The 135,427-nt window shown below is 41.5% G+C and overlaps 2 protein-coding genes across 5 annotated transcripts; one reads left to right on the top strand and one right to left on the bottom strand.

Moving 5' to 3' along the window:
- Positions 1 to 28,577: 28,577 nt before the first annotated feature.
- On the bottom strand, positions 28,578 to 52,782 carry LOC141794909 (uncharacterized). Of its 3 annotated transcripts, none has more exons than XM_074675536.1 (6): positions 52,059 to 52,782; positions 50,804 to 50,975; positions 43,865 to 44,023; positions 43,675 to 43,792; positions 30,072 to 30,228; positions 28,578 to 29,428 (listed from the first exon to the last, which is right to left on the bottom strand). In XM_074675536.1, the coding sequence occupies exons 1-6, from the start codon at positions 52,202 to 52,204 to the stop codon at positions 29,248 to 29,250; spliced, it is 933 nt and encodes a 310-aa protein (XP_074531637.1). In that variant the 5' UTR covers positions 52,205 to 52,782; the 3' UTR covers positions 28,578 to 29,247. The 3 variants fall into 3 exon arrangements, with proteins under 3 accessions (XP_074531637.1, XP_074531638.1, XP_074531639.1); XM_074675537.1 differs by having other exon boundaries at positions 43,865 to 44,008; XM_074675538.1 differs by lacking the exon at positions 43,865 to 44,023 and having other exon boundaries at positions 28,580 to 29,428.
- On the top strand, positions 52,016 to 122,324 carry LOC141794908 (uncharacterized). Of its 2 annotated transcripts, none has more exons than XR_012598568.1 (4): positions 52,016 to 52,758; positions 56,504 to 57,586; positions 117,238 to 117,295; positions 119,921 to 122,324. XR_012598568.1 is itself a non-coding variant. In XM_074675534.1 (4 exons), the coding sequence occupies exons 1-4, from the start codon at positions 52,528 to 52,530 to the stop codon at positions 119,934 to 119,936; spliced, it is 1,377 nt and encodes a 458-aa protein (XP_074531635.1). In that variant the 5' UTR covers positions 52,017 to 52,527; the 3' UTR covers positions 119,937 to 122,324. The 2 variants fall into 2 exon arrangements, 1 of the variants encoding a protein (XP_074531635.1); XM_074675534.1 differs by having other exon boundaries at positions 52,017 to 52,758; positions 56,504 to 57,575.
- The last annotated feature ends 13,103 nt before the right edge of the window (positions 122,325 to 135,427 follow it).

Below are 135,427 nucleotides of genomic sequence, written 5' to 3'. Positions count from 1 at the left end.
TTGAGAAAAAAATAAAAAAATAAAACTTGTTTAGTGGCCTTCAAACGTTCAAACCTCAAATTAATAATTTCATCAAGTGGATTTCAATTTGTAATGTTTTTTTTTTTGTTGTTGTTGTTGTTGTTGTTGTTGTTGTTTTAAAAGGAAATGTAACAAATTTTTATCTGTTAGTAATAGTGTATTATCATTATAATAATAATAATAATTATTATTATTATTATTGTTATTATTATTATTATTATTTTCAATAATTGCAATAACAATGATGATGATGATTATGATAATAATAATAATAATAATAATAATAATAATAAAAATTATAATAACAATAATAATAATAATAATAATAATAATAATAATAATAATTGTCATGTTTTCATTATTGTAAATGCTATTTTCAGCTTAGGTTGAAAGCTGTATATTGTATTTGCCAATCATTCTAGGGGACGACATTCAAGGAAACATACAACAGGAGCTTACGGATTTGCAGTTAACTTGCGCTTTTATTTTGAAGGGTTATTTCCGTTGATGGAGCCATGTGAGTATCCGCGTCTTTACTTTCTGCCTAGAGTGTGAGAGGGCGGACCCTCTGGCTTATTGACCCCGGACAGGAGTGAGGTTTCTCAGTGTAGATGGATGCTGGAGGAGCGCCTCATCGCACATCCTGGATGTTCAGAGATGGTGAGATGGATGTGTGATGCCAGTTGTGTGTGTCATAAAGGGATACATTTACTTATTTATTTATTTATTTATTTATTTACACGTAATTGATTCTGTTTTGTTGATAACTAATTGATCGATTGCTTTGGATGCAACTTGTAATTCATCCTGGAAAGCGGCTCAAAGGTTAAAGACACTAAAACTGTGAGCTACGAGAGACATTTATAGAACTGCAGCCAGGTTAACAAGCTGATGGGACAAGCTGCTGTATCAGGACTGCCCCAGTTCACTTTGTTGTATCTGATCAGTTACTGTATGTTCATTAAGTTTACTGTAAGGTTTTTTTTTACATCTCTAGAAAAAATCTTATCATGGGGAGGGGTGGGGGGATTGAAGAATTCATGTTTCTCCTATGTTTTTTTCTGAGCAGGTTTTAAAAGTAGAGCTTTAAAATGAGACACAAGTAAGAGACAAAAAATAGATACGAGGTAATGTACCAAAAACTGCATTTACTGTTGTTGTTATTCAGCCATTCACACTTTACCTCCTGATGAAAAAGACAAAAAGGTTTTCTGTTTCTGAACAAGGCGGGACTAAAGCTGAACAAACAAGGTCTCTCACAATGCAGCATGACTGCTGATGTCCTAAAAGACAGTTATGGGACAAAAAAGGCAATTGGTGGGGAAAAAAATATAAAAAATAATCAGTATGAGCTTTGAGAAGGAGCACCAAACACGAGTCATTGGAAATTAGAAGAAAGTGTGATTTTCTAGAAAAGCGTAATCTGGGCTGTCCTGGTGGATTCAAACACTACTGGCATGATGAGAAGATCCCTCTGAAGATGATTTCTACTGCACAGTGGAAGGGGCGCCATCATCTGGTGCTTTTTCCTTCAATGGACCAATGGAGCTTCAGGTTGATCAGGGGCATCAAACGGCAGCTGTGTGTGTGGAGATGTTGCAGGGGGCCTCCTTCATGACTGAGGGCCCTGGTCTGTGTGGGAATGACTGGGTTTTTCAACAGGACAGAGCTGCAGGTCACAATGGGCGCCTGGCAAAGGACTTCTTCCAGTGGAATTCACTCACTCTCTAGGACCATCCTGATGTTCCCCTGTTCTAAATCACTCTGAGAACATTTGGGGATGGATGAAGAGGGGAGTTTACAGAAATGGACATCAGGTCCAGACAGTGGATGATCCTCCATGAAGACATCTTTACCACCTGGAGCAATGTTCCCACAGCCTCCTGGAAACACTCAAGTATTTCTAAACAATTTTTGAAGCTGGAGCTTTACCCCTTCAAATCCAACAGTGCCAAATCACAATGTCTATAATTTCTGTGTGGGTCAGGACACACAGAGCATAGCGTCTCCTTGCTGCGCGCATTCGTCTTCGCTGTTCCAAAATTTGAAACGGTGTTGTTAAGCCTGCTTTGAAGGAGCTGCTCTTGAAACTGGAAATGATTTTGCAGCTCTAATAAGAGCACAAACTCACGTTTACCTCCATTTCCAGGTCTGTAGTCTGTGTGCCGCCCTTTGTCAGTGCTGTCCAATGAGAGCACTGATCGTCACACACGTGGATGTGTTTACAGAATATAGTCCACTTGCAAAAAGTACAATCTGAATACGAACCGCACCAAACGAAAACAATAAAGTCTGCTTTTGGTCCGAATCAAACAAGTGGACCAAAGGACTTTTCTGGTCTGAATACAGCCTAAGTGACTGACTGGCCCCTGATTGGCAGAACCTTCAATGGTCAGTAGGCCTCTGCTCACAGAATCAGCATGTCATGTTTGACTGATCTGGACAGCGTCTGTGAAAAAGGGCAGCTTGAAGCTTGTGTTCCGCAAAACCAAGCTGTGGTATTATTTGAAGTGAGCCCTTGGATCATCTCCAAAGCAAAGACAAAGCTCCATGTAGCAGGAGTTGAAGGAGACTGGCCGCAAAGTGGGTATCCCCGGGCGACAACTCCAAAGAAGATTGTTTCCTCACCCTGTCAGCCCTCAGCCAGTGAAAGACTCCTCTAAACAAGTATTACTGCTAAGAACTGAAAACAATAAGATAACATCTGATAGAGTCCCAGCTAATCTAATTGGGCTCACACAAAACTACTGTGATCAAATAAAAGAACCCGGTAGACTTCTTGCAAGGCGCATCAAACAGCGTATGTATGTACATGTATGTATGTATGTATGTATGTATGTATGTATGTATGTATCTATCTATCTATCTATCTATCTATCTATCTATCTATCTATCTATCTATCTATCTATAATTTTTTTGCCAACAATATAAAAAAACTATGCAAATCACGCCCTCCTAGCACTTCCCCCAAACTCTCCATTCCACGCCAAAAGAGTGACAGAAAGTTGAAACTAAAAATAAACAGTAAGCAAAAAACAAAACAAAACAAAACAAAACAAATAAAAAAAAACAGTGAGATCAAAACAAAAAAACACTGAAATTATAACCTGTCATTGATGAAACAGTGACATCAAATTAAATATGTTTTGAATACTAAAACATCGGAATGCAAAAATTTACAAAAATGAAACAATGTAACATTTTATTCCCATGTTTCAACTTCAGCAAGACGTAATTAATGCCATTCCGTGTTCTGATGCCAGTATACATTTTTTATCGTAGACATTCCTCAATAACAATGTTACTTTTTTCAGTCTCAGGACATGTTTTTCAATGCCAAACCGCAGAGAGGTGTAACCCTGCTTGTGTGTGGTCATGGTGTAAGGAGTGCAGACATCAGTTGTTCCTGATACAATAACTAGCAACATGTAATTCATACAGCCTCCATTTAAAAACAGAAATATCCCTTTAAAGCCTCTGACATAACAACCTAAGTCACTCCATACATCCTCCGCAGGGTAAGACTGCTTCTTCCTAAGCCTCTTTAATCCAGCATTTTATTGTATGTATTGTTTTCCTGGAGCTTAACAAATGTGTTTAATGTGTTGAGTTGACAGCGGTGGACAGCAGTCCATTTTGTTTCAGTTCCACGTGAAGTGTTGTTCTCCAAAACAAGTGCAGCTCAGAGCAAAAAGGTCTTTTGTCACTTTGGCTTGACAAAAAGCTCTTCTGAAGGGGACTGGCATTATAAACATCACCATTAAAAACAATGAGATTGATCTTTCACCCTTGAAAAACACTCATACACTGAAAGGCACTCCAGCTGATTGGGGTCAAAGGTCAAACCCTTGTGACCTTTCTTTGCTAAAACATCTGATGGATGCTTTTATTCTGGAGGCAGAGCAGGGAGAGGAACACAGAGGTGAAAGGGAAGGAGCAGGAGGTCAGCAGTCAGGATGTGGAGATGGTCTCTTGATATGAAGCGGTCACTGTGACATCCATCACGGTCCCTCCCTGATCCTTCTGCTGTTATAAAACGCGTGCAGAAATCTCTCCATCTCATTGTTGATTTTTCCCACGAGGTGTGTGGCAGTGACATCGCAGGAAGGACGGGGGCCGGAGGGATAGAAAGCAGTGTGGCATTAGCGAATGAGCTCTCAGATTATACCCACAGCCCCTTGGCCCGTGCTTTTACACACACGCACACACACACATTCCTTCATGACGGATTGGGCATAATCCTCATCCTGAGCAATAGCGTCTGACAGCCGTGATTGGAGACAATGACAATGACATATCGAGTGTGCAGGATTAGGAGTCAGCGAGGGATTTTTAGCCTCCATCCTTTGGGTGAAATCTCTGAACGGAGCTGCATGTTATGTTTTACATGCTATGTTTTATTTCTGTGCAGACATGAACTGTCTCTTTAATGGTTCTACGTTATGACATGTAGCTACTGATATCAATAATATCAATAATAACAAACTGCTAGAAATTCATACATTGTCAAAGATTTCTATGACTGACTCCCACAAATGTGTTGTAAAAGATAATTTTGTGAATCATAGTTACTCATCCATGCCAGCAGAGGGAGTATCTGGTACAGTAAGTGAGACTGAGCACAGCCAGCGTTTTATGTTTCTGCCTCAAGGGTATGCAGGTTATCTTTTTGGTAAATTAACACTAAACATTGACTGACAATGGCTGCAAAATAAGTCAGTCATTTATTTTTTTTATGTTAAACAACAAGAAAGGCACAAGTACAGAGGAAGAAGTGGCTGTTTTCAGTATGGCTGTTGTTTTCAACATGGCGTCACTTCACATAGCAAAGGGGACACACCTACTCAGACTCAGTTTTGATCAGTGGCGGTTGCTGGTCAGTCAAGGAGGGGAAGCTCGTTTTTTTACGCCTACATCATAAATTTGTTTGTTTATTTAAACGTAAATTCTACCCTCCGTGTCAGCTTGTTAGCAGCTGGAGCTGCTACGTGAGACTACGACAGGCAGTAAGTGTGAGTGACAGGGGGAGAAGCTCTGCAGCTGTAGCTGTAGCTGCTTATTGGTGAAAAGAGAGAGAACCTTCAAACACGACGCTTGTCACTGACTGGCTCATTTCACTGTCAATCAAAAAGGGATTCGGCCTCAGACAGATCATCCAATCATCATGCAGAAGCCCAGCGTCCAGGCCAGCCCACTGCCTCATAGACCCCCAGAGACGCTGAGCATCCAAGGGCGGGACAAAGCCCAGCGTTTATCCAATGACCATCCAGTTTCCACAGTGGAACAACCCACTCTTTGCTTCCCCGCTGAAGTCAGAAGACGCTCAGTGTCCGGCTATGTTTTAACGCTGAGACGCTGCGGGGATGAATGAGAGGGAGATGGAGCCAGTTACCTGTGATAGGAGCTGATTCTGAACAAAAGATGAAGAAATTCTAGCGCAGATTTGACAAGGAAATGTACACACAGCAGAACATATCACCACTTTTTGGGGACATTTTAGGGGAAGCTGAGCTTTGCAGTCTCAGAGCAACCACCACTGGTTTTTATCCTTATTGTGTTTCCTCCAGAGTGAAGTTGGAAAGCCTTTCTAAAACCCCTAAGTGGGATAGACGGGGATGTTTATTAGCTGTAAATCATGTCAAGATTGTACGGGGGCACCAGGGGACAGAATTAGGACTACAGAATAGCACAGCACATGACCTTAGCATTGGTGCTTGTATCCATTGTAGCAGCTGCACCTGATCATCATTACTTCTTCGAAGCAAAGGGTAAGTAGAGTAAAGAGGTGTGTGTGTGTGTGTGTGTGTGTGTGTGTGTGTGTGTGTGTGTGTGTGTGTGTGTGTGTGTGTGTGTGAAGTGTGATCACTGATTCACTGGATGAAAGAAAACAATGGCCTTTGCCTTTAGTGATGAAAACATGAAGAGAATCAGATCTGATTTCACACTCCTCCCTACATTAGCAGCTGTACACACACACACAGACACACACAGACACACACACACACACACACACACACACACACACACACACACACACACACACACACAGTGTTTGTAGTGTGATGTTACACCTACCTTTGATGTGTTGTTGGTCCAGGCATTGTCCTGTAAATCATTCCAGGAGTCTCTGTTTGTTCCTTTTAGCACGAGCCATTGAAGCTGCTCCTCGCCTCCTTTGATCATCGGGGATTTGGCTGGAATAGTCAAAAGGGTTTTTTTTCATAGAAGATTGATCAGATGTGTTTGAAATGTATTATGTGAGACACTGAAGACTATCCCGCCCTCACTGACTGTGATTCTGTGGTTCATTGTTCCTAATTACAGAAACTTAACAGCAGACTATGAAACAGGAAACGCTACACCTCAGCTACACCAGACATCTGCAGCATCTAGTGAAGACACTGCAGATGGACAAATGCAACACAATCGAAGATTTTCACTCCACAGCTGCATTTATCTGAGGAGCTTCCCTCCTACACCTCCACCTCGGGATGAGCTGAAGCAGTGATATGCTTAGACTTTATGAAGGGCAGGGGCCAGCGAAAAAAAGGCACAAATAGCGCAGAGGGCACTAAATTTCATGGGCTCTAATTTCGTGGCGCAGCACAGGGGGTGCAAGCCTGGCGCACCCTGCGCATCCTGCACAGTGCTAATTTCATGCAGCGCACCACTGTGCGCTGCCAATTTGGTAGACTGTCTGCGCAGAGATGTGACTGCGCGCCAGGGGGAGGTGTTAGCAGATTGGCGCAGTGACAATTTCGTACCAAAAACAGTGCAGAAAATACACTGAATGGTCGCCAGCTCCAACCTGGCCTATCCTCGGCGCAAAGCGGAGCGCACCCTCTGCAGCTGTAATTTGGTGATGGGCGCACATGTGCGCACATGTCAACAAAGTCTCAGAGGCAGGTTTCCAGAGTGTCAGGCACATTTTAATGCAATAAACAATCACAGCAATCACTATTTAATGTAACCGTCTGAACCAGCATATACATTTGTATCTATATTAACGGTCCCATCACATCTGATGTCAGATTAAAGCCGTTTGTCAGAATGGAAAGTTAACCTGACGGCAGCTGGAAGTTTGATGCACATCTTACAATTAAACAATAATATATTAAACAATATTTTCCATATTTCTTTGTTTTAGTCTTTATTTTTAACTTGATCTAAAAAGATGGAGTACATTATTGTAAGGAGGATGAGGCGGAGACACTGGGAGAGTATACAGTATATCACCAAAGGTTCTGCTAGTTGGCGATGACAAACCAGGAGTGCAGGTGGATCAAAAGTATTCTGAATGGATAAGCCAGCTGTGTAACTGTCTCTTCATTTTTTACTCCTATTAATGACAAAGGAACAGATTACATCTGTCCCGGGAGCTGGCCCACACGGTGACGCGCGTCGTGTCCTCTAATGTGCCCCGCTGTCCATTCTCCTGCTGCAGGGACAGCAGCTCTGACCGTGTCTGCTACCGGGTCTTTCCCACACACTTTCCGCAGTGCTGTGGATCAGTCAGACCAATCAGACGCTGCACCTCGGCCGCAGTACATTTAAAGGCGTGGAGAGGCGCTCATTTGATTGGTGAAAACAGCACTCAGCTGTGTTAAACCCACTCAAAGCTTTTCTCCTCCCTCTCTGCCATTTGCGCGGAGGGAGGCGTGGACACGCACCTCTGGGCTCCTCTGCGCCCTGACTGCACCTCTCTTGGCACTGCAGGAAACTTGCAAAGTGCACCGGTCACGCCCTGTCTGCCCGGCGAAGGCCGGCGCAGGGCAAATGCGCCTGCACTTGTGCCTGGTCTACGAAATTAAAGCCCTGTGTGTTTTCCAGTGCAATTCTGCAAAAATATTGGCCCTTCAGAGCACATGTTTGGGGTTCCCAAGAAGACACTTTAGCATCTGTTTCCCAAGAGGGAACCTTAATGCATGTTTGGCTCCAAAGAGGGCACTGTTGCACGTGTTTGGTTTCCTAGCATACTATAGCCTTGTTTTGGCTCAAAAGAGAGCAGTTTGGTGCCTTTTATGGCTCCCAAAGAGGACACTTCAGCGTGGATTTGTCTCCTATGCGGGCACTTTAGCCCATGTTTGGCTCTTAGGAGTGCACTGTCACATGGGTTTGGCTTTCTTGAGGGCACCATAGCCATGTTATGGCTTAAAATGGGAACTTTGGCATTTGGCTTCCAATAAGACACTTAAGCACATGTTTGTCTCCCAAGAGGCCACTTAAGAGCATATTTGGCTCCCAAGAGGCCACTTAAGCATGCATATTGGCTCCCAAGATGGCACTTTGCTGCATGTTTGGCTCACAAGAAGGCACTGTCATATCCGTTTGGCTTCCAAGAGGGCACCATACCCTTACAGATGAAAGATTTATTGCAGCATATTGGAAAATATCATGTCATGTATTAGCTAATATATTCCCATATATGAGATTTAGTATTTATATTTTCCAATATATTGCAATATATGGAAAGCGGCAATCATTTTTATATTTTGCAATATATTGCAAAAATTTAATGTATATATAATATATTGTATATGTGCCCTCAATATCATATTCCATGTAAATCAAATATATAATATATTGGAAAATGTATTGGGAAAATAATACATTACAATATATATCAATACATTTAAAAAAATATATTGGTACATATATTTTTCTTTTGTAAGGGTAGTGTGCGTTTTGGCTCCAGAAAGGGTAGTTTGGCACATGTGTGGCTCCTAAGAGGGCACTTAAGCACGTGTATAAGCTCCCAAGACAGCACTTTAGCACGTCTGACCCCAGAGAGGGCACTTAAACACATGTTTTGCCCACAAGGGCACTATAGCAGGTGATTCAGCTCCCAAAACAGTACCTAAGTATTTGTTCTGTCTCTCATGAGGGCACCATAGCACACATTTGGTCTCCTGAGAGAGCACTTTGGCACACACTTTTACCCAAGATTGCACTTGAGCACATGTCTGGCTCCCAAAAGGGAACTTTGCAACATGCTCTTCTTTAAAGGGCACTTTTACACTCATGTGGCTTTCAAAAGGGCACTTTGGCATGTGTTTGTCTCCTAAGAGGGCTCTTTGAAGAAGATCAGGTGGAAGATCAGATACAGGTGAAAGCTTTGTCAAAAACAAATAACAAGTGGTTTGTTAAATTCAATACAATTTCCCATTTCCTGTATGTACAGAACAATTGATAATGGAGTAATGAAGTCCGTCACAGTGGAAGTGTACGAACAAACAAGAATGAGACTTTTTGCGTTGTTTGATGATACAGGTAAGAAACTTCTGCCTGTCTCTGGAGAAGATGAAACTTTAAATCCTGTCTGAAGCTGTGTTTGAGTTGTGCTGACCTCAGATGATCTAAATGATTTCATTTAATCTTGTAAGAGAGTTTGAAACACTGTGTTCAGAAGTTACAGCTTGTTCAGGGGGAAAAGAAGTCCTCTCTGCCCTCTGGATGAATAATCCTGTCCTCTTTAAGCTGATTATTCATGTTTTTCTTTTTTTCTTTCAGCCAGGTTTTATGTTTATATTCATGCAGATGTGTGCACACATGTCAACACACACTCACATACACACACAGACACACAGCACAACTCTCCTCAGAGAGCTTACAGATACATGGATAAAGGTACACCTGAGCTCACAGGAGGGATGTACTCTGGAGATTTAAAGTGCAGGTTTAGTGGCACACACCTAGCACACACTCATACAACACCAATTGTATATATAAAATATATTTGACTCACTTTCTTTTAATTTCAACTTTGTTTTGAAACTTTATTTTTATTGAGTTATAGAAGTTTTTGGAAACAGAAAGGGCACAGGCAGAGAAATATAAATCTGTACAATAAAATCAGGGTCAAAGATTACAGTTACAGTGTTAAAGCGCTGAGACGCTGCGGGGATGAATGAGAAGGAGGTGGAGCTAGTTACCTGTGACAGGTAGCTGATTCTGAACAAAAGATGAAGGAATTCTAGCTCATATTCTGTCAATGTAATGTCAAAAATTGTTACTAGTCGCTTTTTCGAAAAAAAAAAAAAAAAAGTGCTGGGGGGATCTGAGAAGACCCTATTACCAATACGATGAAGATGTATCATGACGTTGTTTGCATGCAACTGTTGCAGCGCTTTTGACCCTTGTTTTTTTTACAGTAAAGAATATATTTGCAAGAATAACTTTTAAAATTTGATGAGCTGTGGCATCATACATTTCTGTCTAAAACAACACAGAGGGATACCAAAAGAGCAGACAGCTTCACTAAAACTGCTGCTGTTCAATTTTTTATGAAATCCATCAGGAATTACTTCACTGCATTTCTTTTTCTTCATTTTAGTGCAGGCCGGCTGCTCTTCTGGTTTTCCTCTTCAAAATAAAACACAGGCCAAAAAAAAAAAAAAAAAAACTTTTTTCTTTGTAAAAGTGGCTCTCATGCTCCATCATGGTGAGCCTCTTGAGTAGGGTTTGGAGTAAACAATTATTTTTAAAACAATTAATCGGGCGATTATTTTATCGATTAGTCGACTAATCTAACGATTAATTGGACGATTAGTCTAGTAATTATTTTTCTGTTGTTCAATTATTTCAAAACCATAATGTATCCCAAATAAATGCTGAAACAATCTATCTCATAACAGAGTTTATTAAACAACACTGTTTGCACAACAAAAAGCATAATTGAACAAAATTATAAAAAAATAAAAAGGCCAGCCTGTTTACTCTTGAAACATGTTGCTGTTGCAGACTGCTGCTAATGTAGTTCTGTAAAGCCAATGTTTAAAAATGATCACAGTATTTTAGTCTTGGTTTAAAGTTTTTTGAGTCTCAATAACAAACTTTTCCTGTGTGTCACTGCTCTTTGAGTGTATCTCCAAGATGCAATAATCATTCAGAGTGAAACAACACGTGATCTGCAGAACATGGACAAGGAGAGGACGTGCGTCTCTCTGTGACTCTGGGATGTCTTCAGTTGTCCTGTCAGATCAATAGTGATGGTGGCTGCGCTGCTTTTCTCCAGCTCTGTGGCGTTTCCTGTGGGGATTCTCCACAGCACTCATGGCACTGCTCTCCGGGCTATTCCAGGAGTGATGGGTCCACTCTTTTCTCTATATTTAGATCCGTTTGCAAAGTCACTCCAGGGACAGAGAGCCACAGTGGAGGGAGAGGAGCGAGTGATGAAGAAGAAGAGAAGAGGGGAAAGGTGAACCCTTGAGGAAAGGGGAAGTGAAGGGTAAAGAATGGGTGCGAATGATCCGTCCTTTATACACACTGCTCTCTCCTTGCAGGGTCACCTGGGGCTGGAGCCAGGTCTCCAGCCTATCACAGGGCTCACATGTAGACACACAACCATTCATTCACTCTCACACACTCTCTCACACTTACAAGCAGTTTACTGTGACCAATCAACGTGATAAGCACACTTTTATGGGGCCTGATTGTAAAGTTACACAAATTACATATAACAACATTTCTCCACAACTTTCTACTGTATCTATCTGTCCTTAGTGGTCACATAGAGCTCATACAACCCCACTTCAAAAAAACTGAACTGTCCCTTTAAGTCTTATAAAAAATGGAATTCCCCATTTTCTTTTCTTTTTTTTAAGTTTATGGATGAAATTCCTCTAAAAAATCAAATAGTTGGATTCAGTTTCTGAAATACAGGGACCCTGTGCTGCAGGTGATGGATCAATACAGGCATCAGGCCTTCTTAAGCCTCAGCCATAACACACACCCACACACACACATATGTATACCCATGTACATGTAATCTCCACCCACGGAGCAGTAATGCATAGCTTCATGCTTCAGTTGCACAGAGGAGGGCCTGAGGATTCCTGAGGACGTGTGTTTGATATAATTCAGAAATGCAAAACCTGTGTGAATGCTGAAGAAACGTACAGAATGTACATGCTGTCAGTGTATGAATATCCGAGTGCGCAGACCTCCAACGCTCCCTGGAACATATAATCACATGTCCTCATGCCATGTAACACACCCACATCCTCTCCCTGCCCCTCTATCCCTCTGTGTTTGATCATGTTCAGATTGTAGATCATCATCTTACCGTTCTCACTGTGTTACTCTGAAACTAACCTGCACAGTAATGCTAATTACTGATGCTTCACTTTATTTTGCAGTATGCAGAGGTCCAGTGCCTGATGCAAAGGTTGCTCAGCTTTAATTCAAAAGTCCCATAGACTAGTCTGGCACCATTCAGACTTTGGTGCCAGACTCTAGGTCAATGCAAATGCGTTCAGGTCCAACTGCATGGTACAAAAAGTACAGTGGTGCCTTGACTTTGGAGTTTGATCCGTTCTGTGACAGAGCTCGAATCAAACATTACTCGCATGTTTAATCAACTTTCCCCATCGAATTGAATTGAAATACCACCAATTTGTTCCAGACCCCTGAAAAACACTGCAGTAGATGTTGTGACATGTTTTTAAATGAAAAAAAGTACTTACTAATAAGGAATATTGTATGAAAACATTATTTTGTAGAATGTACTTCTACAAACTTGTTTTCACCATTTACCTTGGAAGTCAGATGACTTGAAGATGCTGATGGCTGTGGAGGAGAAAGAACTGAATAACTGAATCTTTTGGGCTGATTTTTGCCCTTTTCTCCATGAAAACTTGTCCAATGACCTCTGTTTCATCCTCCCTTTCACAATTTTTCAGAAATGAGTTTGGCAAGAGTCATGAAACAGGACTGCTGTATGCCCAGTTGCAACTTTTCTGGGTGTTTCTTTTGAATGAAGCCTGAAAGATTTTCAAAATATATGAAAGCATAAATACAAGAAAAACCTTGATACTTCCACCATGAGCTAACTGCCTGAAGTGAACAAGTGGGACAGGGATGCTGGGTGGATGATGGGATGTTAACCGTGGTGTTTGCTGCCCCAGCAGTTGGGTATCTGAAGCTGAATTTAAGCTCTCAGCTCAAAGCAAAAAATGTCTGACAAATCTTAACCAAGGGGCAATACACGGTTTAGAAAGATGAAGCCTATGTGGAAGTTCCAAAAGTTGCTCTTCATTGAGGATCCACTTGAGGCTGGCTGCAGAAAGACCAGAAGTCCTGTATACTCTAAGCCAAAAAAACAGACTTTTACAGCATTAAAAACATATCACAGCCTAGTTCAAAAAACAGCTTGGGTCTGAAACGCTTTTTTCTGTCAGCACACACTGTATGGGAGGAAAATTTCATTCTAACTCGGCGGTTTTTATGTTCTTAGGATCGTTTGTCAACATTATCCAATCAGAGACACAGCTCAACTTGAGTGACTGACGGTGCCCTGTAGCTGTTATAAAGGAAACTCAAAGCCTGAGTCATATCCAATGAGGCTGCGTCTTTTTTTCAGGGTATCAGGACCAGACCAGTGATGTCGTAACCTCAAAAAAACTTGCTGGTTGGGACACTTATAAGTAAAGGTACCACCATACCAAGGGTCTTCAACATATGGCTCTGGAGCCTCATGCGGCTCTTTGACTCCTTTGCTGTGGCTCCTTGTAGCTTTAAAACAAAAGAATATTAAGACAAAAAATATTTTCTTATAGAGGGAATTGATGATTAAAGACACTGACACTAAATAAAATCATGCATTATTATTATTATTATTATTATTTCTTTTTTGAACTGAATATGCATCACACTGTGTGATAAAGTTTTTAATTAAAAAAAATCAATTTTTTAACCTTTTTTAATTTCGAAAAAAAATCTGAAGATTTTTGTAATTTTTTTTTAAAGAATTTGCAAATTGTTTTTATTCCATTTCTTTGGAAAAAAAAAAAAAAGAATTTCTTTTACAATTTTTGTAAAATGTAGCAAATTTTTGAAAGTACTGTTTTTATCTGCAACTTAATGGAATTTTGCCAAATTTTGGGAAGTTTTGCAAACTTTTTGTTATTTAAAAAAATAATGCAAATTCTTGAAATTTCCCAATTCTTGAAATTTTTTGCACTTTATTGAAATGTCATAAATCTTGCAATTTTTGCAAGAAACATATGACATTACAACTTTTTCAATTTTTTTTTTTTAAATATCTGCAAATGTGTTCAATATAAAAAAAAAATCAGACATCACATGTACACATTATACACACAACACAACTTCTTGTTTACATAATTCTTCACCAGATTTTAACTATGTTTAGAATTTTGTCCACTTTACAGTCTTAATTATGAAGTTTAAGTATATTTTGTGGCTCCTGAATGACTTCAATCCAGGTGAGCTGAGGAAAAATGGCTCCCATGACAGTAAAGGTTGCAGACCCCTGCACTATACTATAAACTCAAGTTCTGGAGTTCCTATTAGGCCCAGGTTTGCTACAAGCCTGAGGCTCCTACATGTAATTCCTCTTCTCATTTCATTCCCTGGTGTCCCGCTCTGTCCACTGTCCTGTCCTCATCAAAAACAGGTGTAATATTCTAAAAAAATATATAGCTACAAAAACTAAACTTAAATTCTGGGATGCTGGTATGGCTTTGTTGTTAAGTTGTCCTGTGATATTATGCACTGTGTGTACTCAGTTCCTCTCAGAGTTCCCCTCCATGTTGCAAACATCAGACAATCAGACCTTTGCTGGTTTTGAACATAAGAGAGATCAGGACAAAAATCAGCCTCATGATCCTGTAGTGTGTGTGCCTGTCTTAAAGTGACTTTACCTTGTTACAAAGTTACCTCTGGTTCACTGAATAAACACAGGTTTTAGTTACACTGTAACACCTCTTATGAACACATCAGGCCCTGAGTGTGTAAGTGTGTCTGCACATGACAGCATCACTAAGATGTCTAGAGGCAGGAGGACAGAATGAAGAGAGATGGAGAATCTGCCCTACTGTCAAAGAGGGTGGACTAATCCTTCAGCAGTGTGGGCAAACTAATGCCTCATAATCCATGCAAGTCTACATCAACGCTGTTCACCATCAATGGAGCAGCACTGAGAGAAACTGCTTCAGGATAACACACAGTTCACAGGCTTCCTGACAGCACTGAGCAGCCAGGTCCAAACAAAGAGCTTCACAACAGAAAGATTTACAGGAGTTATGATCTGACTCAAGGGACATGATGAACAGACAATTGACACTAAAGGTAACAAAAAAAGAGAAAATTCATTCATTCATTCATTCATTCATTTTCAACCCCATAGCCTGTCCAGGAACACATGTGGCTGGAGCTTATTCCAGCTGTCTGAGGGTGAGAGGCAGGGTGCACCCTGAACTGGTCGCCAGTCAGTTACTGGGCTGACACACACAGAGACAGACAACCTTTCACGCACACACTCACACCTATAAATGAAAATACAAGAGTTTATAGACCAAAGTAAAACAACAACCAGTGTTCAGTTGATAATCCAATCCAATGCCATTTATTTATATAGCACATTTTAAAAACAACAAAGTTTATCAAAGTGTTGCACAGAAGAAAATCAAATAACAACATCCATAGGAAAAAAATAAATAACTAAAATGAATTAAAATAACACATAGAAACCAATAAGAGCTAGGCTTGTAGTTCTCGAGACCGGTCTTGGACTCAAGACCACTTTTTCGTGGTCTCGGTCTTGTCACGGCTTCGGCAGTCTTTGGTCTCGGGGTCTCCCGTTCTCGATGTGTCTCGGACAGACATGTCGGTCTCGGAGGGATTAGAAGCGAACGATATGTCCAGGGACACTGCTGGCTTTGTAGAGCACAACTTTCTACAATGGCTTTTATTATTTTTACGCGCCTCTTGAGTATTTTGTGACAAACGTCTGCGCTCATCCCGTTTGTGACTGCAGAAAGGCAGACGGGACGCAGATGGGTGATCCACATCAATTTAACTGGAGAGAGAGAGAGAGAGAGAGAGAGAGAGAGAGAGAGAGAGAGAGAGAGACGTGTTGCATGCTTGGGAGTTGTATGACTCTTACCTGGGGAAAGTAAAGTCCCATTTTGCGTTGTAACTTCCTATAATCCACGAGTTGAACTCTCTGTTCATCATAAATCTATCTTTTGAAGAGTGAAACAACATAACGTACCTGCAGAGAGTTGCGCTGACATGCAGGGGTGTGTCCCGATATTTCAGAATTGGGTGCCCCACCCAGGGCACTCGCTATGTATATATTAAAAAAACAGGATTGAAAGGATACAGCTTTAACTAATTACATAAATGAATTTTAAAAAATTAATAACAACAACAACAACAACAACAACAACAACAACAACAATAATAATAATAATAATAATAACTATCATTAAAACAAAAGAAAAAAAAGGGACTGTGAGGACTTTACAAGTAATCTTGAAATAGTTTGTATTCTATGCCTGATTGTTATACACAACTTAAAATGAGACTATCAGCATCAACATAGCTTATTTCCAAATGCTATTTCTCAGCTTCCCTCTTTGGTCAGACAGGACCGATTGATTTACAGAATGTCGAAGTCTTTATGACAACACCATGCCAGCTGATGGAGTTCAGTAGAGAGAAGAAAGGTCTGTGTTTTTCTCTGCTGAAAATGATTTCTGTGATTAATTTTGTAGTGATGGTGGACACGGGAGCCTAACTGTCCAACAGGACAGACACAGAGTGTCGGCTCAAACACTGGCTAAACTTTGTGCTAATGTTTCCTCCAACCCACAGTCAGCAGTTATTCTGCAGTGGTCTGTTCAAACTTGAGAGTCTATCAATAAAATGAAGAGTGAGGTTACGTTAGCTCTGCTTGGTGAGGTTGGAGTTGGTAGATGAGCTCTGGTAGGACAGAACTAGGATTCACTAACGTTACACGTTACTGACACGTCTCAGAGCAACGGGCTGTGAGTAGAGATAAATGCAGACAGCTGCTAAACTACGCAATAAACTGACAAAGTTAGCTTGTTGTCAGGTTTTAAAGCATAGCTCTACCTAACTGTTGATAAATATCTTTAGCTTGTTTAATATGTTGAATATGATTATTTTAAAAAGACACTGGGCATTTTTGGGTGGTGTCAGTGCTCAACTTCCTGTCTCACTCCATCTGCTTTTTGTTAAATTAACACATCACTGCTCCAGCATCTGGCAAATATAGAATTGTTGAGTATATGCCTCCTGCCTGAACTGGGATGCAGCCATACCACGATGGACACATTAATTCACAGTTTACACACAAGACATGCACTGTCTTTGTACTGATATAATACAGTTTCATATTTATACCATGCAGCTGAACCACAGGGTGGTGCTTTTGCTCTTCAACTCATGCAGATTATGGTGTAATATTAACTCCAACTCTAGACTATTTTTTTCTTTTTTGGTCTTGGTCTCGGTCTTGGTCTCGTTTGACTAGGTCTTGGTCTTGGCTTGTTCTGTCTCTGCCTCGGTCTTAGTCTTGGTCTTGGTCTCGTTACCTTCTGGTCTTGGTAGTGTCTTGGTCTCGGCTGAGGCAGTCTTGACTACAAGTCTAATAAGAGCCATAAAAACAAAGAGGTTAACACCATAAAAGACATAAAAGGACATGGATCACACAACTCTCATGCTGAATTAAAGGCCAAAGAACAAAAATACGTTTTAAGACGTGATTTGAAACTTGGTAAGGTGGGGGATTTTTGGATTTCTTGCAGCACATCGTTCCATAATTTGGGAGCCACCACTGAAAAGGCTTGATCACCTCGGGTCTTTAAACAGGTTTTTGGGACCACAAGGTGAAAGTGATCAGCAGACCTCAGGGACAGTCACAGGGAAGCCTGATTAACACCAACGTACAGATGATGACAGTGGTCCAACTGTGTAGAAATAAAAGCTCGAATTACCCGCTGAAAATCGTTAAAAGATAAAACCGAATTAATATTGGATAAAAGCCTGAGGCGATAAAAACTGGATTTTTTAACTAAGTATATTTGTTGATACAATTCAAAATCAACCTTTACACAAAGATTTAAAACTGTGGGTTTAAATTAAGGTGAAAGAAGGTCCAGGTCCCTGAGAGGGGCCTCCTGGGCTTGACTAGGGCCAAAAATGATAAGTTCTGCTTTATTTTCGTTGACATTAAAAAAGCTCAGGGCCATCCAGTCTTTAATGTCTTTCAAACAGTCCAGTAGACATTTAAGAGAGCTGCCATCGTTTTTCTTTATTGGCAGGTAAAGCTGAGTGTCATCTGCGTACAGATGGTAAGATATGCTGTGCTTTTTAAAATCAGGCCAAGAGTGAGGAGGTAGAGGGAGAAAAGAAAGGGACCAAGAACAGAACCTTGAGGAACCCCACAGGTTAGGGGGGCACAAGAAGAGAAGCAGTCACCAACTGTTACTCTAAAACGCTCTCTCATTAACAACAAACTTTGCCCCAGAGTCAACAGAAAGTTTGATATTTAGCAAAGATTGAGGATTGTTGCACAGCAGAGGGTGTATGTGTTCTGGAACAATTGTTAGTAATAAAACAAACACTAACACAGCAGAGAGGGTCAGACTGCGTGCCACACACACTGGCACAATCTTGACCCACTACAAAAGGTGTGAGCTGCTGCTGGGGTGAGTCCTGGTGGGATGAGGGAGGCCAAGTGCATGGTTTGAGGTTTTTAGCCCTAAAATGCCAAGCCCAGAGGCCTATAGCACGAAGCGCAGTCAACTTATCCGCGGTAACTCAAATCTATCCAGGATTGAGTAACAGTAACAATGGATAATTGATAGCACAACCTAAGTTATCAACACGGTAACTCAACCCCGAATTGTCTCATCAAGAGCCGTGAACGCGCACGTGAAAGAGGAGGGCTCAAAGGCAGCCGACCAATCACAATCATGAGCAACTAAGAAAGCTCCGTACTTCACCGCTGAAGAGCAGCGGCTGATAATGCAGCAATACAAGGAGGAGAGAAGCAATAACTCGGTAAGGGGGAACACGGCAGCAGCGGCCAACCGCAGGCAAAATGCATGGCAACACATAGCGGACTGTGTAAATCTCTAAGTTTCTCATCAGTGGCTCAGCATGAAAGTGAAATAATAAATGCTACTGTGCAAATGACTTGCGTGTATTCCAATTATCATGTCATTCTCCCAGATGTAATCCTCCTGGAGTCAGAAGAACGTGGGAGCAGATAAAAAACAAATACAAGAACATCATCACGTCTGATAAGTCTGTTTCAAGCAGTGGTGATTGCTCCAAGACTACAAAGGAAGCTCAGCTTCCCCTAAAATGTTCCCAAAAAAGTGGTGATATGTTCTGCTGTGTGAACATTTCATTGACTAAACCTGCGCTAGAATTCCTTCATCTTTTGTTCAGAATCAGCTCCTATCACAGGTAACTGGCTCCATCTCCTTCTCATTCATCCTGGGAACGCTATGAATTCGTCCCTAAGTTGCGTGAGGGCAGCAGCCACTTGATGCACAACGCGGGACGCCGTAAACTTGCTCAGCCGCTCCTCATCCCCGACAGAGTACATGTAGCTGAGGCAAAGAATCGCAGGGCGATGCACAATGACTGTGGGGCAGTCAGTGCACCGCTCCTGCAGGTTGCACGGGCAATATACAGCTCTAATATTCCACAGAGGTAGAGTAGTCCGGGCCGTCAGAACCTAAACCTCTCATACAGCGAATCGTCGCTTTGATCGAGTGGATCTGATTGATCTTTAAACACCCTTTCTCTTCGTAAAGCTCGTCTTACAACTTGTGCGGCTCTGTCCACCGGGTTTGGGAGAAAAGGGCAGGTCATTGTTTCTGAGAAGCAGATTGGCCAGTGGGAGGGGCTTTTTATAGGATCAAATTTAACCTCCAACTTATCCTGCTCCAGAGCAGGATAGCCGTTCAGAGTAGGTCACCATGGTGATCTACTCTGATAAAAAAGGAACCGGCTCCGTGCCATCGGTAATCAAGACTTAACCCCTGAAGTTATCTGGCCAAGTTGAAGAGCAACAGGCAGAGGCCGTCGTGCAAGATGTGTCTTCAGGTTCATTGTTCATTGTTTAGATAGTCCACCATATAGTCCATTCACTCAGCAAAATAAAAACGACATTTGTCTCGTGGACGGCTGGGGATTTACAGTTATAGTTTTTCTTGAACATTGTAAAATGGCAGAGATTCAGTTAGAAATATACCTCGCTGCTACCAGGTTTCCTGACATCGAGGTTCCCTGTCCCCTGTCTTCTTTCGTGGATGGACTTGACAGAGCTTCATTTGCAACCTAAAGTGGCTTCAACACCATTCTGCACCTTTTCTTATCGCTTCAGGGAGCATGTGACTTGCTGGGCAGCATGATACTCCCACACACAGGAAAACCAATGGACAGACACTCAGAGGAAACAGAGCCACAGTCGATGACGTTTGTTTGGGAAATCTTGATATCAAACTAGTTAACAACCAGTGTTATCACAGTTACTATTAAAAAGAAATCCAATTACTGATTACCCCTTTAAAGAGTAACTTGTTTGTTTTACTACTTACTTGGTTTAAAAGTAACTAAGTTATATTACTAGTTACTTTGTTTCATTCAGCAGCTGCCAACAACACCTACAGCCGAATGATTAAAATGAATAATAAGAATGAGTCCACATGTTTTGTTTTCAAGGAAAATACAGAGATTATTGCAGGTTGTGAAATGTGGATTCCACAATTAAAAACAAAAGCATTCATTTTATACATTTAAAGTTTTAAAATTGTTATGGTTTGTATAACCAGCAGGTTTTAAGGACCCAAGAGGAGGCAGAGGCAAAACAGACTTGAGGGTTTTTATTGCAAAGGTTTGTTTTAGTGAGAGTGAGAGAGTGTGGCTGCCAGTGAGCGACTGCAGGAGTGATCCAAGAGGCACTGTGGAAAAAGAGAGACGTACACAAATGTTAGACTCAAAAAGACTCACAAAAACACACAAGCACAAGACAGTAGCCACGTTTACATGGAGCCAAATATTCTGAATAGAATCGGGTTAGAAGCCCAAACGGAATGAAAATGCTCCATATAAACACCTCATTCGGAATAAACAGGCCGAATCTGAATGGAATTTCATTTTGATGCACAGGGGTAGAATTTTCCTTTTCCCGTTCCGATTAAAAGCAAAATCCTGTCAGGTGAATCAGTAAGTTGTCAGGCTGGGTTTTGTCTGCCCATGCTCTGTCCTGACGTAAACAAGCAGTGACGTATGCCGTTTACTCGCATGGAAACATGGCAGCTTCCAAACAGAGCACACAGCACTGGTCTGCGTCGGAAAGTTTGTTTTTGATACAAACTCTCAAAGAACTAGACATTGTCGCGCGCTTATACTGTAGGAAAATAAGAAATACTAAACTATTTAAAAAAAGTCCACGAAAAATATGGCACATGTAAACACCAGATCGCTTAACATGTAAACAGTTCGCCTGAGAGCTTCAATTGGAATGATTATAATCCAAATGAGAAAAAAGTCTGCATGTAAACGTGGTTACTGAGATAATCTGGTATGGCCTGATTACCACGGTGAGAGCAGGAATCAAGCTGGCGCTCCTAATCACCAATTTGAAGCAGGTGTGCGAGGTGCAGCCGCAGGGACCTGGAACAGCTCCTCAGGAAGGGGAGGGGGAAGAAGAGAGAGCAGCAGCTGCTGCAGCCCAGGATCCCCACAAAAATACAACTAAAGAAAGTTTTTCAGTACTATTTTTGGTGCACTACAGCACTGTTCAGCTAAGTTTTGGATTTAAATTATTATTATTTTTTAAACAATTTGTTTTAGTATAGTTTGATTTTCATCAGTTTCATTTTTTGTTAAAGCTGTAGTCTGTAGTCTGTCTGTGGGCTCGCATAACCCTCAGTACCCTGCTCAGGGTACCCCGATCTCAAAAGTGTGGGCACGCCCCTGCTTGCCACCGAGTGCCTCGTTGCATGTGGCCTACGTTATGTTGTGCTAAACGGAAGAATCATCACTTTGAATAAAGGGAATTACAATGAAGATAGGACTCAAATCCCCCAGAGGAAAAAGTCAAACAACTTCTCAAGTGTTTATGTCCTCAGCATGCTGATCTCTCTCTGATTGATTCCTAAATGTTTCAGTATCATGTTTAGCTGACACAAACTCAAACAATGACTGTATTTTTATCCGTGAAACATGCATCTATCTTCTACTCCCTCTGTTGTTTACCTTGTGTGCTGGCTGCTATTACACCTGAGTTGTCCTCGTGCTGAAAACGTGATGAACCTGCGACTCCTGGCCCTCCTGAGACACATGAAAAACGCAGGTATAATTTTTTTTACAAGAAAATGGGGGGAACAGTAACACACAGTGATTTGAATAAGTAACTTCAATCTGATTACTGGTTTGGAAATAGCAATGCGTTAGATTAGTGGTGTACAGTCTGTGTTTTTTTCCAGGATTTCCCATGAGCACTAGCACCCACTGTTGTAAATATGTAATTCTTTAGGACAGTTTGCATTTGTTTTGGAGCTTGCTGGTGACACCCCTCTCATGGCTCATTGCCAGTGGCAGACTGGTTATCTGGTGACCTACTGGGTAAAGAAAGACTAACATGGAACACAGGACAGACGGGATGGCAATGGGAACCATAAATAACTCACCCCCAGCAGCCCCCTGTTGACTCCTCAGACCTCCTTCTTCAAGAAGAAACTCAACATGAGCCTGCTCGCCAGGGAAGTACAGCACAGGATGTACTCAAAATCCAACCTTTTCAGTGCATGATGGTGCTCTCCAACACCTCCACCACGGAGTCCATCCTCACCTCCTCCATCTCCATCTGGTGCTCCTCACCCACTGCCAAAGACAGGGCCATACTGAAGCATGCGATTCACTTTACAGAAAGAAGAACTGGCAGTGTTTTGCTATCCCTCTGTGGCTCTGCAGGATCCCCAAACAGACAGGAAGCGTTTTGGTCGACCCCCTACAAGCAGAAACATCTGAGATGTTTCAGCTCATCAAAGACAGACTTTATGTCACAATCAGCTCCCTCCTGACAGCAAGACCACTCTATTCAGACACAATGAAGTCAATAAAAATCAAAGGTTCTGCAGGAGTTTTGGCTACTTGTTAGTCAACACAACATTCAAACTGGACTCCTCCTCCTTGGCTCAGTGCCAGCAGCAGCACACACCCACAGCCTCCAACCATGACTACATGAAACACACTCACTCGCCCAGCAACCACCTGTAGCATGGTGTTTCTATGTGAGAGAGGCTCGAGAGCTGTGCAACTAACCTGGAATGTTAGCACATGCTCATCCCCAGTATTTGACACAAACCTGGTTAGCAGAAAGCTAATTTGCGTCCCTCTTCATCCTGTGCTGCTCTCCAAGTTCCACAAAGTCAAGCCAAGCTTCATACTTGTTTAGTAAAAACCTTTATTCGTTTGGTGTTTCGTTTCCCTTTGGTTGTGTTTTTCCACCTTCATAGCTGCTCGGTATAGCTTTTTCCACTTGCTAATCAACATGCAAAGCCGCTTGCACACTGGGCGCTTTGGGATTTGTCAAAGTAACCTAACCACACATAATCTCTGCCCAGAAACGTCCCAAAGCAACCAAAATATCAACATGCAGGCAGTGGAGGGGGTTTGAGGCAGACGCAGACACTGACACACATGTACAGAGGCCTAGAAGTGACGATTGACCAGGATTATTCCTTTTTAGAAAAATCCCGCAGACTCTACCTTTAACCTGCTTCCCTCATCAAAAATGTTCCTTCACTTTACTCCAGCTTCCTGTAAAAGTGTCATACCATACCTGACTTCCTGTTGGGGGCACAGTTACCATGGAGACAGAGTGTGTCCTCTAAGTTGTTAAAGGTCTTGTAATGAGGTTTTCTGTTACGTTACTCTGGTTCAGGGTTACTTCCTGTTCCCTTATAGAAAGCAGCGTCAGAGCTGAACAGAGAACAGACTCCTGCAGACTCTGAAGGACTACAGCCATGACTCATACTCCACAAGACAGGAGGAGAGAACTCCAATCCTCAGCCTGCACTCACACACTCTGCACCAGAACATCATATTTACAATAAGCATCTGGCACTGACAGTTTGTTGACTTTGTTTTATCAGATTTGAAAAGGAGTTTAGTTTTCAGGTCTTCAATGGTTCAAGCATAATTCCATTTTTATTTAACAAACCATCCAAAGGTAACTTTTTTTTTTTTTAAATGAGAAAGCTCAAAATGTTCACAAAAGGTCATAAAGAATTGAAAACAGTCACTAGTTGAATTCACACCATTATGAAGTCATATTTTCTGAAATCACAGCTATTTCAATCAAAAACACATTACATTACACCAAGTTACATGTCAACATAGGACCCTTTTTTTGACATCATCTTTACAATTCTTGCGTCTATTGAATTTGTTGGATTTTGGATTTCCTGCTTGAATTTCTTTAAAGATATCAGAATAGAACAGTGGGTTATTACATTCACTTGAAAATGAAAAACAAATATACAATCTGTAGAATATACCTTTACTTATAGCATTTATCTATATTGATATTCATATTTATATTTGTAGCATTCAAATAACCCCTCCATTCATAGCCAATAGTTTGCATAATTGTGTCCATACAATATGTAAATCACTGCAATTACTCTGTATTTAACATAGATACTTGCACTATTGCTTGTTGACCTCCTGGTGAGATGCCAAACCTCTTTTCATTACTTTACATGTATGTGTAATGATAAACTTGAATAAACTGAACTCAAAAATAGAAGTTCTACCTCCCTACATGTTCTCTAAAATATTTGATGAAGCTACAGCTCCATCTAGTGTTTAACATAGGACATGACACTCCAGTGAGCCTGTTTGTTCACCCCACTTTAAGTTCACTAAATACTGGTAGCGCATGACATTACTTTATTTGCTTGAAATTTCACAGTTCCCTTCTTGTTAAAATATCTAATCATCATCATGTTTTTATCATTCTGAAAACGAAATTGAAGCTCCTCGGCCAATCCCCTTTTTTTCTTTCACTGTTCAACAGCTTCAATAAACAAATAGAGTATGGACAGTTTAGAAAAGTCAAATAAAATCCAATAAACAGGTTTAATATAATCCACATTATATCATTTTATTTTGGTAATCACATAAAACTTGTTATTTCAATACTAATGATTCATATCCTGGATATATATGCTGTACGTTTAAATCATACTGTCCATGTTAAAGCTCAGCTCACAGCCTCTGTATTCAAAGATCAGTTCAATGCTTGAGGTTAGAAATATTTTTATTGTTTAAATGCCAGTGAGCTTGTTTTATCATTTGTATAGTATCTTTGTTTTCCATCTTCCTGCCCAGAGACCACAGATGAAAATTAGCTCTGTAGTTAACTCTGGCTTGACAGCTTTCTTGTTTGGCATGATCCCTGTCAAATAAACTAAATGAATAAATAAAATGTTATGTATCATTCTGGTTAACCCTTTTAGACATTAATACAGTACTGTGAAAAAGTGTGTGCCTCCTAAGAAAATTCTTGTATTTGAACATTTTTCACATTGAGATATTTCATATCCTCAAACAGATTTTAATTTCAAATAAAAACGACCTGAGTAGCAGGTTTCATTTTCATTTCATTTATTAAGGGAAAAAAAAGCTATCCAAAGCATTCTGGCCCTGTGTGAAAAAGTAATTACCCTCTAAACTTGATAAGTGGTTGTGTCTCCCTTGGCAGAAACAACTGCAGTCAATTATTTCCAGTAACTTGCAATAAGTCTTTCACATCACTTCTGTGCAGACCTGTTTTAATTCAGCCACTTTATAGGGTTTTTGAGCGTGAACCTTTTAAGACCATGCCACAGCATCTCAGTGAGATCTAAGTCCAGACTGGCTAGGCCACTCCAAAACCTTCATTTTGTTTTGTTTGTGAACCACTCAGAAGTGGACTTCTTGGTGTGTTTCAGAACATTGTCCTGCAGCATAACCCAAGCACGCTTCAGCTTAAGGGCAGGAACTGACGGCTGGACATTCTCCTTCAGGACTTTCTGGTAGAGAGCTGAGTTCATGGTTCCATCGATCACAGCCAGTCGTCCAGGTCCTGAAGCAGCAGAGTAGCCCCCAGACCATCACACGCCTGCCACCCTGTTCAGATCGCAATGATGTTTTTTTTCTGAAATGAAGTGTTAGTTTTCCAACTGATGTAATGAGGAGACGCACACCTTTTAAAAAGTTCCCCTTTAGTCGCATTAGCCGACAAAATATTTTCAGCGGAACTCTCCTGTGGATCCTATTTTCATCTCTATCTTACAGTAAAATCATGAACACTGACTAAGACTGAGGGAAGTCAGACCTGCAGTTCTTTAGATGTTGTTCTGGGCTCGTTTGTGACTTCCTGAATAAGTTGCTGCTAAACTCTTGGAGTAATTTCGGTTTGCCAGCAGCTCCTGTGAAGGTTCACCACTGTCTCGCGTCTTCTCCATCTGTGTATCATGGATCTTTGTGGTTCTCTACAGTTCTCAACTTTGTTTCACATCCCTTCATCTGATCAGGACATGATGTGTTGCTATTTTAGATCCTTTAACCAACCTTATGTTGATAAACAAGCTTTACTTCAGTGGTTTCTTGATTCTACAAGTCTGGTAAAAATCAGGCTGTGGTTGATCAAAGTCATTAAAGGAGCTGTGAGGAGTTTCTGGGTGATCTTGAAAAAAGTATCTCTTCTAGATGTATGCCTGATTGTAATCCACACTTTAAAATGAGATTATCAACACCAGTATAGGTCAATCCTAAATGCTACTTCATAGTTTCCCAATCAGGTCAGACAGGACCTGATTGATTTATGGCACATCTAAGTCTCTATGACAACACCACGCCTGCTGACGTAGTTTAGGAGTGAGAAGAGAGGTCTGTGTTTTTCTCTGCTTTTTCTTTTCTGTGGTTAATTTTGTAGTGATGGTGGACTCTGGAGCCTAAAAGTCAGACAGAAAAAGGACAGAAGAGCAGAAGAAAGATTAACAGGAGAATGATAGAGCACAAGCTAAAACAGGGGCTAATCTGTTTGTGCTAATGTCATTCCAACCCACAGTCAGCAGTTATTCTGCAGTGGTCTGTTCAAACTTGAAAGTCTATCGATAAAATGAAGAGTGAGGTTACGTTAGCTCTGATTGGTAGATGACTGGCAGGACATAACCAGGATTCACTGACGTTACACATTACAGACATGTCCCATAGCATCAGGCTGTCAGTAGCACTATGTATGGACAGCTACAAAACTACTGTATGAACTGACAATTTGCTTGTTGACACGTTAGCCTACCGAAAAGTCATAGCACTGGGCTGCTAGTAGCCCACATTTAGCTGGCCACTGATGTACTGAACAAACTTACATTTGCTTGTCATGCTTCAAACAACGGCGCTACACAACTGTTATGATGAATACCTTACCTTGTCATGTTGTATCCAGAAAAAGTTGACTTGAACAAAGAAAATTTGTTCCAAAATAAACACACGCTGGGTTAAAAGTCACATTTTTACAACAGTGGACGTGAGACTCTGGGCCAGAAGGTTGAGAGGCAGTCACATTAAAACGGATCCTCCTCACAGCATCAATTCTTTTAGGGGCCAGGCTGGTTTGAAAAGCTCTTTTCCCATAATATATTAAATTGTCATTTTAAATCATTATATTATCATCATCATGATTTATTATCATATTATCATCAATAACCTTTTTTTTTTTTTTGCTAGGCGCTGTCCAAGTAGCTGCCTGTTGCGGCAGCTCTCTCTTCTTTGTCTGTTTCTTGTAATTTTTTTCGTCTCTTTTTCGTCATCTTTGTATTTGGAGTGGATCATTACTTTGTATGGTTCATTGTTGGTCATGGACACCAAACTTTTTGTGGCTTCAGCGATATTTTTTACTACTTTTTCTCCCATGTTTGTCTGGAGATCCTACATGTAACCATGGCTGCATTATTTACATGTGAAATTAGCTGTTAGCAGCCTGTAGCATGTCATTGCTAACTAGTCTAGGGCTTGATGATTTCTCTCAAGGTGAGGAGGAGGAGGTGAGGACGACGTGCTGGTTCTCGGGTGTGAGCTGGGAGGTGACGAGTTATTAGACTATTAACGGTCTAAAGTACAGAACCAGTGATTGACAGGTGGGTGCCCCATAGTTGTTAGTGAGGAGGCTCAAGGCCCGCCCCATTTCCAATATAGCCTCTGTCGACAATTTCCCTTAAAACTCTGTTTCAGAATTAGACAGACAGCCACACTGAAACCACGCCTGTTTATTGTACAGTCTGTGTTTCTGACGGTCTGACGTAGTCCAGCCTGCAGGTTCTTGTCAGACTAGTCTGACAGAACAGAGGATAGATGTCCATCACATTGTCTCCTAAACAAGTACACACCCTCTTATAAAAATCACACATTAAAGGGTGATTCGACTGTCAAAGGTTTATTGTTTGCATCAATGACATGTTGTTTTAGACAAGGGGCAGATGTGTTTTTATCAAAAGTTCAAAACTAACAAAGGTACTTTCATGTTCTCAGCGTGAAACAGAAACAAAGTATGTGGGGAATTAAAAACAGGTCTGTCAACCCTTTAACTACCTCTGCTCTCCTCTACCTCTCTGTTTAACCCTTTTACTTACTAAATGCAAGGTAATTTAAAAAAACGATCTTTTTTGAATTTTTTTACGTTGTTGGAGCACTGAGATCAGAAACCACAAAATAAAAAAACAAAAAACAAAAAACAAAACAAAATAATAATAATAATAATAATAATAATAATAATAATAATAATAATAATAATAATAATAATAAAACATTTTAAGCTATAGAGACGACCCAATCAGGTTTTACTCAGTTTAACATTTTTTTCAATGAGATATAGCAAATAAAAAGAAAACATCCCAGCAAATGATTGAGCAGTGAGTTGAAGGTAAATCACCACTGGCCTGGTTTCTTCATTTTTACAAAACACTTTTTTTTGGTTGAGAGTTTCATACATTTTAAACGGATATACTGATAGAACGACTGCCTCCATACATTTTGTTGAATGAAAGTCTTGTCTGAGTTTCTTCCCAACCCCATGCCACTGTCTACAGCTAGTAAGATCATCACGTTTATTCAAAGAGGTGTTATTCTGCTTTTCCATATTTCAAACATGGGTTAAAGCAACAATACTGGGTGTTCAGACTGAGTGTGTGAAGGTTATCAAACCTCTACATTTTCATATGTTGTTCATTTAGATCTTGCCAAAATGAGGTCATCAGATTGGGATCTCATATCTGGTTCACACCAATGAAGAATAATAGAAAAAAAACCCAGTACCTCTCAATAGATATTAAAAAATAAATTTAAACAGAGGATAAATATGATTCTTTGTGTGCTGTTGATTTGGTTTAGTCGTGCTTGGCAGCCTGAATCAAGACCTCGTTGTGGTGAGTAGAATATAAATAAGGCTCAAAGGAAGCTCCGCTGTAAGAGTTGTGATCGAAGTCTTTCATTGCCTTTTTCAAGGCCATCTGAAGCAGCTCTATGTTCTGCTCAGCTGTTTCCAGGCTTGGTGTGCCACCAAAGATCCTGAAATGTGACAAAGAAGGAGAGGAGGATACAGTTTCAGATTACACCCCTCAGGCAAAGACTGTTTGGAGCAGGATCGCCTGTGGTCAGAACATGTGGTCAGTTTGCCAAGCAGCTACCTACAGACAGAGCAACTGGCTCCATCACAGTAAAATGGTGTTCCTCAGAGATCCATCCTGGAATCACTCCTTTTTGTTTCTATGCTCATTTTACATCATACTTAACAGATCTAGATTTGCCTCCACACTGACAACACTGTAGTAAATGAACACCACTCTGGATCAGACTGTCTCAGATACATTTTTTGATGATTAAAATATTTTCTTTTAATGCAGATGAAACAGGAGTCATGATCTTTCCAATGCAAAGTCCGAGCCACCAAACCTGCCTTCTATCTCCACATCTCACAGTCCACAGATTGAGTCTGTGTTACAGTAAAGGTATCTCAGTGATCAGTTAGACACTGGCTAATAAAATAAATGAATTAAAAAACAAAACAAAACAAAACAATTTTCTAATCATTTAGAGCTTCATCAGTAGCATAGAGCTCATACAAGATGGATGTAATATTTAGCTTTTCTCCTATTCTACACATAAGTGAAATCAAACCAGCATCAGTCTATATCACATTACAGCTTCTTACCTGACATAGATGATTCCTGCAGGTCTGCTCTCCAGTTTGACATACGGATCGTTGTTTTCAGGCTTGATGGTGCCGGGAGGAAGAAACCAGGACATGTAGCGGCCATCGGGACGCTCTGTGATCAGCACCGGCCAGGCATCAACAGCAAGCTTGAAACCTGGACAGGACAATGGCAGAGATAGGCACACAAAAAAATACTTCCTTTTTGGTACATTGAAACTTTTTGTGTGTGTGTGTCAAAAACTCACGCCTGGTTTTCTTAACAGTGAAAAGTCTTGCTCTTCATGTGGTTTAAATAAAAAGAGGTCTTGCATTTTGTGTCAGTCTGTTTGATAAGCTGTTAACCCTAACGTCTTCTGTGATGTCTGTTTTAATGTAATACATATAATAATTTCACTGTTCCACGATAAATCCAGAAATTCACACTAAGCAGGTTTACATGCAGGTTGAGAAATCAGACTATGACCTTAGTCAGCACAAGATGGGACTATCAAGAATAATGTGAACAGCTTAGTCAGACGGAGATCAGACTAAGCATAGCTTGACTGACACTTGTAGATAATGTGATTGCTATCAGACCATGGTTGGAGTTGTCAGGACTCAGCAGATTTTGGTGTATTTTGGTGTTCAGTTGGAAGAGGAAGTACATGGTCATGATAAATAGGATCACTTCCCTCATACAGTCTTTGGCTCCAACACTACAAACAAACACCATAGGACATACTGACATAAAAACATAAAGAAGCTGTCGCATCCATCTCTGCCATTGGTTGTGGCTGCCTATTGCAGCAGCTCTGTCTTCTTTGTTTTTTTTTGTAATTTTTTCGTCTCTTTTACGTAATCTTTCTATCTGGAGTGGGTCATTACTTTGTATGGTTCATTTGTTGGTCATGGGCACCAAACTGGTTTTGTCTTCAGTGATATTTTTTACTATTTTTGCTCCTGCGTTTGTCTGGAGATCATACATATAACCATGGTCACATTGTATCCATGTGAAATCAGCTGTTAGCAGCCTTTAGTGTATCAATGCTAACTAGTGCAAGGCCTGATGTTTCCCACAAGGTGAGGAGAAGGATATGAGGACAACGTGCTGGTTCTCAGGTGTGAGCTAAGAAGTGACGACATGGACCTGTCCTTCCATCCATCGTTATTGGTAATGTAAGATCTATTTCCAATAAGATGAACCAGCTAACCATACTAACCCAGCAACAGAGGGAATACCAGAGGGCAGAGTAGCAACATGCTATTCACAGACATGGCTAACGGAGCTAACACCAGACACCAACGCCACATTGGAGGAACTTCACCTGCTGTGAGCAGACAGGATCCAGGAGACAGAGACTGAACAGACTGCTGAAGAAGCTCAGTCCTGGACCCTGTGGAGGTGGAGACTGGACTGACTGGACAATGATGGACAAGCTGTCAGCATCTATTTTCTTATGGACCTTTTCGCACTTTCTAAACACTTTCTTACTTTTGTTTTCTTGATTGCTGCTGTGACTCCTCCTGAATTCTCCCTCAGGGATAAATAAAGTATTTTCTATTCTATTCTATTCTGAAATGGACACGACACCGCCTATCAAAGTGGAATGAAACTCTGCTGCTGAAGTTCTCCTGGGTGGGGCTCCGCGACAAGCCTGCGTGGCTCGGATGGGAGCTGGCGCTGTATGAGTTGGCCACATTGCAGGCTCAACTGTGGTAGCTGGAGAAAAAGGAGGAAGAGTTGCTGAGGCGCACTGAGGCCAGGTCTGCATGTATAAGCTAAGAAGACTAGACCTCCTGCTGTGACCTTACAATCGAGCAATGACCCTTGCCAGACTGCTGTGTGCATGTAAACTTACTCACTGTTATGGCCAGTTGTGTGCGCACTGGGGGGGTGTTTGACCACCACCCTATGGCCCAAATGCTGAAAAACTTACAGTACAGTGACCTTTTGGGTGAAAAATGATGATGATAATAAAGGCTATTCTATTCTATTCTATTTTATTCTATTCTATTCTATTCTAAAACATGCTAAACACCCTTCCTGGTTGACAAAACACCAAACTGTCCCCTTGTTTAAGGCTATATAATGTGTCATATGTATAACTTACAAAAATGTAACCTCAAAAACTTCAGTGAAGTGGACCGTGCAACTGTAAAGGGTTAAAAAAGTGAAATATATTGTTCAAGGTGAAAAGCTAAAGATGTTAAAAACAGACCCTGCTATATATTTTGAATTTCTATGTGTTTTAAAAAGCTGTATTTGAGTGTGTTCTCTGTTAAAATGTTAGAGCCAAACCTAAACAGGTCAAGTGACTGAGGACACATGATCCTTGTGTGAGCATTTTACCTGTCAGAGCTAAACAAGTCTAACCTTTGTTTCTTCACACAGGTGAGATTATACTCCTCAGAGACAAGCCCAGTGCTGTTACTCTGTCTGTAAAGTGTAATGGTAGATACAAGTGAAGAAGTTTTGCAGTTATGACACTACTATATAGAGATGCTAGACTAGCTCATGAATGTTAATACTCACAGTAACATTACAGAACACAGACAGAAATGCTAATTTCTGTCTGTGTTCTGTAATGCTACCTGTTTGTAAGCAAAAGAGATGCTTTTGCTTACAAACAGGTTTAAGATATGGAGAGCTACTCCACTCTTATCTTCTGTTTTCAAAACAGACAGTGATTCCGTTTTACCCCCGTTCTGATGTGAGACTGAATAATCTGAGAGAGGACAGATTAAAGTCTCTCATGATGGTGATGTTTCTGTTTCATGAATAGGATAAAAAAATAAGAATGCTGAAGTCATGCTGCCTTAAAGTTAAAAAGATTCAATTGTTTTCTTGGCTAATTTGCAATCCAGGGTCAGCTGAAGAAAAGGGATTTATAAACATTCAGGGTTCATAATAGGTTTGAGCATGTTTACTTATGTTTAGGTCACAGATTTGTTTTGTGTAGAAGATGTAAAGTACCAGAAGCTGCTCTGTGCACGTTTCCATTTTCCCTAAAATAACGAGAAAGAAGGCATAAATCCTGCAGCCACACTGAACACGAGCTGAACTTTGCTGCCTCTTCATTTTTAAATATCAAGATTTAAAGACTCACTCCTCCCTGGCACCATGCCAGCTCAGGGGAGTACCATGACGTGACAAATACAGGGCCAGGTGACACGTACACACAGAACTAATAAAACGGACAAAGACGTAGAGAGTTACATGTTGAGGAGTAGGATGAAGTAGACCTTTCAAAAGAGATAATAATGCCCAAACCCTGGATTTTAAATCATTAAATCATGTAAATTTTCCACGTGATTTTATTACATAAGTTCAAAGTAAAAAGATGCATTAAATGCAAAGTACTCATATCAGCCTGAGACAGCTTAAATACGTTGAGTAACATCTAAATTATTAACTAGATTAAAGTAAAGCAAAATTGCAAATAAAGTTTAAATGTAATTTCTCTTAAAAATGTAAATTTAAGGTGATCTTCAACATAACCCTTAAGTGTTTAATACATGTATCCTTTGGTTAATCTTTCACATAAAGCCCATTGATGACACAGATTAATGCTTTTATCAATTGTGCAGTTCCTTGCAGTAATCAGTGTTTCTCAGGATATTAGTGTTCAAACTACAACATTAAACTCCTGTCTGTCCCACAATTACAAGTTGTTGAAGTCATTACATTATCTATGCTATGAGGTGATTCATCATTGAACACATACAGCAATGTAGTGGGCTCCTGTATCAGCTGCATACCCTCCTTACTCACAGTTACAACAGTTGTGAGGTACAAGCGTGAATACAGACCGATATCAGATTATTTCGGTGGGAGTCCGTTTATTTGTGTTTTTGGTCAAGTAAAATATGGCCCCGTCTGAGTGCAGAGGAGCAGGGAGGGTGTGTTTGGTAAGTATTTGCGAATCCCCGGAAGATGACAGGAAATGATCCCGCCCACAAATTAACAAAATATGATTGGCTAAGACAGCTGTCATTGTCAAATTGTGTCCACATTCGCTTGAGTTACACAGGCATTCGTTGCAGTTACTGAAGACCCTGCCTGCCAGAATGTGTTGCTGATTTACCCAGATACCATCAAAAGGAAAATTGTGATTGGTCCTTTTTTTCATTTAGTTATATTAACCCCAGGACAAGTTTATAAAAATAATATAAAAGTCATTGCTATGATTTCATTGAGTAAAATAAATAAACAAAAACAAAATAAAACAAAATAAAGAAATAAAATAATAATTTAGCAGTAAAAAAAATCTTTGAATTTATATTTTTTATTAGGCCTTTACTGAATATCTTGAAGGCCCAGAGGGCTCTGATTGGTAATATAGTATATGTGTAGAGGTCTGTAGGAGACGGTTGAGCAGGATTATGCCTGCAAAAGTTGACTTTTTTCTTTTTTTAGGAAAATCCTGCCGACTCTAACTTTAAGTAGCTTTTTGACAGCCTGAACTTCACCCAATGCTGAATTTTTGAGGAACTGTGTGCTTTTCAATCCCAGGAGCGAGGGTCTAAATTTAGGTCTGGGGTAATAATCTCTAGTACTAAACAATGCTCTTCTTTGAGTCTGATAGTGTGAATGTGTCTCTGTCAGCTCCTGGTGTTCCAGTTTCAAATGACCCTATAAACTGGAGACCTTCAGCTGGACTTGTCAGTGGATGTCCAGATTACAACAGCTGAGTTTATGACAGCCAAAATACGGGTTGATCTCTACCGTCTTCATCCTTTAACAAGAGGCAGAGATTAATTAGTGAAAGCTGTTTCAAAAATGCAAAAACAAGCTTTTCAAAACGGCTCTGCCATCAGTGTTTGTTTCCTCTCAAGTGTTGGTTCAACAAGTCCACCTACAGTGTTTCCGTTGCTAGGCGCTGCTCAAGTAGCTGCCTGTTACAGCAGCTGTCTCTTCTTTGTCTGTTTCTTGTAATTTTTTTCGTCTCTTTTCGTCGTCTTTGTATTTGGAGTGGATCATTACTTTGTATGGCTCATTGTCGGTCACGGACACCAAACTGTTTTGTGTCTTCAGTGATATTTTTACTACTTTTCTCCTGTGTTTGTCTGGAGATCCTACATGTAACCATGGCTGCATTGTTTACATGCGAAATTAGCTGTTAGCAGCCTGTAGCATGTCAATGCTAACTAGTGTAGGGCTTGATGATTTCCCTCGAGCTGAGGAGGAGGAGGTGAGGATGACGTGCTAGTTCTCAGATGTGAGCTGGGAGATGATGACGTGGACCTGTCCTTCCATCCATCGTTGTTGGGAACGTGGGATCTATCTCTGGTGGGATGGACGAGCTAGCTGTGCTAGCCCAGTGGCATCGTGCTGTTCACGGACGTGGCTGACGCATCTGACATCGGACGCCGGCGCCACATTGGAGGAGCTTCGCCTGCTGTGGGCAGACAGGATCCAGGAGACAGAGACTGAACAGACTGCTGGGGAGGCTCAGTCCTGAACCCTGTGGAGGTGGAGACTGGCTGGGCTGGAGAGTGGTGGACGGGATGTCGTCATTTAATTTCTTATGGACCTTTTTGCACTTTCTATACTCTTTCTTACTTTAGTTTTCTTAAATGCTGCGGTGACTCCTGAATTTCCCCTCGGGGATAAATAAAGTATTTTCTATTCTATTCTATTCTATTCTACAGTACAGTGCAATAAATCACGATCAAAACCAGCACAGGCTGAATATCCTCCATGCTAACAGGCTAACAGATCGGATGAATTCTGAGCAGCAGTTGATCATATTGCAATTACTACATCCAGGAAGAAAAGTACAGAGGAGATGGAAATTATGGCCCCTGAATCAGTGCAGGCAGAAGAGGAAGGACGACAGCAGCAGGAAATACGACGCTGCCGAGCAGACCAATCACAGGGTGTATGTGTAAATCAAGGGGGTGTTAAAACACCGCCTGGGTTATCTGGTCCGGAGGGTTGAGCTCTGAGTGCAAGCGTTCACATTCTGCATTGTTGTGCGTCAAAAAAGCATCTGTCAAGAAAAGTCCAGAGGGAAAAAAACCAAAAAGGTGGAGGACCCAAATGCAGATTGAAATGAAACTTTATTTTAACTGAACTCAAAAACTCAAACCAAACATGAAAACTCCAACAAAAGAAACAAAACCAAAAACACTAAGAAACTCACTAAAGGCACTGGGGACACAGGAGGCACGAAGACACCGAGACAGGAACAGCAACAGCAAACAAGGACAGCATACAATGAACCCACAAGAAACATACTGAACACAGAGACTATATAGACAGGGAGTGATAGAATAGAATAGAATAGAATAGAATAGAATAGAAAATACTTTATTTATCCCCGAGGGGAAATTCAGGAGTCACCGCAGCATTTAAGAAAACAAAAGTAAGAAAGAGTATAGAAAGTGCAAAAATGTCCATAAGAAATTAGATGACGACATCCCGTCCACTGCTCGTCCACCGCTCGTCCACCACTCTCCTGCCCAGCCAGTCTCCACCTCCACAGGGTCCAGGACTGAGCCTCCCCAGCAGTCAGTTCAGTCTCTGTCTCCTGGATCCTGTCTGCTCACAGCAGGCGAAGCTCCTCCAATGTGTTGCGGCGTCCGATGTCAGCCACGTCTGTGAACAGCATGATGCCGCTGGGTTAGCACAGCTAGCTCATCCATCCCCCGGGGCTAGATCCCACGTTCCCAACAACGATGGATGGAAGGACAGGTCCACGTCGTCACCTCCCAGCTCACATCCAAGAACCAGCACGTTGTCCTCACCTCCTCCTCCTCAGCTCGAGGGAAATCATCAAGCCCTACACTAGTTAGCATTGACATGCTACAGACAGCTAACAGCTAATTTCGCATGTAAACAATGCAGCCATGGTTACATGTAGGATCTCCAGACAAACACAGGAGAAAAGTAGTAAAAAATACCACCGAAGCCACAAAAAGTTTGGTGTCCGTGACCGACAATGAACCATACAAAGTGATGATCCACTCCAAATACAAAGATGACGAAAAAGAGACGAAAAAATTACAAGAAACGGACAAAGACAAGAGAGCTGCAGCAACAGGCAGCTACTTGGGTAGCGCCTAGCAACGAAAAAAAAAATTGATTGGCACAGGTGTGAAACAAGACACAGGTGAAACACATGAGGAGCAATCAACAAGGAGGGAAACACTAGGAGAGCCAAACCAAACACAGGGAAACTCAAGACAGCTACTAAATACATAAGACACCAAAACACTAGAAATGATGATCACAAGAAGACAAACACATGACAAGAAGCAAATCAAAACCACAAGAAGCACAAACTAAAGACAAGCGACACAGACATTCCACAAGACTAACACAGGTGACACAGAACCAGAACAGAATACAAAGAAACACAAGGGCAAAAACACAAGAAAACTCAGAAACACAGAAACCAAAAACCCAAACCATGACAGCATCTTCACTTTCCCACTCTGAATGCAAATAAAGACGCAGCTCCTTTCACCTTCAGTACATCATCAATACATCAAATCTGGAGCCATGGGATGACATAACACCGAGCTCACATGGGACCTTCTTTCTGCCCACTTTCCTCACCAAACGAATCTCTGTCCTCTCTCATAAACAGAGGCAAAAATCACTGAACATGTTTAAATCAGGGACAGAGCCAGCAATTCAGTTTTGAATAAATATTCTGCTGAATTAAGCTGAACTGTAAAGAAGCTCTGTTGCTGGCCTCATTATTTTCTTCTGTTTATGCAGATATTATTATCTGCTTATGGGCTGTCACTGTGACACCTGTAACAACACCTTGGTGGGCGTGGCTTAGCAGTCAGAAGACAAATCTGTCCTTTGTTTACAATCAAATTCACAACCTGTGATCAAAAATTACGGACATAACTGTTGAGTTTGAATGTAAACAATCAGCAGAGAGTTCCTGAGATGAAAGGAGCTTTCCCTCTATGACATCACAGTACCTTTCCCTTGATGACATCACAGTGCCTTCATCTCTATGACATCACATTGCCTTCGCCTCTATAAATGAGACTCTGTCCAAGCAGTCAGATCATTTTCAAACATTCATCGACGGACACAGTCACATTCAGATTTCACTCTGCAACTTTCAGAAAGACAGAGAAAAATGCAGCGATCAGCTTACCAAGCAAGAATCAACAGGAACGCCTATCGACAAGGCGTAGAAATGGAAAAACTCCGCAGGGAAGTAGGACAGCTCACGGAAATGTTGGAGTTAGAAAGGTCTCGCCATCTTCAGACCAGAGACCGAGAGCTGCTGCTCAACCAGGAGCTGGAGGACACCAAGGCTGAACTGAAGAGACAGAAAAACCTCAAAGAAATGTTTATTAACCGAGGGAAAGAGACCAAGAGAGAGCTGGAGACGCTCCAGAAATACAGCTCTCAGGAGACGCTCTCCAAGCACAGGATCGCCCTGAAGGTGAGGGACACAACCCGGCAGAAGAAGAAGAGACATCTTCACGCCGATTATGAGGAGCTGCAGGTGGCTCATATTGTCAACAATGAGAAGTTCACTGCAGAAATCAAAGAGGCGGCCGACAAAGTCAAGACCCAACAAGAAGAGCTGCACAGGATGTCGGAGTCATACCAGGGACTCCAGCTCCAGTACAACAACGACATCCAAAACGCCAAGCTGCAGGTCCAAACACTTCAGCAAGAGCTTCAGCAGCAACACCAGGCTCACGCTGAGAAAGCCTCTCAGGACCAGCAGGTCATCCTGGCCCTGAGACAGGAACTGGACCTCGTACGTGAAAAGATGAACAAGGAGGTCGCTGACTTACACATGAGCAACTTTGAAAAGGAGATGCTCTACTGCGCCGAGCTGGAGGAGCTGAAAACTACACTAAGAGCACACGAAGCCGGCGTGGACCCACACAGCGCCAAAGAGGACCTGACAGCTGAGCTTCAAGGCGAGAAGACAAAGAACGGGCTTCTCCAAGAAGAGCTGCAGAAGCTAAGAGTGAGGAACCAGGAGCTCACACTGAAGTTCGAAGCTGATCTTCAGTCAGTCATAAACCAAGCTGAGAGCCAGCAGCAGGAGCTCCAGGGACAGATCCAGCATCTGAAAAAAGAAAACGCAGACGACCAGCTGAAAATGATCACCATGAAAGCTGAAATCAGCAGAGTGCAAGAGAAGATGGCAGAGGACATCAATGCCCAAAAAACCACCTATAAGGAAGGGGAGAGCGCCCACTGCAGGGAGCTGGAGGAGCTGAGGAGGCAGTGTGCTCTGCTGCACTCCCAAAACACGCAGCTCTCCAACCAACTTCACAAAGTGAGGAGAGAGGAGCCCGAAGAGGAGCAGGCCATGGAGGTTTACACCACTGACATGGAGGAGACTGCAGGACCTTCTGGGACCCAGGGACCTGAGGTGACTCCTGGACCTGAGGAACCAGCTGGGGCTGCAAGAGCTGAGGGCCCGCCTGAGACGCCAACATCAACGGCATCAGTGTGGAAAAGAACTCGGCACCTTCTGGGCTTAAAGAAACCTAAGCAATGGAAAAAGAAGTGAAACCCCCCCCCCCCCCCCCCCCCCCCCCCCAAAAAAAAAAAACCTAAAAAATATATATTTTTTAAAATAAATAAAAATAAAAGAAAAAAATAAATAAAATGAAAATATTTCTTTCAATGGTTTTGTAAATTTTGTTTTAAAAAAATGTTAAATGGAAAATAACTTGTTGTCAAATCTGTCTGAGAAAGTTCAGAGGTCATTGAAAAAATGGGAAAACAACCAAATCTACTCGAAAGTTAGAACAAGGTTTTTGTTAACAAGTATTACAAACAAAGGTTTTAGAGATGTGATTGTTGATTAATAGAGTAGATATTTTGTGACCCTGAAATGGTTCAGCTGTTTATATTTTCCTGAGTCACTGTTTACAAATAGACATTTTCTCTATAGGACTTAATGAAAGTGAGTTGTTTTGAATGGAGTGTGGTGATTCATGCAAAAATGATCAAAACCAACATTTAAAGCTTCTAACAAACTGCTGTGTTATGTCTTTTTTGATGTTGTCCCTTTTTTATTCTCTCTCTGCTAAAACACCGTCCTCTTAAAATACATGACTGGTTGTGTAGTTACAGCACAGGCAGCCAGGAGTCACAAAGCAGGAAGGCTGACAGAAAACCAGCAGAAGAAGAAGTAGCAGCCACACAGGGGGTGTCTCAAAGCGATAAACTGCAGTCTCCTCTCTCCTCTTTCTGAGTCACCATATCGAAGGATGTCCCAAAGCGACAGCTGTGCTCAGAGGAGAGAGGCGGGAGGAGGAAAGAGACAGTGGGTGACCCTCAAAACTCTTAAGTTCCATCTTTCCGTCCTCCACTTGCGTCGTTCACTTGCGTCTTAGTTCCTCCCACCAGAGATGATAGAGAGACACGAGGAAATGAAGAGAGGAGAGAGGATGGAGGAGATTCGTTTTTAGAGCAATGGGACATCCTCTCCCTCCGGAGCGTCACATGAAGCAATGTGTTTCAGTGATGACGGCATCAGCTGATCACCTCTGGATCATCTGTCAGTCAGCTCTAACAGCTGTTTGTGTGTCTGCACATGTGCGCTGTAATAACTCTGATAAAACAGAAACAGTAACAGAGCTTCGTCTGTTCCTTTAACCTGTTTAACAAACACGTTACCATGAAGAAAACCTGCTCTCTGTTTATTCTGTGTTCTGTTTAGAAGCTCACGGATCATTTTACCGGTAAAATGTGTAATTGTTAAATTATTTATGAATTATTTAGCCTTTATCTGGACCACATCTGATTGTGAACCCTGAAACTTATTAATATAACCCAGTTTATTGTGTCTCAGGAAGATATTATTTATTAGATTTCAGTTTTCAGTATTACACACCCGCTCAACCAGTACCTCACTCCACTGCCTTCAGGGCGCAGGTACAGGACGATAAGGTGCAATAAGACTCCCCTTGGGAAGAGCCTCATCCCTGCAGCCATAGCCTCTCTGAATGATAGGCCACGCTGACTGTGTACATGTTTGTGGTGTAACTTGTTGCTGTCTCTGTTGTTGAAATTGTGACTTCAGACTTGACTTGGACTCATGAGCAATCATTATGATCTCTCTTTTCCTGGCATATTTCATTAGGAAAACTACGAAATGTCTGATCAGCTATGGCGCATCATAGATATGACGCGCGTCTGGAGGTCCCGTACATTAGTACATCTGATGCTGCCACGATCCACTCTGTGGACTATAGGCTTGATATCTTTTATTCAAAGTGTGGCTGTTACTGCTGTTGTCTGACAGTAATGTCCCTTTACAGTGCAGCCGATGAACGTGTGAATATCTGACCTAAAAATGCTCGGTGTCTTTGGGGGCAGCGCCCTGTGTGCTGGTGAGAGTAAAGACGCAGACAGAAAACTCTCATCTCCAAGCTGTTGTTTTTAGTCACTCACTGAAATGATAAATACAGCCTGAGGCAGTGGCGAACCGTGAGTAGTACAGCTGGGCCTTCACCTCAGCCCTCACAGCCCAGAAAAGAAATCGTCGCGGAAAAAAGTAGTTAACAAAATACATTTTCATTGAATAAATAAAATAAAAATAAAAAAGAGGCTTTACATAAAACAATGACTAACATTATTAAGTGAGTTTACAAAACTTACTTAAATAACCTAAAATGATGAAGAAAATGTCTTTAGTTTTTATCTTTGTCAATCTGTGTCATACATAAACTCGTTACTTTTACCCATTGAGAGTACTGGCAGGCTGCCAACACTCCTGAACATGGAGGGAGTCTCCCATTTTTTAAACCCCTTGTCTGGCTGTTCTCCTGGCTTGTGATTTCTCCTTATTGTCCCCCCCACTTAAAGCATGCTCCTGTGATCGCTAATATTTTTTGAAAGTGAATCAAGTCCCGTACTTGGGCGTTATATCGAAAACTCAAAAACCATCCACCCCTCTCTCTTAGTTGGTTTGATCCAAAGACGCTGCAGGAGACCTCAGAGACGGAGACAGATAACTGTGCTGCACTTGTTGATGAAGAGTTGACCAGAGCATTAGCTGTTTTCTATCTTTCTTTTTTGGTGTTGACATGTCGTGAGTTAAACTAACGTAGCTCTGCTCTTACGTAGCATCCTCTTCAATTAGGAGAGTTTAGAGCAGCGTGAATCATATAGTGAGAAGGCTGACTCTGGAATAGTGAAACGTGTGTCGTTATGAACATAGACTGTAAAAAAAAAAGTTCTGTCTGTCTCTGGTGTGTGATGCGCATACGCGCTGCGTGTGTACGCGACAGCTCTCTCTCTTTAAAACAGGAGAGAGTTCAGGTGGAGGAGACTGACTGAGCCAGTGGAAGAGAGGAAAAATTCAAACCACAATGTCTTACACAGTGCCCGTGATAGATGAAGTATTAAGACATATACACTCGCACGAGCACGACCAGATGAAATTTTTACTCGCACACGCTGAAAAAATGCTAACAAGCTAGCCACAACTCCGCTCTCGTCTTCTGCTATACCCTTCACCGCTCTCACCACTCTCCCCACTGATCGGACTTCACGAAGGCCTATGCTCTTCTGTTTTTGTCCCGCCCCCCCAAAAAATCAAATCGTGATTGGTCAATTTTCCTGTCTCTCTCCAAACCAAAACACAGCCTGGCCTTCGTGAAGTCCTAACCACTAAACGAGCCAGCAAACTGGGCTCTGATAGAGATAACATGTTTTAAGACAGTAACCCTTTCATTGCTGAAGTGAGCTTTGCAGTACACTTAATTTTAAAACTTAGATGATGTATTAAATGTATTTTATTCAACTAAATGAGAAATTATATATAGAGCGATATATGATACGAATATTTTTTGGTCCAGATTTTTTAAGGCCTTCTCTGAAGGCCTAGAAGTCCCTGAAGGTTCCCCACTGCTCAAAACGATCATTAAAGATTAAGCCTTTTGATGTATTTTGAAGCATGTGAAGTAAGATTTAGAAAAAAGAAAAGCTTTCAATTAAAGAGAACTTCATAAATCAGTTTTTAGGAGATGCTTTGGGGGCCCCTGGGAATCTTGGGGGCAACTGCCTGTGTTTGCCTAATTGTAGCTACCTGTAGCCCCTGTTTGTAACATTGAATACAATAAGATATTTCATGGCTGAAATGCATTCTGGGAGTAGCAGCAACAAACTGGTTTTAGCTTCATAAAGGAATGATTTCCCTGGCTGTGAGGACACGTCTGTCTTTCTCTGTGGAGGTGCATCAATTCTAACTTACCTCAGACGTTCGCTGACGTTCAGTGACAGTGCAGGATTCATGATGTAATCTGCACATGCTCATAGCACGTTTTCAGTGAAAGCTACAGTTAATCCAATATGATCACAGAGTTTACTCAATCTGTTTTAAAAGAGTTTACATGCAGCACATCTACTTTCTGTGTACTTAATATAATGAATTAACTTTTTATTTCCAATCTGAGCACATTAAAGGTTACTCAGACTGTTTGGATTGAGTTTACACACAGCACATTTACTTTGTGTTTACTGATCATTATGATTATACTTTACATTTAACTAACTTAAGATAAAGTTCACTCTAAATGAATACGCAGTAATTACTAGGACGAGGAATGAGTTTTTTGAAGACCTCATGACCAAACATTTGTTTGACTGAAGTTGTTCTTGTCCTACCTCTTTCCTCCTGCCTCTTGGTGTAGTCCTTCAGCCTTGAATGTGCAGCCCATGGATCATTATTCTCTATTCTGGTGGAGATCCAGTCAGTGGCTTCGTAGTACCGCTCCTCGTAATCCTGTAGACAACAGAGAAAGATGAGCAGTGTTTCAACATTTACCCTAAGAAAAGAGCCGTGTTTGAATCTGACCTCAGTTTTGTCCATCAGTGTAAAGTGAGGACAGTTGTTCTCCTTGCAGAGGATTTGCCCTTTACAGAAAGATGCTAAGAGAAGAGATCCAAGCAGGACCAGCAGCCGCTCCATCTCCACAGCTCTGTGAAGTGACTCTACCAGCTGCAGACACACACTCTGAGATAAAGGGCAGCACGACACCAGTTTATCAAGTCAGACTGATACGCCCACATCACTGCTCTGCCAAAGGAGGGAACAATGTATCACTTATTTTGGGCTGTAGAGCATTTTGAGGAGTGGCTCTGGTCTCTTTGATTTGTTTGATGGATGTTCTGCCAATTTGAACGCTAACTATAATAGTTTTAACATCTAATTATGGTCTAACAACAACATCTCACTGACCTTTAAATGACTAATAACAAAAGCTAGGTTATTGTGTTGCCTTTGTGTGTTTTTTTCTCTGTCACTGTCTCTGCACCACACAGCACCACAGGCATACACCAGGTTTGTCTAAAGTCAGGTCCAGGGGCCCACAGCAGCCCATTAACCCTCCTATCTTCCTCAAATATTAGTCACACATTTTACCCTTGGGGTCAATCTGACCCCAGGAATATTTGCCGCCAGAAAATGATTTACAGAAAATAGTTGACCAAGTTTTTGTGTCAGGAACTTTGTTTATTTGTTGAATACATAAATAACCCCTTGATAATGACACCTTGACCTGTCCTCTAGTGCCACCATCAGGCCAAACTTTTCAATCAGAAATTATTTATCTTGAAAAGTTTTCATCCAAATCTTCTCAAGTTTAATGACAACATTAATGACCACAAGAGTATGAACCCTATAGGTTTTGGTGATGATGTGACCTTTCCTGCAGCGCCACCATCAGGCCAAACTTTCAGTTTTAGAGTGTGTGTATCTTTAAAATCTTTCATCCAAATCTTTTCTGATTGAGGTGCACATTCATGACTCTCACAGAATGAACCATATTGATTGATGTTGGTAACCCCCCCTTTACTCTCATAAACATTTTCATTTACTTATTTTATCTACTTTTTTTTGTAACATATTTGTGGTCACTATAAAGTCTCTCTAACCCCTCCTCTTTTGTTATCAGGGCTTGGGACCGGCTATGGCAGAGTTTGAGCTCATGTCGCACCCACACCGAAAAAAATTATAAAAATTCAATTATGATTATTGATCTTCAATAGGAGTAGTATAGCCAAGCCAAGTTTTGAGTTGATATGTGAAAAAACCTAGGACTAGTTTGTTCAAATACGTTTGCCAAAATTGCTAAAATTGTGATGTTTCGGCCCAAATAGCAAAGTTCGTGTTCGTAAAGCACAAAAGTTGTAAGAACTTTTTAGTTGGGCTGGGCATGCTTATCATACACCCCAAATTTTAGCGCTGTAGCTCAAAGTCGCCCAAGGGACTGCAGTTTTAAACCCCCAGGGGGCGCTATGGAGCGTTCATTTTTGTGCAAGTTGCAGATCATACATTTTTTCAGGCATGCGAATGTTGGGGTTAGGCGTGCTCGCATTTTATTCCAAGCGAAAGGCATGCAATTCGGGGATGTTTTGGCAGAAACAAATAATAAAGAAGAAAAAAGGCGTAGAATAATAATCACAAGGGTTTCAATAGGGCTCTCACCCAACCTGCGGTTGGTGGGCTCGGGCCCTAATGATTTGGACAGAGAGCTGAAATGCAAGCTTTTATGTTTGCTCCTCCCTTATTTTACATGAACTACCAATGTCCTTGCGGGAATATCCCACCTTCCACAGCGCAGGAAATATCAGTTCTATTTGGCAGGTACGAGAAGTACCCCCCCCCCCCATGACATGTTTCAACTCAAAAGAATCAACTCTGCACCTGCAGGTGTGGGAATATAAGGTCACACATGGGTCACACACAGACAGACAAGTTTTACACAGCTAAAACAGCTTGGGGTCCAATTGACCCCAGAGGAACACCGATGCGTGCAATATGTGTACAGCAAAATAAAAAAATATTTTCATAATAATTTTATGCTAAATCAATAGTTCCCATCAAATTAGGAAAATTCATGAAATATGAAGCCAAAAAAAAAGTCAACTATTGTTTTTTGAAGGATAAACATTTAATGGAGTCAAATTGACCCCAAAGATAACAGGAGGGTTAACACAATCTGATTGTTAAATTCAAATCTAGATTTAGATTTAGTATTTAGATCTATTATCTTGATTTAAATTTAGATTATGTATTTAGATTTTCTTTATCTGTAGGCTACAAATTTTTGATAAATAAATATAACATTCTGTTTTGCATGAACTTCGGAAAAACAAGCTAAATGTGAGAAAAGTTAATTAAATCTTCACAAAATTTCAAGTCTTACAACAAACAGTGACTGAAATTTTACATTCTGTGCACCATACAAATCAGTAATTTCGTGTGAGTTTTACCTGAGGTAATACTGATTTTGGGGATTTTTACATTTCAAAATTTTAATAACTTAAATTTTTGAGATTTAAGATCAGTTTCACAATATGAATATAATTCTTACAGGAAACCAAGACCCCAAAAAGTGCTGCAGAAAAGCAGCTGGAAAAACAGTGACAAACTTTCAAACATGCTTTTTAGACGTCAAATGAGTTTCGGTAGCTGGACTGAGCTACAATCTTCAGCTCAGGAACCTGGAAAAATTTCAAATTAAGTTGCCTGAAATGGGCCAGTACACATTTTGAGTAGTTCAATATGTTTATTATCAGATTTAGAGTAAAAAAGACAAAATTTAGCTTGTTTTTTAGAGTTACAACAAGTAAATGGCACCAATATCCACCCCTAAGGGAGATCATTGCCCTTGGTCAGAAGCAGAGTTTGCTGATGTGTACACAGCATGTAACACTGCAGAAAACTGACCACTGATCATTTAGGATCAGGAGACACCCGAGGAACAGGTGAGCTTAGATTTCATCAGTCTGTGGTGATGGAAAAAGGAGGTTTAAACACTGAGACTGATTTTTACAGTAACCACCAAGAGAAAAAGTTTACAAATAGAGCATTGATAAGTTACTTTCACAGTTCAATGAATATGTCAGTTAAAGCCGCTGGCCCGGAAAAAAGTTGGGACACCCCTGGCATTTACCTTCTGGTTTTGTAAATGTGGTGGAAAGTGAACACTTCCTGAACTATACAGGCTCAGGATTTTTCTTACAATGCCCATCTATCAAACACAACCAGAGTGCTCACACTCGTCATACAAATTCAAGGTGAAGCCTTGACAGCTGTCGGTAAAGTTTCCTTCAAACTCATGCTCACAGGTGTTATAGTCAGAGAATGCGACTTTAGTCAGGATCATAGAGAGGAAATGTCACACTTCTGACTCTGGTCTGGAGCAGATTATTTCCTTGGTGAGTGTATTTTTGTGAGTGGAAGGAGCTGGACCAAATCTTACCCCTACAGAAACTCAAGCCCAAATATGTCAGCCCTCATCATGGAGAGTATCTTAGCTTTTTTTTAAGAAGAGGAGGAGGTGGAGCTGCATCATCCATATTTATCTAGTGTCAGTGGTGTCACAGTGAGCCATCATGCCCCCATGCTAACTGTGACACGTGTACACACTGTCAGTATGACACAGAGGACCTGATGTGTGCAGGATAAAACATGATATTCTGTCTGTCTTTGAGTCAACTCACAGTATGTCTTTAAGATTTAACATGAACAAGCTGCAGATTCACTGATTCACTCACATTACCTCAAACCACATCAGGAGAGTGGATACTTTGTGTAAGTGCTCCTTTACCAAAACAGATAATTAAAAAGGCTGTATGTCAATAAAGGAGTTTGAGCTACAGGAATGAGGCCTCTACAGTTTATCACTCTGTATTCAATCAATCAATCAATCTTTATCTATAAAGCACCAAATCATAACAAATGTTATTTTAGGAAACTTTCCAAAAACATTAATAGACCTGTTGACGTTTCTAAAAATGTATTTTCTCAACAGAGTCTGATTTCATCTGACCCCCCATGAGTTCAGAGCTTTGCAGCATTTAGTAAGTTACACTTGAAGAGGAACAACTTCCCTTTAACAGGCAGAAACCTCAGACAGAACCAGACTAATGATAGACAGACATCTGTTGAGACTATGATGGAGAGAGTTTTGAGTTTTAAAACACCCTTCACCCAGTCTGGTGGATGCGTTGTTGGTCCTCTCCTGCAGTAGGTCAACAGAGGCTGAAGTCATGCTCATTGTGTAAAATAAAGTTTTCATTTTACTCTTATGGAAGGATTACGATGTTAAATATTTAGAATTAAAAGGGAGTGCTTGTTCAACATCCTCTGTTCTAAAAGAAACTGCAGATCCACAGCAGACCTTCACCAGATGTACACCACATCCTCCAGATCTCACAACATCAACATCAGATCCTCAAAGTCTTCACCACATCTACACCAGATCTTCACACACATCTACACCAGATCATCAGATCTTCTCCAGATCTACACCACATCTACATCAGATCTTCACCACATCTGCACCAGATCATCAGATCTTCTCCAGATCTACACCACATCTACATCAGATCTTCACCACATCTACACCAGATCATCAGATCTTCTCCAGATCTACACCACATCTACAACAGATCTTCACCACATCTACACCAGATCATCAGATCTTCAACAGATCTTCACCACATCTAAACCGGATCTAAACCAGATAGTCCAGATCTTCACCAGATCTACACCACATTCTCCAAATCTTCACAACATCTACACCAGATCATCAGATCTTCAACAGATCTATACCACATCTACACAGAATCCTCCAGATCATCACAAGATCTACACCAGAACTACACCAGATCTTAACCAGATCTACACCAGATCTTTACCACATCTACACCAGATCTTCACCACATCTACACTAGATCTGCACCAGATCCTCCAGATCTCCACCACATCTACACTAGATCTACACTGGATCCTCCAGATCTTCACAAGATCTACACCAGAACCACACCAGATCATCCAGATCTTCACCACATCTACACTAGATCTACACCAGATCTTCACAAGATCTACACCAGAACTACAACAGATCTTCCCCACATCTACTCTAGATCTACACCAGATCCTCCAGATCTTCACAAGATCTACACCAGAACTACACCAGATTTTCCCTACATCTTCTCTAGATTGACACCAGATCCTTCAGATCTTCACCACGTCTCAACCAGATCTACACCAGATCCTGCAGTTCTTCACCAAACTGACTTGCTGAAACTATGTTATCCCTTAAGGATCTCCTGTTGGGTTTATGACACATCAGAAGGGTGGATCTCAAACTCCAAGGTCTGCTCTCTGACAGGCCTTGAGGTGGGTTTGTGGAATGGGGAGGCTTAGAGAAACAGTTGATTAAAGAAAGAGTGCCAGACAGAGGCTGGAATTAGGATTCACTAAAACACCAGAGAGAGAAAAAACAGAGGCACCTGCGGGACAGATTAAAGACTACAAAAACACAATACTCGCTCTTTAAAAAGACACAAATGGAGCAAGGTCTACAAAATGAAACAGGAAAAACACTGAGACTCTAATGACACATGGTTGAACTTCACATCCATGAAAGACTAGAGCACAGGACATGAGACTGAAAGCAAAAGATAAAACAACTCAGGTACCAGACAGCTGAATTTTCAAGGATACAGACTACATTTCCCATGAGCATGTGCTTAAAAAGATGTGTCTCATTTGTTGTTTGAGCAAATAAATGAATACTGATCTTCTCTAAGAAACAAAAACAAAAAACAAGCAAAAGATTCAGACTGATGACTGAACTTTGTAAACTCTGATTGGTTTCTGGTTTGACCTGTCACAGCTCTGGCCTCTCAACAAATGATTTAATAATTTAAGTGTGCTCACAGTTAACTCTTTGTAGTCCTCAAAGAGCAGAGACATTAACATTAAACCCTGTATATTTCATCCTGCTTCAGTATCAGCCACGAGGACAAAACCTGGTCAGAGGAAAAAGCTTCAGAGACTCAGACTTTACTTTGGAAACTCAACCCAAACAGACTTTAAATCTGACAGAGCCTGTCCCTGATCGCTTTGTTTTCCTCTGATGGTGATGAGGATACATCAGTAGGAGAGACTGAACCAAAAACTCTTAACTGTGCATGACAAAGTAAAACCAGGGACTTTTACTCTTATCCAAGTGTTTCTAGCTTGTTCCCTAAAAACCCTATCAGACTCAAGGTCAAGGCTTCACTCTGGCTATCAGACCTGATTCAGAACACAAAGCACGTCACAGCCTCAGAACGGCGCTGATACTCAGAACAGCGCCTCTCCCTCTCAGCTGACTGTCTGATAAAGTGATCCTGACTGTGTTAATCATTCCTGCAGAGTGAGGCCGACTCTGAGTGCTGGATGTAAAGAAGCTGAAATCAGGTCAAATCAGAGTCCAGCCTGTTAATACTTAAACACCAAAGTGCTCACTCTTCTCACCCCACTCATCAAACATGGCAGCTTGGTCAGGTGCCCAAAGCTTCAACGTCTCATGCTGCTGTGAGCCCTCTGAGCTCAGCGCTGCTCAGCTGGAGAGCTGATGGATTCAGAGGAGAAGTGGATTTGGACGTCATCAGCATAACAGTGAAGATAAAGAGCGTGCTTGTGTGTAGTTTAAAAGTTTAAACCAAGGAACCTGTCCTCATTCTCCACCTCTCAGGGTCCACGGATTGTATCTCAGACATGTGCGTCAGTGACATCAGGGATGGGGGGATATGACCCCTTCAGATTCACAGTCCGATCTAGTCCGAACTTTCTAACGGCTTTCAGATGTAGAACCAATGCATTTTTTAATGCCACATCTTCGTCTATTCCTTAAGTAATTCATTGAACAATAGGCTTATATAAAATAAAATAAAAGGATAAAGTCGAAGATAAAACAAGGGTATCATACCCTGTGTGTGGCTAATACCTTACCTTTATTGACCCAGTACGGACCGGTAGAAAGTTAAGGATAAGGCATATATGTGCTGAACAGGATCTCTGATCCGTGCGGGACACAGGAGCCACCACACATCCACGGGAGTCGTCTGCAGGTTGAAGGTTCTCACGGGATTTCGAAGTGGCTTGATACTTCAGGAAAAAATTACTCCAAAAACAGGAAAAAAGTAATTCGAAAACAGAAAAAAATTACTCATAAAAACAGAAATAATTATAACAAAAAACAAACCAATAAAAAAAATATTAATCAGAAAAACAAAATTAATTACCACATAAAAACAAACCGAAAAATAAATTACTCTAAAAAACCTGAGTTTTTTTTTTCTTCAAGTGAATGCAATACGCTTCAGTAATAGAGTATAAAATTCCATACATAGTTGAAATCAAGTAAATAAGTAAATCAAAACAAAAAGTTGTTTTAGGATTTATGAAATTGTATATGTGAAGTCCTGTTTTTTCAATTTTTGATAAATTTGCAAAATTGCAAAAGTTTAAAAATTGCAAAGATAAAACAACTGAATTTCAAAAATTTGCAAAAAATGTTAAATTTCAAAACTTTGGAAAAATTGCACAAAATTTTAAAAAATTGGGATTTTTTATTAACTTTAAAGTTTGTTAAATGTCAAACATTTTGCAAAAAAAAAAGGGTTTTAAATTTGCCCCCTGTATTTGATAAATGTATTGTTAATATCTTATATACTTATAATTTTTTTGCCATCTGCTAATTTATTGCCATACATCAAGCATTTTATACAGCCAGCACATTGGCAGTTAAACAATTTCTAACTACACAGAATACAAATCTGTACTTTCATCCAGATCAGTCTTTTTGTAGATTTCATTATCTTTCTTATTTGAGATTAGGTACAGCTGCATGGAAAGTTGATGTTTTAGGAGGTGAAGTAGAGCAGTGGCAGGCTTTATTGACAGATGTGATGCACATTTAGTTCAACAAAATGTTAAAGATTTTAAGTGTCAATGTCTTTAACCATCAATATCCTCTGTGAAAAAAAAATCTATATTTTTTTAAAGCTACAAGGGGCCACTGCAAAGGAGTCAAAGAGCCGCATGGGGCTCAAGAGCCACAGGTTGCAGAACCCCTGATTCTGAACATTGTGATTTCTCACAGCTTCAACAGCAGATGGCGCTACGAGACAAGGAGGCGTGAGGAGGGGAGACGGGTGGAGGGGCGAGAGAGGAGAGAGAGAGTCTGTTCTCCTTACTAACGCACCTTAGCATCCTGGCTCTCCTGGCGATGCACCTGCAACCTCGCCTTGCAGTCCTCCTCCTCCTCTCACTGCTGCCTCTGTCCTCCTCCCCGGCGGTCGGACAGCGGTAGTGCGCACTGGGCTGCAGGAGTGCGCAAGGCGGCAGCATGCACCTGGAGAGAAACCGCCCCGCCAAGCCAACCAAAGGCTCAGCCGGAGTCACAGCGGCATGCAGGGCGATGCTCTAACAGCGGGGACACAGCAGCAAAGCACCGGGCAGGCACGGAGCTGCGGCATGGGCGTGGGAGAGAGGCGCAGCCTGAATGAGAGCGATGTGATTCCACTGGCGTAAGGAGGGCGGGTGGGGGGAACCCGAGTCGTGTTGGATCAGAGTGTCCCGGGTGTATTGGGAGGGCTTGGTTTGGTATCTTCTTCTCTGAAATTCGGCAAACACTGTACTTTTCTCCTGCCATCTCCACGAGAGTTTAAAGGATGGAGAAAGGCGCACAGCAGCAGCAGCTGCCCAAAAGCGCAGAGGGTCCGGCGGAAGACATCTCCAAAATCAACGACGAGGAGCTGCTGAAGTGGGGCAAAGAGGAGCTGGTGCGGCGCCTGCGGAGGGCAGAGGCGGAGAAGAGGGGCGTTATCGTGGAGCACGGAAATCTGATGCGGGAGGTGAACCGCAGGCTCCAGCAGCACCTGAACGAGATCCGGAGTTTGAAGGTGAGATGGGTGGGGGACCCGGAAGACAGGTTTCTGCAGGTCCCACAGTTTTCTGCTCTTTTCCTGTAGTCTAGGATGACTCTGCTGATCCAGACCTGAGCAGGTTCTTTGACACATGAAGCCTCCACAAAGAGAAGGGTCAGCAGATAAAGGTCACTGATCACTGAACCTGTTGCACGAATGATCTGTGCGTGAATGGGGAATATTTTCACCGGACAAAGAACGTTATTCAGATTAATTTTATCCTCACTTAAACATTTACAGTGATTTGTTTGTAAATTTGGTCTGAAAGAAAGAAAAAAAAACTGAGTGTGACTGAAAGACTTTCTGCTTTCTCTCAGGTACTCACACTGTTAAAATGAACACAAGAACTCATCATCATATTTAAAACACCTGCAGTCTGTTACAGGGGCATGCACACACTTTTTTCAGGGCAGGGAGAAAATTTTAAAAAAAGCACAGCATGTACTTTTGCCTCCAAAGGGGGCTAGCTGTCATACTTTAACCAGCCAAGGGCGAAGCCTCCTGTGTTTTTACACCCCAAATGGGTAGTTCAGTGTGATTTAAAACCAGGAGATCACTTAAGCCTGTGTTTGGGCTCCCAAAAAGGCAGTTTATAGGAGTTTTGGCTCTAAAGAGGGCACGTCAGCACGAATTTTGGCACCCAAATGAGGAAGTTTAGTGTGTTTTGCCAACCAGTAAGGAACTTCAGCACGCATTTGGGCTCCCAAGAAGGCACACAGATGTTTTGACTCCAAAGAGGCTACCACTTTAGTATGGATTTTTGTCTCATAGAGGGCGGTTTGTGGGTTTTTCCAAGCAGGTAGGCACTTTAGCACACGTTTTTCAAATTTTATGTTGTGTGGAGGAGGGTTTTGCTTGCAGATGTCCTTTTTAACAGCTAAAGGATGGATCTGATATCACTGATGAATAAATGAGATGATCAGGAAATAGGTGACTGAACTGTGTCTCATTTAACTTTTTTTAAGCCAAATGGTGATTTCTCTCTGCTTTATCTTTTCCAGTGTGACAAGTTCCTGTTTTTCTGTTGGTCTCAGTAAGAAATGAGTCTTTGAGTTTAAAGAGTTAACAAAAAACTAAATAAACTGAATAATCAAACAGCTGATCAAGATTAAAGCTGCACACATTTGACGCATTATCGGAACAGACATGGTATTATTTTACTTTTTTTTACACAAGTGTTGAACAACCTTGATATAAAAATCATTTGTTGCTGTCAACTTAGAATAAGCCATTTTTATCCACATAGGAGCGGGCCCCTTTCTATGAAAGCCGCCATATTGAACCATTATGTTAGTGTAGCACAGTATTTATGTAGTGAGTGGCCAGGTGAGACACAGAGTGGTTGTTGTGGAGAAGGAATTTGTATTTATTGGCGCTTTAGGTGGTAAAAACCTGACAAAGGAAGGATCACACTTAACCCCATAATGCCAAACGTATCATATTTGATACATGACTTTTTCAGTCCTCCACATAAGCAGTGTGGTATTTTTTATCCTGAAAAACCTGATGTGTACAATCAGATACATGCAGTGCACAGATAAACCAACACTGGGTAGTAAGTCACTCATTAGCCGCCCTTCCAGTGACACTCTAAGACTGCCATGACTCAGGAATTGGACACGGGTGGTTTTTCAAGAAGAACTTTGCCAAGTTTAAAAAGGTTAAGGTAAGAAAAACATTACAATATTTACTGGCACATCAATAGGAACAGTTACTGGGTTCATGCAAAGTAAAATGAAAAATTCACAATAAGCGTTTGAGTAATCCGTGTTGAAGATGGCGTATCAAATTTGATACAGTGGGTATAAAAGGTCGCATAACTCTAAAACAGTCAATCGCCAAGTACTTGTATTTCATGCATTATACCTAAGATCGAGCAACATACAGTCTTTTTATTTTTAAATTACATCATTTGGTACATTTAGAGTTAAAAGCTAGGTATGAAACTTGCTGTACAGCTGTATGAAAGGATGGCCTAGATCGTTTCCCAACATGGGTAACCCGACAGAGATGCAAGCAGTGCACAGGCCACTTTGCCCATGTGTACTGTCAGAAATGCAGAGTGCATCTTTGCTTAAACAAGGAGAGAAACTGTTTTCAGGCCTTCCACCATGCAAAATAAAAGGTTGTGAACTGCAAAATGAGTAAAATACTAAAATGTTATTTTTTTCCAGGCTTCCACCCAGACAGTTCCATTGGTGGCTTTCTCACTACTGCATGATGGTAGCACTGTTTATGTTTGGAAGTACAAATTTGTTAGATTTGTTTGTGATTTATTATGTTTTTGTTTGTTCAGGAAAAAACAATCGTTGAGCATTTTGACCTGGTGTATCAAATATGGTACATATTGAAACTCAAATATGGAAAGTGATATTTGAAAATTTTGGGGGGGGCTTGTTCAGAGCGACCAATCAAGGCTCCAAGTTCAAAGAAGTGGAATTTTCTGTCAATTATTTAATGGTTTGGGCTTTACAGGGATAATGTGAGCTGGGTACTGAACTTTGTTCCTTTTATGGCTCCAACCCAACCCAGTAGCCAAAAGGGTTAATCATGTGATCAAGCTCTGATAATGCCAGTGGTGATTGGCTGAAATGTTACTGGTGGTTGCAGGTTGTTGTTGCTAACTTAGCAGCTCTGTCGTAACTTTTTCAGACTCCTACAGTGTCCTTTGGAGGGGAAAAAACAGTGACTGCCGACAAATCTGGTGGCTTTTCAGGAGTTTGGAGACATGTGAAAGCATGTGTTCATCTTCAGCACGTGCTGCTTCTCAAAGAGCTGCGCTGAGCTCAGTCCAATACAGACACCTCCTGACTCACGCAGCAGCTCCTCTTAGAGCGTGGTCACACTGGACGACCATACAGTGCCTGAGCACGCTTCAACTCTAAAGTTCAGTTCATTTGACCACTGTGACCTCAAGTGTGCTGTGCTCAGGCTCATTTCACTTCTCTGCTTTGCACGGTTCAGAGAGGTGAGCTTTTAAGCATGAGTGCGAGCATGATCCATGATGTATGCTGCAGACTGGGAAGACGACACAAATGAATCGCGCTGACACTTGTTTCTATGGTCATTTTTGGTGGTTTCAACCCCAGACAAAGCAGGATTATTCTGACATTTATAGGGAAAACTGCTCAAAGTGGAAAAATACTACAGCTGAAATAAGACTCAAGATTTGTACCGTAATTTGTTATCTCATGTTCCTTTTGTTAAAACTGACATAAAATCGGTTTCGCAAAAATCGTTCAAGAACCGGAGTCAAAGTGAAGGTATCTGTACTGGTATTGAAAATTTCTGAACGATACCAGCCGTACATGCATCACAGGAACTTCTTGTCCTCTGCTTCTTCTCTGACGGGAGGGTTGAGCAAGGCTGCAAAGTGTCCTGTATCTCCACATGAAACCTTTAATCTGCTGACTTTTCCTGCTAACTGATGAATCATTTGAAGGAAGTTGTACAGTGTTTCACTTTAAAATACCTTATTTTTTCAATTATCAGTCAAAAAATAAGAGTTCCTGTTTAAAATGCCATTCCCTCTTATCTGTGAAGCCATTGTTAGATTCTGATGTCAAAGAAATTCAAACGTTTGTCACAACAACTGCTCACACACTGACCTGTGACATTCTTCTCCCATCAAATGATTGATCCAAACAGGAGTGTGCATGTAATTCCTCTCTTTGCTCTTGCTCTGTGTGTGTGTGTGTGTGTGTGTGTGTGTGTAAAACAGGACGTGAACCAGAAACTGCAGGAGGATAACCAGGAGCTGCGGGACCTGTGCTGCTTCCTTGATGACGACCGTCAGAAGGGGAAGAAGGTGTCGCGGGAGTGGCAGCGTCTGGGCCGCTACAGCGCCGGCCTGATGAGGAAGGAGGTGGCCATCTACCTGCAGAAGCTGAAGGAGCTTGAGCAGCGGCAGGTGGACGTCATCCGGGAGAACCTGGAGCTAAAGGAGGTGTGTCTGATGCTGGAGGAGGAGAGGGCCGTGGCTGTGGCCGGAGGGGGCGGGTCTGGGCAGGGCGGTCCAGGGCGCAGGAGCTCCATTGACAGTCAGAGTAGCTTGTCTCAGCTGGGCGGCGGCGTCCCAGCACCTGGTCTGCTGCGGGACGTTGGTGATGGCAGCAGCACCTCCAGCGCTGGGAGTACAGACAGCCCTGATAACCCGCACCTGAAACCCCCTCCTGTGGGCTCCAGCAGCAGCCCTGGATCTGGCTCCAGGTGCACGTCCTCAGAGCACCACCACAAACCTGGGGAGGTGTGTGAATCCACAGGCAGGAGGCACAGCTCCACCCCAGAGTACCACACCTTTCCGCAGTCCTGCCGCCCTCGTGGTGGATCGCTTACCAACTTGGACCCTCGTGGACTCAGGGGACACAGCCCGGAGAAACACAAGTCCCCCACCAGGCTAGCATGTGACTCCCACCACCAGCCCTGCAGCTCGGACTTACTAGCCCAGAAACAGCTCTCCATGTCAGGGCAGGCGTCGCCAGGCTGTGGGAAGGGATCAGCCAAGTCCAGCCCCGAGCTGAGTCAGAGACACCGACAGGTCCACACAGCAGGGGGCGGCTGTGGGAGTCCCGAGGCCAAGCAGGCGGCCATGCTGACGCCTGAGCACCTGAGGAAAGGACGGGTGATAGTGGGGAGTCCTGAGTCTATACGGCACCACCATCACTATCAGCACAGCCCCGGGGGGGAGCACGGGAAGGGGAGGTACAGCAGCAGCTCCCCCAGCAGGGATGGAGGTCAGAGGAGGGCGGCGGCAGGAGATGACATGGCCCCCCACCACCAGAGTCTGTACAACGGTAGGCACAGGGTAATCCGTTCTCCTACTTCAATCCATACCCATCCAAAACACAGGACAGACAACACGCTGTGTGATCACTCTGCTCGCCTCACACACATCAGACACACAGGCTCTGAACTTAAAGGGAGCTTCTCCTCAAAATCACATGACAGGTGAATGGAGTCAAAAAAAGATGGCAGCCACTGAACACAAGCTTTTCCCCCTCATCCCATCACGACAGTGAGTTTAGAGTTCATCTTTAACCAGTGTCTGTGTCCCCTCATTTATCATCAGGGCTGAGGTTTTCACTGATCAGGGGTCAAAGGACAGATTCTGTGGATAGACCCTCACCGGCTCTCTGTGAAACACCTGGTGCTTGGTCTCTTACCTCAGTCACACCACATTAACCTGGGGTTTCTAGTTCACCTGTCAGTCCCATTAAGAGGGGACACAGCCATGGCTGAGGAAATAAAATCCTGAAACTTCTCAATAAAGGCCTCAGTGACTCTGGGCTAGAGGTACAGGCAGGATCTCTCAGTCAGGTCATGATCTTTCTCTTTGCCTCAGAAACTAAAATCTCAGGATTTCCAGAATCTTTCTACAGAAAAGTCTCAGTGAAGAAAAAGATTTCTTGACCCCCTGAGCGTGACATCACAGGACACACTCTGCTGTGTAAGTGTGTCTATTCCAGGGAGTACTTCATCTCAGCAACCTGGTTTAGTTTTATTATTACAGTGTGTGTCCTCCACGATGCTGCACACCTCATAGTTCAGTGTGTGTTTCCCTGTTTTCACAGAGAGATTCTGTCTCTGGGATCAAACCTCCTGGGGCTTGTTTCTCAAAGCAGGGTCTGAGGTTAACAAGGTCATGGACAGTTCCTGGACTGAAGTTATGGCCACACTTAACATTGGAAAAAAATGTAGTAAACAGTGTAACAGAGATGGGGACTTGAGTTTGCAACTCTCGAGTCTCGAGTCACACTTTAAACTTGACTTGGACTTGTGCTCAAAGGACTTCAGACTTGACTCTGGCTCGTGTTTTAGGACTCGTGAACAATCATTATGTTTTTTGCTGGCTTATTAACATTGAAGAAACTCTGACAAGCTAAATGTGATTCTCTCCTTCTTTCATTGCAACCATGGTAACCATTTTACGCATCAGGTGTGTGCCTCATGGCATCATGTGGTATCGCTTGTACATGTGATTACAACAATGGCTGCTGCTGCTGGACCATTTGTCATTACATTTAGTTCTAAAACCTTCAAACAGGACGACTCCAACAAAAGAAGTGCTGACTGCAAAGTCTGCAGGATCCAGATCAAAGATACTGGATCCACCACACCAGATTTGATCAGACACCTGAAAAGTCACCCCGATAAATCAGTCAGTTTAGCGCATATGGACGGTTAGCTCACCATTAGCTACGTAATGTTTGCTTATCTTTGTGCTAGCTTTGTAACCGATTATTTGAACAGATGAGTAAAAGTTTGCTTACTTCACTTTTGCATTGTTACATTGAGGTGTGTCGATGACGTAAAGGCAATGTTAATAATGTATGACTCGCTGCCACCATCTACTGGCTAACGCTAACCGTAGAAAAATACACAGTTATTCTGTCAGCTCACAGGCAGGTTACACTTAATTTTTGACCACTCAAGGTTAATGTTACAGATTAAACATTACCAGATTACCATTACACTGAGTTTGAAAAAGAGGACGGAGGAATGTGTCAATGGACTGTGTAATTACCGTATTTTCTGCACTACAAGGCATACTTAAAAGCCTTCAGTTTTGTCAAAAGCCGACAGTGCGCCTTATAATCTGATGCGCCTTATATATGGATCAGTATTGATTAATCATGGCTACCATAGTTAGGGGGCGTCGCCGGAGTAACAGTGGTAGGCAGTAAGAACCTGTAAAGAGGAATTCTGCTAAGTGCTAACATTAGCTCACAGGCTGGCCCGGGCTTCTTCTCTTGTTTATTGTTAGAGCAATACAGCACCCCCCAAAGCTCTGGCATGTGAACTGATCTCTGGAAACGGCTTTTGTGGACGGCAGACACGGCTTCGTCTTTACAGCTCACTTTTTTTGAAAACGGCACAGAAAATAGTTGGATAGGAAAATGTGCGGCTCCGTGTGGATGTAGCCTGAGTTTGACTGACTTATCTGACTGTTTTGTTGACATTCCCTGTAGCGCAGCTCCATCTAGTGGATGCATAACGCAACCCCAGCCACTACTGTAGCTTCTATTCTATGAGCCCTATAATGCAGTGCGCCCTGTATATGAAAACAGTTTTCAAATAGCCCATTCATTGGAGGTGCGCCCTTTACTCTGAAGCGCCTTGTAGTGCGGAAAATACGGTAAACAACACGTTGCAGAGTGTAAACCTTTACCTTTTTCGTCCACTCAACAGACAGATAGCAGCACATGACAAGCGCTCATAAGACTCATTTTTCAGAGACGACAGACTTGACTCAGACTCATAACCTGAGACTTGAAACTTGACCAAGTGTTCCCCCCACAAAGACTTGAGACTTGACTTGCACTCGTGATCAAAGTCTTGGGACTTGACTTAGACTTGCAAAAAAAAAAAGACTTGTGAACATCTCTGCAGTGTAAACAACTTCTCCTCTAGTTTAGTACTTTGCTTTTTTGATACACTGCCCCCTGCAGTTTGGGAACGAGAGCCACACAGAGTGTTAAAAAGTATGAAAAACACACAATTTCTTGTGTGCTGATTCCACGTGTGTGAAACACACCAAAAGAAAATGTTATTCACTTATTATTTATTTATTTATTTGCCTTTAACCCAACAAAGTTTGGGGTGGTGTAATTTCAGCTGTAATAACTTTGCCTCCAGCCTCTGACTCTGTCATCTGGCCCAGCAGGAGTTGGTGCCACTCTGAAACCATTATTTTATGTTTGTCTTGATGTGACTTCTCTGGTGGTCCAAGCACCAAGAACTTGACCAGACTCTGGCTCTGAACCAGCACTGGATCTGGCTTTGTTGAAATAAATTTAATCTGTTAACCAGAGCATCAGCTGTTTTTTAAAAGGTGATGAGCCCTTTCAGGTATTTTCAAAGCGTATCCCAAAGATTTGCCACAATCCCACACATGAGAAGCCACAAACTAGCAGGCTTCAGGTCAACACGTCTGCACCAGTGCCCTCACAGTCAGGAATGACCTTGGTTTAATGTACCGGAGGTTCTTCAAGGTCATGGACACAAGGGGCACCACACAGCTCAGTCCTCAGATTAAAGGAGCTGAACTGAGGGAGCAGAGGAAACACAGTGAGAGAGGAGTGGACACATCTGTGTGTGAACAGGAGGTGTGTAGGTCACACAGGTGGAGTGATCAGGGCCACACACACACTCCCACACACACACTGATGTGTTTAAGGAAAGAGAGTGACGTGTTATGAATGAGCAGGAGTTTGAAATGCATGATGGAATGAGAAGTCAACATGTAGTGAAAGTGTGTGTGTGTGTGTGTGTGTGTGTGTCTGTGTGTGTGTGTGTGTGTGTGTGTGTGTGTGTGTGTGTGTGTGTGTGTGTGTGTGTGTGTGTGTGTGTGTGTGTGTGTGTCTAACTAGCTCATGTGTGACAGTTTCTCCTCCTCTGATATGCACACATTGATTTTCCCTCGTGCTGGCTGTAAAAGGCTTCTTTCTGACAGCGGGGGGGGGGCACATGTCAGGCTCTGACGTGACGAAGGAGACCTGAAATACTTCCTCTCTGTCTTTAGTCTTTAAGCCTGACTTTTCTGATTCTGCTGCCTTAAATATTCTCGAGCACTCCTCTGAGGTGCTTCTGGTCATGTTTTTCTGTGTTTGCGTCTCTGAGTGTGATCTCTGAGTGTGATGAGTCGTCGTGTTGTGTTCAGGTACCGTCTATTGAATGGGTGAGTTGGAATGAGTTGGATTTGGGGTTGTTTGAGCCAGGTTCTGTGTATTTCTGTGTTCCTGCAGCATCTTTGTGCAGGACTGTTGGTTGTTCATACATGATGCTTTATGCAGTATGCAGTGCTTAAAGGGGCTGTTACACTGCAGAGCCCCAGAGCCCCCCTGGGGGGAATCCACTGTGCACTTACACACCAGTATGAGTCTATCATAAATCAACTGCTGGCTGCACTGCAGCACAATGCGTCCACACAACTGAGAGCTGTTGTCTGACATGAAGTGAATGTGATATCATGATGAGATCTGGACTAACAGCCAATCAGAGGAGTTTTTAGATCCACTGTCTGTTGTAAAGTCTTCCTTAGCTCAGGGTCAAAGTAAGATCAGATATGGGAGAAAAAAGGCCGTTCTATAGGACACATCTATTCAACTCAGCTCTATGATCCTATAGATCTGTGCATTGTTTCGAGGCAGAGTGAAAATCTCATGAAGGGAGACAAACAGCAGCTCAGCATTTTGGAGGGATTTCACTTCTTTCTTCAACAACAGAAGTTTGATACCTCACCAACAATGGTTAAACTAATCAATTTAAATAATAATACACACACTTTGAATACATTTTTGAATATTTTGCTTTTTAAAGAAATTAATTTTGTAGTTGTGTCTGGTTTGTAGGGGAATGTCAGTTCATGGGTTGTCTAATGTTCTTTTCTACATTTTTTGGCATTTAATATCTGCTGATACTGTGTCCAGATCCAATACTTGTGTGTGTGTTTTGTGTGTGGATGGACTGAAAAGAGCAGCTACACTATGTCTTGAGCATACTAACCCATTGATGTTAAGGCATTCAAGGTGCAGTTTGTTTTGGTGGGGGGCAGAGGTTGCGTTAAACGTTTATATTCTGTCTTTGACTGAATTTTTTGAGCAAGGACCAAAAATCTCCAATAGACGGGTCCTATAAAGTGGGACAGTACTGCACCAAAAGAAATGCACTTGGCAGGTCTTTGAATTTACTTTGAAGATGAATGCTGATCTGGGCTGAGAACTCTGTGTCACATGGGGTCCGTGGCACGCACTGATACTCTGTGCTCCACACTGTCCCGTGTTCCTTTTCACACATCATCATCAGAGTCTCATATACTCTGCATTCCCTCCTTGCTCACGATATCAAAATGCCATCACAAAAAAAACTAGTAAAGCACTCAGAGAGCGCAGACCTCCGCCAAGCAAATTATGATTGTCACAGAACACTTTAGTCCTCCTTTAATGTTATACTCCCTTTCAGCAGACTGTCTGCTGCAATTTGGTGTTAGTTACAGGCTTTTACCACAATTTGTTACCTGACAGTGGCCACGGTTACATGAGGAGTTTTTCATCTTTCCACATGGAATCTGAATGACTTTTCTGAAAACAAAAGCAGACATGGAAAGGAATATTCCAATCTCTGGTCTACATGCGCCGCTATAATCAAACAGAATAATCAATGGGAATTGCGCCAAAAATCATAAACATCACATAATTTATCAAGCTGGAGGACGACAGTTTGTTTATCACGGTTTTGCAATACTCTGTATTGCAACTTTTTTGTCCATCCAGTCTTGGAATTATGCTCAGTTCTTTCAAAGTTTGGATCAAAAACAAACTTTCCGCAGCAGTCCAGTGCTGACCGCCCGCCGCCATTTTTAAAATTGAGGAATGTCTCTAGTTGCATCTTACGTCATATCTGAGCATGTGCTGAAAGAACGCACCATGACAGCTTTCCATTTGAGTGGATACATGATACCTCAATTGGTTTGGGGAAAGGAATATTCCACCCCTGTGAAACCGATTGAATGTCCATTTGGATTGGCACTTTTCTTTCTGAATGTGGTGTATATAAAGGTTAAAATCTTTCCGTTTGAGCAAATAAACCAAATGCAAGTGGAATGTTTGGGTCCATGTATACATGGCTACTGTTGAAAATGATGATGACCCAGTACACATTTTATATTCCGATGTTAGTATCCAGCATATTGCCAGGATCTGGATTATTCTTTTACATCTGTCAGAATTTATGGTTACTTTATCTTGTCTTTGTTTTGCAAAGCAATCCGACCATTTATCGTGGAGTTATATACACATGTGGCCCTATGTCACGTTGATACAGAATCCTACAAAGATCCTAGATCCAGACAATGACCCGGATCACTTTCAAAATTTTTTCACTTCTTCTCTATCACATTTTGAATATTTTCTGAAAATTTCATGAAGACTCGTTGGTTAGTTTTTGAGTCATGTTGTTCACAGACAAACAAAAAAACAAACAAACAAACAAACAGACGCACAAACTCCCCCAAAAACATAACCTCCTTTGTGGACATAATCACTGTCCATAGTATGTAGAACACAGACAGCAGGTCCATACAATGTGGAACAGAGGCAGCTGGTTTGTGCCATGTGGAGCACGAACAGTGTGCTTTCTTATTAAAAATGCCAACCAGGTTTTTTCTTTTGTTTTTATGGGATCAGTCTCAGGGTGGTTTTCAGCTTGCTTAAATTTACTGTTAATGCCATTGGTTTGAGATGCATATAAATCAATTTATCTTTACTTTATTTGTTATAAATGAGTTGGACAAACTTATTTTGTTATATTGCATGGATTTACTAAGTTTGATTTGAGGCCACATATATTTATTGGATGGAAATTCTGCCAACAGTTTGAGTTCATCCAAAGAGTGTTTTTTAGTGTAGTTGGTAATTTCGGGACCTGTCATGAGTTTAGACGAAGGAAACCCCACAAAATATGTGCTTTATGGAGACGAACTGAGCTGCACTCCTTGGTGAAAACATGATTTTAGACACAAATGGGACTATCTCATGTTTTTCCCTTTTAAAAAAAAAAAAAAAGTTTGTTTTTCCACAAAGTGGATTACACCTCAAATGACTTGATCCATCTTAAACTCAAAAAGAACCAAAATAATCTGTGCAGGACATCCCTAGTGGAAAAGTCTGTTTTGTGTTTGATACCCCCCCCCAACACCCAGTCTTTGCGAAGTGAGTATCTGCTGTTAAGATGGACTCAAACCAAGTCAGCCTTAATAAACTAGAGGTCAGCATTTGGAAAAGCTGAAGCTGTAAATGTAACAGCAGGCGTTGTGTTGATGTTTAGGTCTGTGGACACATAAATCTGTTTAAAGTTATTCAGGGTCTGATGTGCATACAGAACATTTTGAAAAAATCCTTTTATGAGTTCAAAAAAGGATGTTTTCGTGTTTATAGAAATAAGTGTTGAGAGGTATTTAAAAGGTTGACAATGACCTTTGAGTTTGTGGAAAAGCTGTAATATTATTATAATTTATTTATTTATTCATTCAGTTTAATCTAATTTAAATGTATTTTTATTTTTATTTTTTTATTTATTTTTCTACCTCTCGGTTATCTCTCCTTTATATGGTTGTGGGTATTGCCACAAATTTTGTATGTTTGCAGAACTGTAAATAATTCCTTATTAAGTTTTAACTATGATTTATTAACTGAGATCTGTAGATAGAAATGAGCAAGCAGAATAAAAATGTAAAAAAAAAACAAACAAAAACAAACAAACAAACAAACAAACACCAGAGTTTGAAATGTGAGTTGATAGTTATTGAAAAAGGTCACTGTAGACATGGCAGCTCTTCACCCAGCACAGTGTCCACTGTGATACTGAACAGATGCTGACCAGCGGAGGCTGCTGGTATTGGGTGTTTGCTAATGTGTCTATTTTTAGCTGCAGGAGCCAATGACAGAGTGTTGATGTTCTATTTCCTGCAGCCAGAGACACTTAAGGAACAAGTCCAGTGGTCCTGGCTAACATTACAAACTCAACATCAGCACTGCATTCACTGCTTTGTTCCAGAGGAGCTCCTCAGTCAGGGTCGTGAGGTCATTTCCAAAGGCTCAGATTTATCTGGATGGCTTTTTGAAAAAATGAAGCTTAGAGAGAGCAGGTAGGGTACTGTGCATTGAAAAAAAGACATCTGTGATTATTTGTTAGCAGAGGTATTAGCACAGGCAGTGTGAAACTTAGACTACAAGCAACATTAATGTGGATAATGAATTCAGACATATAAATGTTCCATGTCATGGCTTTAACACATAACCACAGGTGGACTATAACCTGGAGCAGATGTGATGTCTTTATATTTCCTGCCTCGTCTCAGCCTGTGTCTCCATCAGGAACTCCAACATGACCGTGTTGCTGCTGTTCTATAGACCTCCAGCTGCAGTAATGATTTCTATAGTGCTGAGTCTGACTGCTCTATATCACAGCTGAGGCCAAAGGAAATAGTTTTGTACCTCGTGGGATCCCTGACTCAGCTGTTAGCAGGAAACAATAGTGTCTGGATGTACTGATTGCAGGGGCGATTCAGCTGCAGCTCATTTGAGTTATAGATTTTATTTCTTTATTTACATATTGCTGCATGACCAGAGAACTCCCCTGGCACTGGTATCTGTATTGAAATATAGACATCTGATAAGGTAGCTTGTAGTTGGACTGAAGACGTTTTCTGAGCATGCTGGAAATGCTGGATGTAATGTAACTTTGTGGACATGTTGAATGTTGCTGTAAGGATTGTCTCTGGTTTCTGGAGCCAGCCTAAAGTGGACACTTGAGGAACTAAGTTTTTGGTTTCAGTACAGCCTTCATGTTTCTTGCCTGGAGGTTGCTGCTTGGTTTGTTGAGCTCAGTGGCTTTGTTATAGAGCCAAGAGATGACTCTAGTTTGTTTTACTGAAAATAAATATGGCATTGAAAAATGTATTTTAAAAAATTATAATGGCATCAATACAGGTAATTACATTTACAACATTTTGCTGAAGTTAAAAACATTGACTTCAAATTTTATACATAATTTCACTTGAATAACTTTTTTGCATTCTGATGTTTTTGAATGAAAATGATATTTTTTTATTTAATGTCACTTTTTTATTTTATTTTTTAAATCAATGACAGGGCCGGGAGAAATGTGAGTTTTCATTTGTGCACTTGCTGGGATTAATATGAGCCATGACAGCATACAAACATATTGACAATCCATACCAATCCAAGTGTTGACAAATCCATCTGCAGTGAAATGAAGCACCATCAAAACCAGCTCAGGCTGACATTCCTCCATACCAACAGGTTAACTGCAGTGCTGGCCTGTCTTCTCTTTCTATGGCCTCATCCATGTTGAATGGCCTTTGTTGTTGTTGTCTCACTGCTATCTACTGGTCTGGATGTGTAGTTAAATTAGTTGTATTTTTTCCCCTTACATCCTTGGCCTGATTTGGATACCTTTTAGGGAATTTCAGGCAGAAACAGACTAACAAACTAACAAAAGGCTCCAGGAACTGTTTTTTTTTTCCTGGAAGAGTAGTTCCAGAAGCAATGAGTTCCTGGAACTACTGGTCAAAAAGCAGCTATAATCAGGTGAAGCTAGTTAAACACTGAACATAATGCAGAAAAAGAGAAAAGTTTCCTGATCACATCAGAATACCATAGAAACAGAAAAAGTACACTTTGGTCAAATATTTCAGGTAAAGCGAGATGACCTTTAAACCAGCAGTTTGTTTCACCAACCTCATCCTCTCCTCTTCTCCTCGCCTCCTGTGGCTACCATCTCTTGAAACCTGCTTGACCCTGCTCTCTTTGACTTCTGGCAAGCCAAGCAGCTACCATCGAGTGTTAATCCATAAATTATCTTAAATGAAAACACAAACCTTCAACATATCCTTTGATCTTCATAAAATAAAGTTTAAACTTGTATTTTGTCAACAGTCCTACAGATAAAAATGTAAATCCTGATGGTCTCAGATAAGACCGCTCAGACTGCTGCTGAGTCAGAGAACAGTACAGATTGTGTTGGTTGTGTCTAAATGTTTAGATTTCATAGAAATGAAAATTTGTCTGGAGAGGAAAAAATTAACAACTCTAAGAGAAACTGTGGGAAGCAGAAAAAAAAGGAATATTATGAACAATAAATAAATGTTCCACTCTCCATAAATTAGCAAGTTTAAAGACTGTTTCTTTGGCGGAAAGTTTCCAAACACCTGTTTAAAGCTTTGTTTAATATGAGAAATAATTAAGGTTTATTAGTGCCTGGCTTCTCAACAAATGAGTCATATCTGAACACTTCTGTTTAAAAACAAGCTGAGACATTAAAACACTGATGCCCATTCCCACATCTGAATAAATCTGCTGTTACATCCAGGAGTTTGTTTCAGGATTAATTCAGTCACTGTCATTTATTGCTAAATGCTAAATGCTAAATGGTAAATGCTAAACAAAAGGAAGAAGTGCTTGGATTACTGCAGCTTCTGCATTAAACAAAAACAAACTGTAATAATTTAAATACACACAAATGAGACAAAAGGTAAGAAACCGAGTTCCACACTGAGAAGTTAGGGGTGTATGTTACCTTGCTCAAGGGAAACCATCTCAGGAAATTATGCTGACAACTTTCCAGCATTCAGTCCAATCCCCAATCTTGGTCCTTGCCGGGACTTGAACTAGCAACCCTTCTTACAGAGCTAAGTGGACTGAGCTACTGCTGCCCCAAAACCTGTAAAAAATAAAGCTTCTCTAAGATCTGATGGGCATCAAAAACTGAGGTCTGCCAACAGCTCCACTCCAGACAGACCTCCAGAGGGCTAGCCAATCAGAGGGAAGAGGGTTTGTGGAACAGGGAACCTTAAAGTGATACTCCGGGATGGAACAAGTTGGGTCCTATCACAAAGTTTAGGGCATAAATTACCCCTACAGCAGTCTAGTTGTCATTGTGTCTCTTTGTCCTGGCAGACTACCTGCGTTTGTTTATATCTGGCACGCCGCGCGCGGACTGATACACTAAGCGGCAAGCACCTCATAGCCAGCTGTGGCTCTGCAGCGGAGGTAGCACCGTTTTACGCCACGATGAGAACTAGAGCCTTATTTAGCTGTGTTTGAGCTAAATAAAAGTGTGAATGCAGACCGATATGAGATTTTTCCGGTGGGAGTCCGTTTATTTGTGTTTTTGGTCAAGTAAAATAAGGCCCCGTCTGAGTGCAGAGGAAACCGGCAGAGGAGCAGGTAGGGGGTGTTTGGTGCGTGCGCCCTGGGCTTCTGCTGCACAAAAACACTGCTGTAGGGGTAATTTCTGCCCTAAACCTTGTGATAGGACCCAACTTGTTCCATCCCAGAGTATCACTTTAAAGAGACGGCAGCTAAAATGAAGCGTTTAAGACTGAGGCTGAAATAAGGGTTTTACAAAGTCCAGTTCCACCTAGTCCTGTCAGTTAAGTTTGGTAGGGGGTGGATCTGTAAAGCCTGATCCTGTTTGTGTTTCCACAGCCAACTGGGTCCCTCTTGTTAGGTTGCGTGTCAGTTAGATGCTGATAGTTTCAACCGCAGATTGAAGCTGTTTCGAGACGCCATTTTTCAAACAAAAAGGACGTCTTCTCAAATTTGTCTGGAGATTTAAACATGGCAGGGTTATGTGATGTTCCTTATCACCACTGTCGCACAGGAAGTAAATATTTTTTCAACCAAACAACAGACTGCAGTGTTCCTAGCTCCACCTTCTGGGGGCGGATCAGTATGTCTGGCACCACAACAGAAGGGTGCCAAAAAGTGGGACAGTACAGGTTGGTAATTTTGGGACCTGTCACGGTTTTAATTAAAAAAAAAAAAATGCCACAAAATGTGTGCTGTACAGAGACAAACCTGAACTGAACCACCTGGTGGGCCTTGGAGCACCAGTGAGCGAAAAACAGATTTTTTTTTTTTTCAGCATAAATCATGTAAAAGCAAATCAAACTGCTATGGGGGCCCGGAGGGATAGAACAAAGACGAAAACTCCCTCTTTAAATCCTGTTAGCTATTTAGCTCTTTTCCTTGAAACCCTGATTTATAATCATAAATAGCTTGATAGAAAAGAAATCCCTTTTCCTCCCGTTCCAGTATCAGACAGAAGTACAAAACTTTATTCAAAGAGAGAATTATCCAAAGAAAAAAAATTCTCCCTGTCAACTTCACTTTAACTGCCTAACTTTACTAGCAGAGCTCTAACAGGGACTGGCTGTGTGTGTGTATGTGTGAGTGTGTGTAAAACTAGTCTTCATATTCTCATTTCACCCTGTAGGTAATAAAAGGCGTCAGCATACAGGAACTCAGATCAGTGAAAGTCTCCTCACAGAGCCTTAAACCATCAGAAAGTGAATCCTGGTATTGATTGAAGAACCACTCGTGCATCCTGAATCTGCTTTGCAACCTTCTCTGCAGCGCTTCACCTCCCAGCTCCCTCCTTCATCTGTCTCCTCTAACTTTTCCTTCATTCCACTTTCATTTCCTTTCCGAGAACATCCCCTGCCTCCGGACCAGAGCGGCAGCAGCATGTAATACCTTTCCTCTGCAGCTCAGCTCTTGTTGCTGCCCCGCACAGAGTCGGTGTAAATCTTCATTAAGTTGCTTCCATCAAAGGCCGGCGCTTTTACAAATTGAGGTCATTAACTTCCGTGGTCATCCTGCACCGCGGCCTTTGTGCACTAAATAATTGAAAAGGCCCCGTGTGATTCTCTCCTTTTATAGGAGCTCTGCTCATATCAATACACGCTGCTTCAAAAAGGAATGTGACCCTTAGGCTGTCTGCCTGGATTAACTCGGCCTGAGATGAAACTGGTCCTTTCATGATGTACCTGATTTTATTCACATGATTAAAGATGGATGTCCAGAAGAAAAAAAAAAAAAAAACTAGTAGAGTGATGATTGATGACTTTATCAGTGGGATTAGACTGGGCTGCACGGATTCCTCGACTCAATTACACCGTCTATAAAAATCCATCAGTGCGAATTTTAGTTGTTGAAGTGTCATATGATGTTTCTTTTTCTTTTGTTGTCATATAGTGAAACCAAATACCAGGCGGTAAATGCTCATCTGTATGATGGTGGGTACTAAATTGAACACAGTTTAGTGTTCATGTTTATACATTGAGAATTAAATATGTTTAATTGAAAAACTTTGAGGTTTTATTGTTAAAAAATAATAATATTTATTACCACATAAACACACAAAAACACCCAAAATTGGTGTGGTTAGGTACAGACTGCCAGGTACTGGGCATCACCATATTGTTTCAGTTATCCATCCTGATCTGTAACTGCAGGTCTCTTCATAAGGTGCTGTTTTATTTGATACTCTCATGGAAAAGATGTGCTTGTTTGTACAAATGGCAAAAAAATGGATCAGAGGTATACATGAGCCAGGTTAACTGGCCTAAAGAGCGTTAAATCTAATAGAGGTATACCCCACCATTACAGGCGCTAACAGCAGGATTACAGCGCCTGTTCAGATGTTTAAAGGTGGATGTCGAGCAATGCGTTACCGTTTGAGACAAAATATGCAAAGACAATAGACAAACTTTTGGAAAGGTGGCAATCTGCAGCCATACAGCAAATTTAGATTTAGGAAACACAACATTTTTTCAGTGAACAGATGAGACAAGGGAGACAGTCAAAGTCTCCAACCAGCGAGGCTCGCTGCTGTCAGCTTAACAAGTTTGATTCACTCTTTGCTTTAATGCGTCTGGGTCCTTCAAGATGTGTGTGGTGAAATGTTGGAGTTCATAAACTGCTCAAAGATTTTTCCATGGAGGTACTGGGGCATTCCTGCGGTGCTTGTTCCTCAAAGCAGCTTTCATATTACTGACTTTATTATCGAGGTTTTCTTCTGTGCGCTTGGAAACACCACATGCATTTACTCTGTTCAATGTTGCCAAACTTTCTCTTTCTCTTTGTTTACCTGATTGACTCACTGATAACAGCTGTTTGTGTATTCTTGCAATAAAATCTCCATTTCTCCAGCTAAATTTTTTTTTCTTGATCTTCTCTCAGTCACACTGTGACCACTCCCCAGGCTTACAGCTGTTTGTGAGTGATAGGCATGCGCAGTTCGAATATTTGATGGGTTTTCCAGGAGGTTCCCCTTAAGTATGATGTAATCTGCAGCTGGGTCGCTTTCATGGTGTCATTAGTTAACTGGCTGATTATTTGCAGTTGTGCATGTGGCTAATGCTGTAGCCAAACGGGTCGTTCCATAACAGGTTAGCACGTTAGGACCAAGCGGCAACCTCCGGTCTAAGAATATGGGACAATGTGGAAGTTGTAAAATCTGCTGTTTCTCAAGTGTTCGCTTGAGGCTTGCTCTGGAAATACAGAGTCACAAACACACTAGGCCAAAAAAAAAAATGTTTTCAAAGCAGAAATTTACTTTTTTACAGTCTGGTTCAAAAAAACATCTCCTGTCTGAGTCGGAAATTTTACTATAGGCTAATTTTTTTCTAACTCGGCTGTTTAGAGGATATTAAGATCGTGAACTTGCCAATCAGAAGCGCAGCTCAGGGTCACGTGACTGACAGGCGCCCTATAGCTGTACACAAAGCCATTGTCACTACCAATATGGCCGCTAAAGCTGATGTGCTTCATTATCCGTTTCAGAAACAGATGAGTGATGTCAGGGAGAGTAAGTCTATGTTTTATACACTCTGTGGTTAGGAATAATGGTCCCGTGTGTTTAATGACTGAACGTGCATACAGGCCCTGGACAGAAAACATGAGACAATGCATGTTTATAGTTTAACAATGGTCGAAACGTGTGTCGCCTCCGAGCTTTAACAAACAGAAAATGAAAGTGAAATCAGTACACTGTCTTTCAATCAGTTAAAGGTAACTACTGACACATGTCAACTAAGACAGCACACTTAAGTGAACTTCTGTCTTGTGCTTTCTCTATCGTCTAACTCCAGTCCACTGAGCCCCGTCCATTTTTTGACTCATTTATCCCAGAGCTAAAGACTGAATCTGAGAGAGGTGTCACAGGAGCAAAACTCACGCCATCCTCTTGTGAATCAGGCTGCGAGGATTTGATTCTGCAGATGGAAAGGTGTGTTGAATCCTGATGGTTCTTCATTGCTGCGCAGAAATTTGTCTGAATCTTCACATTTCCCTTTGTGACAGCTCCTTTTGGGGAATAATGAGTCACATCAGTTTTTCTCACACGCTGGTCTGAGATACAGCATCTTTTTGTGGCGGTGCCGTTCTCCTGAGCCCAGCTGGGGCTGTTGCCAGTCCTGAGTGGATATGTGCTGAATCAGATTGGAAGAATTAGCGTGCAAACCTCATTAGGCTCCTTACACAGCCAGAACCCAAAGCAGGCTCCGGCATAAATGACTGTTGATTCGTCTTTGTTCATCACAGAGGACGAGAACACACGATTCTCCTCGCCTCATTTAGAGCCCAACATCTCTCCTGATTGAAGCATGCGTGGCAGAGCTAATGACACACACACACACACACACACACACACACACACACACACACACACACACACACACACACACACACACACACACACACACACACACACACACAGCCTTATTCAAAATGTAAGCACAGACAGTTTAATGCTCATTTACGGGACCATATACTCTCACACAAGCACACGGTAACACGTGGAGGCCATTAGAGTCTCTACACACTCCTCTGACACTCACACGTATCCCTCTGGGAGGAGGGAGACAGAGGGTGGGCTCCACTCTCCAGTCAGGGTGCTCATTAGACAGCTGAAGATGTGATACGTTGTGACTCCCTCTGACTGCTCCTCCCATGCCATGAGAGCGAGAAGGTGACTGGAGTGTGTCTGCAGCTCTTTGCAGTATCATCAGCTGTCTGTCACTGCTGGAGACAGGAAGGAGCAGCTCTTTAATGTAAACGGAACATGCATGTTCAGCGGATCTGACACAAGGTCTGAGGGGCTGTTTCATCACCATTATATCCCCCAAATTCAGAGCAGAAGTTGGTGATGTTTCTCTTTCTGGAAGAAGGATGAATAGTGGATGATGGATATTATGACCAGTCAGAGAGTTTTCTTGAATTCATCAGAAGTGTATAAATCAGGCTCAGCTTCACCTCCCTGCCTGTTAGTTATGTTAAGTTAGCATTGCTTACAGAGTAGGGGGGTGGGGGTATGTAACAAATCAGCAACCACTGTGGTAAAGACTTTAGGATAACTGCACCATTCTGTCAAAAAGTATGAATCGCATTTTTTTGGTTAGTATTAAGATCACGAATCTCTGGCACAATTTCTTTCAAAAATGTTTATTGCACTGATGAACTTTCAGAAAACAAAATAAGAACATTCAAATGGTCACAGGGATGGGTATTGATAAGATTTTATTGAAAGCAATGCCTTTATTGATTCTGCTTGTCAAACTGATTCTTTATGGATTCCCTTGTCAGTTTCCTGTGTCAACATTTTGTTTCGTTCATAGGTAAATAAATTTGAAATTGGCCAATTAATCTTGATATCTCTGATTATGAATAAAAATAAGTAAAACTCGTACATCACATAATATTAGTGTATTGTTTTGTTGCTGCAGTAACTTTTCTTCTCTTTTCCTGTCTAAAAACATTGACCTGTGAGGATTTTGACATTTGGAGTTTTCAGTGTTGTTAACAAAGACTAACTGTGATGTGTTTCTATGGTGAAAGTAAAAATCTGCTTTAAAACCAAAGTTTTATTGATGGATGCTAACCACTAGCACAGCAATGCAATTTCCCCTCTATGTTAGCAACAAGCTAGCGCTCAGTTTTCTGTACTGTTTTTGGTACATTTGGAGTTATGTAACATGCTGAATGTTGACTGTCTTAGCAAACTGTTATCATCTGGTAAGCTAAGCTAGCTGGGGAAGAATAGATGACGTAAGGTCCGGCTGCTCCCAAGTCATTCAAGTAAAGTGTACAGCCAGCAGCAGGTTGAAGGAGAAGGCAGCACCCCCACCACCCCCTCTACACATCACTCACAGGCAGACCAGTCCTCTTCACTCCACATGTCCCTCTCAGCTGCAGCCAGAGCAGACAACTGCATACAAAAGAATGGTGCATGTGTGGGTCTCTTCTGGGTCATTTTTGTCAGTTCCAAGCCTGGATAGAGGAGGAGGTTTTGAAACTTAGACATTAAAAAAAAATTAACAGGAGAAAGTTTATTAGTAGTTGTAAACACTGTTTTTTTTTTTTTTAATGTTTTTAACAGTTACATATAAATGGCTTATTATGTAAATTAGATAATGGTGTCAATCAGTGACTTGTAGTGACTTCTGGGACAGCCAATAGCGACTCCCCTTACTGAGGAGTTGGCATGTTGATATGTTGACCATAAAACCCTGATAAGATCTGAACCATGGATTTTGTGAACCGTTCCATTCCTAATAGAGACCACACACATAATTTTTACATTCTATGGATGTCTCTTGTTAATGCACAGTCTTCTGTTTCACTGCTCTAGCATCAAGGTTATGTTTGTGTGCCAAATGCTGCTGTGTTGGACTGGATGACCGTCCCATGACTGATGCACTGACTGGACTCAATCAGTGTTTTTCTACGTCAGAGGACTCTCCATATGCCGACCAGCTGGAGCGCTTACTCCTCATGTCCAAAGATCCTGCAGATGGACTTGCAGTAGTATCAGGAATTGACCTAACCCTGGTAAAAAGGGGTGGTCTGTTTCTGAGGTTTAAACTGTTTGCTGTGCAATGAGCCCCGTTTCTGTCTGCAGAGTCCATAACTCAGAGTTTGGCAGCTTTTAGCTCTTCCTCAGTGTTTGTACTCCTGCTGGCTAATATGAGTAGTACAGTGAGGCATTGATAACTCTGATAGCAAAGAGGTATGAATCCACTGTCTGTGATTATCTCAGATAATGGCTTCCCAGCATGCTTTGCTCAGCAAAGCAGATGCCTACAGTCCACAGTGTATGATTTGTTGCAAAATTAGAGAGCCTGTAGAGCGTGATGTGAGAAATGCACATTACCCCCATCCTGGCCTCCCTGAAGTGGCTCCCTGTGCCTTTACACTACAAAGCCCTCCATGGTGAGGCACCTGCGTTTATCCCTGAGCTTCCCAATTCTTGTATCTCTTGCCAGTCACTGAGGTCCTCTGACCGGGGCTCCTGGCTGTGCCGTGGACAACGTTGGAAACCAGAGGTCTGAGCGTTTCAATTTGTGGCCCCAAACCTCTGGACCTCGCTCCCCTTAGTCTAGGGAACATTTTTAAAGGTCAGTTAAAGATCCATAGTTTCAACTGTTGTAAACTGCCTGTTCTGGCACCTTTAATGTCTCAAGATTTTACGAGCTGTATTTTTTTTTATCCTCTATTTATTTATTGAAGCACTTGGTGACTTTGAGCTGAGAAAGGTTCTACATAAATTAAGACTTACCTACTTTTTTTTTGTAGGGATGAGAACTGAATTTAGTACTTTTATAGGTACAGCCCAAATTCCGCCTGTAGAAATGAGTACCAATTCACGTAAAATCAAATGGTAACATATTTTGGTACCTAAACGCACCGTGACTGTTAGGGAGTAGAGAGTCCATGCTGGACATAAACACAGCATGGCAAATTTATATATCGAGAAATAAATATGTTTAATTAAAAAACTTTGAGATTTTGTTATTAAACAAATTTATATTTATTACCACATAAACACACAAAGGAACCAAAAATTGGTATCATTGATGTGACATGGTGTGTGACAGGTACCCATCCCTACTTTTTTGTGACATCTAATTAGTTTCATGTGCGTGTGAATTTCTATACAAGTAAACGTTTTTACATACAAGTTCACTTTTGTTTCCTTCTACTCCTCACATAACATTCTCTAAGCTCTCCTGTATTGCAACATGTCTACCTTCATACTGGAGTTCCTCATGCAGAGATGCGTCCTGTGTGTGTTAACTGGAAACCAGAGAACATAGCTGTGACTCCCTGGATTGTCACAGGTGTTGGCCTCGGTTACACCCCCAGAGACCCCCACACATTCGGGCTCATTCTATCCGTCCATTCCCCCATCGGTTCCTGTTCTCAGCACCATTCAGCGTCCTCTGTATCAGTTTCATTCAGACAGAGCAGGAGCAAGGAACACACCGCCTTTAACTGGTTCATCTTCATGAAAGCCAGTTTTTGTTGTCCCGCGGATCCTTGAAAAGTCTTAAAAGGCATTGAATTCATAGTTCTAAAAATAAGGCCTTAATTGGCATTAAAATGTCTTAAATCCAATTTTCAAAAGTCTTACAAATTTAAACACATAAATAAGATTTATGTTAGATTGAACTAAAAAAATATTTAGCAAAATGTATAAATTTTTAAAAAAGAATTCACTGATTTGTTGTCATGGCAAAATTGTGTAATCACAAAAGCAGAACTAAAGCAGTGATGTGGCTGCACCAGGATCTTTCAGAGCAGACGCATGTCTTGGTTTTAACTACAGTGCCTGGAGAGGGAAAGAAAAGGTGAAAAATTGGCAAAAAAAAAAAAATTCCAAAAGTGGCTTGGGAAAAGTGATTATGGCAGCAAAATTGGAAATTAAATTGGAACTTAAATGTCAAAAAACATGTAAAAATTCCAAAAATGTTTCTTAAAGTGATCAAAATAAATAAATGGGGGCAAACTAGGAATAAAGTTATAAAAACGGGCTTAAAAAGATAAAAATGGTCCAGAAGAAGGATAAAGTGTATGAATAAAGGTCAAAAAAGGGATGAAATTGCAAAAACTGGGGATAAATGGTACGAAAGTGGAAAAAGGATAATAAATAGGTGCAAAACAGGTATGAAATTGCAAAAAAAAAGAGGAAAAATGTGCAGAAAAATCCAAAAGTAGCTTAGGAAACTAGTATTTGGCAGCAAAATTGGGAATTAAATTTGATTTTATTTAAAATAAACATTGGGTTAAAATGGCCTCTCACCCAGGTAAATCATGTGGTGTTTTTATTTATTTTTTGTTTGTTTCAATTGTGGTTCGTTGTCGACTTGGTCTTAAATTTGATTTCAAACGGCCTCAAAAAAGTCTTAAATAGTCTTGAATTTAACTTGAGCTGTAGGAACCCTGGTTTTTCAATCTGAAGGCCATTTTTTATTCTTTCCTTTTTTATTATTATTATTTTTTCTTATATTGACCATGGGATTATGGGATTTTGAGTTTTTACTGCATTTGAATGTTTGAGTCTTCGGGGTTGACTGCTTTCATTATCATGTATTTCTGGAGCAGTAATGATATATTTTGATTTTTTTGACATATTTTTAAATATTAAATTCATGGTTTGTAATGTGAATTTTGATTTGCAGCTCTTTGACTTGTGTCTTCAACTGAGGGTCTACAGCTTTATGTGTAAACCCTCTCAGCGGTGCGTTTGGAGCCTAAACTCGTCTTAAGTGCCAAAAGCCAGTCCTGGCTGGCGCCCCTTCAATACAATCTAGTAAACATGAAAAATATTTATTGGACTCGTAGACAAACTGCCACGACCTCAGCCGTCAGACTGTTTTAGTCATGTGATCAATCCTACAGCTCTAACATCTGAACCCTCTCATGAACGGAGCCTCAACAGCAGCAGCAAACACACACGCAGTGGTGTGTGTTCTATTGAGTCCTGCTGTGTGTCGCTCCATTAGCTGTGATGTGTTAATGGACACAATCGTTCTGCAGTCGTAGTCTCCAATTAGAGACGAAGACACACAACAGGGTCTCTGCTGCTTCAGGTCTGAGGTTGTGTCTTAAACCTCAGTCCCTCTATCATCCTCTCTCTCTGTCTCTCCCACACACACACACACACACACACACACAACACACACCCTGAGCTAAAGGGCTTGGTGTAACAAGCTCGCACTGTTCAGATAAGCCCATTTAGTCCACGCTGGTCTAATTGAATTTGTCTGCTCCAGACTGAAATGAGTGTGATTTGCGAGACGTGTGTGTGTGTGTGTGTGTGTGTGTGTGTGTGTGTGTGTGTGTGTGTGTGTGTGTGTGTGTGTGTGTGTGTGTGTGTGTGTGTGTGTTGGTGCATAACATGAACCTCGGCTGCTTTGGTGTCAAACTGGAATGTAATTTGTGCCCTCCAGAGATCCTGACTGTTTGAGGGAGGGCGGCAGCGAGGCTCTGTGTTCCTCCATCCACACACTGACATTTTCCATCCTCCTCTGTCCTCATCTCTCTCATTCCTCCTCCTCCTCCACCTCCTCCTCCTCCTTCCTACTTCTTTTATACCTTTCAGCTCCCTTCTCTTCCCTTGTAGCTCTCTGTCTCTCATCTCTCTGTGTAAGTCATTTTCAGTGATGCATTTTTAAGAGTTGATGCATATTGTATCAATAAAGTAGAACTTAGTGTAAGGATGGAACACAGCTCCAGGTGCTCTCATATTTTGTCAGATTTTACTGTTTTTTACAGACTAGCTCAAGGGGTGTCAAACTCCAATACAGTGTGAAAAATTGACAAGAATTGAGCATGTTTTACTTTCTATGTGGTTAGATAATGATTAACTTTTTCATTTGCAAACAAACTGCAGCTTTGCTTAAACACTGAATCTGGAACAAGCAAGGCTTAAAGATATAAACACATGGAAACAAACTGATGATGGGTGGAATTTGATCCTTATTTTTATACAATAATAAATACAATTTACAAAGTATTTTTTCCTCTTTCTCTCTGTCTGTTGTTGATTTTATTTTCAATGGAAACCTTTCTTGTTTTCAAAATGACCAAAACTAATCATTTCCTTTAATGAAAAGCTCCCAGCCTTCAACAGTTCAGGCCTTGGAGTAGTAGAAAAAAATGCATTAAGAACATTGATTCGAGCTCAGTTTGCTCTAATTTACTTTGATGCGCGTTGATCCAGACACCCGACATCTCTTCTCAGATTCTAGTTCATCAGTGTTTGGGTTCAGGCTCTGAACATGAACAAGCATTTAGCCTGAAATTGTGAGTTAGATAACTAAAATTAATTTCAACAAGTTGTCGCTCATATTTACCAGTTGCCTTGAATGCAACATGGCTTGAAGGCGACAGTGCGGTATGTCTTCCCATGAGCAGTGAGCGTGGGGAGTGAGATGAATGCTCTGACTTTGACACCACAAAGAGGACGAGGTGAGCACAATGAAAGCAACGTTAAAAACTCACTGAAGTCAAAGCAGTTGTTATGGGGCTTTCCACACAGATTTCTTGCTTCATATTTTATCTACATGAAAATATCAAACCCCCGAAGTAGGAAAAAAGCTGTGTTTTGATGACTTAAGTAGTATTTTGGAGTTAAGTAATTTTCTGGTAACAAATTAAAAATTTCAAAGATTCATCCTCCTACTGGACCTCACAGATTACTGTTGGTCACACACAGCTTTAAGCTGGTTAAAACACACCGTGACTTTGTGACTTTATTCTGTGATTAGTGTGAAACTGGGTTGTGTGTTTTGTGGAGAACATAGGATCCAGTTTTCCATTTCAGCCTGAGCTTCAGCCACATAAAGCAGAAAGCCCATTTCGGAAGTATCAAAAAATCACAATTTAAATTCAATCGGCACCCCAAAAATTTTGAAAGAATCGAATTGGGAGAAAAGCATATGGCCCCAGCCCCATGGTTCACTGCGTAGAGTATCGCAATGTATCACAACACTGTGATATCCTGATACATGACGATACTATCATATTGTGACCCAAGTTTTGCAATGTGTATCGTATCGTGAGGCTTTTCCCAACATTCACCCCTGCTGTCATTTAATAAATCATTTTAAAAAATAATCTTACGCCTGAACAATCTGTCCCCTTCACTTCAATGAGAACAGTAGTTCACATAGATACGTGCTGCTGAACACGGAGCGTCTGAGCAGTTTGGATTATGGTGTTGGGGCAGTGTTTCACAGGGCAAACACAGTCATACTTTGACTGTTTGCATGTCAGTACACTGGAGTTTAATAATCTGGGCTTGAAAGGCGGCAAACTGTCAGGTAGACTTTTCATGGTTTGGCAGCACAGATAATGGACATAGTCTCCTTTCACTACTCCCACAGGCTCCACCTGGTTTTGAACAGACTGTATGATAAATGGATGTCGTCCTTGTGATGTCACCGTTCTGTTTCTAAAACAGAGTTTTGAAGCAAATCTTTGGTGAGGAAATTTTGGAGATGGGTTTTAAGTAGGGCTGAATGATTTTAGAAAATAATCCAATTGCAATTTTTTCTGGACCAACATTGCGGTTGTGATTTAGCATGCGATTTTTGAGGGGGATGTTTATCTTCTTCATTATTCACTGAACACAAGCAAGAAACCATTCTCTAGTATGACCAACACAACAAAGGATACTGTCAACATATAAACAAGTCTTTCCTGTAGGCCAGGCCTACATGTTTTGATGAAATGGGATGAATTGAAGAATGAATTGATAGGAAAAACATATCTTTATTTAACTATAAAGTTCACAGTATAATATTGACTGATTGATTTAAATTCAAGCCTTGTAGATGCGTAATGTAATTATCATTTATTACTTTGATAAAATCAGAGATAATGAGAGAAATATGTCATTATGTGAAATGCAATTTTTATCAAAGAAAAAGAAACACCAGTGAGCAAAAATGAAAATATTAGTTGTATAAAAATTTTACTGATCTTTTATCAGTAACGAAACACAAACTAAAGTAAATGCACTTCAAAATTTCTTTCTTCTTTTTTTTTTTAATTGCAGCCCTTGCAATTTAAAAATTGCATTATATTACGTTGCGATGTCGGTTTAACTGTGATTAATTGTTAGCCCTACTTTTAAGTCTCCTTACTAACAGTTACAGGACGCCTGCCTGTCAATCAGCTAAGCTAAGCCTCTGATTAGACAAACTTGTCATCCTAACACCCTCTAAACAGCTGGTTAAATAAAAATTCACCCCTGTTTGGTGTGTGCTGTTAGGGAAATCATCTATTCAGATTTGAGACGTTTTTCACACCGTTTGTAAACATGTTTATTTCGGCTGTGAAACCAGCTTTTCTTGGCTTGGTGTCGGTGAGGTTTTTGGTTCTTCCAGAGCCAGCCTCAAGCTGACACTCAACACATTTCTGTGTGATAGAGTACGTCTCTGTATTCTGAACCAAACTCCTCCAGATAAGACTTGACCTGGCAGTGATTCAAACCTTTGACCCTCATGAAGTTAACTACCTCGTGTTGTGGTGCTCAGAACATGCTCTGTGTTCAGGGCTTTGACCTGCTGACTGTGAGGAATATCAACAGAGTCCACTGATCTTCTGCTGTTAGAGGACTTTTGATCAGTGGGATAAAAAAAAAAGAGCATCCACATTCTGGCAGCGTGCGTGGACTCAGGTCTTTTCAGCCTGCAGCTATCCCGGTTATTGTTTTCCAGCTCTTGTTTGGTTAGCTCACCTTCTTCATTATCCACATTCCCCGTCCTGCTCGTCACTCCTCTCATGTCCATCCTGAGCTAACAGTCCTCCCTCTGATCTGCTCTCTTTTATTGCCATCATTACCGTCTCCTAGAAACTGCAATAAGTCAAAGTAAGCAGCGGTCCGTCTTTCTCTGGATGTTTTCACAGAGGGTGAACCTGCAGAAGCCCACTTCACTGTTTTTCATTTTCTCATCCTCTCTGCCTCTGTTTCTGATCTCCCGTCTGTTGACCACGACTTCGAAGCGGCGCATCTCTGAGCACGAGTCAGCAGGCCAAGTGAGGTCACCAAGCGTCGGTGATTTATATGGTGACAGTGTCTCTTATTTCATTACATCCTTCCTGTCTGAAATTGCAGCCAATGGCTGAGAGGATTTATGGCTCTTACATCACACCCGGGCGGTGTCGCTCTGACAGACGATTTGGGAGATGAGAAAGGCCTCTTTTGTCATCATTCATCTGCTAATGGAGCCAGACTTAAACAGGCCTAATCCTCCACAATGGCCTCTGATTACCTTTACTGCTGGGTGGAGAGTCCCAGAGAGGTGAGCTGCTTCTGTTCACACACACTTTACACACACTCACTGATGTATCGCCACATGAGTTTGAGTGGCACGAGACCTTTAGTGAACCCTCACGTTGTGCACAGTTGCAGTTTTACCTGCTTTAATTAATTCTTGGCGGTGTATGTGTTTGTCCTATGTGTGTAAAGGGGTATCTATCTGCGTGTGTGTGTGTGTGTGTGAAGGGTGCATGAATTTGGAGGTTTTGTTTGTTTATACAGGGGTCAGGTGGGGTAGTTCTTGCAACAGATGGTCTGCATGCATGATTTTTCTTCCTCTATGTGAGTATGTGTGTGTGTGTGTGCATGCTCGTGTGTATGTGTGTCCTAGGTGAGAGTGACAGCACAGCAGTTTTGGTGGGGCTGCTCTGAGCTCATATTACTGTGAACAGGCAGAAAGCGTCTTCATGGCGAGCTGCAGATACTCTCAGTCATCGCAGGGTTTCAGACGGGGGCACGTGATGCGTTTCATGATGCTGCTATTAATAAACATGAAGCACCTTCTCTGGATACCTGCAGCCTTTATGCTGTCATTTCATCAAGCCTGAGCCCAAACACACTCAGAGATTCTTCACACTGTTTGAACTTCTTAAGCAGATCTTTGCATTTCAAATCTCAAGACGAGCATCCTCTCATCACTGTGAAACACCCACACACCCACACACCCACACACCCACCCTCAGCTGGACACAGCAGTGTTCTCACCACAGCTAGCAGGAAGGGGTTAGCAAACATCACAGGTCAGGGTTTTCACTACATGTATACGATGGCAGTGCACTACCACACCAAAATGAAAGGCGCAGTGCCTTTAGAATTACAATTTTTTATTTTTTATTTTTTAGAAGTTTCAATATTGTGTGAATGGATCCATATAAACATGAACTCTATAGTTGCACAGTTTACAGACAGTTATGACAGGGTATCCACAGGGTCTTAAAAAGTCTCTAAATGTCTAAAATCCAACAGTTTGAATTCAAATAATTTAAAATGTCAAAAATCTTCAAAATCTCGTAAAATGTCTTGATACAACTTTGAAGGGTCTTTAAAATGTTTAACTGTCACTTTTGTTTAAATTCATGAACTTCAGTTTCACTTTTATAAAGTAGACTAGGGCTGCATAATGGCGCAACAGTTGGTGCTGCAGCCTCTCAGCAAGAAGGTCACGGGTACGAATCCCAGCTTGACCAGTGGGCCTTTCCGTGGAGTTTGCATGTTCTCCATGTGCATGTGTGGGTTCTCTCCGGGTACTCTGGCTTCCTCCCACAGTCCAAAAACATACTCACCAGGTCACTGATCACTCTAAATTGTCCGTGGGTGTGAGTGAATGGTTGTCGCGTTCCACCAAGCAGACCAGCTCAGTTCGTCTCGGTCTGGTGCACATTTTGTGGCGTTTCCACTGACTTATCTCGGGATAGATCCCCAAATAACCGAGACAAGCCGTTCCACCTTTTGGGACCCTTTCACATGGGTGCCAGACTAAACCGATCCACTCTCGGAAGGTGGAGCTACAACACTGCAGATCGTTGATTGGTCAGTAAAATCGTCACTTACCCCGACAGTGGCTGCATTTCTCCTGGCGGCACACAGACTTCTCTGAAACAAAGCTTGATTGTTCTTTGTATCAAAGAGCTACATGCCAATCACAGAGAGGACGAAATACTGCAGGTCTTCCATCAATGCTCTTTGTTTACTGTGTCACGTTTTTCTTCTTCGTTGGATTTATTAGCAGGGTAAACTGTGTCTCAGTGCTACAACGTCACGCTATTGTTTTACAGCTGCAGCTTTCGGCATCCGGATTACACCCTGCCCACCACGAAAGGGCACATTTTTGTTGTGGAAACGCAAACGGGATCAGGCTTAACTGTACCAAACCATGCCAAACTGTACTAAACCGAATCGGACTGCTTAGTGGAAACACGGCTAATGCGTCAGCCCTGTGACTGACTGGCGACCAATCCAGGGTGTACCCCACCTCTCACCCAATGGCAGCTGGGATAGGCTCCAGCCACCCACAACCCTGAACAGGATAAGTGGTTCAGAAAATGAATAAATGAATGTGTAGATTGTTGAGGGGGCTATATCATTACTACAAAACAGAACTAAAGTGTGGTCAGCCCAGTCAAAATTCATCAAGCACTATGAACTAGTGTGCTGTGTGTACCCTGCCGTGTTTTACAGCAGTTGCTGTTAAAAAACTTCCTGTAAAGTCAGTTACGATAGATCAAAACAGAAAACCGCTTCATACCACCTGTTTCAGCGTGTTTGCCCTGCTTCAACATGATGTCTGTATCAGAGTTTGAGAAAAGTTTGAGTTTGCCACCAGCAGCCATACCCTGTGATACGTGTGCGACTTCCCTGCCTCATAGATTACAGACACATTTTTTTTTTTGGTAGCACTTTGTAATACGGCCCGCATCTTACAGTGTAGTTTCCTCAACTTTTAGGATAACTTTCCAAAATGTACACGTCATTTCGCAGAACCAGTGTAGTAGTTACACTTGTGTCACTTGTCTGTCTTGTGTCTGTTGACCAGTAGTTACAGGTAAAGTAGTGGGTCGTTGCAGTCGAAGTACTGGATAGTTGGACAGTAAGCAAAGACAAGTGTGATCGTAATGGCTGGGTTACTTAAAAGGTGAATTACTATGTGGGGTCTCTGTGTGTTAAAAAAAAATAAAGATATTTTATACCTCTGCATGTCTCATTATTTTGAGAAACACATACTCATCAATACATTACGGCATTTAAGTTAATCATTGGTCAACATAATCTGTACCCATGCTGATTCCTAAGAGGCAGGGCTGTAGCCAGGATTTCGGAATAGATGAGGACCATGATGCAAATTATTATTTTTCATTATTTTTTATTATTTATTAATGTATTTATTCTTTTTGGCTAAAAGTCACACAAGATGTTTATTGTTTAAATATCTTTTAATGATGTGAAATCAGCATTTTCCATACAAAACTGTATATTTAAAAAATTAATGTTAATAACTTTTTATGCCAAAAGCTACCAGAGGTATTTCCACCGCCAAAGGGTATCATCCTGGTTCACCTCCACTTTCTGATGCACATCGCCAAGCCTGTCAGTCTGTCGACACGACTCGAAGCCCCCGAACAGTTGCATCATAGTGACACGTGCTTGGCCAACTGATGAGCCAGGCGCTCCAAAAAAAAACAAACAAACAAAAAAAAAACATTGGGCACGCTCTCTGCTGTGGATTTAAGTAAATAAACTGTCTTTGATCAGATGATTTGACAGGCCGAACCAGTGCTGAATTATCTAAAAATTTATATCTTGGTCACCTAGGTGTGGATGGACGAGGATGTGGTCTACAAAGTGCTTATGATAAAACACTCTAGTTTTTGAATGGGGTTTGGCACTGCCAAGCGCGTCACAGGGCACATTTGCGGGTACGTGTATCAGCTGATCAAACAGCTGTTCACCACAACACACACAGAGGCACAAACGGAACACAAAGCCCATGGATGTTTAACACCATAGATCTGGTGCGGTTTCGGTCCAGGCGAAAGTAGTCTGGCAACAACAGTAGCACTCCACCTCTGTCGGCAAGACTTCATACTTCTGACAAGTGCACCACCATCTGTCTGTCACCCTCTCTCTCATGGCTCCAGCTGTGGCTCCAGGAGCGACATGACTGTGATCGTCTCCCTCTCCACCCGTTCTAGATCCATCTGACGAATTTCAGCATCAGTATATTGGGGTTCATAAAGATATCCCCTTGGCTCTGTGCTAAATGTAATGTCATCTTCATCAGTGTAGTAGTCAGACATTTTATTGTTAACTTTTTTAAGTTGTAATGATGGTGCCAACGCGCGCCGGGCAGCTGGATGCACCATGCGGCTCAGTGATATACACCAGAAAGTAGTGCCAAGCGATAACAGAGTCTGACTTTTTTCCGGTTTGCAGTTTTGTGATGAAAATTTATCCCTCTTTTGAACACAGTTTGTTTTGAGAGGAAAAACTCTTTATTTACGTGACCCCAGCCATGTTGCCGGACTACTTTCATCTGGACCAAAACTGCACCAGTCACAGGATGCTGACAGGGGTAAAACAGCGCTGATGTACGTAACAACTGATGAGGATGCCATACAGGTTCGTGACAAAAAGCTCGAACTATCCCTTTAAAAAGTCTTAAATTTGACCTGTAGAAACCTGCAGAGACCCAGTTGTTTGGAGAAAGCAAACTGGACAGTTCAGGGACTCTTGTGTTACTCTTTACAATGTTTGTACTTGGTCTACCCTGACCATCCCATGCTGAACGCTGCAGGGGCCTCGTTTGTCAACAGGGCTGCCTGTCAATCATGGTTTCAAAATCCAATAAGACATTCAAATAAAACTCCCTCAGGAAAATGAACCAGGAAACAAGTTCTGTAAGTTTTCAGAGACAGATGAGTTTGATCAGAGTCGTCAGCATCAAGGGAGTCGTGAACATCTGTTTCAGGCTCGTCCAGCATGGATGTTTCAGCCATCAGCTGGTATGTATTACAGTATACAAACATAGCATCTGCACAGCAGTGAGTCTTTTACAGGCTGCTCAAGCAACAAAAACCCTTCTCTGATACCGGCCTCTGTGTAATCCAGAGTGTGTCAGCACACAAGGTGCCCTCGCCTGCAGGGCCACCTCTGCAGGGTTCACAAAAAAACAGACAACAATGTGATGAAAGGCGAGTTTTAGAGATGACCTCTTCCCAGAGCCAAGATTTACTCCTTTAAGGGTCAGAGCTATGCTAAAGCAGGCTAACTCTGGACACTTTAGACCTAGTCCTAATCAATCATTTGACTAATCTGTTGATAGAAAAAACAGCTGTGGTCTACAAACTTTTCATTTCAATCCTTCACACTGACAACTTGAAGTGATGTGAATCAGTGCGCTGTAGGTGATCAGTGCAGGTTGTGAGAAATCTAAGACTAAAGAGCTAAAGTTTGAGTCTTCTGGCATGCAGACAGCTTCACCTTCAAATAGCTGATGGTTCATTTTGGTATTCCCCTATATTTACAAATAAACACAATTACATCTGCAATCAGATTTTTGATTGATCATAAAACACAGACATTATTAATGGATTGCAGAAAAAATGGAGATGAGCATGTCTTGTGGCACTGTGAGCAGATTCTCCTGAACCCTAGGGTGCTGCACGTCTCCTTTGGGATCCAGTGCCCCACATAATCTCCAGACCTTGCTATGCAGAGCTGGAGCACAGAGAGTTCACTTTCAGTGAAAGTACTTGGTAAACAAATAAGCACTGGATACTTTAAACATCCACAGGGGAGCACAGTGAAGTATTTCAGAAACATTTTAATGTCACATCCTGCTGGAGTCAGATAACAAAGGAGTGACAGAATCTGTGCATGTGACTTGTGTGTAAAAAAAAAGAAGCTGACAGGATGGACAGAATGTTGATGATGAAATCCTCCAGCAGCTGAAGACAGAAGCGTGCGTTATTTTGAGTGACATTTTGACACAGTGCATCAGTCATTAAAACGCCACCCGATGGGAGACGGGGACTCGCCAGACAGTGCATCAACGTCTGACACAAATCCCCAGATTCATCAAAGTGGCTCTGTTTAAATGACAAACACTCACTGACAGAAACAACTGATGAGGAAACTTGAGACTTAAGGTTTGAATGAATGAGATGACAGTAACAGTAGGATGCTTCAAAGATTTCTAAACCAAAGACTCTAACACAAAGGGCTCTAATTTTGTGGCGCAGCGCAGGGGGTGCAAGCCTGGCGCACCCTACGCAGTGTTAATTTCATGCCGCACACCACCGTGCGCTTCCAATTTGACAATTTGGTAGACCATCTGCGCAGAGATGGGCATGACTGTGCGCCAGGGGGAGGTGTTGGCATTTTCATGTTGGCGCAGTGACAATTTCGTGCCACAAAAAGTGCGCAGAAAGCTCGCCAGCTCCAACGTGGTTGATTCTCGGCGCAAAGCGGAGCGCACCCCCTGCAGCTGTAATTTGGTGACAGGCGCACATGTGCGCTCACATCAACAAAGCCTCAGAGGCAGGTTTCCAGAGTGTCAGGCACATTTTAATGCAATGAACAATCACAGCAATCACTATTTAATATAACCGTCTGAACCAGCATATACATTTGTATCTATATTAACTGTCCCGTCACATCTGATGTCAGATTAAAGCCGTTTGTCATAATGGAAAGTTAACCTGACGGCAGCTGGAAGTTTGATGCACATCTTACAATTAAACAATAAACAGCCTTAACATCTGATACTGAGTATATATCTGGTTCTCTCATTTCATTTAATTCAAAGAAAAGAGGGAGAGAAAAACGAAGAAAAAAGAGACAAAATAAATGTATGTTGCTCAAGATTTACCCGTGATTTCCCATATTTCTCTGTTTTAGTCTTTATTTTTAACGTGATCTAAAAAGATGGAGTACATTGTTGTAAGGAGGATGAGGCAGAGACACCAGGAGAGTATACAGTATATCACCAAAGGTTCTGCTATTTGGCGATGACAAACCAGGAGTGCAGGTGGATCAAAAGTATTCTGATTGGATAAGCCAGCTGTGTAACTGTCTCTTCATTTTGTTCTCCTATTAATGACAAAGGAACAGATTACATCTGTCCTGGGAGCTGGCCCACACGGTGACGTGCTTCGTGTCCTCCTATGTGCCCCGCTGTCCATTCTCCTGCTGCAGGGACAGCTGCTCTGACCGTCTCCGCTACCGGCTCTTTCCAGCACACTGTTTCCGTGGTGCTGGGGATCACTCGGACCAATCAGACGCTGCGCCTCGGACGCAGGGCATTTAAAGGCGAGGAGAGGCGCTCATTTGATTGGTGAAGACAGCGCTCAGCTGTGTTAAACCCACTCATGGCTTTTCTCCTCCCTCTCTGCCATTTGCGCAGAGGGAGGCGTGGACGCGCACCTCTGCGATCCTCTGCGCTCCTCTGCACCTTCAGTTTGTCTCTCTTGGCACTGCAAGAAACTTGCAAAGTGCGCCGGTCACACCATGTCCGTGCAGCGAAAGTCGGCGCAGGGCAGGTGCGCATGCGCTTGCACCTGGTCTATGAAACTAGAGCCCAAAGCGTTCTGGTATGCAGCATAAGTCACATACTTACTTCCTACAGGTGCTTTCCACCAAGGTCTGAAGTCCAGGAAAGGTGATAGAAATCAGACCTGTGACGTATGGAGGAAAATAAGAGTAAATGCATTACTCTGCCAGACCAATAGAGGGCAGTAAGTGACCAAGGCTACTCAGCAAGATGGATTTATTTAATCAGCACTTGAAAAAGGCTAGTGTTAAGGTGACTCAGTGCTTGTCACAGGCTGATCTCTGCTGTCTGAATCATGAAGACAACGGTATTAAAGAGCGGGCCTGTTCACTGGAAACTTTCTGTGGGATGTATTTGTCTTAAACCGCTTTAGCTCATAAATTAACCCTCATCTGATGACAAGATTTTGACATGCATTTAACGAATCTAACCTGGATATCCACTAAGTCTAGGTATCATTCAGAAATTTTCAATACAGATACCAATACATTGCCTTTGATACCGGTTCTTGAACTATATATTTTTTGGTACCAATTTTTTTAAAGTCATTTTTAACAAAAATAGAATGATACTACACATTACGGTACAAACCTTGAGTCTTATTTTCAACTTTTGATTTTTTCCACTCTGAGCAGTTTTTTTATTAAAAAAAGAAAACAACAAATAATTTCCTGTGCAGTTGCACACAACTGACAGGTCAGTATATACTGAGTGCTCTTTAAATGTTTTTATATCAATAAGTGAACTTTGTTCTCCTGTTTTTTTTTTTTCTGTTTTTTTTTATTAAAAAAAAAGAATCCTCCTTTATCCAGTATTGGGACCCAGTATACTAGCCACCTGTTGTATACAGTCTATGACTGGGGCCGCCAAAAATAAGTAAAGAGTCACGTGTTAGCGCGTTATGCAGTCATCTTCTCATACATCATGGATTAAATGTGCTGTTTGTGTGCTCGTGCTCGTGCATATAGTGTACCACGCAAAGAAGCTCATCTCTCGTTAGTGTGCCAAAGCAGAAAAGTGGAATAAGCCTGAGCACAGCACACTTGGGGTCATACTGGACAAATGAATGGACTTCAGAGTTGAAGCGTGCTCAAGCACTGTATGGTTGTTCAGTGTGACCGTGCTCTGAGAGGAGCTGCTACGTGAGTGAGGGGGACTTGTCTGTCTGAGTGTTTTGGATGGAGGAGGGGCTCAGCACTGAAGCTAAGAAGCAGCAAGTGCTAGATATCAGTATATGTTTTACGTCAGCCTCTAAACTCCAGATAAGTTGCCAGATTTGTCAGTAGTTGCACTTTTTGACAGAAAAAAACAACAACGTTAGAGGGTGCAGAAAACTCGCTAAATACAGTGACAGAGCTGCCTAAGTTTGGAACAACCTGCATGTCCCAACCATGTGTAACGTTACAGCCAGTCACCAGTGGCATTATCAGACCTTGATAATGTGATTAACTCTTTAGGTACCAAAAGCTGGTATCGAAACTTGACAAGGCATGTTTTGATACTCAGTACCAGCAAAGTGTTTCAGTCTGTGCCACAAAGAAACTGAAGTTCTGGACCCAGCCCTAATATCCACTGACACGTTCAGCTGAAGGTCTTCAGTTTACAGGGTCACTCTTTAAACTGGAACACCGGAAGCTGACAGAGACACATTCACACTGTCAGGCTCAGAGAAGACCGTTGTTTAGGAGGAACTAAACCAAGTCCATCACAGCTGGAGGTCATCTTATTGAGGTCATTTCATGCATTAACATAGCTTCATTGAAGAAGCAGGTGTACCTGACTCTGAATAGGATTGAGAGCAGAAGCAGAGATTGCTTTCATTTATGTTACACCCAAAACACAGCTTTGAGTTATCCCAGCCTCAGTGAGCATCAAGATCTGCAGTCTTCTCTCACAGAATGTCTCAGATATGATGTAGTTTCCTGTGTTTTACTATGTGCATGTGAGATTCTTTAAATCAGGCCCTGAAAGTGAATATGATCATCCAGACTCATACAGATGAAGACTGTTCTTACTTCACTTTACCAGCTGCTGACCTGCCAGTCATTACTATAGGAAAAACAAACATATCTTCCTCACTATCAACTCCTTTCCTCCTAGCGTTAGAGTTCACCCCCTGCCCTGCTTAGAGACGCTCTCAGTGACTTTGTGAAAAGCTTTAAGGCGTAAACAGAGACACTTCTGATGCAATTCAAATGAGTCCCTCTGTGAATGTTTTCTTCTTGATGAGTGAGGTGTTAGTGGCTTTAATTTGGTAATTACTGCCTAAATATGATTTTAACTCCATAAAAACAAGTCTGAAATATTGAAGCCATTTGCATTCGACAGAATAAGAAATGTTCCTGCAGGACAAGTTCATTTGCAAACCAAATTTGGTGCAAAGGCAAATTAAAGTGCTTGACACAATGTTTGGGAAAATAAAGAAGGAGAAAAGCAAAAAAAGGGGACATAAAAATGCAAATGAGAATATGACTAAGCTTATATCTGAGGAGCACAGCGATGAACAAAGGCCTCAGTGGACAGAGGAAGGTGTGGTTTATGAGGGATATACAGGCTTCAGTCAAAGCTGTGCAGAATGTTCTTGCGTATCATTCTTCTATACTTTATGATCATTCAGGCTGTTTACAAGATGACCATGAGGCAGAGGGATTATCAGTCCACATCAGCATTAAGATACACACACATCTTGACCACAGCTCCATTTATTTAGACATGTTAATGTTTTTTAACACTAAATTTAACCTGTTAGCAGCATCAAAATGTATGGTTGTTCTGTGCTCAGTTGCCAGAAACAATACGATACAACAGAGGCAACGTCTATCAAGTTTGGACTGTTACAGAGCAACCGGTGGTTTGGAGTTAATAGCCACCATGCTCACTGGTGACTCTCAGCTGAAGGTTTCAGTGATTAACCATAGACTGTAAAACATATGGACGTCATCTTGCTCTGCTCGAAGTGAGGTCGCCACAAAAACTGCTCCCCCTGGTGACTGGCTGCAGTATAGGTAAAAAAAATCTGTCTCTCAAGTCATTCCAGATGGGCTGTGGTCAAACTTTAAAACATTAATACACCTCGTAGAAATGTTTCTCACGTCTGATTTTTGTGGTGATTTGAAGATATCATTTTGATGGCTTGTATTCAAGTCCTCCTTTTATTCTTGAAAGTTTTGCTTTCAATAGTTATACAAGATTAAAAATGAGGCTTACCATCACATTTAAGGATGATTGACAGCTGCCGTTCTCATGTATTTTTTTCTGGGATCGTAAAATATGTCGGGAGGTAGAGACAAGAAGTGATTAGACGCAAAAGAAAAAAAAATGCATTATTTTTGTCATCTGGCTCCACTCAGATTCTTTCTGAGTCCCTCATAGCCCCTGCTGAACAGACTCTGTCTGCCAATGGTGGCGCCTGTGACAGGGGTATTTTGGCTTCAAAACCGTGTGATTGTAAATGGCGCTGTCCACTCATAGTATAAAGTCAGTGTGATTTACAGCTGAGAGTCACCAGGTAACAGGGTCACAGTTTACACTGAAACACCAGCAACAGCTGCTGAGGTGTAATTAAATGTGTCGTCTTTATTCAACCTCAGTTAACCAGGTTTGACCACAAACAAGCAACATTAACTGCTGATACTCAAAATACAGATTTGACTTCGCTTATTTATTGAAAAAAGTTGGTTTTTGGGCCGAGGTTCTGACCAAACACGGACCATATAGAGAGGAAACACTAAGTGAAGCTATAAATGATGATGAACAGAAACAGATTTTGGGATCAAAGTAAAATTAGTGAATATTCTGAAATGATGAACCAGTCTATTAACCCTGAAATACTCAACCATTAATATTCTGATTTGCTGCAGTTCTCTGTACGTAGTTTTCAGGTTCTTTTCTTATGAACCTGGTCTCAGACTCAGCAGTCTGTGTGCTCTTTTTGGTTTGGGAGGGTTTCTGATTTACTGACACATGTTTACGTCCTGGTCTGTCACAGTCTGGTAAGTTTCCACGAATAAAGCAGTCATGAGCAGAGTGTGACAGTTGTGTGTTTAAATTCCTCTCTGGGTACACGCTGGATTTCTCCCTAAAAAAGTCTAATATCTAATATCTGTCCACTTGCTGATCTCTTCTGTCCACCCACTGCTTTATCACCGACATAGGAGCCTTTTACCATCAGTCAAAGTGATGGTATTAAATCAAAAATGTGTTTTTTGGTGGTTAACTTGTCCACGTCAGTTGACAAACCATTATACTCTGCAGTGCTTCTGCACTAAAGTTGCGCGCACATCCGCCGTTGTTGATAAAAAAATAATCCCTCTTCATTGAAGACCCAGACCCACAGGCTGTTATGTATGTATGTTATGTATGTAGCTGCTAATGTAGCGATAGAAACCGTTGTTTTGACGAGTAGTTACATTTGAGAGGAGGTTCACATCAGGCAACATACACAGACTTCTGCATTGGAAAAGGGCGACGCACACCCTGCAAACACCGAAAATGTAATCTGTGTGAAGTCTAAAGCAGAGACAGGGAGCGAGTACCCCCCAAAACCAGGACTGATGGCTGATTTCAAAGTAGAGGGGCCTGATGATTAAAAGCTACGCCTTCCATACAAAGATCCAAAGGGCCTGAGTTTGCCCCCTAACAGTTCTGGAGGGGGAGTAAGATAACCATCCAGGGTTTTGAGGGTCAGAGTGAGTCTGAGAATCAGCTTTGTTGGTCAAGTTTATGTGCACGTATGCTGAGTTTTTCTGCCTGTTCCGAGACAAAACGTGCCTCATTCTTCTAAATGTTTGGTAAACAATGTCAGAGATGGTTTCTTTGGCTCGAGATGACGAGAGGTTAAGAGTTTTCTTTGCATACCTTTGAGGAAATGAAAATAAAAAAGAAAAAGAAAAAAACCCTTCCTGTCACCATTTCTGTTACCATTTCACTGAATACAGAGGAACGATTGGGTGAGCTCCATCTTTTTTCCTCATTAGCGTCTCTCCTTGGCAGGACTCTGACACGCTGTTTGTCACACAGCTGCTTTCTCCTGACAGGCAGGGTGTTTGTTTTCTAGGCCCAGGTTTTACATCACTGTTTGACTTCTTGCAGACATGTAGTGTGTAAGTAACTGTTACAGGCCTGACGTTCCTGAAGAGCCAGTTAGCAAAAATAGTGGCTCTAATGATTCTGGTGCTGAGCGGTCTGCTGTAACTGCTCCTGTCTCCATGGTTGGGGTTATCTTCATGTTGAAGCAGCATCACAGGATGAAAGGCTCAAATCCTTCACTAATCAAATGATCCTAATTCCTCAGCAGGAGGAGATTCCTCTAAATGCCTCTGAGACGTCATGGCCCTCTGCCATATTAAAAATGATCGCTTAAGATTACCTTAAACGATCATTAATCAGAGAATCAGATAATCAGAGAAAATGACATTGTCCTGTGGAAAATGGTAGCACATGAAGAAAAGAGGGGGCTACAGTGAGACGGTCTCAGCCAGAAGTCTGATTCCAGTTCCTGCATGTACACTCTTTCCAACACCTGACCCTGCTGCTGCTGGCTGCTCACTTTATTTGAATGACTTGGCGCAGCCCGACCTTATGTCGTATATTTTTCCCCAGCTAGCTTAGCTTAGCAGATACAGTGTCCCAAGAAAACTCTGATTCAGGATTAACACTTTGGGCTCTAATTTCGTAGACCAGGCGCAAGAGCAGGTGCACCTGCCCTGCGCCAGCCTTCGCCGCGTAGACAGGGTGTGACCAGCGCACTTTGCAGGTTTCCTGCAGTGCCAAGAGAGGCGCAGTCAAGGCGCAGAGGCCTCCCCCAGCGCAGATGATAAAAAGCGAGGAGAAAAGCCGTGAGTGGGTTTAACACAGCCTAGCGCTGATTTCACCAATCAAATGAGCACCTCTCCTCGCCTTTAAATGCGCTGTGGCCGAGGCGCAGCGTCTGATTGGTCTGACTGATCCCCGCCACTGCGGAAAGTGTACTGGAAAGACCCGGTAGCAGAGACGGTCAGAGCTGCTGTCCCTGCAGCAGGAGAATAGACAGCCGGGCACATCGGAGGACACGAAGCGTGTCACCCTGTGGGCCAGCTCCCAGGACAGATGTAATCTGTTCCTTTGTCATTAATAGGAGAACAAAATGAAGAGACAGTTACACAGCTGGCTTATCCATTCAGAATACTTTTGATCCACCTGCACTCCTGGTTTGTCATCGCCAAATAGCAGAACCTTTGGTGATATACTGTATACTCTCCCAGTGTCTCCACCTCATCCTCCTTACAATAATGTACTCCATCTTTTTAGATCAGGTTAAAAATAAAGACTAAAACAGAGAAATATGGGAAATCACAGGTAAATCCTGAGTGACATGCATTTATTTTGTCTCTTTTTTCTTCGTCTTTTCTTTCCCTCTTTTTTTTTTTTAAATGAAATGGAATGAGAGAACCAGATATATACTCAGTATCAGATGTTAAGGCTGTTTATTGTTTAATTGTAAGATGTGCATCAAACTTCCAGCTGCCGTCAGGTTAACTTTCCATTATGACAAACGGCTTTAATCTGACATCAGATGTGACGGGACAGTTAATATAGATATAAATGTATATGGTGGTTCAGACGGTTACATTAAATAGTGATTACTGTGATTGTTTATTGCATTAAAATGTGCCTGACACTCTGGAAACCTGCCTCTGAGGCTTTGTTGACATGTGCGCACATGTGCGCCTGTCACCAAATTACAGCTGCATGGGGTGCGCTCCGCCTTGCACTGAGGATAGACCAGGTTGGAGCTGGCGAGCTTTCAGCGCACTTTTTGTGGCACGAAATTGTCACTGCACCAACATGAATCTGCTGACACCTCCCCCTGGTGCGCCGTCACACCCATCTCTGCGCAGATGGTCTACCAAATTGTCAAATTGGCAGCGCATGGTGGTGCGCCACACGAAATTAGCACTGCGCAGGCTGCGCCAGGCTTGCGCCAGGCTTGCGCCAGGCTTGCGCCCCCTGCGCTGCGCCACAAAATTAGAGCCCCAAATGTCAAAATAGAAAAAATGGAAAAAATCATGCCAGAGAATCATGATCCTAGTTCTGAGCAACAAAAATCAAAAACAAAAAATCAGTAATTCACATTTTTGCCAGAATCATGTAGCCCTAGTTGCCAGCTTCACATCTGCTTTCCAAGTTTATGTTCAGACTTTAAAAAACCGCATTTCATCCCATTTGTGCTGACCTTTCAGGAAAATGGTTCATTGAACAAGTCAGATTGAAACCAATATATGACAAAGCCAGGGAAACAAGACTTTACTGTGAAAAATTATTTAATAAACAGGAAGTTTAGTCAAAGAAAATACAAAACCAAACAGAAGCAGCTCATGACAGTTCATATATTCTTTGATCTGTGGTTGTACATGTGGCGTTTGTGTGATGGAGTTCCTGACCTGAGCTGGAGCGTGCTGCGGAGGATGAGGAGTAGATCAGTGAAATGTCTTTTAAATAACCATGTGGAATAAAAGCAGCGTTCAGGCACACTTCAGGCTCTTTAGCTGTTGTTAACGTGTGTAGAGAAGCATCTGAATCACACATTAAACTCAGCTGATGGTACAGCACGGCTTCAAACGTGATAATTGGAAACCCTGGTATGGAAAGTACTCGAGCACATTATGAGGGAATAACAAGGCGTGGATTCTCATCTGATATTCTAACTACAGTAGTCCCCCCTCCGGATTATTTATTCCTATCCAGCCTTAATTTGTTGATTTCAGAGTTTTATTTAAAATCTACTGCTGCAGTAATGAAATCTCCCTGTGGGCATCATTACACTCACATCTCATCTCATCTCCTCCCTGTGCGTGTGTTCCCTCATCCAGCTCTGGTGTGTGAGGATGAGGGTCCAGGAGGGCAGAGCGAAGGGACACTTCACTGGCTCGTGTCCCGCTCTGAATCCCCCGCGGGATGGATTGGGACAGACGTTCATGACCCTCAAGGCCAGCTAAGCCCCAACAATCTGTTCCCCCAGCCAGAGACAACTGGTGTGTGTGTGTGTGTGTGTGTGTGTGTGTGTGTGTGTGTGTGTGTGTGTGTGTGTGTGTGTGTGTGTGTGTGTGTGTGTGCGTGTATGTATGTTTGATAGAAACCCGGAAATCAAATTAAACTGTGGAGTGTGTGAGTGTGTGGGATGCTTTGGCAGAAAGTCTGAGTGTCCAATAGAGACGGAGTGTGTCATCTCACTCCACTGCTGAGACTTCTGAATTGGATCAAACCGAGAAGGCAGAGGGACGACTAACAATGTGTGTGACGCATGTTGACTGGCTGACGCATGCTGTGTGTGTTTGTGTGTGTGTGTGTGTGTGTGTGTGTGTGTGTGTGTGTGTGTGTGTGTGTGTGTGTGTGTGTGTGTGTGTGTGTGTGTGAAGAATAGTGACTATTTACCTTGGTGATGTGTCATAACAGAGATGTGCCAAGCTGAAGGTCACTGCGTCTCTCAGGAAGAGCTGAAACTCCTGGAGAAGCACGCAACCCTGGCACCCTGCTCTCTTTTCTTCCTCTTCTTTCATTTTCAGCTCCCTCCATCTCAAACAATTTGTACTTATTTTTGATTTCTTGCACTAAAAACAAATCTACCACGAACATATACACACACGCTCACACTGACAAAAATCATTTATTCTCTTAACACTGTTCTCTCTGCAGTGACAGTATCAGTACAGTTTGGAGGATAATGTGGGTGATCTATCCCCTGCAGGATTCATGAATGTAAATTATGAAGATAAATGTAACCCAGGTAAAAATCTATTTTATATCTATCTGTAAATAAAAGCTATATTTTACATATATAGAATAGAATAGAATAGAATAGAATAGAATAGAATAGAATAGAATAGAATAGAAAATACTTTATTTATCCCCAAGGGGAAACTCAGGAGGAATCACAGCAGCAATCAAGAAAACAAAAGTAAGAACATGTATAGAAAGTACAAAAAGGTGAATAACAAGATAGATGATGACAGCTTGTCCATCATTCTCCAGTTCAGCCAGACTCTACCTCCACAGGGTCCAAGACTGAGCTTCTTCTCCAGTCTGTTCAGTCTCTGTCTCCTGGGTCCTGTCTGCTCAAGTCAGGCTAAGTTCTTCCAATGAGGCATTCAGGTCCAGTTTTAGCAAAAATAGTAAAAATATCACTGAAGACAAAACCAGTTAGGTTTCCATGACCAACGAATGAGCCATACAAAGTAATGACCCACTCCAGAAGCAGAGATGACAAAGCAGAGTTGAAAAAATCACAAGAAACAGACTAAGAGGAAAGAGCTGCTGTTACAGGCAGCCACAACAGGGCGCCTTGTTATATCTACTTAATAATATATGATATACTAAAATATAAACATATTAGTGCTATCAGGTGAAAAAAAAATAATCTAGTTAATTTTCAGGATTTGTAATTAATTTATCTGATTAATTGCATTTTAATCTCATATCTGCTTAAAGTCCCTAAATAAGAAATTTGATTTCTAGGATGTTAAAAAAATTGTAGTATAAGACCAATCAAATGAAAACACGAAGAAGAGATTTGTTAATCTACATGTCTTTTTTCAACTTGCTGATATTAAAATGTTTGTGTTCACTGCCACTGATGTCTGTATATGTCAGTTTGATTACAACCCTTTCCTGTGCCTATAGAAGTAAATTATGGTTTTCAGCGGTGGGGAGACGGTGCTCATTAACTACTGTGGATGAAAGCAGTGTGCTCTTTGGATGAGAGCTCAGCATGGATATGAGGAGAAATGTGAGACGACAGAGACACAGAGAGACGCTGCGAGTTGGAAACGTTCAGGCTCACGCTCCAACTGAGGATGTGTCGCCATAGTTCAGATATATATATATATATATATATATATATATATATATATATATATATATATATATATATATATATATATATATATATATATATATATATATATATATATAGTCTTCATCCTACCCTCACCTTCTTCGCTGCTGAAACACTCATTCATGTTTTAATTACTTTCATCGACATTCTTTATGGTCTCCCCATCACCGACCCTCAAAAACTACAGTTTGTCCAAAATTTAGCTGCCTGACTCCCCAATTACCCCCCCAGGAACACATTACACCCATCCTTCAGCACCTCTACTGGCTCCTTCTCCAGAACCAAATCTTCTTCAGAAATCCTGCACATTAGCTACAAAGCTCTTATACCATACAGACCTCCTCTAACATTACTTCCCTCACCAGCCACCTCAGATCGTCTGACACCAACCACCTGACCCACCTGAAGATATAAGATTATGGATATGGGTCAGATGGAGCAATACCACCGGAAACCGTGGGGGCAGTGTTACTGTTACTACCATGAAGCTTCAGGGAGACATGAAGAAGAACTAACAATGGCGGAGCTTTCGTGATGAACAGCCTCAACTTCCGGTTCCTACAATGCTGCCTCTGTTTTTGATAATTGTGTTACAGCTACATCAGAAAAACTTCTCCACAGCCGCCATGTTTGTTTTTAAATTTGTTGGGGCCATAAACTTTTGACTCTTGGCTGCAACAGTCGTGTGAAAAGGACATATACATCTTTGTACATGAAGGGAGTATGAACAGGCCTTTAATGTGTTCTAATGTGTGTACACCCTGAGTGAGGAAGTATTGAAGATATTTTATCTCTGATGAGATCGAACTCAGACTTCAATGATGTGTTAGTTGTGCAGACTCATACTGCAGTAATGATCAAACTGTGATTTACTGTGCAGCTCTACGTGGAGACAAACTGTCCTGTTTGTGTGTCAACATAATTTGTTTTGCAGAGAAAGTTAACTGATGCTTCCATACATCTCTGCTGAGTGTGTGTCCGTGTGTGTCTGTGTGTGTTAGAGGTGTAAATGGGTCAAACAAGCACAGGACATGATGCACCCAGGACACAACAGTCCCAATCCTTTGTGTGGCCAAATGTAGATGAAAAGATGGGTTGAGTCTGTAAACAGACTCTGTTGACATCTGGTATCACATGGGGAAGCAAACAGCCATCTCCAGGGTCCAAGTGGCAGAGAGCTCTGCTCCATTTGTTATTCTGTGCCATCACCACAAACAGACTGGACACACTGACTGACACTGCACCACAGTGCAGGAAAAACCAAAATACACATCTCTGTTTGGAGCATAAGGTGGTTCAATGAGAGAAAATATTCAAGTCCAGGTACAAGATTGATCTTTTTAGGCTTTATTTAATGAACACTTTATGACCCACCCCACTGTGCAATGTGATGTTGAAATGACGCATATTTAACACAATTTTTGGTGTCCAAATCAGGTCTCCTGAAGGTGCAGAATGAAAGTTTCTATTACGTCTTTTTTGAACGTGGTATGGAAGTCAGATTAACGTCTAAAAAAGGTCTGCTAATTCTGTCTGAATGTTTGGATCCATTTGAACGTCTCATTGACGTCTAGATTTGGTCTGTAAATGACGTCCAAATGCTGAACGTCATTAAAACGTCCACAAATGGTCAGATTTAGATGTCAAAATTTGTACGTTGCACTGACGTATAGATATGGTCTTCAGCAGATCGACCCAATACTGATGTGATCTGCATGTTTCTGCCATGTCCGGTGTTGGGCTGGCTCAGTCAACTAATCAGAAAAAATGATGTTTTGTATTTGATGTTTCTGAGGATGAGTCAGGATCAAGAGTCAAGAGTCAGGATCTTTGAAAATCTTTGAAAGTGAAGGATAACACCTCAATACACCAGATATGTCTGCAGTCCGACTCCGTTCTGTTGCATGTTACCTGCTTTTGTCAAATCACGCTGGCTGTCTGTCACACAAACTGTGTGACAGACAGTTGGAGTCACAGATTGAGAAGTTACATATAAGGTCTAAATAGGCATTTGCCACTGAAAAAAAAAAGAGAAAATCACTTGAGGAGATTTCAGTTTCAAATTCTTAACGCCCCAATCTGGGAAAAGAGGCGGGAGCTGTGGGAGCTGCGGGAGCAGCAGAAGTGACAAGAAGCAGGGATGTCAGCAGACCTTCGTACTTGTCAGCTTTCCTCTGATTATTAAGTTAACTTTACAAAAACCGCAGCAGTGGTCTGACACCATTATCACAGCTGTTTCTCGTGTTTCTGTAGTTTTTCATCTATTGTTTCTTATCACATAAACTATGTCACACCATGGCTTGATGTGGATTGGTCTGTTGTAAGTGTGTCAATCAGAACGGTTGTCCAATCACCAGCTGCTGATTTTCAGAAGAGCTGCCACCCAGATGGACTAGTGAAATATTTCTGTGGCGGATATATGAAACTGATGGTCTAGCCTGTCAGGTTAAGGGGCGGCTGTGGCTCAGTGGTAGAGTAGTCGCCTCTCGGAAGGTCGGGGGTTCGATTCCAGCTCTTGCAGTCACATGCCGAAGTGTCCTTGAGTAAGACACTGAACCCCCTATTGCTCCCACTGCTGGTCAGTAGTGTGTGGATGGGTGTGGATGTAACAGATAAAAAGTGATGGTTTCCGTAGGAAATCCACCATCAGTGTGTGAATGTGGTGTGTTTGGGTGAATGAGAGACTAGCAGTGTAAAGTGCTTTGAGTGGTCTGAGACACTAGAAAAGCACTATATAAGTACTGGTCCAATTACCATTACTGGACCATTACTTGTCCATCTTAATATCGTGCAGCCCTACTTCAACATCCATGTCCCATGTTTTTAAGAATGCACCAATACATCTTTTGTTTTTTGTGGAACCTGTTCTCTTTTCATCTGATCTCACTGAGTCTTCCTGCCGGATTAACAACCCCGTCACATACACTTAAATAATAGATGACTCAAACTGACCGTGGAGTCACAGGTTGAGGTCTGATAGCATATTAATGAAGGAATTATACAAATATTTCCAGAGATGAGGTTTGGAGGAGAAAACATGTCCTTCTGTAGGACTTTGTGGATCAGTTAAAAAAAAAAAAAAAAAAAAAAAAAAAAAAAGGGCAGCCTCCGTCTTAGTGAAAAGAGCTCAGCCTGGTTTATATTTTACCATTAAATCAACACCATACTCTACCGCCTGCGCTGTACTGACAGGAGGGACCCATGACACCAACACCCATGGTTGTGAAACATTCCTTATTTTAATATTGGTCCTCAAATGCCTGAGTGAATTTACTGTAATTGGCTGAAAGTGCAACATCTCATCTTTAATAAACCTTTCAAATTTTTAGGCCTGGGATGATATGCTTTTAGTTTGCTTTTTTATCACCAAACAATGTGAAAAGGTTGAATGATGATGATGATTCAGACTATGTCAGGGGCCATATTTTCGCTCAAAATGCTTGTCATGTAAGTCAGATTTTAAGATTTTTTCAGGGGATCTGACTTCAGGTTACGAGGTAGTTGAAGAAAAACATTTCCTCCACTGCTGGAGAAAAGTGGTAGGTATTTTCCAACCCTGCTCATAAACAAAGAATAAAATGAATAATACAAATTTGGAGAAAAAAATAAATTTTGAACAAAAAATTGTGGTTATCATCCAAATACTTGTGTAAATTTCTTTTTTCCTCCCACCTCTGGAAATTTTCTGATCGTGCAAAGCATTTAGAAAAGAGTAATTCAGAATGCGCTTTGCAAATGTGTCAAGGCTGGCAGATCTGGAGTTAAAGGGTTAACTTCCCTCTGGTCATAAAGAAATAACTCAGATGACAGGCCTTTAGTGTGTGAGTATGCGTGTCAATTTAGACATGAACATACAAGAACATGATGTGACTTTCTTCCTCCTGACTCTGAAGGGTTAAACACACCTCAAAGTGCTCCCTGTGCAGCCTGCAGCCACTCAGAGTGAGGTCCAAGCAGAGAGCGCTGTCTGAGTGTGTGTGTGTGTGTGTGTGTGTGTGTGTGTGTGTGTGTGTGTGTGTGTGTGTGTGTGTGTGTGTGTGTGTGTGTGTGTGTGTGTGTGTGTGTGTGTGTCTGAGTGTGTGTGTGTGTGACAGGCAGAGACAGAGTGGATGCATCTGTGTGTATGTGTGTGTGTACAGCTCACTCTCCAGGGTTCAGACACTGCAGCGCGTCAGGATATTTTCCAGGCTGTCTGCAGAGCCCGGCTGTGAGAGGAGGATGTGAGGGGGAGGAGTCTGCACACCTTTCCCTCCCTGTTCTCCCCATCAGTCAGCTGGTAGCCGTAGGTGTGGCAGTGAGCTGTGTTCAGGAGCACTTACAGAATGTGTAACAATAAAAAGGAAGATTAAAAACTCCTCAAATTCACCAAGCACATGTTCTTATTCAGGCTTTCAAGGCCTCCACAGGTGAAAGCCCGTTTCCAACAGTACTGCTCAGGTCATTTAAAGTGCAGCTCGTGAGCTCAACGTGTGCCAGGCCTGAAAGTGTCTTTTTGTTGTTGCTAGGAAACTGCAGAATCATCTCACGTCAGACAGTACAGGACTCTGTGAAGAGGTGTCTAAAATCTAAGATGGTCCCCCGTCTCCATAGTTGAATCAAACAGTTTCTCTCTTTTCCTGTGTCTGTGCGTGTGTGTGCATGTGCACACCACTGCTTACAATCAATTACTTGATGAAACCATTTTTCATGTTCCGCAAATTTCCCAATTGGAAAATAAATGCATCAGATTCAGTGTGCAAGGTGTCAGTGGGTGACAATTTTTTTTCAGATTACAGATCCAAACAATGCATTCAGGAAAAACAGACCCAGTGTGCAAAGACTTTTATACAGCAGTTGGAATTATAAATAGATTTATTGTAATAAATGCAAGATGAACAGTTTCAGCGGTTAGACCCCATCAGGCGTTTACAGTAATGAGTGTAGGAGGAACAATGAGGTGATGAATTATGAATATCCCCCGATTGAGTCTAAACACTGGTGGTAGTGAGAGTCTTGAGAAAAGCACCAAGAGATGAGAAGAGCAGGAAACCAAGCGATGAAGACTGGAGGTACACGGGAAGGAGGAGGAGGAGGATGGTGATGTGAGTCTGACAGACAGCTGACAAGCAGAGGAGACAGCATTTGAACTTTGACAGCTCTGTGATTGGCTTATGAATGAAGCTGTGATGATGTGATTGGATAGAAAAGAAAAGCTGACACGCCCCTGGTCAGCTAATGAGTAGGAAGCAGCAAAAGTTCAGTCAGGAAGAGCGTCAGTGTGCTCACACTCTGATGTTTCTTTCATTCTGTCACTCCTAAGCTTGTTTCATATGTTTTAGTACTCATTAGTAGACAGGCTGCACAGTGATGCAGATGTTAGTGCTGTAGCCTCACAGGAGAAAGTTTCCTGGTTCGACTCCCCAGCCAGGCAGGGGCCTCTCTGTGCTGAGATCACATGTTCTATCTGCGAAGGAAGTGGTTCCCTCCAAGTACTCTGACTTCCTCCCACAGGCCAAACATTCTCATCAGGTTTGTTGGTCACTTTAAATGTCCAGTAGGTGTGGGTGTAGGTGTGAGTGTGTGTGTGTAGGGATCATAGACTGTATATAGAGTGGACAACGTGGCTCCGCCATTTACCATTGTATGGTTTTGAAGCCTAAGTTCCCCTGTCACAGGCACAGCCATTTTAGCAGTTTGCAGCCAGAGTCTGCCAAGTAGAGACGATGAGGGAATCTGGGAGAATCTGAGTGGAGCTGGGTGACAAAAATAATATATATTTTTACTTTCGAGAGTCTAATCACTTCTTGACTCTGCCTCCTGACATATTTTACAGTCCCCCCCAAAAATTTACGAGAACGGCAGCTATCAATCATCATTAAATGTGACGTAAAACCTCTTTTTTCTTATAACTAATGAAAACGAAACTTTTCAGAAGAAAGAGGACTTCAATACAAGGCAGCCAAATAATTTCTTCAAATCACTACAACAATCGGACATGAGAAACATTTCTACGAGGTGTATTAATTTTTTAAAGTTTGACCACAGTCCATCTGGAATGACTGGAAAGCCTGATTTTTTACCTGTACTGCAGCCAACCACCAGGGGGAGCAGTTTTTGTGGCGACCTCACTTCAAGCCAAGCAAGATGACGTCCATTTTTTATTACAGTCTATTGTAGGGATGTGTACCTTTCACATTTAAAATGATACGGTACCAAGCCTGGTACCTGTCACTTGGTATCGGTACTCAAGGGTAACAATTTTCAGTACTTTTGTGTGTTTATGTGGTAATAAATATAAATTTGTTCAAAAATAAAATCTCATAGTTTTTCAATTTTACATATTTATTCCTCAAGTGTGTATAAACTTGAAATGCTGTGTGACAAAATTTGTTTTTCACCTGTAACACTTAAAACCTGAGTGTGTACCTAATTTGTACCGATCCCACTGTGTGTGTCCGTGTCCTCTGTCTGTTCCTAAGTGTTTGCCCTGTGAGAGGCTGGAGACGTGTTCAGGTGAAGCCCACCTTATTGGTAAACTGTATAAAACTCTGCTGATTACTGTTTTTATTCTTCACCTGATTGTTCCTTAGCCTCTAATCCGTTCCGCTCACAGTGCATACATACATACGTATGCTTGAGTCTATGGACGTCCTGTAGAAACACAGTTGTTTGTTGCTAATGGAAGAAAACATTACCTCAGGACAACCAGCTTCACACAGAACAAGCATCAGTGCACAGAAACAGAGAGGTGCACACACTCTGGTGATGACACTCTAATTTCCGGCTCAGTGTAAGACTTTGTGTTTGTGTGTAATTGTGTGGTGTACAGTAGTTTATGCTCCACTGGACCTTATTTACCTCAGTGTAACTCAATCCAAACAGGCCGATTTGCAGCTTCCAGCGCACAGGGTGAACAGAAGGAGGGGGAAGCTGTTTGTCAGGAGCAGTTTATACGCAGAGAGACAGATAAATAAAAAGAGGAGGAGAGGGGAATTGATGTGTAGCATCTCTGCGGACCAGCTGATACACCCCCTCCACCTCCAGCATCAAATATCCCATAATGCACATGTCAGCAACTTTGTGTGAAGGTTTATGGAGGAGTGATGTTTGGTTTGGAGCCGTTCAGCCTGTTAGTATGAAATCCTCTCTTTGATGCTGATGTGTGTCACAGCCTCACACGTTGTTTCTCTTATTCAAAGAGGTCCTCGACACAGAAAGCTTCATGTTCAGATTCACTGCAGATAATTCAGAATGAAACAGTCAGAGGAGACTCCAGGAAGTGCATTCCTTCAACCAGTCAAAGTGGGAACCAGTGAGTCCTAGGGATGAAATGGTTCAAAAACAATCTCCAGTTTTGGATCTCATCATGGTGTTGTGGTTAATGGTTTTTGGTTCAGTGTACATTGTTGTTGTTTTTAACACCCCGGAATACCTATATCCTAATGATCCACCGTTAAAAGTTTTATTCAGTTCTGTCATGTATAGTAGAGGTGGCCAGATCGATCCAAATATCGATAATATCGATACTAACGTTGGTATCGATATCAAATGATACCGGTGTAAAAAGATTGATACTCTTGTTTTTTTTCTCCTGCATGCATTGACTGCTGCGGTTTTATAAAAGTGGCGACCTGGCTGTGTCCTTGTCATGTCACTTGGCTCAGTGGCACTAGGGAAACAAGCAAGAAGACTCCAAAAAAATAAGTTTTTTTATTTTTTATACAATACTTGTTCTGGTGTGATAATTCTTTATACTTGACTATTAAAAAAAAATAAGTTTGATAACAGGAGACATTTCCTTTATTTTTTTATTTTTTATTTTTTGTTTTGAAGTCTTCAAAGCTAGACTTAAAAAAAAATGAAATGAAATGATTTTTTTTTTTGCACTTTTTTTAAAGAAAAGAATTCAACACAAAAAGTTTTGGGGATTTTTTTTTTTTTCTTTTACTGTTGTATTGTTTCTGAGCATGAATGTTTATCATGACACTAAAATATTTTGTAGTCACCTTTTAACTTTGCCCAAATTTTGTTCCAGATTTTTACAACATAACCAAAAGAAAAATCACAAAAACAACTTAAGGTCAGCAGTTTTAATGAAACATCAACCTTAAATTTTAAAAAGTATCAGTATCGGTATCAGTATTGGTATCAGTATCTGCAATACTGGCCCTGTATTTACTTGATATCAGGTTGACACCAAAATTCCCAGTATCGCTCATCTCTAATGTATAGTCATGTTAAACCTGAAAGAATGAGGCTATTTGTTATTTGAAACATCATTAAAGCTGAGTGAGACATTGCTAGTTTCAACATGACAGCTCCTTAGTAAGGAGAGTTGCTATTGGCTGTCTCAGATGCCGCCAAATGTCACTAAATGACGCCATCCCCTCATTTCCAAAATAAGCTATTTGCATGTAATTGTCATGGATGCTGTAGGAGAGAGGAATAACAACCAAATACAACGGATGCGTCTCCGCTCTGTCACAGCAACAGATCAGATAGGTTTCCATTCAAGCCAAAGTGGCAGTTTACACTGGATCTGCTTTGTTGTGGTCCGGCTGCGGCCCTGCTCCGGAAGGTCGCACCAGATATGCAACCATCCTATTTTAGCTTGATGCAGGAGCTGCAGGGAAGATGGAGGGGGACAGGAAGTCATGCACGGAAACTTCTTGTCTGTGACTTTTAAAAAGAAAGACCATGACAAAACCAGATGGTACAACAACAACAAACAGACATTATGAGTGGAGTCAGACCTGGGGCCTGTACTATGAAGCTGGATTAGCTCTTAGAGAGATAACTTCCAGGATAAGTTTTGGGTTTTCCGCACTACGAATGTGGATCTCTTTTTATCCCGACACGTTGCCCCAGTAACTGATGCTGAACGCCAAACCTGGTCCAGAGCAGGTTAAGTTCCAGGATAAGAGCTCACGGAGTGTGACAGATTGCCTGCTGACCAATCGGTTCTCTCTGGCGGCCACAAAAGACCGCTCAGTCACCAATTTGCTCAGCCGGAGTGAAGTCCTCCGGCGCAGGACCACCCCCTGTCTTTTTGGCCCAACATTTTTTCTTATGGGCTGTGAACAACAATATCTTACTGATCATCATAACTGAGACATTGTCAGGGAAAAGTAGAAATGTGTGTAAATGGAATCTTTCATACTGAGCACTTTGAAGGATGTTTTTATATTTATCTTTTATTTGCTCCCACGTCCTTTTTCCCCACTGCTATTGCATCTGCAAAACAAACTGCCTATAATGAGCGTTTTCCTTGGGATTTGTAGGAAAGTGGACTCTTTCTAATTATGAGGTCGGATATGATGCTGATCACACACACACACTGACTGACAACATGAATGAATAAGGATCTGACTGCCCGTGTCGTCACATGATGAGATAGGTCTATTAATATCAGCATTTTGGGAATTTACGCATTCACAGAGTTGGCGATTTTTTTGCCAGCAATCCCTGTGGCTTCTCGCGGCCACAGTCGTGTTGCTCCTGGCCTGGATAATACTGCGGTGCTCCTCGTACTTTTGCAGAATTATTTGCTGCTCCTCCGCTGTAAAGTAGGCTGCTCTCTTCTCCATTGTGGAAAATGCTCCGGGGCCGCTAACCACGCCCATTTTATGTGTGTGCACACAGATCCCAGCTGGATTCACTTATCTAGCTGACAACGAGCTTCATAGTACAGCAGATCTGGATGACGGGGATCCGGTGAAGTTCAGCGAGTTGTCACAGAGTTATCCTGGATGACTTAATCCAGCTTCGTAGTACAGGCCCCAGAACTCAACAGGTTTGAGGTTTTACAGCCCAACATGAATGAAGAGAGGCTTATCAGTGGAGTGGGAAGTGCAGGAACTCTTCAGTCTTATGACTCCAGCTGTCTTCTAGCCATGTGCAGGACTGAACACGCAGCCGGTGTGAGTTGATGTACGCAGTCAGAGCGGAGCCGGACCGGAGACGCATCTGGCTTATTCCTAGCACATCAGCTCAGCTTTATAGAGGAACTGAGGTTAGCCTCATCTCATGTAAAATAAGCCACGCCTCTAATTATGAACACATAAGACTAAAATAATGGAACCATGCAGTGTGTGGGTGTTGGGAAATAAGCCATTCGTGCAGAACCTTTTCTTTTTGTAATATTCATTTTATCTGGAGGTGAATTCTCTGCTGTCTTATTTGGCCCAGAAAAGGACCCTTCATCCTCTCTGGAAACTACACAGGACTTTTTTCTTTCACAGCCCATCACCTCGCAGTGTTGGCTGAGAGTAACATAAAGCCGTGGCCTGCAGCAGGTTTATTTTATATGACGTGTGATGTGGAGCCTCTTCATGAGGAAGTGGGTCAGCGAGGTGGAAGAGCCTTGGAATATTTGGCAGGAAAGTCATTAAGTTTGACCCAAGGGCCTGGTGGATTATGGGATGCTACAGTGCAGCATATCAGGGACACTCACGCACACACGCATGGATCCAGATCCACCAATGCACCCATCCTCACACACACACAGTCACATGTTTTAAACACACACACACAGAGCATCCTGTGACACAGCCGGGGAGGTCAGGAGAGGTCTGAGGCAAAGTTCGATGGAAGCTGGCAGCTTGTGTGGGCGTGGCCAAGTGAAGGCTGCGTGTTATTGTGTGAGCTTGTGTAATTTGAGGATGTGTAAATGTGTGTGTGTGTGAGTGTGTATGTGTGTGTGTGTGTGATCAGAGGTCCTGCTTGTGTTAAGGACAGGCCTGCTAACTAGGCCAACAGCTGCTTCCCCAGCATTTCATCTCCAGTCCGCTTTGAAGCCTTTTTTTCTATTATTACCAACAACACAGGAACATTTTGCATTTAAATGGCACTCACAGTTTGGAACACACACATGCACACACTCCACATACACACATTTAACACCCTGGTATGGAAGAAATTAAAAATACAAGTGTCCAGGTGTCTGCTCTGAGCAGGGTTTATGTGTTTTGTGTAGGGATGGGGTTAAATTATGGAACAGTTTGAGAGATGAATTAAAGAAAAGTAAAACTATAGGCATATTTAAGAGAATATTTAAAACACACCTTTTGAATAAATATCAGGATGAAGAACAGCAGTTTGACCCAGGGCGGTAATGACAGAGCCAATTGAAAATTAAACAAACAAACAAATAAAACATATACAGAAATTAAGTATCATATAAGGGATATGTTATGTGAATGTGTATGAAAAGTATAAATATGTAAAAGTTAGGATATCACCGTAGGAGGTGTGGATAATAGGGGTAGGATTAAATAAGTTTAACTTCTTCCTACTCCTTTTCGAGCATGTAGTTATGTAACACATGCAGGTTGTTGCTGCAGTCTTCGTTTTTCTTTTAAGTTTAGTATGCATGTGTTTGTTTATGGTGACGACCTATTTCTGTTTTGTTTCTTTTTTTTTTTTGCATGTTCGAAATAAATTCATTCATTCATTCATTCATTCATTCATTCATTCATTCATTCATTCATTCATTCATTTATGGGGAGCATTGATTTTTACTGTTAATGATCAGAGTGCTTATCAATACCACTATCAATACTTTTCTGTTACTTATCAGAAAAAAAACCTACTGGCTTTGCTTTTAAGACTCAACATTCACAGTTTCTGGATTTGAAGGTAAAAAACAAACAAACAACAACAAAAAAAACCTGTCCAGCCTTAGTAAACACCTTTTCTCCCTGATATTATATAATAAACAATTTACATAATAAATTAAATATATTTTTAATAATATTATATATTATATTTTAGCCTGTAATTCAACAAACCACTGGGTGCCTCTGAATGTTTTTTTTTAGCATAAAAACTTAAGGTGACATATTTTTTATGAAATAGAATATTCTTTGTTTTTATGTTTTTCAATTTCCCACATAGGTATTTATAAACATTCTTTCACCTTTAGTCAAGTTGTAAATGATTTGATTTTTTCCTATTTAGTTTAAATAGTCCGTTAAAACAACTTTTGGCAAAGATGTGACAAGAAGCTTGGAGCCAGGAAGTTTAACAAGTGAGGTTGCCACAAAAACTGCTCCCCCTGGTGACTGCAAATCATTGAAAAACGATCCATTCTCCAGAGATCTACTAGTTTCAATCCTTTATTGTATTGGTGACACTTTCAAATAAGAGTGTTTTGTTTTGATAGTCAATTAGCTAAAGTGAAGATTGTAGCTGACAAAGCTGAACTTGACATGTAAAGAAAATGGGAAAAGGTTAATTTGTGTAATCAGTGAACAAGAGAAACCATAACATTGTTCGTCATCAAATTAAACTCCTCTGAAATTTTAGCCCCTAGCTGGAACAGGAACAAGCTTCTTTTTGTGCCGTTTAATGGTGTTTTTTGTTTGTTTAGATGCATTAACAATTTGAAAAGTGTCTCCTTATTCATTCTAAATGGGCTGTGGTCAAACTTAAAAAGATAGATACACCTCTTAGAAATGTTCCTCACATCTGTATGCTGTGGTGATATGAAGACAATATTTGGCTATGTTGTGTTCAAGTTCTCTTTTTTTCAGAAATGTTTGTTTTTTAATTAGTTATTAGACATGGATTTTATACCATGTTTGAGAGTGGTTGACAGCTGCTGTTCTTACGATGTTTTTATCAGTAACTTTAAGATACGTCAGGAAGGAGAGCTAAGACTAGCTAAGACTTTGGACAAAAAAAAAAAAAAAGAAAAAGAAAAAAATGTAATTTGTCACCCAGCTTCACACTGATTCCCTACTGCACAGACTCTGGCAGTGTCTCAGACAGGGGTACTTTGACTTTAGAACTGTACAATGGCAAAAGGCAGAGATTGATCAACTTCAACGAAATCTCTATTTTCTGACAGAACATTAAAACACATCACCATAATACGCTGCATTGCCTCGTGTAGTTTAATACCCAAAAACTTTTATCACCTGTTTCTGGATTCTAACAATGGATTTCCCTTTTCAACAAACGGGACCTGGTTAACAATTTTGTGGACATACCGTGGGTCTGTGAGGAGAGCGTTCCAACTGTTGAAAGGGGGCACTGGGAGTCTTGCCTCACTCTGAAGATTGTCGAAGGGACTACACATCTAATATGATGAATGTTGCTGATGTGCTTGGCCATTGAGGTTGTGTTTCTCCCTTTGCAAGAAGATTTTGCCACAGAAACTGCATTTTTCTCCTCTTTTGATCAGGAAAAATGCAGTTAAACACTGGACTTCTTTGCTCGTTCAGCCAAGCTCATGACAAAAGCAAGTTGGTGTTTCCTTCATGCTGTAGCTACCAGTTTGCCTATGATTCAAATTTCTTAAATTAAAACTTTTTTGAACAAATGATTGTGCACAGTTTAGTTTAAATGACTGAGTTTACTCAAAGCACAACAATATTTTACAGGGGGCGTAAGACTCAATAAGCTCTATGTACAGATCACTTCCCCAATGGCGTGAAGTTGCTTGGGCTTTACAGGTTACCAAAAGAAGCAGATAAAGTCACATTAGACGGTGTTAAGAAGGCAGGGACTAAATAAATAAGGTGTTAGCTGGAATTACTTAAAGTGTCAGTCAGTGATAAACGGAGAGTCGTCCAGGTATCTAGTACAACACCATGTTGCAAATCGTATAAAGGCTTTAAAATGTGTTTTTATTTCTTTAGAGCTTTGAAGGTAATTTGCTAACACTAGCTAGCCTGAGCTAGGAGACATGTTTATGTGTTTGAAGTTAAGAGCTTCAGGTCAATCATAGTTTAAAAAAGGTTTAATCATGTTCCTGTCACTTCATGTGTTTGTACTTTTATTAGAGCATCAGGTAAAAACGGGGCAAGAAGAGATCCCCCTGATACAGAACTCTCTGACAAGAGATTCCTGCTTCGTACATTCAACATGTTAGACATCTAGATGAGGTTTTATATTGTTTTGTTACATTAGCAGCTCCACTTTAAAAACCTAGTGCTATGCTAACATATAGGGGGGACCTGAATTGATTCGCTAGCGGTTGGGATGCAACAATAAAACTTTGTTTTTTAAGCAAAATTTCAACTTTCATCACTAAACACACAAACAAATGTAATAGTCTCACTCAAGAGATTCATTTTCAGTCCATTCAACATGTTACATCTCTGCCACACCTCACAGCAGTGGTGAGGACATGGCTGAAAGAGCTGTCATCCCGTCTTTGAAAGGTCACTTATGTATGATCACACATCATCGCGTAAAAAATCATTTTAATCGGATACACGTCATGCTTTCCTGTGCATAACACCTATAGAGCTATCAAACGTTATTGATCCCTGGGTTTTATAAAAAATTAGAACCTGGTCCTAGCAACCCAGGTTTGGATCCCCATCCCTCGTTATGTATTTAAATAGATGCAATGTATTCAGCCTGAGTGTGTGTTTGTGTGCGCGCGTGTGTGCGTGGTTATGATCATGCACCACAGAAATAATTAGACTTTGTTTAAATTCAGGAAAGCTGCAGCTCTGTCCCTCCACCACCTTTTATGTCCATGTGAGTTTTGGGTGTGTGTGAATAGGTGTGTGTGTGTGTGTGAGTGTGTGTGTGTGTGTATCTTTACTTTGATGATGGACAGAAGGCCTGTTCTCTTGTTCAAAGAGATCCTCCCCGTCTTTTCTCTTTGGTTTGTTTTATCTGAGAAAAAAAAGGGTTTTCAGGACAAGATGCTGTAACACACACACACACACACATGCACACACACACACACACACACACACACGCACATGCACGTAAAGTAACCTTCTCCCTCTTTCTTCCTGACACACTCTGCTGTCTCTTCCTTCCTCCGTCCATCACTCTGACAAACACAGCGAGGTGCACTGAAGCGAGGCTGAGCACACAGCTGTGAAAGAACCCAGAGGCCTGTGCTTCTGTATGTGTGTGTGTGTGTGTGTGTGGCTTTGACAGCCTGGACCACTGAGACAACACAAGATGTGTTAAACAGGTCAGCGTGAGAGCGAGGGCAGAGTGATTGTAGGGTTGTACCAGAGGTGGAGTGAAAAGGTTAATTCATGTTTTCTTTCATCACAATATCCTGCACCTTCACAGCCTCTCTGTCCCTTTCTCTCTCTCTCTCTCTCTCTCTCACACACACACACACACACACACACACACACACACACACACACACACACACACACACACGAGTGGTTAATCTGTGTGAGAGGCTTGATAAATGACCTCAGTCATTGGTCAGCTTCTCTTCCTCTCCAGCTGCTCCGCCACATGCTCACTTGGAGTTGCACAGCGTGGCGTGTGCAGGGGGCCTGGGGTTTCAGCCACATGAACTGGTGTAACAGCAGCTGGTTGTTCGTGTGTGCACTGAAACACAACAAAAGTTCACTTTTTAAACAGCGCCCTTGCTCGGATTTCTTGCTCATAATGCACAAAAATACTCCTTGCACGTGTGGGTTCAGCTCCAGCTTACTCCCAGGATCCAAAAACACACTCATCAGGTTGACTGGTCACTGAATCACCTGTGTGTGTTAATGGTCGTCTCTACACATTAGCTTGTGATAGGCTGGAGACCTGTTTAGGATGCACTTCACCTTATTTCCAATGACAGTGGGGACAGCGCCCGGCCCCCTGCAACCCCAGAAGGGAGAAGTAACCATGTAAAAGCAGTCCCTTTAAAGCTATGGTCTAAGATTTGGAAGCTTTGTACATCTTACTAATACTGTTTATAGGGCTGTAATGGTCCTATGGTCCAATCTACACAATATAAAGACCAAAAAGAACGAAAAAAATCCATTCAGTACATCTGCTGCATAGCTGCATACTAGTTGGCCAAACCAACTATCCGTGGTTTGGATTGGTTAGTGAGTCCATCCAATCCGTCTCCCTCGCTTCGCACCGTCATGTCCATGGTCCCACCTCGTCCTTCCCCACTACCCCTCTCACGTTAGCTAGCTGCTCAGCTACCGCAGCATCATGGAGCCAGAGAAGACTGAAACCAGGAAGCTGTTACAGCAACCTTTCTCTAATTTTCTCAGGCGGCCATGGATCCAACACAATCACAAACATTTCTCCCCCATGCCACCGCGCCTCACCACCACAACAAGTGCCTTGCTGTATCCACAAAAGAAATAAGTGTAATCTTACCGACTGTTCATTCAGCTCTTGGATTTTGGTACACACACAGCTCAGTAGATAGCTTGATGAGAAACCCGAACTGATCTGACCTGCTCACATTTACCGTCTCCTTTCCTCCTGCTTGATTCGACACAGCTGAGTAATTAACATGCACACGAACCAGCTGAGCAGGACGGACGCGCCGCAACAGTTACACATAGGGCTAAACACAAACTAATTAGCTTTAACAGTGGATACTACTACTCCCACTGTTGCCAAACCCCGCTCCAGGGTGGATACAGGTGCCTACCTGCTCTGGTGAGTGCTTCCTCAAAAACCACAGAAATCTTAGACGGAGTTTGGCTGTGTGTTGTGTGCATCACAGGGGGAACTGAGGCTGCGCTTCATGTATCAGCTGGTAAACAGCTGTTCGCTGCAACAGGTAATGACTTTGCTTACCACAGTGGGAGATGTCAGCTGAATAACTCTGGTTAGTCTGTGCCTGTACTGGCTAATGACTGAACGCTGCTGGTCGGAACGGGTCGGCTCTGTCAATAGATTTTAGCATAAGTTAGCCACACATCTTTAGCATTGTAAACTGAGCTGGTGAAGACATGTCGAGAAAGGTAAAGCCTCGCCCACAGTCGGCTCTGCTCTGATCAGCTGGCAGTGGCAACACCAGACCTGCTTCGTGCTAATTCATGGTTTTGATCGCGCCGGTCTAATTGAAAAAGCTACCACTGTGTGTTACAAGGAGGATGACTGTTTTGTTTGTTACATTTTCTGCCAGCCGGCTTCTTGCTCTGTCGGAGGGGGCTTGTTGTTTCACAATAATGATTTACATACAGAAATATCTAGATCCAGTAACCATTTTTTTTATTTATTTACTTATAAACTCAATGAATTGTTGTTGACACAGAAAACCTGTAAAGCTTGTTTTTGTTCAGAGAAAATTCAAAGGAGGAATCAATAAAGACTCAGATAAATAAGCAGAATCAATAAGGGCATTGATATCAACAAAATCTTATCAATACCCATCCTGACTTGGTCAAAACCTCGGCTCCAAACCAACATTTTAATTAAAAATATGAAGTCAAACATGGACTTCATTTCAGCAGCGGTTCACGCTTGTTTGGGGTCACACCTAGTTGAACACTGTAAACACATGGTAATTCACATTTATCTATACATGCATATTTAAATCTGACTCCTGCAGAGAAACAGCGTCAGCCTCTCTGTCGAGTCTGAATATATCCAGTAAGATCCTCCTTTGGCATAGACACAGTTATGGAAATCTCTGTTTGTCTGACAGATAATGAAAAACTGTCTCCCTGCTTCAAACTGAGCTGACATCTGTATCTCCTCCTGGCTACGAACAAACATCTGCTGGCAGTGAAACAGCAGAAATCACCAGGACTTCAGACCCCAGTGTAATTATGTGTGTTCCATGAAGTGACAATATCTGGTGTGGTTGGCTCTTTTCCTACAAACTGCCACATGGTTCTGATAACGTGCGGCTGTGATACTGAAAGGGTCACAGCTCCAGGAGGATTATAAACCAGCCTTCTCTTTTCCCCGTCAGCGTAGCAGAGAAGCATTTTCAGCTGGTGGTTCATTTTTAACTCATTATTCCCATCCATGCTCATCTCCAACCTGAATGCATTAAACATTCTGAAACAAGAGCAGATTCAGACACTCTGACGTATTTATAGTAACTGTCACAGAAAGTATGGACGTGAGAGGATGATGGGTAACAGGAAGTGCTGCCAGTGGCTGCCCATCTAAGACAGAACCTGAAGTGGATTGACAGGACGAGGAGGTCTTGTGTAGTTGAGTCAGTGAAGCAGATCAGAGTGAGCAGTACTCCTCTCACCAAGAATGTGTGTTTGGAATATATTGCATCAAATTGGCTGTGAAGATTAAGCAACCAGCTGCACACACAAAGTCACAGATGGATTTTACAATGAGTGCTGCCACAGGTCTGATGATGAATTGTTCCTCTTTGTCTCTGCAGCTCTGATATCTGCTGGCTGCTGCACCAACTCCTGCAGAAGTGTGAAGCTTTGGGACAGGTGAGTTACACACACACACACACACACACACACACACACACACACACACACACACACACACACACACACACACGCACACAGGTCAACTTTTTTCTCATTACATTTATTTCCAAAGATGCAATTCAAACAAAATTTCTACCAGACATTGGTATTAACTCAAATAATACAACGATCCAAAGCACACGGCAAGAAATCACAACATTCAGGTCCATAAATAATGATTATGTGGAATTAAGTACCATAACACAGGAATAAAGTATTGAACGCGCTAACTGGGACTCATCTAATACTTAGTGGAGAAGCCTTTGTTTGCATTGACAGCTTCCAGAAGCTTCTTCTTAGTTTGAACTATTGGCCCACACTGCTCAGGTGTGATTTTGGCTCATTCCTCTGCACAGATTGTCTTTAAATCTGGAATATTCTTTGGTGCCCTCTGATGAACCCTTTTCTTTAGCTCTTTCCACAAATGTTCAACTGAATTTAAGTCAGGTGATTGACAAGGCCATCTAACAGATTGAGTTTCTTTTTTTGAATTCATTTGAGAGTCAACTTTGCCGTGTGCTTTGGATCGTTGTATTATTTGAGTTAATACCAATGTCTGGTAGAAATTTTGTTTGAATTGCAACTTTGGAAATAAATGTGATGAGAACAATATATATATATATATATATATATATATATATATATATATATATATATATATATATATATATATATATATATATATATATATATATATATATATATTTCCCCTCGGGGATAAATAAAGTATTTTCTATTCTCTATTCTATTCTATTCTATATATATATACTATAATCTACTTCATTACTTTTAAAACCACAAGTCACCACTGAGTATTCCCACCATTGGAACCAATATTCAAAACCTCCCTCTGCATATTGTAGCCAATGAGGCTGTCCGATGGTGACCACACCAGTGACGATACTGGAGTTGATTCTTGAGCTGATACTGGACAAGTGCCTGTGGTTGTACCTGGAGGAATGTTTCATGCACAGAGGGGGAAAAGTTATCCTGAGAGCTTACTATTGGTTTCTGAGACGTTTAATGAGCTGTTATTAGGCCTGTGTGTTGGAATAAGTTACATGTGAAAATTGATGTTTCACTCTCTGTACCAATGAAACAGTCAGTCAATCCATCTTTAGATATTCGTATCTTGAATAGTTTACAAAGTCAATGCTGCTGCCAAACGCTTAACACATGCAATTGGAGCATCGTGCAAATGGCCATGGGGTCACAAATTATGACTGGTTGCAGAAATCTCTGTAACACTAGCAACCTTTTTTTCAAGCGGAAACACTGTTTGTGTGTGTATGTGCTTTTACATGGTTAAGACTTTTTTCTTTTTTTATATATATATCTATACCTATACAGATTACAGAATTTAGAATGTTACAGAAACAGATTTTTTTGCAATCATCCAAAATTTGTTGACGCTTTTGACTCGTTACAGCAGTTTAACTGTAAAGTTTAAGCAGAAGTACCACTTTTTCATTTTAGGCTAAATAGTCATGTGATGGAGTAATGTTTGAACATAATGTGTGATAGTTTACTTTTGTGTGAGCTGTACTGTGACAGCACTCTGAAAGGAACATCTTGACAAATCAATTTGAGTGCTTACTATTGACATTGCAGTAAAACATCCCTTGTTTAAACAGTAATTAATACATTGAGTAGATTTTACTTTATTTATGATTTTAACACCAGTACTTTGACTTGTAATTGAGTACAATTTAAGCAATCTAACAGTACTTGTACTTGAGTACAAAATTTTAGTACTCTTTCTGCCTCTGTATATAAAGTGAAATTAACAATCCAGACAGGAAACATTTTCTGAACCAGGCTGTAAAAACATTAATTTCTGCTTTGAAACAGCTTTTTGTATTTTTTTTTCTTTTTGTCTGACACTTGTTTCTGTACTGTTCAACCACTGCTTTATTGTTAAATCTGCAGCTACGACTGTATTTCTGAGAGCAGTCTAAGGTATATGAACCTATAGTGTTTTCAATTGCTCCTTAAAGCATGTTTTAATATATATAGCCTTGAAATGTGTCAGCTGGCGAATTATTGGAAAACCTGAAAAAGTGCAATCATGGGGTGTTGGGTCACCTCAGGCCAGCCAGACGAAACAACCCAGGTTCCCAGAAAGCCCTGAGGATATGAGCTTTATGTTCTCAGTGTGACTGTGGCCCCAACCAGGAAGTAATTTTTGGTGCTAGCATTATAGAAAATGTCAAATTTGTGGGTGTGTGTGTGTGTGTGTGTGTGTGTGTGTGTGTGTGTGTGTGTGTGTGTGTGTGTGTGTGTGTGTGTGTGATGTATGTGTGTGTGGGTCTGAAAGGTCAGCCTGCTCTGACCCCTGCTTTAATGCACTGGCTGCAGGCTGAGTGATGGCGCTGGGTTAATATTTAATGATGAAGCAGCTCCTAATGGTGGAATAAATCAGCCTCCATCTTTACCTGGAGAGGACGGATCTCTGCATTCTGCTGACACACACACACACACACACACACACACACACACACACACACACACACACACACACACACACACACACACAGATTATTCCATGTGCAGTAATGGCACTGTTTCTTTCTTGTCTTTCAGCTTTGATGCCTCCTGACCATGACATGCCTCTTGATCAGATGCTGCTTTGACAACACAAACCCCGGAGAGGAAACAGGAGTGTTATGAGCAGGATGGACGGCTAGAGACATGAGTGGGCTGATGCAGAACTGAACACATAAATGAGACGGAATTGTAAACCAAGCAGTGATGAGTGAACAAAGGCAACAAAGAGGCAAACATTGGAAACACTTGAACTCTCCCTCTGCCCTGTCTGCTGCTGCTGCTGCTGCTATGCATTACCTGTGGACCACCAGGAGAGACTGAATGTCAGTGTTGGGACAGGCAGAGGCTCAGCTCTGCATCGCCAAAATGAAGAAGAGAAAATAAAGAGACAGCTGAGAAGCGTTGTGTTGCCAACAAAATAGTCCTACCTCTTTGGAAAGACAGAGACGTTTTTTTTTCTGATGAATGAATGAAACCGTACATGGAAGTGTAGCTTCTCACGCTCACCTGTGATGGTTTGAAAAGTGAACACCCAACACAGGAGGATGATAACCACTTTTACAAAAACACTGCAGGCCTGGATTAAAAGCACAAAAGCAGTTACCAACAAAGATTGGCTGAACGGATAGTTCTGTTTCATTACAACTTGTCAGATTTAGGTATCATCGAGCAGTTGTGGTAACACTGAGCTCTTCACGTTAACAGATACGATAACAACATGGACAGGAAACCAACAGAGGTCAGACAAGCAGGCAGGCCGACACATCACAGTCTAAAACTGCTGAATTTAAGGCTTGTGGCTGAAAACAAACCATCTTCAGTCATCGATCTGGCTTCTGGTCTCAACACAAGGGAAGCTTTTTAGCTACTGGCAGTGTGGGATTTAATCTGATGTCAATGCTTCTCTTAATTTAACCCCTTGCTAAAAATTCTCTAGTTTAGTCTAAAGACAGTAGGGATGGAACGGTAATGTAAAATATCCAACTGTTATGTTGACCTGACCCAGTTCAAAGTGTGTGTGTGTCGTTCCGTTTCACGTTATTTTTCTTTCTTTATTCATTTTACAAAGGAGTGCCATAGACTGTTAAAGCAATGGACGTTATCTTGCTAGGCTCGAAGTGAAGTCGCCACAAAAACCACCCTCCCCGGTGGCTGGCTGCAGTGTAAGTCAAAAAATCCTTCTCCCTAGTCATTCCAGATGGGCTGTGGTCAAACTTTAGAATATGAACACACCTCCTAGAAATGTTTCTCACATCCAATTATTGAAGTGATTTGAAGATATCATTGGGCTGCCTTGTAATAAAGTCCTCTTGTTTTCTGAAAAAAGTTTTTTTTTCATTAGTTATTAGAGTTTAAAAACAAGGCTTTGCATCTCGTTTGACGATTATTGACAGCTGCCAATATTGTGTTTATTTTTTTCGGGGATATGTCGGGAAGGAGAGCCAAGAAGTATTTCGATTCTCAAAAAAATATATGTTATTAATTTTGTTACCTGGCTCCACTCAGATTCCCTTTGAGTCCCTCATAGCCTCTGCTGCACAGACTCTGGCTGCCAATGGTGGCGCCTGTGACGGGGGTATTTTGGCTTTAGAACCCTACAATGGTAAAAGGAAGAGCCACATTGTCCTTTCGGTAGATAGTCTGTAGTTGAGTCTCATCCAGCTTTAATAATGTTTCAAATGGCAAACCGCCTCATTCTTTCAGGCTTTACATGACTGTACATGATAAAAAAAATAAACAGTGGTTTATTGGATATTTGGTATTCTGGGCTTTTAAAAACAACAATGTACACCGGACTGAACCGAAAACCGTGATAAGATCCAACCCCTGGATTTTTATGAACCGTTCCATCCCTAATTGACAGAAAATAAATCATCAGTTGTGATTAAGGCTGTTAGTGTTAACACATGGTCTGAAATACCTGGCTTTGTGCTTAAAACAACAGCATTATGAAATTATTTACCCTGAATTGAAGCTACCACAGTTATGCATACAGGTGCAGAAAAAATGGGGGGATTCTGGTTTCCAATATTTTTACCATGGATATGAAGTAACAATGCTGGATGTTCAGACTGAGCGTGTGCAGATTTTTAAACATCCACGTATTCATATGTTGTAGAAATCCCTGAATCTGTCTGAGATTTGATTAAAGGGTTAGGTTATCACATAATGAACCCCTAACTGGTTCATGACATGTTGAAGGGGTGAGCCTCAAACACCAAGGTCTACCAATATCTCTGCCCTTACAAGCCAGAGGTCTGGCCAATCAGAGGGAAATAAGGGTTTTCTAAAACACCAGAGAGAAAAAAAGGGATTTTTTTTTGAGCCGTAAATCATTTAAAGACACTGGAGGGGCACCAGAGGGACGGGATAGAGACTGAAAAAAAAACAAAAAAAACAAAACAAAACAAAACAAAACAAAACAAAACAAAACAAAACACAGAACCCCTATTTAAGCTGCAGACTCAGAGTTGTTAAATAATTTTTCACACAAAATCTTGTTTTAAAAATGAACAATGAATTAACAACCATGTCAGTATTTTTTTGGAATGAGTCACAAGTTGTAATGAAGAATTGTTCACACTCTTTAAACGTAGTGTTTGTTTGGAAACTGGAATCTTGTGGGAATCAGGAGTTACCAGCACAGCAAGCATTTACCTTCAGATCAAAATAAGCTAACGGAGGGGCTAACAGGTTCCAGTTGTGGTATGCAGGAGCTGCCGTGCAGTTACTTATCAGGCTCATACGCAGGGTGCTGTGATTTGAAGCGTCACAGACAAAAACGTGTTGAAGGAATTTAAATATGTTCCTGTTTAGAGGAGAAGAAAAGCTCCTCGTTCAGATTTGGTGGAAAGGTCTGTTCCTATACTGACAGTGTTCTAGTAATCTTAACCTTGTGTCAGCGTTCGGTCATATATATGGTGCCATGTGTGTGTGAGTGTGTGTGTGTGAGTGTCTTTTTCTACACTCCCAGGTATCCAGTCACAGACGACATGTTTTCTCATCACAGCATGTTAAGATGATATGAGGCTGCAGATGCCAGAAGACACAAACAGAGAGCAAGAGAGAAGATGAAACTGTGGGCTGCACCGTGGATATCTAGCAATGCTATTTTTAGTCTCTCTCAATGTGAGTGCTTCAAGGCTGAAAACAAAAGCCATTAAGTCATACAGTGTTTTCTTTAACTGGGCTCTAACAGGAAAGACAGCTCACTTCCTGTTGTTTATTTGAATTTGAGGACAAACATTAGTACCGGGCTGAAAAACTCCAGGAAAAATGTTGGACTCTGACAGGAAGTGGAGAAAAAGTCCCTCAGCTGAAATAGCCTTCGTTCCTAAATCACATGACGTGTGCTGTAAAATAAAAAGGGTTAAAACAAAAAAAATGTAAAAGCACTGGCAGCAAAGTTTCCAGATGAGTACTGTTAAATTACAGTCAAACACTGTAATATAAAACTGCTTGAAATAACTAGAAATACACGACTAGATTTTACAGTCAAAATTAATTAAAACACAGTATTTTATTGTTGAATAAACTAAAATAATGTATAAACACATTCAAATCAGATTCCTTTCAGGTTTATCACTGTAATTTAATGAAATAAATTACCATTATTTTAGGAAATTCATTCAATCAAATCATCAAATCATTCTACAGTAAATCCTGTTAGAATACTATTTTGCCCACGTAGAATAACACATTTTTCATGTAAAAAACAAACTCTGTACATATAACTTAAGATAAATGTCTGTAAATTTAAAGTATTAATATGTAATTTTAGAGAATTACACTGAAAGAAAAAAAAAGGGTAAATGACTGGCAGCTAGAGCTGCCAAACAGAAACCTCTAAATTATTGTAAAATATTTGAATTCAAATAAAGTACAAATACATTACATTTACAGAAATTTTCATCAAGAGTTCTGCAGAAAAATACCGTTATTCAACATATTTTTTCCCCAAATTATTACGGTCAGACACCTTTAATGTAGTGACACTACAAAGAGTTCTGCAGAAAAATACCATTATTTTACAGCAAAATACTTTTTGTTGTGATGCCGTTTTGTAACCGTGAGTGAGGAGGGAGCACAGTGGATATAAGACCCTTCTGTACATTAAGGTATTCCACTGGGGGAACGGGCTGCCTGTGCAACACTGCATGGACCAGCTGTGTAATCTTTTTAACGCTGTTTTTTAAAATTGTCCAACATAGCAAAGCCCATCAACACATCTCATTTATTCACACAAAACCCAATATAAAAACCACTGGATACATGGTCCGCGTCGCGGAGCACAGACAGCCAGCCATGCCGTGGAGTATAGACAGTCTGTCTACACAGTGGAGCACAGACATGCTTTGCCCCCTGCACACCTTAATGTATAGCAGGGTCTCATATCCATGATGTTCTCTCCTCACTCACGGTTACAAAATGCCTTTACAAAAAAAAGCATTTGGTGTGAAATAACAGGAAAAAAGGAAATTAGGACTCAAACTGATGGAGGACAAAGTGACCAGAGAGACATAAGAGGAAAGTGTTTCCTGGAGAAGTGCAGTGTGTTCTGTTTAGAGTATTTTAAGGTTTTAAAATCTGTCATTGATCAAACATTTCATTTTTAAAGCCTAACCATTATTGCAACCATGAGTGAGGGGAGCTGTGTATGCTAAGATTTACCTGCAAATTCCAGTTAGAATCATTAAATTATTATTATGGACAAAAATCCTGATAACATGAGCTACAAATAAAGTTACAGATAATTATTTTCATTTTACATCAATTTGACTTTGTTTAAAGAGAGCAGAAAAGATAAAACAGTATTTTTTCCATTAAAAATAAGAATTAAACATCATATGTCATTACTAGCACATACTTAAAAAAAGCGAACATCCAGGTTGTTCACAGATAATTCCTGTTATTTTACAGTTTTGTATCCTATTTTTGAAAAACAGAAAAAAATATTTAAAAGATGTAGAGTTACTTACTGTTTTTTTTACAGTGTAAAATTACTGAAAATATCTTCAAAAATACTAGCATTTTGTGAAGTAAAAAGAAAACAGGAAAAATCTGTTTAAAATGACAGAACGTTTCTTGTAAAATTACTATTTTTTTTTACAGTGTGTTTTTTTCAAATGGGGGACAGATTGTGAATCAGACATTGACATCGAGCAGATAGAGGGACAAATGATGAACGATTCCTGGAGCATTAGTGGCCACAACAGTTCCTCAGCTTCAGCTTCTTTCCGCTTCGCTGTGAAAAATCAGCCTGAACATTTTCAGATGAGTGTGCTTTGAATTCATAGCAGAACCTTCTCTTAATGTGGGTGTTTTTTTTTTTTTCATTGGAGGCTCCTTGGGTTTAATGATTAAGTGCTCCCACACACACACACACACACACACACACACACACACACACACACACACACACACACACACACACACACACACACACACCTCCCAAACTCGTTTTTTTTTCCTTTGCTTTTGAAGAGAATCAGTTCACTGAAAGCTCCAGCAGACCAACTTCAAGGTCAGAAAGTGAGAGGAAATGAGTCAGTGACTTCTCAAAGCAGAAAGTGGAGTTGAGAATAAGTTTAAAAGCATCCATTAGAGATCTGCTGCAGCTGGCACGGTGAAGTGACAGCCAAGCTTAGTTTCAGCAGGATCAGCATCAGTACTAATGACATCTCCAGAGATGATTGTCCTTAGCTAAATATGCGAGGTGATTTCAGCCTGAATGTTTACTTTCTCTCTCAAATCAAAGCGTTTGCACCTGAATGGATGGAGGAGTGCTGTCCTCATTAAACTGGATACCTGCATGTGTGGAAATGATGACGCTGGACTTGATGCACACACAGTGGCTCACAGTAATATTCAGACATGTACATTAAACCTGAATCCATCCTGTATAACCTCTTCACCCTGTGAGTTTGTTTTTCTAGCTATGGTGACAGATTAACCAAGACAGGAAGTGGAATATATTATCAAAGACATATTATGTTTTTCAGAGTCAAGAGTAGTATATCTGCTTAGTTTTATAAATATATAACTACAGTTATTATTTTTGACTTCTTGGTATTATATAACTGATTATTATAACCAGAGATGTACGTATAAGCTAATAAAGTGTTTATGTAAAAACGACTCCTTTGCACAGTGCTCATTTTACCTACATCGTTCAGACAAACTGTGTGCTGTTTACCCAGAGTCTGCAGTCTTGTATAAATTACTTGAAAGCAGTACTTGAGTAAAAGTACAAGTGTGTTACAATGAAACTACTTTGGTAGAAGTTAAAAGTCATCTTTTGGAATATTACTTGAGTAAAAGTCTTGAAGTACCTGATTTTTATTTATTCTTTGTACTTATGTATCAAAAGTAGATTCCTGATATAAAATGTACTTAAAGGCGACATGCTGATGCCTGATTTAATACTTACATAATATAATAAATTTGAAAACAAGACCTTACACCCCCTGGATTTTCAAAATCTGAGATATTTTATTTTTTCTGATATCCTAGAACGAGATTTGATGCCTCTGAAAATAGGTCATTGTCATTTTGCCGTGAGATTTCGAACGTCATGACGACACAAGGATCCTTTCTTTTTATTGGACTAATCTGATAAAGCAGCTCCTCCTCTGTGATGTCAGTTAGTCACACAACCGCCACTGAGGGATACACCCACCAAGAGCCGAGTATAAACGTATAAACTATACATGTTACAGTACCGGTTTGACTCACCACACTGAAGCGTCCTGAGATGATCTGTGTCCAGGTGGATTTTCTTCCTCCTGAGCTGCAGAACCGTCCGGGTCTGACTCGGGGTCAAATACAGAAGGACGTATCCTGCACTCTTCCATTTTATTAGTGCTACCAATGCCTTACGCTGAAGTTTTGGCAAACAGCAAACTCGCCCGTTCTGCCCCATCCAATATGGCGATTTTGTAAATACTGCCATGCTGCAAAAACCGCCCCCTGGCTCTACCCCCTCCACCCCTCTGATAGAACTGACCAATCAGAGCACAAAAGGCTGTGACGTTGCGAGGTTACAGGAGGTCATTCTCCAAACGGAGCGTTTCAACGAGATCTTCAGAATGGCCTAAACTGAGGATATTGAGAACGCTATTGTGGGGCAATGAAGGAACACAATGACTTGTACTGAGGGCAGAAATGCTTTACAGGCATCCTAGTCTGGCATAGTGAAAAGGAGAAACAAGCATGATATGTCCCCTTTAAGTATTAAAAGTATAAGTAAAAGTATTTTTTTGAAAAGTAAGCAGTTAGGATTTTGATTTTGAAATTTACTGTGGCTTCCTTACAGTGAAGGAACAATATCCAGGCACAGGAGAAAGAGGCTTGAACTTCTTCAACCAAAGCTTGCACAGTGCTGTTTCACTGACTCTGCATTTCATCTGGTATGAAGAATCTTTCACTCCAACGTAAAAGACCGTTTCATGCAAATACAGCCACGGTTGTGCAATGTTTTCTGTAGCAGCACCGCAGAGTTCACAGAGTTCGCCACTGTGGTGGACATGCTTAACAGATGCTACCAGAGAATCGTTAGCGTCAGTGCCTGCCGCAGGTGCCTCCATGATGGCATCAATAATGTGACATGCCCAGACAAGCTGAATTTCTTCTTCCCACTTGGCAGTTCGGTTGACATGACAAACAGGCATTACGTCACAATCTCAAATTTCTCCTAATTTTATTTTGTAGTAACGAGCAACGAAAATAACCAGAGGAAATCTATCAGAGTAAAAGTATGCATTTTATTAAGGAAATGTAGTGGAGTAAAAGTAAAATTTGTCAGACATAAAACCCCCCAAACACCCTCCAGGTTGCTTGACTGCTCTGCATGTTTGGTAAAACACACCTGTTAGAGTCACTTTTTGTGATAAAGAAGAACAAAATTACACAAGGAAGTCTTCTCACTGATGCACGCCTCCACGCCATCATGAGAGTCCCCACAGCTCAGAGCCAAAGCACAAACACTCCTGAACTTACAGCCAAGAACAGATGCCAAGTATTTGGCTAAGAGAGATAGGAGGAGAGAGAAGTAAGAGGTTTTTAGAGGTTTTGTTTGTTTGCTGAAATCCCGTCACCATTTTTATTTTGAATATTTGCAAATTTTCATCAGCTTGTTCATATTTGAAATGCTTATAGTTTGTTTTATGTTGTTATTGAAAAAAAAAAAAAAAAGATTAAAAAAGGGTCTGTAAAGAGCATCTTATTGATTTTTTAAAAGTCTCCCTTCTAGATACATGCCTGATCCTCATCCACACTTTAAAATGAGATAATCAGCGCCAATATAGGTTATTTCAAAATATATCTTTAACAGTTCTTTATTACGAGGAATAGCCCCTTGAGATAAGTTATCTCGTTTTGGTGGATCCTCAATATCTAAGCTTCTTCATAGCCTGCAGATCAGGTCTAGTAGGATGGGATAAATTTACGTCACATCTAAGCAGTGGCGGACTGGGACTGAAAAACAGCCCCGGACTTTGAGTCTGCCCAGCCCACAACAACAGGTGCTCAAAGCCAGAGACACAGGCCTCAAAATGCTTAAATATTTAACCCATGATATTTTACCCTCAAAATTAAAGCATTATCACTGTAGTTGATTAAAAGTGGTGCTAAGTAGTATAGAACAATGATTCCCAACCAGGGGTACGTGTACCCCAAGAGGTACGAAAGAACAATGCAGAGGGTAAATGATGTATTATCAACTTGGAAGTACTGAGTTAAGCCTGTCAATAGAATTGTATATGTACGCGATAACTAATTTTCACGGGGAAACAACAACCAGAGCAGAGGTAAAATGAAACCAGCTGCTAACCTGCAGCTAAAACATCCAGTTGCTCTGGATTCAGGGAAGGGGTTAAGAGAAGCCCACAGAGAAAATATTATGTGTGTTTTGTTCCTGATTTTTAAAGTTTAATGCCTGTTTAAAGGGCTCTTATTCAAAGGAGCGCTAGTGTTTTTTAGTAAACATTACAACAGTTTATATATATATATATATATATATATATATATATATATATATATATATATATATTTATACATATAACTTTATTACTTCAGTACTACTAGAAAAATGTTATTTAAACAATATTTGTATGGGCGGGACAACTTTGTGGAAGGGACACACACACACACACACACACACACACACACACACACACACACACACACACACACACACACACACACACACACCAATTAGCACCCATGATGGTGTCTACTCTAGTGTGTTTCTCTCATCTCCACACAACGTGTATAAGTAGGGAGTAAGCTTGCAGCTCAGTGCGTGCCAGCACATTGCTGCCACCCCTGGAACAGCAGTAGGCCTATATTGTAAAGCAGGAGAGAAAAAAAAAATGACAGTGGCGCAGCGAAAACGATTTCTGTGATTAATTTTGTAGTGATAGTGGACACTGGAGCCTAACTGTCTGAGAAAAAGGACAGAAGAGCAGAAGAAAGATAAACAGGAGAGAGATAGAGCACTAGCTAAAGGCTAACACAGGGGCTAAACTGTTTGTGCTAATGTCCACAGCCAGCTGGTGCTACTATACTGGTGCTCAAAGACGCCAGCAACAGGAGCGTGATGGAAAAACTTCACTTGTCCATTTTTCCCCACATACATGACGGCTGAAATACACTGAATGCATCTGCAGCCTGTCTCTGTTCTGTCACAGCAATCAGATCAGATAGGTTTCTATCCAAGAAAATGTGTCAACTTACACTGGATCTGTTCTGTTGCAGTCCATCTGCGTGGCTGCTGTGTCATGTCGCAGGTAATAAATGGCCATCCTGTTTCTGCTGGACGCAGAGCTGTGACGCATAAGTTCAGCATAGAGAAGATGGAGTAGGACAGGAAGTGGTGACTAGAAACTGCTTAAAAACACCCAGAGACTTTCTAAAACAAACTTTGTTAAAATCAGTTCGTGTTGATCTTGACTATGACGACAAGTAGACATGATGAGCGGATCCAGACCAGGGGTCAACAGTATTGAGGTTTTACAGCCCAACATGAATAAAGATAGACTTAATAATGGAGTCCTAACTATCTGTCAGTCATACAGCTTGTCAGACTGAACACACGGCTGGTGTAAGTTGATGATTGCGGTCGACACACAACACAATGGAATTGGACTGCAGATGTATATGGTATTTTTGAGGCGCAAGAGTGACTTTGAATGATATGAGATTAATTCCATGAGGAGAAAACAAAGATAGAGATGAAAATAAGGGCGTATTCAGACCTGGACTGTTTGGGCCACTTTAAGCGGACCAGGGTTCATTTCCCACGCTGGTGTGGACTTTTCGTGCAGGTGTGAATAGACACAAACGAACCCTGGTGCGGACCGAACAACCCGCCCGAGACCCACTTTTTGAGGTGGTCTCAGTCCGCTTCCAAACAAACTCTGGTGCGGTTCGTGGTTCTCCGGTGCAGGTCTGAATATAAACCAAGATCCATCCAAACTAACTACAGGATAAATGCGCCTTTTGGGCCTATAAAGCCACCGTAACCAAACTGTCTTTGGTTCATACCTGATCCTCAGTCTTCTCTTTAGCCTCGCTGTTGCTAGCATGTTGTGGGTCAGGACACACAGAGCATAGCGTCTCCTTGCTGCGTGCATTTGTCTTCTCTGTTCCAAAATTTGAAACGGTGTTGTTAAGCTGCTTTGAAGGAGCTGCTCTTGAAACTGAAAATGATTTAGCAGCTCTAATAAGAGCACAAACACACGTTTATCTCCATTTCCAGGTCTGTATTCTGTGTGCCGCCCTTTGTCAGTGCTGTCCAATGAGAGCACCGATCATAACACACGTGGATGTGTTTACAGAATATAGTCCACTTGCAAAAAGTACAATCTGAATACGAACCGCACCAAAGGAAAAAAAAATAAAGTCCGCTTTTGGTCTGGACCAAACAAGTGGAACAAAGGACTTTTCTGGTCTGAATACAGCCAAAGAACACCTCAACCAATGCAGTCAGATCCCAAGGTGGGCCAGGCCCAGTGAAGAAGTCTGGACACAGCCCTGTTAGAGACACCTCGGGCTCAGAAAGACGCTGGTATTCTGAAGCAATGACAAACAGCTTAGCTGTCACATCTGATGAGCTGATAAAGGAATGAAATTGTTGTTTTTCTGCTGCTTCCTGAATCATTTATGCACTAAAACCAGACAACAAAAAAAGTCCTCTTGCAGAAAAGTGAGGCCAATATAAACTGGTAACACTCAGTTTCAGTAATACCTCCAGTGCAGCGTGGCGCCTCTGTGATCAACTCAGGACCAAACTGCCTCCATTTCTTCCAGCTTGTTTATGATGATTGCTCTCTGCTCAGGAGCAGCACACACAGCTTGAGGCTCACACACACACACACACACACACACACACACACACACACACCGCTGCTGCTCCATCACTTACAGTACTTTCTCTATGTGTGTGTGGTGATCCGATATAAATCAAACATTCTTTATTTATCTGATTCCATTACAGCTGTAGTACAGTGGTATATGTGTATTTCTCTTTCTGTGGATACGCTCTGCGCTCAGGGAACAGATGGCTGGACGCCTGCCAAAGGAAATGGTCCCCCATTATTTATTAGCTGTGATGGCAAAGGATCAAACAAATCTGAATAGGAGCCACCTACACAGCCCTCTTTCTCACTCTCACACACACACATACACATGGATACACACAGACACAGAGGGGCTTTTGTATATTAAGGTGTGTCACTGTAAGCATAAAATACAGACTCCCCCTCACACACACTCATTCAGTGTACTTGTAGCTCTACTCTGCAATGCAGCAGTGTGGAGCTCCTGGTGTTTCTGTCACTCTGCCAGAGAACATGTCTGTCCCAGTTCCTCGGTGACTGTCTGTTCTGGTGAGTCACTCTGTCTGACTCCAGCCCGCTCGTCTAATAACACCCCACTGCCCTCACATATTTCATGATTTCTAATAACTCAGTGAAAGGCCAGCTGGTATTCTTCATCGTCACTGAGAGGAAAGTCAGGAGAGAGTCTGAGACCTGAGACAGGAGCCCTGCAGGACTACTTTGTCTTATAATCCTCAGAGACACGTCAGACTGCTCTGGATCAAAACATGACAGGGTTCAGTGTACACACTGAGTATGTCCTGCTCTGGATACCAACGAAAGATAAAATCCTTCTGCTTCAAGAGGGGGTGTTGTGCTTTTTTTAAGTCTTCATTCTGTCCCTCTGGTACCTGAAACCCTTATTTCATCCTCTTTGTGTCCGAATAAAGTTATGGGCTATCAAATCCACAATAGCAGGTAAACTGCTGTCCTTATTTCAAACATAGGTAGTAAGTTACATATCAGGGATGTTTTGAATAGAAAATGACACAGATGCAACCAACAGTTTGGGAGACATTAACCCAAGAATACAGTTGTGAAATTCTCTACAGGGTGCTACCAGATATCAACAGTTAGGTAGAGCTACAGTTTGAAATGTGACAACAACTTTGTCAGCTGGTTCCGTAGTTTAGTAGCCTTTAATATTATTGTATTTAGCTCTACTCATAGACCAGTGCTCTAAGACATGTCTGTAATGTGTAACGTTAGTGAATCCTGATTATGTCCAGCCTGTCATCTACCAATCAGAGCTAACGTAACCTCACTCTACATGATAGACTCAAGTTTGAACAGACCACTACAGAATAACTGCTGACTGTGGGTTGGAATCAACATTAGCACCAACAGCTTAGCCCCTGTGTTAGCCTTTAGCTCCTGTGTTAGCCTTTGGCCACTGTGTTAGCCTTTAGCCCATGTTTAGCCTTTGGCTCATGTTTTAGCCGTTAGCTCGGGCTCTATCTCTCTCCTGTGATCTTTCTTCTGCTCTTCTGTCCTTTTTCTGTCTGACAGTAAGGCTCCAGTGTCCACCACCACTACAAAATTAATCACAGAAATCATTTTCAGCAGATAAAAACACACACCTCTTCTTAAGACTAAACTTCTTCAGCCAGCATGGTTTCAGGGCTCTCATGTGCCACGCATTGAGCGGGACAGTCACTCTTTTTGGTCTTTTGTCACACACTCCCGCCACACATTGTATTTCTCACGCTGAAAAAAATGGCCACAGAGAGACTTCAGATATGACTTGGACTCATGAACAATCATTATGATCTCTCTTTTCCTGGCTTAGAAACATTAGGAAAACTATGAAATGTCTGATCAGCTATGGTGCATCATAGATATGACACACGTCTGGCGGTCCCGCACAGTAGTACATCTGATGCTGCCACGATCCGCTCTGTGGACTACAGGCTTGATATCTTCCACTTAAAGTGAGGCTGTTACTGTTGTTGTCTCACAGTAATGTCACTTAACACTGCAGCTGATGTACGTGTGAGTATCTGACCTGAATACCCCCTGAAACGCTCAGCGTCTTTGGGGTCAGTGCTGGTGGGAGTAAAAACGCAGACAGAAAACTCCATCTCCAACCTGAGGTATCCTGCATCACGTATTGTTTATACTGGGGTGAAGACAGTTTCATTTTTATCGTTTGCCTTTTTTCTGTAAAAGTTGTGAGAGGATGTCCAGGACACATTAGAAGTGATTTCTTGATCATAAATTAAAAAAAGACAAAGCCACTGAAATTCCAAGTTGAAAAAAAAAACATTTATAGCGACTGGCCCTTGATTAAGGTCTCAGAGGTTTTTTTTTTTATGACCTTTTATAAACAAATTAAGAGCTGTGAAAGTTATGAGAGGATGTCCAGGACACAAAAGAGGTGATTTAGTGTCAATAAATTAATAAATGACAAAGGTGTTGAAATTATAACCTGGAAAAAGCACATTTTCATAGAATGGCCCCTGATTATGGTCTCAGTGTTTTTTTACTGACCTTTTAAAAACGAACTAACAACTGTGAAAGTTGAGAGAGGAGAAAGCTCCTGAAATTTTAACCTGAAAATTGTCTTTCTAAGGCAAAATGTTGTTGATGATGAAGATTAGCTGGGTTTCTTTTTATTATTATGTAGTATTTATTGTCATGATATGTTAAGGGCTGTCACGTGGTCACATCCTAAAATATCAGTGGATTGAGGTGAAAAGTTATAAAAGACCCCCATTCCTATAACGGGGGGGCATCACTCTAGTCTGCACTCAAAACTTGAGAGCCCTGTGGTGTTGTCATAGAGACCTAGACGTACCTGGTCCTTCTCAGCCAGATTGGGAAACTACAAAGAAGCATTTTGAAATAACCTATATTAGTGCTGATAATAAAGTATGGATTACTATCAGGCATCAATCTAGAAGGGAGAACTTTTCAAGATCACTGAGAAACTCCTCACAACCCCTTTAAGTTACTGTCATGCTTCTTATTTCATCACATTACATTTCACCCTAAGGTATGTTCCAACTGACATGGACTATGGGGTCAATTGTAACATGTCTCCTTGTATTTGAGATGAAGCCGTGCATTTTCTGTTTGGGTTGCACAGGCATTTTCATGGTCATTCAGTAGCAGACTCTTGAAGCTAGTTTGTTCAACAATTTAAAAACACTGGGCTCTAATTTCGTGGCGCAGCGCAGAAAGCGCAAGCCTGGCGCACCCTGCGCAGTGCTAATTTTGTGCGGCACACCACTGTGCACTGCCAATTTGACAATTTGGTTGGCCGTCTGTGCAGAGATAGGTGTGACTGCGCGCCAGGGGGACTGCAGGTAACTTGCAAAGTGCGCCGGTCACGCCCTGTCCGCGGGGCGAAGGCCGGCGCAGGGCAGGTGCGCCTGCGCTTGTGCCTGGTCTACGAAACTAGAGCCCACTGGGTTAAAAGAGCTCAAAGTTAGAGACATATGTCAAAAAAAATGTTACAACTGTCCCCAGTTTCCCCTACATGGCAGTAAATCTTTTGTTTTGTCCTCTTTGATGAGGTCATAAGCAAACAAGACCAGTACATCCAATGTTGCTCTTCAGTCATGCAGACAGGAGTACAGCCGGTCCATCCATGCAGCAGTATGAGCACATCACATCCAGCTGAGGGGAAAAATGGGCACATATGTCAACATAACCACAAACCACTATATGATGTAATACTGTAACACACGGTTGAGCTCCATTCAGCCATCAAGAATCCTCGTTACTGCAGGTTTGTTTGATGAATCTAGGTTTCAGATTGTAAGAGCATTTCAAAGTGAAGGATACACAACCAAAGCCATGTCTTCCTTTCAGTTTGGATGATGAGACAGATGATAAATGTACTGAAATGATCCTCTGAGAAGGACTCATTCCCTGACTTCCATCTGAGTCCACTTTATTTTGCAGGCCAAGTTTGTAAGTCATGAGTTAGCTGGGCCCTCCTACAGCCGGCCTGAGGCTGGAGCCTATTTTTGGTTTTGGCACAGAGATCTGGAGAAGTGGGCAGTTTGATGTGGTTTAAAAATCCTCTTTTTCTTTCTCTGTTTGTTCTGAATGGGCAGTCAGAAGTGAGCAATGGGCAGTGAGGCACACAGTCAAGCTAAATGAAGGCGTGCATCCTGTGCACATTTGCCCCTCACGTCACTGGCACGTGCACATACAC

Source organism: Halichoeres trimaculatus, unplaced genomic scaffold, assembly GCF_033239565.1.
Source record: "Halichoeres trimaculatus isolate MK-OKI-2021-1 unplaced genomic scaffold, fHalTri1.1 fHalTri1_scaffold_8, whole genome shotgun sequence".
NCBI classification, from domain to species: Eukaryota; Metazoa; Chordata; class Actinopteri; order Labriformes; family Labridae; genus Halichoeres; species Halichoeres trimaculatus.
Note: the sequence above shows the minus strand (reverse complement) of the source record. Positions and strands in the feature narration are given on the sequence as shown.

Coding starts and splice junctions, on each gene's coding strand:
- LOC141794909 (XM_074675536.1), bottom strand. CDS start 52,204: ATGCTGCCGCCTTGCGCACTCCTGCAGCCCAGTGCGCACTACCGCTGT. Junction 50,976..52,058: donor AGGAGAGCCAGGATGCTAAG/GTGCGTTAGTAA, acceptor CTGTTTTTGGAG/TAATTTTTTCCTGAAGTATC. Junction 43,793..43,864: donor CACTGATGGACAAAACTGAG/GTCAGATTCAAA, acceptor TGTTGTCTACAG/GATTACGAGGAGCGGTACTA.
- LOC141794908 (XM_074675534.1), top strand. CDS start 52,528: ATGGAGAAAGGCGCACAGCAGCAGCAGCTGCCCAAAAGCGCAGAGGGT. Junction 52,759..56,503: donor ACGAGATCCGGAGTTTGAAG/GTGAGATGGGTG, acceptor TGTGTAAAACAG/GACGTGAACCAGAAACTGCA. Junction 57,576..117,237: donor CCACCAGAGTCTGTACAACG/GTAGGCACAGGG, acceptor TTGTCTCTGCAG/CTCTGATATCTGCTGGCTGC.